The sequence below is a fragment of the Mauremys mutica genome, chromosome 7, assembly GCF_020497125.1.
Source record: "Mauremys mutica isolate MM-2020 ecotype Southern chromosome 7, ASM2049712v1, whole genome shotgun sequence".
Taxonomy (NCBI): Eukaryota; Metazoa; Chordata; order Testudines; family Geoemydidae; genus Mauremys; species Mauremys mutica.
Genome location: NC_059078.1, coordinates 11,447,665 through 11,591,843, shown reverse-complemented (window position 1 = coordinate 11,591,843; position 144,179 = coordinate 11,447,665). Strand labels below are relative to the sequence as shown.

The 144,179-nt window shown below is 43.3% G+C and overlaps 1 long non-coding RNA gene across 2 annotated transcripts; it reads right to left on the bottom strand.

Annotated features, from left to right (window-relative positions):
* Positions 1-46,587: 46,587 nt before the first annotated feature.
* LOC123374688 lies at positions 46,588-114,032 on the bottom strand. Of its 2 annotated transcripts, XR_006581160.1 has the most exons (4): positions 113,939-114,032; positions 95,177-95,258; positions 73,057-73,136; positions 71,147-72,293 (listed from the first exon to the last, which is right to left on the bottom strand). It is a non-coding gene; the product is annotated as an uncharacterized LOC123374688 (long non-coding RNA). The 2 variants fall into 2 exon arrangements; XR_006581159.1 differs by lacking the exons at positions 71,147-72,293; positions 73,057-73,136 and adding an exon at positions 46,588-48,112.
* Positions 114,033-144,179: the final 30,147 nt, after the last annotated feature.

The following is a 144,179-nucleotide window of genomic DNA, read 5'->3' as shown; positions in this document are numbered from 1 at the left end:
ATGGATCCATCTAGAAAGTAGTCATGTAGGAAGAGATTAGAGAGCAGTTCTGAGTCTCTTCATAGAATCAAGGAAGCTTGTATTATGATGCATTGCTGCAGTTTTATCCAGAGAGATATATTACAGAAGATGCTGTGCTATGCATTCATTTTAAACTGTACATCCTGGTCACATGAGTCTTTCCAAAATGGGTGTCATCCTTTTTTCACTAGAAGCATAAATGATAAAGTAACCTTATTTCTATTTTCCATAGATATATAAATTTCCATATTGTGGCAGAGCTCTGACCTTGCCCCCGCGGGTCCTGCACTTCTAGGCGGTTTATGCTAGCCTCAGGGGCTCACTATGACCCTCCACGTAGCCCTTCTCTCTCTAGGGCCAGGGTTACTGTCTACTGAGCCCTTTTCATCATAGGCCAGCAAGGAGGTTGGTGAGAGAACTCCCACAGTCTCTGTTGTCCCTGGGAGCTTATTATAGAACAGTTTAGCCTCCTGTCCTGACAAGGGCCTGACTTCCCCTCCCAGGAGATGTTCCTGTAGTGGTGGGTTGGGGGGAACCCAGGCCCATCCTCTACTCCGGGTTCCGGCCCAGGGACCCTAATGGTAGCAGCTGTTGGCAGCCAACCTTTCACTGCCAGAGTTGCTACATTTCCCAGGGCCACTTCCCCACAGCTCTCCTGCTTCTCCCTTCTTCACCCTTACCTTAGGGCTCCCTTAACGATGGTTTGAGGGTGTCTTCAGTAACCAGCCCTTCAGCCGCACTTCCTCTCCTCTGGCTCCCTAGCTTTCCTCTGCCTGACTGGAGTGAGCCCTTTTATAGTATCAGCGGGGCCTTAATTAGAGTCAGCTGGTCACATTAGCTTAATGGCCTCACCTGACTCTTTGCAGGTTAATTAGAGTCAGGTGTTCTCATTAGCCTGGAGCAGCCCCTGCTCTGGTCAGTCAGGGAACAGAAAACTGTTAATCCAGTGGCCAGTATATCTGCCTTCTGCTATTCTGCTGTACCCAACTGGCCTGGCTCTATCACAATATATATATAAATTTTGGCTCATGTAAGTCCAGGGTAATGGACCAATGGAAAGTGACCAATTAAAACACTTTTATTGCTATTTTAACCATTTTTCTACATTACATTAGAATTAGTCTACATTAGAATTAGACTAGAAAAACAGCTGATCATATGACCTATTGTGCATTATGAAATCAATATGACATACTATGATCAGACATCCCTTATTTTCCTGGAGATGAGAACTACCACCACCTAGAGCTGGACAGGAATGGTTTTCCCATCCCGCAAAGATTTTTGATATTCCAGAAAAAATGTCCTGTTCTGCAATGAGGCAAAACAAGAGCTTTTGAAGTTTTTTGAGAAAAAATGAGAGAGAGGGAGAGTCCCAACGATGACTGGTACCAGCTGAGAGTGGGGGAGGAGGGCACAATTTAAAGGTTTGCCCCACCCCCAAACAGCTTGAGTCACTCCTCCCCCAGGCATGCCCCCTCCCTTATTCTCAGTGGTCTCTCCCTGCAGCTCCCAGGGCCGCAGCTTGCAGCTCGCCAGCTCCAGGAGCTGCCGCACAAGGAGGGAGCCTGGCCAGCAAACCCATGCATAAATCTGGGGGATACGTGACCCCACAAGTCCCTACCCCAGAATAGTCTGCTGGGCTGGACTGTGAGGGACCCAGGTTCAAGTCATTATTCTCCGTGATTCAGATCAGGGACTCACCCTGGGCCTTCCACATTCCAGATGAGTGCCATGGCCACAGGCTGATTGGTGGATGGGTTGCTCTCAGTCTCTCCTGTTGGAGCTCTTCCACTTTGTCTTCATAACTAAATATTTATTGGAGCAGGGACTCAACCCTGAGTTTCCCACAGCCCAAGTGAGTGTCCTAATGACCAGGCTACAGAGTCAGTCTCTAGCACCTTCTCTTACTTTCTCTTGTTGGACCTGTTCCCTTTGGATAAATAATTAAATATTCCTTCAGTTAATGGAGAGCCAACAGCAGGGAGTAAGTGCAACCAATTAACTTGTAGTCAGGGCACTCATCTGGAATATGGGAAGCTCAGGGTCAAGTCCCGGGTCTGAATCAGGGACTCCCTTAGACTTAAACCTAGGGTGTCTCACATCTCCAGTGACTGGGGAGAGGGGCTCTCGCTGGCTGATCACCAATTCTATCCTGGACCTGAGAAAACTTTCGCAACCAATGTTTCATTGGGGGAAAGTTTTAGTTTCAACAAATCACCCTTGTCCAGCAAAAAACAGTTTTGTCAAAAATGTCCTGACCAGCTCTGCCACCACCAAAGTTCTTCTCTTGCAAAAGGCAGTGACATTTGAACCATTACAACCATACAATTATAATATGAATAATGTAACTATATATAATAACTGTGATATGGTCAAAAACTCCTTCTAAAATGTTAACATAATTGCACATTGATATTCTACCAAAGAAATTCGTAGGAACAGCCATGTGGTCTGACTAATCTGTGTAAAAATAAGAGCATTGTGTTTTGATCAATGAAGTCCTTTCCAAGTGCATTTACCTGAATTCCAATGTTTTGTCAAATGATAGTGATTAAGAAGAGCTCTGTGTGGTTTGAAAGCTTGTCTCTCTCACCAACAGAAGTTGGTCCAATAAAAGATATTACCTCACACACTTTGTCTCTCTTTCCTATCCTGGCACCACCATGGCTACAACAACACTGCATGCTCCCGTTAATAATGGTATTCACATACCAGCTCAGAGGCGCTGTCTTTCTAGGTTGCCTGGGGATGTCCGACCGCTGCTCCACCCCAGGCCCTGCCCCAACTCCACCCCTTCCCCCAAACACCTACCTCGCCCCCACCCCTCTCTATTCCGTCCCCTCCCCTGAGCATGCCCCACCCTTGCTCCTTCCTCTCCCCTCCAGCACCTCCTGCATGCTGCTGAACAGCTGATTGCGGTGGGCAGGAGGCACTGGGAGGGAGGAGGAGCAGCTGATTGATGGGGTCTGCCAGCAGGCGGGAGGTGCTCGGGTGGAGGGGGCACTGCGGATGGGTGCTAGCACCCACTATTTTTTTTCTCATGGGTGCTCTGGAGCACCCATGGAGTTGGTGCTTCTGTGCCAGCTAGAGCTCTGAGAGATGCTACAGTTTTGCTTCACACAAGTTCATGCAAACACATATACTTTACAATGTACACAGTGTCAAGCAGGAAGACAGTGGAGGACATAGAGATGACATATACAGAGGACTAGAGACAAGTTAGGTCAAACCAATTCTGTCATCAATGACAATCTGCCTTTCTGTTCCTAGTTGAGTATCATATGTTCAGCACAGAACATCTCAGTTTTCTCAATCTTGTGAGAAGGATCAGAGTTAAGATAAAGAGAGAGCGAGAGGGGGAACAAGGTTTTAAGTGCATTTGGGAATGACAGATGCAAATGCACTCTCTGGCCTCATTTGTACAACAGAGCCTTCCCTGTCCCATGTGTTCTATCGCCTGGGCTGGTGTAGAGGGGAATGAGGTCAGTCAGACATTACCTCTTTTAGAAAAAAAAGATAAGTAATCACTGCATTAGCTTTCCTTTCTACTTCATTGTCTGGAGCTAGTGAAAAGGGATGATTGGCATCAGTCAGATGACAGGGCATGACAAAGCACCCTAAGCTTTATAGTCACTTTCCCATAACCAAAGACATCAAGATTAATTTCATGTGCTAGTAAGAGTCTCTGCTACAGGAAAACCTATCGCTAAGCATAAGCAGTGTGCACCTTTCTTGCTCGCTTATTTAAATGAGAAGCTATAGCAAAATTCCAAATATTGCTGTAGTGTGACTGTGCTCTGACTTTGAGCCAGGCTTGCAGCCTGCTGTGAGGTTTTTATAAAATCGTAGTCTACAGAATGTACCACTGAAGTTAAGAATTTGAATAAACCGTATTCCAGCAAAACCAAAACGGGGCAAATTCACCTCTGGTGTCAGTGGAGTTAAACCAAAGGGAGAAGGGCAACATCCATTACCATTATACTTCCATTGCCTAGAGCTACTTTCAGCACCCAGCAGTCTTCCACAAAACAAAAGGCCATCAATGAATCATCAGGCTCAACCAAGTATCTTTTTTTCCACTGATGTAGAACTACTGCTCTTCCTTTTAGGCTTAGCACATTGTATTCACTTATCTATGTTGAAACAACAAAGTCCTTGTGGCACCTTAAAGACTAATAAATTTATTTGGGCATAAGCTTATTATGTTAGCCTCTAAGGTGCCACAAGGACTCCTTGTTGGTTTTGCTGATACAGACTAACACGGCTGCCACTCTGAAACTTATCTATGTTGGTGGCACTATTATTATCTCTACTACTAACAGTTTTGAGTCACCATAGAGGCAAAGTTAACTGAGAAACCATACACTCAAATTAGCGTCTTCACACCTGAATGACATTCTGGATATAGTACCTTGGACAAAATGCACCTGCAGTCCAGACCTGTGTACTATATAAGGTACTTCTTATCTTTCCACCGTGATTTCAATAGGACGGTGAGAAGGTGACTGCAGCACAGATTGTCGACTGAAGGACCAAGAGTTAAATAGTAAAAAGCAGCAGCTAACAATAATCATTAAAAAAAGATTGTTAATCAACAGTTTGGGTGTTTCCTCCTGCAGACTAACAGAAGAAAGTCTATGTCTTGTTTTGCACAGGAGGTCAGCCTTGATGACTGTAATGGTCCCTTCTGGCTTTAACATTTAGGACTCCGTAAAAGAGACATACCTGGTGCTGGTGACTGACTAAACAAAACTGTGTCACGCAAATGAGATTTTCTTTTTGATTCCTTCTAATCTCTCCAGTGGAAAAAAAAAACATTCACCTATGGAACCAAAATTCACAAGACTATACCTGCAGAGAGCAATTTTCCTACCAAGGATTTAATTTCCATGACCTTGATGTACAAGCGTGTGTGGGTGTGTGCATGAGCGTACACAGATGACTCAATAAAATAAATAACTTTCCTGGTACTGGTCATTAGTTCTTCCTGAGGGTGGAGAAAACAAATTAATCAGAAACTCTCCACTGTGGTGTGTGGAGACCTAGCAGACCACATGGTGCTGCCTCCTCCGCCTTTACTTGCACAGTGTCCAGGCTCTTCACTGCAGTAAAAAGAATTTAAAATACACTATTACTTTCCTACTATTACATCGCCACATAAGCAATTTCTGTAGTTGTGACAGAGGAGTTGTGGGATTGTGAATAGGAAGAAAGATAGCAATATGTGGAGGAAGTAGCGTTCCTGAGACAATCTCTCTATTATCAGGTGTCCTACACTATACAAATGTTTGAGAATCCTTGAGTTAATTACCACACAGGAATTTTTGCAAGGAACCAGAACATAGAACAAACCATCCCCCGTCCCTTTAATCCACTGGCTGAAATCTAGGCCACATCCAAATTTCAGTCAATATGATCTCGGATTGTAATAAGATTATGCAAAATCTGTCCTTGTCTGGAAATGGAACAGTGGTGGAAGCACCTTGTTTATGGGCTTGATGAATCACATGAAGCCCTTTCCTGGTGCTGTCTGATGCTAATTGTCCTTTAATGAAGCCTACTTATCGGTGTAAAAATGCCTTGAAGTGTGTTTTCCAGGCAAAAAGCCAGTGCTGTAGCTAATACCTTGCAATTGCCACTGATTAATTATATTGGTTTGAAGCTATTGCATAAAGATCTTTTCCTCAATTTTTTTTTCTAAAAATCAGGGAGATGTGTTGGTCTCAGCTCTATCTTCTTCTAATGCTTCTTTTAAAAGGAGTGTAAATTACACTTAACTCTTGGGCTTAGGAAAAACTAGCAAGCATCCACCATGACTAGAGGCCTTCGGCAGGAACAGCATAATCTTTAACATCTCTGAACATCTCCAACTGATTTGGAGCAGATTGTGAATTTCCCTCTCATCTTGTGTGTGTTAGCAGAATGCTATATTCTGCAAGAAAGTGTATTCATTTCTGCTTAATGGGAGTGGACTGGGACAAACAGATATTTTTAAATGCTTCAAACCCCTAATTTATGTTATTCTTCACTTCTTGACATTCTAGAGGGAGATAGTACAACTAAAAACCACATTAAGCAACAAAAGTCTATGGTCTAAACATTTAAAGAGATAACCTACTGCTAAACCCTTTGAGTAGTGAGATTGCACTCTGGTAACAGAGTTACAAATAGTTTTGTATCTTGACACAAAAGTTAGAGCTTAGTAAGAAACTCAAAGTTCAGCCCAGATTCATCAGAAATTTCACTAGAGATGCATGCACATTTAAAGAGAACTTACGTTGATTTATGATTTAGCATTTAAGCCATGCAAAATGTTCTTCTCAAAACCAGATGACGCTTGGCTATCTCAATTCAAGCTTGATTTGCATTTTGGGTTCATTCAAGCATGGAAATTCCTTAGATTGTAAGCTCTTTGGGACAGGGACTATCTTTGTGTTCTGTGTTTGGTACATAGCCTAACACAATGGGGTCCTGCTCCGTGACTGAGGCTCCTAAGCACTACTGCAGTACAAATAACAACCTCTAGCAATCCTGTGTTCAGTTGGTCCTATCAGCCCACCAGAAGCCCAAAACCTTGCTTGTGTGATAGTACTTCCGGTATGTGCATATCTACATTCACTATGCAATAGCTGAAACACATGGGTATTTTTCCAAGTTCTCTGGTCTCCTGTTAACTGTAATGTTATGTCTGACACATAAGCAGGTAGACTCCTGATGTGAAATAATGCTCTCCTTAATATAGGAGGAGATTTTCAAAGGTGCAAAGGGTAGTTAGGCACCCAACTCCCACTGGATTTCAATGGGAGTTAGACTCTTGGCTCCTAATGTGCCTTTCACACTCCTATTCACCATAAAAGGAACAGCAACAAATGCCACCCTCTCTTTGCAAAAAATGACAGATGCCGTCAGCAGCTCTTGCCTTTGAAATCTTTGAGCTGTCTCTGGGAGTCATTCTCAGCCTAGAGAAGTTTTGAAAATAGACTTCCAATCAGTTTACAGCCAGACACCATGAGCAGAGAGTCTATTTTCCATACGTCCACCTTCTCCCCGGCATTGTCAGCTTCAACACCAGCTATAAGAACTTCAACATTGGAGACGTCGCTGGAGATACGGGGCTCCTCAGAGTCCGGAGGCTACCACAGCAGTTTATTCACTATTGATGAACAAACTGAAACAAATAGTAGCGGCTATTGTTCCCTCTGGAATACGGAACTGAGGAATCTGGTGTATTTAACAGATTCTCTTTTTGTATAACAGGCTTTATGCTGTAGTCCTTACTTAGGCAAAACTTGCATTGAACATAATGAGCTTTGCCTTTATAAGGACGGCAGAATCATGTCCCAGTTGTCCACCTGTAGCACAAGGCCTAACCAATCAGTTAGGCTCCATTTTTTCAGTCCATTTTGTAACATGTGAGATTTGATTTGTGCTGATGAACATGTTCAGTGGTGGTGTTTTGGCAACATTGCTGCTTTGAGATTTCAATCCTGCCTAGCAGCGGTACCAGTGTTACTCATATAAATGCAAGGCCAAGTGCGATGAGCAGAACAGAAGGGATGATGGATCCTGTGCTAAGGAGAGAACGGTTGCCAAGTTACACCTACCTATTCAGTAGCAGAAGTCAGGCCTGTGAGGGAAATAAGTAGCTAAGGATTTCATGAACATGCTAAGAATTTCATTTAAGACCAGGCTCATTCTCTGACTCCTGTTTAAACCTACATTCTCCAGAGACAGGAACGGGATGCATACGGGGATAGAAACTTAATTCAGCTCAGTGCAGAAGACTGTGTCCAGCACTTCAGCTTACTTGTGTCTGAGCGTAACTTCTGCTCACACCTGCACTAGAACCCTACTGCTCACTGTGCTAGGATTTGCACAATCAAGGCCTCACTGTTAACCTTCCATGACCCCACTCACCAACCGCAGGAAGCAAACATACCCATGTGGGGCATACAATTTGTCCTGACATTCCAAGAAGTTTGAGTCTGTCACAAGCTACATATGAGCTATTATTGATGGAAGAAGACTGGCACCCGCCCACAAACCTTCTCTCCCTTACATTTAGATAAACATATGAAGAGCAGTAATAAAGGCAAAATAAAATCCTGGTTCTACGTGAGCATTGAAGAATTCAGTGAGACCAGTTTAATAGAAATACAAAATTGACTTAGGTCTTGTCTATACTTAAAAGGTTTGGTGGTATAGCTAGACTGGCAAACCCTCCTAGTGTAGAACATGATTTATACCAGCAAAAAAGTATTTTTTGCTGGGTATAATTGCATCTACTTTGGGGTTTTGGCTGGAACCACAAATATCATGCTCCTAGCTGACATATTTAGGCCAGCAAAACTTTTAAATGCAGACCAGGCATTACTTATAATGCAATACCCTCTATGGGTTTCTCTGTATATCATATTATTACAACTTGATAACCCATCAAGCAATACGAATGCCAATATACATGTACTAATTCTTAGATGTTTTTAACTATACTACAAAACCTTAAAGTTTTATAATTCGTGTACCTTATTAACAGCTTCATTAATAACAAAGTGACTAGAATGAAGGGAAAACTACCTGCAGTGATAGAAAATACCTATACAGTGCTCTAAACTCTGCAAGTAACTGGCAAGCCTGGCTTCTTTGCCTAGAGACTTTGAACGCAGTGTTTATGCTACGTGTGGTACTGTTCTTAGAGAAAAGTTTATAATTCCCTGACATTCCCTATGAAAACACCAGACAGCAGTGTGAGAGGGGCTAATGATTCAATCAGTTCTTTGGTTTTCCTGACCTTCTAGTAGGCTTATTGAAAATGTAACTTCATATGAGAAACACCCTGGATGAATGTTCTCACCTTCCTTATGCTTTTCCAGTCTCGTAGTTGCTCACTGAGCTGCAAAGAGCTTTCACTTACAGACTCCATACATCCCCCTCCATCTTATACCATGTGCTGATCCCCTGCAGGATCCATATGAATACCTTAGCTTTGCAGAAATGGATTTCCACAGGGGTTGAGGATAGGTGTACTGGTAGGTTTAAACGAGGGCTTCAGTGGCCCTCCAGCACTTCAGAATGTAGAAAAGAACAGTCTTCTCTGAGTACCTTTCAATATGCTACTTCTCTAGGCTTGGGAACACCTGATTTTGGGATAGGCAATGTGTATCGGTGTGGCTAGATGCAGTAGCTGGCAGATAGCCCTCTGACCTGAGGTGTTTGGAAGTGTTTCCAATTGACTGTACAGTGAAGACCTTTGCAACCCTTTCCCATTGCAGTCAGGTGCAGCATTACCGCTGTAGTATGGGGCTGGACTCTCTTGCTTCTCAGAGGGTTTTCAGTGACCCTTCATGAGTGTGTCAGATCCTACTGGCAACTTACCAGAAAGAACCCCAATGCTTCAAGACAAAAGCCTCAAATAAACAGTTTCACACAATTTTCATAGATGCTAAAACACCAATACTAATATGAACACGCATTAACTGCTGTACTGTATTTTCAGTACTGCCATTCAGATTTGCTTCTGAGAAATATTCCAAGAGCCAGGACTTTTTTCAAAAATTGACAATATAAACAAGAAAATGTTCCTTTCCATTGTATATCTAAGGTGAGGCTGGCATCATACCTGCATAGTGATATCAAATGGATTGTTTTTGAGAAAATTGTGTGATCATTTTAGCTTTGGTGTCTAACTTCATGTCATCCAGACATGCAACAATTTGGCATGGATCCCCAGAATATACTGAGCACCTACAAATCTTGCTAAGATCAACAAATTATGTAGGCTGTGTACCACCCTATCAGATGGCAGGTGCCCGCACTACAAGGAAATGTCATAGTGTTGGCTAGTTACTCAAAATATTTCTTTCTTCCCAGCAGCATCACTTCCATATTATCCAGATTTAGTTCCAGCCAGCTTCTCTTCATCCAAGCCCTCTGTTGTCCAGGCACTGGAATAACTAGAGAGATAGTGCTGTCTGTATCAGACATAAAGGCAATACAGATCTGATCATCCTCTGTGAACTATTGCCCAGGGACTCACTGGGGGTGACGAGCGCTCAGCATACTTTTAGGATCAAGTCTTTTAGCACTGTAGAGCAATCATTGCCAGAACACTTGAATATTCCCTCTCTTCTCCTGTAGTAGGAAGAACCATAGCCCATGGCAAAGAAGTTTGCTGTGGGCAAGGTGATAAACATTACTCTTCGCAGGAGTCACTGCAATGATCTGATCATGGCTGATGCTGGCTTGTTGTTATAATTTGGTTAAGTAAATAAAGCTTTGGCCTTTTCATTTCTGCTATTGGGATGCGAGTGGGCGGATGATGTAGAAGATGAGCGTGTGTAGGAGTATGCTAATGCTAATGTTAAAATACACTTTTATCTTGAAGCTTTAAAGAACACTGAACAGAATGACTGTACAGCCTGCCCTGAGCTCAGAAAAAGCTTGGGTTTTTTTTTTTTGTTGAATTGTCATGACTTTGAAAGTTTGTGACATGCTACAGTGTTCACGATGGACAACCCTCAAAAACTCAGTTACACAGGACAGCAACAGCGAAAGCTTAAAACTCTTGAGAGAGGCAATTGAGAATTCAGTGGTAACGCAGTACAGAGGTTCTGACTCTCATTTACCCTAAGGCCCCTTTATGTCTCTCTGGCAACTCTGCAAATGGTATGTCTACACGGCAAGCAGAAACCTGCAGCAGTGAGTCACAGAGTCTTGGGCTACAGATTCGGGCTGGCACTACAGTGCTAATAATAGCTGTGCAGATGTTCGGGCTTGGGCCCGAGCTCAGGCTGTGAAACCCAGAGAGAAGGGGCAGGCTTCAGGGCTGGAGCACCAGCCCAAGTCCGAACATCTACACGGCGATTTTTATTCCCATAGGGTGAGCCCAAGTCTGTAGATCCAGGCTCTGAGACTCTCTGCTTGGGTTTCTGCTTGCTGTGTAGATGTACCCCAAGAGAGCATAGAAGTAAGACTCTTTTATATTGCCAGAATGGTGTAAATGGAGCCTTGGTGTGAATGGGAATCAGGCCCTATATCTGGGGCTGTGAACCCCAACATTCACAATGTCGTCCTTTCGTTCCAACCAAAACCCAAATCCCGCAAACACTTAGGATCCTGCTTAACTTTACACTAATAAGTAGCCTCACGGAAGCAGCGGGACTACACACAATGCAAAATGAAGTAGTGTTTGCAGGATCTGAGCATAAATCCAATTCCATTAGAGGACCTTTAAAGCAGTGTTTCTCAAACTGAGGTCGCCACTTGTGTAGGGAAAGCCCTTGGCGGGCTGGGCCGGTTTGTTTACCTGCCCCGTCCGCAGGTCCGGCCAATCGCGGCTCCCACTGGTGCAGACCAAGGGACTTACCCATGAAAGCTTATGCCCAAATAAATCTGTTAGTATTTAAGGTGCCACCGGACTCCCTGTTGTTTTTGTGGATACAGACTAACACGGCTACCCCCAATACAAGAAATCCACAGAGTCTTAAAAAAATGTTTGATAAAGGACATACCCAAAAGCAAACAAAGGGCATATTAAATGAAGAGCTAAAAGCAAAATGCACAGTTTGTTTGGAAAAGCACTCTCCCATGATGGGATGAGTCATAAAAGACTTTTACTCAAGCAGTGTAAATAAACCACAAGATTTAGCATTTTTGCACCTGCTGTTCTGCATGCACTCATTGTCAGCAATGGAGTTTGCATCAGGGAATCCTTCTGCCTGGTACTTGGTGCAAAAAAAAATTTACTACAACTCATTCATTCAAACTTAAGACAACATTCTGTGCTGCTAAGCCTGATCCAAAGCCCAATGACATCAATTGGAGTCTTTTCATTTACTTCATTGGGGTTTGGATCAGGCCATTGGCATTTATGCAAATGGACTATCAACATGTATTTCTCACTTTAAAAAAATCTGCTTTACTTTTCACTTTCATCATTTAGAAAATTCCAAGAAAACGAACAATCTCAGACTCACTGACACTGGAGGTATCTCCTGAGAATGAATCCTTCAGCAATATGTTTTGCCTTTCATCATACTACATCTTTACCTTCCCACAAACCTTCCCTTCTTTCCCTTTGTAGTCTTTTTCACTTGCTTCTTTTCCTGCTCATCTACATCCATTACGCTACGTACAAACCTTTCCTCCAATTTTCATTTGGGTGGATTCACTTGAATTTCAGATTTGAACAAACCTGAAAATGCAAAGAAGAGGTAAAAAAAAAGAAGTAAAAACTGCAGAATTTCACCTGGTTTCATGCTGACACCACAAAGCAACCCAGATTCATTCAGAACCAATTTCACACAGAAGATCTGCAAACTTCAACCAACCGTCCAGCTTACTTGGACTGAGTATCAAGTGTTTAAGGAAACCCCAACATAAGAGAATTTTATGTTGCTCTAGAAATTATAGCAAAAAGGTCATAGAAGTTCTCCACTTCTCCTGGCCTTCTCCAGCACCGCACATTGGTCCCTCCTCTCTCCCGTCCCCATCTGCCTTTTCAAAGGTCAAGATGCTTAACAAAAATGTATATATTTGAAATCAGTTCATTTCTTTAAACAATAAAGTGCTTTTTTGATTTAGGGTCTCTCTCTCTCTATCATATCAATACTAAGCTGAAAATACAACTATATCAATGCAAACATTAAACCTGGCATTTTTAAGGCCCTGATGGGAGTTAAGTATTCAGTTCCCAGGGATTTTCAACTAGCCCCCTTACGCTCCACTGGAAATCCCACCCAACAGTACTGTGCGCTAAGACACCTGAGGTAATTTTAAATGAAAGGTCTGACTCTCCTGTAATCCAGGAGCCGCGGCTTTCAGAAATATCAAGCAATTTGCAAAAATAAAAAATAAAAAAATAAAAAATAAAGATCAAAGAGTTGGCAACACTTCCTGATTCACACCAGGGTAAGTGAGATTAGAAATCAGACCCATCATTTGATCTCCCATGTTCCTAATTCAACGTGTCCATATGCTCTAAATAGTGTCCCCTCTAGAAAAGGCAAGGAACACATTTCTGGCTTCAGTGATAGTAGTGTATCCATAGCCTGTGCACTCTTTCCAAGAGATTTCTCTGTGTGAGCTCCAGTCCTCCTGTGCAGTCACTCCCTGAGTGTTTTTTTCTCTCCAACACATCTCAGCAAGGGCAACCCGATTTCTCACCTATTGGCCAGTGCTCATCAGCAAGCGACATGTTGCATATGCAGCTTTGAGAAAACTCACACTGCAGAAGCAGATTGCAGACGCTGCCTGACAAGCTTGCCAAGCTTTTCCCATCGCTCACGTCTTTCCCTGGTGCTTTTCATCTCTGACAAGGGGGCAGACGAGGTGCTTCCAGGAAGCACCAAGTTCAAGCACATCAGAAAAGGAAATGAAAGTTAATAGTTGCCTTAATTTCTTAATTAAAATTGAACAGAGTGACAAAAGGAGCAAAGTGCTAACAAATTGGCTATATAATCCCCTAGAACAGGACAAAACCCTGCGCAGTTACATAGGGTACAATATTAACATCCTATTAACATCTTCCCTGCACACAAGCTCAAGGAAACATGGTTTGCTGGTTTGGGATCATGGCCTGTTCCCCCCACTACTGCCATTGGCTGCCAGGATAGGGTGTGGAGCAGCAGATCGGAGCACATAAGGGGGTGGGGGTCTGTTGATCCAGGTTTCCTTTACTCAGCCTGCTTTCTTCCCGCACCATGGCTCGCACAACTGATGCTCAACAACTCCTGATCCACTTCTCCACCCCCAGTGCACCTCTGCTGAGTTAACTGGCAAGCTACTATATGAATCATTTACCTCCTCCACTTGATTGATATGACAGCCAATCAGCTAGTGAGCTCATGCCATGCTTTATGTCGACAGGCCATACAGATTGAAGTTTGCAATAAAATGATGAGACACAGGCGTGCTGGCAAGTGTCTGAACTTTATTTCCTGGCCTCCATTGTTCCACATGGGGCAGGGTTATAAAAAGTTGCTCCCCTGTTACATCGCAGGAGTCAGGCTCCTGCGGTCGTTAGTGTACATTACCCTGTAAGGCTATAGTTTTTGGCTGCTGTTGTTCGGTCTTTATACTTGTTTACTCACCTCACCGGAGTGTTGTAGAGATTAATTAGTTAATGTTGGTTCGGAGCTTGGAGACTGTAAGGCGTTTTCACTTACCAATGTTCAAGCAGTGTTAGTAATCACTTATTCATCCTTATGCAAGAATAAAAATCCAGGGCCAGATCCTCAGCTGGGGTAAACCAGGGCTGGTTCTCTAACATCAATAAAGCGGTGTCAATATACACCAGTGGAGGATTCGTCCCATTGATTCTGGATGTGTTCTGATGTTTGGTCTCATGCTGTTCTGCATCCCACAAAGCACTTTGCTGTTGGTGGAATTTAGTCTACTGAATAGACAAGCAGGCAATTGTTCTCTCTTTCATTCACATGGAGTTACAAAAAAGATTTGCCAAGTAATTATAATAGCAAAAGCAACTTTGGCCTGATTCTTCCCTTGCTTACACCACGTCACACTGCTGTAACAACAATGGAGTTCCTCCTGATTTACACTCGTGTGAATGAAGAATTAACCCTGATGAGTGGTTTCAAATGGCCATTTGTTAAATACAAATGAGTGTTTTAGGGCTATATTCGGGCTCTGTGATCATCAAATATGCTGAAAAAAATGTTATTAAAATATTTAAAATATTCAAATATAAAATATTTAAAATATTCAAATATTTCTCATCAAAATACAGAACAATGGTGCCATTTTGAGATAAAAACACTGAAACAAAACAAATAAAAATAAAAATGAGTAATTCTCAAGTATCCAAATACCTCTGAGTCATCAAGGCTGCATTTGTGGAGAATATAATATAATTCACCTGCCTGCAACTATGTGAACTTTCACATTTACAAGGAATACATCAGGTGAAAAATTCAATACTGTATTTTACTTGGAAAAAACCTGAAGAAAAGGTCATTTATTGGCCTTTTTTTATGATTAACATCTGCCATACAAAGATCCTTGAAGCTGCAATCTAGATTCCTGGTTTCTAAGCAATTTAACAAGTGATCTTCAGTACGTGTTTTAAGCTAAAAACAAATCTTACCACTAGGCATTATTCATGTTAGAGTAGCAGAAGCACATACATTTTTTTGATCTTTTTGCAGAAAAAAGATGATGATATAGTAATACTCTGCTGCGTTAGTGTAACTCCATCTATATCTTACATGAGTCACACTGAAGTGACTTAGATAGCAGTGGATGGCCATAAATAAAAAAATATGATGTCGAACATTATCAAGGACTTCACACAGCTCTTGAAATGTCACTGTCGCAAACTACACTATACTTTCAACAAGATACAAAACATGTCCATAATGTCAATGCAGAATCCACTTCTACTTCTTAGTGTATGCGCAACATGCCTCAGGTGGCAGGATTCCTCACCAAATTTGGCGCGCTGGTTGGATCATTAATTTCCCTAGCTTGAGCCAGGCACTGACAGGAAGTGCAACATGAACTCTGATCTGTGAAATCCACTGACTAATGCAACAGAAGAACTTTGAACTCATATTACAAAAAATTTGCCTTTGAAAAACTTCATTATAAATTGTCCTAGTTCACATTTTTAAAAATTAAGGCCTGGTTTTATTTCTCTTATGATGGAGAAAATCCTCTCTCCTCTGGCTGCTATTCTGCCTTACATTGTGTGTCACTTTTAGACTTTACGGTCAGAATGGACCGTTGTGATCATCTAGTCTGATCTCCTGCACATTGCAGGCCAGAGAATCTGACCCACCCACTCCTGAAATGGATCCCCTAACCTCTGGCTGAATTACTGAAGTCCGCAAATCATGGTTTAAAGATTTCAAGATACAGAGAAAAAAGAATGAGGAGTACTTGTGGCACCTTAGAGACTAACAAATTTATTTGGGCATAAGCTTTCATGGGCTAAAACCCACTTCTAACGAGACTAATCAATTAAGGTGGGCTATTATCCGGAGGAGGAAAAAAAACTTTAGTAGTGATAATCAGGATGGTCCATTTCAAACGGTTGACAAGAAGGTGTGAGTAACAGTAGGGGAAAAATTAGCATGGGGAAATAGTTTTTACTTTGTGTAATGACCCAACCACTCCCAGTCTTTATTCAAGCCTAATATAATGATTTCCAGTTCGCAAATTAATTCCAATTCTGCAGTTTCTTCTTGGAGTCTGGTTTTGTAGCTTTTTGTTGACGAATTGCGACTTTTAGGTCTGTAATTGAGTGACCAGGGAGGTTGAAGTGTTCTCCGACTGGTTTATTTATTCTTTATGCAAAAGAATAAATGGACACAAATCAGACATCAAGAATTATAACATTCAAAAACCAGTTGGAGAACATTTCAACCTCCCTAGTCACTCAATTACACACCATTTGGTATGTTGGAGATGCTGGTGTTTCATACAAGGGGGTGTTCGAAAATCCCAGACAGAGGAGTGGGAGTTGAGCAAAAGAAAACAAAAAGGTGGAATGGAAATGGCAAATACACATAGTTTCTTATGGTAAAAGAAAAAAAAGCCCACCTAAAATCTGTTGCTTATGTTAAAGAGATGACCACAGGTCAGTTTTATCTATGTGATCATAACTTATATCAGATGCTGTCTAAAGAATTCCTTATCTAATATCGAAAAGCAATTCTGTCAGCCAGTCAGTTCATCCATCATAATCAAGTCCCACAAACCATACGTACATATATTCCAAAATGAAACAATGTATAAAATAACTATGGATTATTAGGCTCTTGTTCAATAAACCAGCCTTTGTTGGTCTGACAGAGCCAAAGGCATGAAGTAACCAACTCAAGAATTTTTCTTGTCACACAGCTTGTATGGTGATTATTTATTTTTCAGTCAGACACATTCAGATCTGTGATTTCCAAAGAACAGGCTGATAGTTTCATTGACTAACATGGAAAGAGAATGGACCTATTCTAATTTATATAACTACTGAATATTAGAACATTATATATGGTTCCCACTGAAAGCAGAACCACTATCCACTTTTAGAAATTTATACCATGTTCATTTATGGGCTGAACTAATACAACTCAAAATTAACTTCAAGTTATATTATGACAATAAATCAAATTTCGGATAACAAATTTGCATTCAAATAGAACTTGGCAGTTTTAGATTTGGACAAGTATTTGTGAAGATAGATGCCTCAATCTTATCTAGTGTGTGACAAGATATGACAAAGACAGGCATAACTTTGAGACTGTTGTATCTACTTTACAAATGGTAGCTGCATTTTTGTGAGCCAGACCTCGGAAACATGAAACCTTCAAAAACTACTATATTGCGATGTACCAGATGATATGGGCCCAAAAATATCCCCATTGATCTTTGTATGAATGTTATATTTATTTGCATATTCCTGGCTTGCTAGCTGGGTTTCCTGTGGAATCTGGAATCCAGGGTTTGATCACTAGGGGTAATCAATGCAAAATCCCAATGCTGGTCATGCAGATATCCAGTCTTGCAACCTTTGCTGTCTGGAGACTTGCATAGAATCAAGCCCTAAGACCTTTTCTTGAAGTTCAAATCCATTCAAGACATGGGGAATCTTTGGTATACAAGGATTCCTGGAAAGGACCCTTTATTTTGACACATATTGATGAAAGAAGATCTGCAAGTCTAGGGATTCTAATACCCTTATTCATTTTGTGTATTACCTTACCCCATAAATAATTCCACTGAAATAAATAGGACTGTTTATGGCATAAGGCACTACTCCATGTGAATAAGGGGCTTAAATCTATCCCTTCTGTAATAGAGCTCTGGCTCAGGGCTATATATCTCATCAGATATTTTGCTTAGCAAGATCAAATCATCTATAGATTTAATATTTTTGTTCATTGCACTTCTTTTATAGTAAATCAATTCTGGTAATCGTACAAAAAAAGATCTAATCATTATCCATATGAGTTCCTAGTTATCAGGCCATTTGATGATATGCCGCCTCAATGGATCTCAATTAGAATGTCTTCTGTTACTCTTTTAATGCCCAGATTCATGACTAACTTGACTAAATGTTCAGTATTCATAGTTAGCAGAAGTCAGTGTACCAAAACTATTCTCAGGTAAATTGAAGAGCCGGTACCTGTACATTATTTGCTTGATGAACATCATGAATGAAACCATTAGTGCTGCTATTATCTGCTACACTACCGGAAACTTAAGTCAGATTCCAGACTCATTTGGAATGCCAGACACCTTTCTGATGGCAGTGTGCCAATGGCAGAAAATCAGCATATCTCATCCTAGCTTTTTTTAATAGTATCATCCAGGAAAGCAATAAGATTGAGCACCACTCAGTGAAGAATTCACAATCAATAATTTATTTAACCATATTTTTCTTTTTTCTCCCGTTCATGAATTGTCCCATGAACAGATTGCAATAGTCTCAGCTGTATTCATTATTCAGAATGATTTGCTAATTTCCTCAGTGAATAATTCTTGGTCTAAAGGTATTTCTCAAATTAAGAATATTCACAATTTGCAAATCTGTGCTGTGCTCATAAGGTACATAGGTCACATGGTACTTTCTCTTTGACCTTACTGGATGGCTTAAGTAACTAACCAACACAATGAAAAATAGCCAATCAAATTTAAAATTCCCTCTTTGTTCACGGGCTCGGAACCTTTCAATTGCACTTAGCCTGCAGGAGCAGAGGAGGTGACATATAAGGCCTATATGTCAGTGTAACACTTACATCACTCCAACCCACCAAACTGGAAGGAGAATTTCTTCCTCCAGCTCCTCTGAGATCCTCTATATCTTGCCTGCATAGAGCCTGACCCTAAGCCATTGGACACACAGAGAGTTTTGCTATTGACTTCACGGGCAATGGGATCACATGAAATATTTGGGCCTCTGCATCTATTTCAGGTGGACATCTCTTCGAGGAGTTCCTTGTATTTTTGCTGTCTAATCCAGTACCATTGACTGCAGCATCTCTCTGGGCTGCTATATTTTGAAGGTCTCTTTATGTGCTGTGCTATAAATACATGCAGTATAACTTTCTTTGTGCATTTCTGGGGACAAAGCCCATTAAAAAACATACAACCAAAGTAGTTCGTCAGTTTATTTAGCAAGTGGCATTGCTCCTTTCCTTGTCCAGCTGTGCAGAACTTAGTCAATAATGTACCATTTCACATATAATAAAGGACATCTTTGCGAGGAGACACCCTTCACTCACTTTTGAATGGGAGTTTCTTTAAAAGGGAAGATTATATTACCCAGAACTTAACTCTGATATTAAAAAAGCTCTTCATGTGCACCTGATATTGCATAGCCTGTTTTCAATTTACCACCAAGATTATCCACTTTCCATAAATATTCCCAGGGGAAGACTTCCTCAACCTCTTATTTTAATGCCTTTTTATCCTTGCATTTAGAAAAGCAGTGTTGATTATACTTATTTCAACGTCTTTCCCCCCGTCTACACGTGGCCCTGATAAATACTTGTAATTTCAAGATTTAATTTTGAGTCACTCCTCTCCTAACAAAAATGTTAATGTCATCTTTCCCCGTGGGGAGAAGATTTTTGCAGTAGTGTTATCTCTTTCCTTTCTGAAGTGAAAAGACTGCCAAGATTGATAGCTGATTCTGTTTAGTATTATTTTATTATGCATAATGTAGAAAATATTAAATAGATCAATAGAAAAATGAAGCTGTTACAAGCTGATCTCCATGGAATCGGAAAATGGAGGGGAAAATAAGAATTATTTATAGGGGAGAAAAGCAAATTAAATTTACACATTTGAGATAATAAAGCATGTGGTTTATCTTCTATGGGTTCTCTAATCTAGCTTTACCTGATTGCCTTCTTTGTAAGACATATTGTTTTAGTTTTTCCAATGGAATTTTTTGTTGGGAGAGTATATAGTGTAATTACTTGGTTCCCAGCATTATCTTCATTTTTATTATAAAATGTCATGATTTTGAAAAGAAAAAATTTCATGCACTATATAATGTCAATCATCTGTCTTTATGAGATGGAACAGCATTCATTTTGTTCTAAATGGTTTTTAAGGGAGCAAAGAAACTTTCTTTCATGTACAGTCACTCTTAAAGCTATATTTCAACCTACTTTGCATAAGAGGATAGTCACAATTACAATCATCCATTTGAAAGTATATTTATGGTGTCAATTATAATAGCTTTTTGTTTCTCTTTTATGTCCAGAATTATAGACAAAGTTGTGTCCAAGGGAAACAAAAGTAAGGCAAATAGTAATATTTCTCCAAATTTCAAAGATCTATTTTGGTTTTAAAATCTTTATAATTAAATATATTAATATTAATATTTTAATTGGAAATTAGTGTGGAAAACTCAACACATCTATCAAGTCATTCTGGGGAAAAAAGTTAACACCTGTTATTAACTCTGACACTTTTTAACCTTGAAAGCTAACAAAGATTTATTATGTTTATAGATGGCTGTGACCATCTATAATATTATTCATCAGATTACATAGAATATAATAGATGACACCAGAGTGACAGCAACACTATTATTTAGCCAAGAGCCAGTGCTATCATCCAAAATCAAGAGACCTGGCTTCACTTCAAAGTTCTCCATTGTTTAATAAATATCCTTCAGAAGTACTGTTGGCTTTTAAATGGCCTGATCCTGCATTCTATGCTCAGCTAAAACACCCCCTTAACATTTTGTAATAAAAATTAATCAATCAAAGGGTGTTCCTATCTAGTAGTGTGAGTCAAACAAGTGTCACTGTAAGCAGAAGAACTTCTCACACCAAAAGATGGCAGATCATAAAGACTGATGCTAGAGACAAAAAGGTTTTGGACTTGATTCTAATCTCATTTAAACCATATAAAACCCCTGTTATTTAATCAAGTCACTAAAATTACACTGATCTTGTGATTCTTAACAGAGCATCAAGTTTACTTTGCTATACTATTTTAGCTACAAATTATTTTGGAGGGTGTTTTGATGTGGTTTGGATTTGATTGTCAGGTCCAAAACCAAAGCCCATTGAAGTCAACAAGAGTCCTTCTACTGACTTCAAATCATTATGGATTGGTACTCAAATCTGCATAATACTGTATACTTAAGATTGCAAACATGGCAAAGGTATTGCATGATGCAAAGAGTGTGATTTGGAAGTTGATGAGGGGCTGTTCTCCAGTTTGAAATCCCTCACAAAATTTTACTGCAGTGTCCTAAATCTGACAATTTCAGGCTCTTTACTACATAGTATTATGGAAAACTACTCCATTTAAACAAATCTCTGGGACTTTTTTGTTTCTCAACTGATGCCATTCTGTGCCCATGAAAGTATCTCTGCCTATCATCTTTGTCTTGACTCTAGGTGCACTGCAGAGCTAAGTTAATACATTGGAGTGAATAATTTATTCAACAAATGTCTCTATTTTGACACGTTGTCATACTGGATCAGACAGCAGACCATGTAGTCTAGTAGTCTTCTCTGCGAGTGGTCAATATGAGATGCTTCCAAGAAGGGTGCAATAAATCCTGGATATAGGATAAACTGCAAACAGGAAAGTATCCACCTAAACCCAAAATTGTTTGAAAGTTTCCTGCAAGTAGTTTACCATTTTCAAAAATGTTAATTTGCCAAATAATACTAATGACATTGTTGCCATTGGGCACAAGCAATTCATTGTAAATATCCAGTAGCCAAAATTCAATGTCCAATCAGACACTTATAGTGGTTGTCAACTCTCAGGATTTTATCATGAAGCTTGCCCTGTTTGAAGTTTTACTTAACGTTCCAGTTCCTGGAGACTGGTAATTGACCCAGAATCTCAGCTTATTTTAAAAGGAAGTTTCCAGCCCTCCTGGCTGTATAGAAAAGCATGAAAATGTGACCTAAGTAAACCCTAAAAGTTGAAAAAACAGAAGGCAAAGTAAAAGAGCCCTCTTTAAAAATAACAATAATACATTTTTTTAAACTCATGATTTTTAAGCCAGTCTCATGATTCTTTGAAGCCTGCCTCACCTTTTTTAAATGTATAGGCACTTTTTGGCAGTATTGCACTTAGATCACATGATACTGTTTTTGTTCTCTAATTGGATAATTGTAATTTTTAGAATTAGAATTAGGTCTCTATAGTGAGTGTGCTGCTGTATGAAAAGGAAGATGACCATTAATATCATTGTTGCTACCACTATTGCACAATTTCACTAAATTTGATACAAAGTATATCATGTAAGGTGTCAATGGAATAGTTACAATCTATCAAGTATGATTATGCTGGTTAAATCCATGTATCAACACTGTATCTGAAGTTATGAATATTGACTATGTATTTGTATCGCAAATGTGTTTGTTCATGGGGTGACACCCACAAGGTAGTTTACATCCAGTCTCACCAGCCCATTGTGAATGAACTATATAAGCTTGATTGGCCATTAAGAAGAATCAACTCTCCAGATAGCTTTTCCTGAGGACACCTTGGACAACAAGGAGCCAATGCCTCCCTCTCCCTCCCCCCATGATTCAGCAAAACATGTAAGGGCATGTGATGTGAACATGTGACCTCGGACTCCATCTTTATCAATAACTTTCCATCCACCAGGGCTCTGAGCTTTGTTTGGAACAGTAACTTTCCATGCACGTGGCAGAACATATAAAAGGCACCTGAGACATCTCCATTTTGCCTCATTCCTGCTCCAATGCTCTAGACTGTGGCTTTACAACTAAAAGGGGTATTTTGAATTATGGACTGGGGACCTTCCAATCTTTTGGAAGTTACCAGAGAGACTTTTACAAGGCAATAGTCCTACTCCACCACTGCTATGATCCTGATTTATGAACACTGAAAATCACTTGTATGTATATGATTCTTTAGCCATTCCATAAGCCTCTTTTATTAATAAAATCTTTAGTTAGTTTACCAAGGATTGGCTGACAGTGTGAAATTTGGGTAAAGTCTGAAATATATAGTGACCTGGGGGTAAGTGTCTGATCCCTTGATATTGGTAGAACCTCATATATGGTGAATTGGGTTTTCAGTAACCTCTCACTATATTAGACCTGTTTGTCCGGATGGGAGCCAAGGGCTGGAGTGCATAAAGGGGACTGTATTTGGCTTTTTGTTAACCAATGTGGTGCTACAGAAGCTCCTTGTTAATGGTTTGGTGAATCTAATCATAGAATAAACCACCACTCTGGGGGAATTGTCTGCCCTATTTCTTGCAATCTGCCCTGAGTGTGGCATCCTCAGTGTTGTCCATTCTAGGGACAGCGAGTACTCATGTTCACCAATTCAAAATTCATTTCTCACTAATGCTCTTTAATATTTACTGACTATGTGTGTGCTGCCTCTGCCAGCCTTGTTGGTAGCAGGTTGCTTCACTAGGATATGTGCAGACAGGCAACCCTAATGGGACGCTGTAAGATTGTGGAGTGACTCAGCAGAAATATCACACACCAATAATCAGAGAGCTCTTCCTGTCAGAAATTCTCTAGAGGATTGATCCAAAGTCCATTAAAGTGAAGACTCCCACTGACTTCAGTGGGCTTTCGATCAAGCTTTGTAACCAGGAATCAAAGCAGGTTACCCTAAGCAAAAACAAACATAAGAATCAACCTCACCAAGCTGGCATTTAACCCAGTCCTTGGAAGCTGTGTGTGGAAGTCTACTTCCCACCGATGTTCTCCTCCTCCTAGCTCCTCACCAACCACTCTCATTGCCCATGTGCATAGGGAGAGAGAAGTGTACAGGCCCACCAACAGGAATTCCAGTTCCCAGGGCCAGGGCTGTCCTTAGGGAGGGCAGGGCCCAGGGTGGAAGTGACGAATCCGTCACTTCTGGGACCAACCCCATGGGGCCTGGCCCCGGAGCAGTAGCACGTTCCTGGGAGCTCTGCGGCCCACCCGGGGAATTTAAAAGGAGCCAGGGCTCCCAGCCGCCATTACCGCCTGGGCCCCTGCACAATTGCGCCCTTTGCCCACCCCTATTGGCGGGCCTGGAAGTGTACCTAGAGCAGACCTGTTACTTCAAGGAGACTTGGTTTTGCCCATCCCATCACAGGTGCAACCATGTCTGAAGTGAATTCATTAAAAAAAATAATCAAACATTATGGGGTTTGGGAGAGGGGGGTTGTTTTTGCCTTTTGCAGCTCTTTAATGGATTCTTTCCACATCATGGATTTATTTAGCAGTGATTTTTTTAAACTATCTGTAAAGACCCTGTAAAAGGCTTCCATCTGAATGGAAGTATAGACGAAGGCAAAGGCTAGTGTAAAGTGCACAGCTGATAAAATCAGAGGGTTTTATTTTAACAATTATAAATTCATACTAATAACAGCCATAGAAAGTCATTCTTCAAAGCAAGATGTCTTCAAAGAATTCTCTTTGCGAGAGGGTATAGTCTGAGAGTTCATATACCCAAAACGATTGTTTCCTTTAAAATTATTGCTATTGAGGGGTGGAAGAATTATTGAAACCCTGTAGCAGTTAACATTGCTTGGGAGAATCTTTTGAGCGGTCTGATAGTCATTTCCTGTCCAGCCTAGAGTATGAGGGTATGGCTACACTGCAATTAAACACCACTGGCTGGTCCGTGTCAGCTGATTGGCTGACTACAGCTGTGTCAGGCCACAGGGTTGTTTAATTGCAGTGAAGATGTTCGGGCTCAGGCTGAACTCCAGGTTCAAGGACCCCACAAAAGTCCCAGAGCCTGGGCTCCAGTCTGAGCCTCAAATCTACAATTCACATTCACCATTCACTTGTTTTCTGTGTGGAAGACACAGCAATTTAACTGATCCAAGTCTGAAATCTTATTTAGTGCATATGGCTTTTCAGTGTACATACAATGGTTTACATTACCATGATTAAACAGCCTACTAGCCCGAGCCCCGCAAGTCCATTTCAGCTGACATGGGCCAGCCACCGGTGTTTAATTGCAGGGTAGACATACCCTGAGAGATCTTCCGTGACTAGGAGCCCACCAAATTCATGGTTCTTTTTGGTCAAGTTCATGGTCATCGGATTTTTTAAATCATCATTTTCATGATTTCAGCTATTTAAATCTGAAATTTCATGGTGTTGTGATTTTAGGGGTCCTGACACAAAAAGGAATGGGGGGATCACAAAGTTATTGGGGGGAGCATTGTGGTACTGCTTCCCTTACTTCTACACTGCTGGTAGTGGCGGCACTGCCTTCAGTGCTGGGTGCCCGGCCAACACCCGCCATTCTCCGGCTGCCCAGTTCTGAAGACAATACAAAAGTAATGGTGGCAATACCGCAACTCCTTTAAAATAACATTGCGACACCCCCTACCCCTCAACTCCCTTTTGGGTCAGGACCTCCAATTTGAGAAACCCTGGTCTCCCCTGTGAAATCTGTATAGTATAGGGTAAAACCACATAGAAGGCTAGATTTCATGAGGGGAGACCAGATTTCATGGTCCATGACGCGTTTTTCATGGTTGTGAATTTGGTAGAGCCCTGCTCATGTAGTGTAGATCCCTTTTCTAGAGGTTAGAACTGCTCCCCCTGTACAGTCACCCCCCACTGTTATGTTAATTCATGGCATCATAACTTTTTTTAAAAAATTCTTCAATGTGATAAATGCTTCTTGCTTGCTCAGATCTATTTCTGACTGTAAGAAATTATATATGTATATATGAAACACAAAACTGTACCAATGGGCATGGACCCCTTGGAACTCCTGCCAATTTGCACAGGTCAGTGCTTGGCCGAAAATGAACTAAGATTATACTACATTTGTGTGTCCTCGGGGACAATTTCTTCTCAGTTTTTACATAGCTTTGGTAAACTTTCAGAATGATTTAATGAGAGTTCATGCTGTCCCTCCTTTAAGGGCCCAATCATAGGGCTTTGCCTATGAAAAGAATTGTGCTGAAAACTAAATGTAGGAATAAATAAATATACTAAGATAATCAAGTAGGGAGACCAGATGTCCTGATTTTATAGGGACAGTCCTGATTTTTGTGTCTTTTTCTTATATAGGCTTCTATTACCCCCCCACCCCCCTGTCCCGATGTTTCACACTTGCTGTCTGGTCACCCTATAATCAAGAAGCACAGAATACAAGGAAGTGCTATTTACTCCTTCGCATAACACAAGAACAAGGGGTCACCAAATGAGATTAATAGGCAGTAGGTTTAAAACAATCAAAAGGAAGTATTTCTTCACACAATGCACAGTCAACCTGTGGAACTTTTTGCCAGAGTATGTTGTAAAGGCCAAGATTATAACAGGGTTAAAAAAAGAACTAGATAAATTCATGGAGAATAGGTCTCTCAAAGGGTATTAGCCAGAATGGGAAGAGATGGTGTCTGATTGTCAGAAGCTGAGAAGGGGCAACAGGAGATGGGTCACTTGATGATTACCTATTCTGTTCATTCCCTCTGGGGAACCTGGCATTGGCCACTGTCGGGAGACAGGATACTGGGCTAGATGGACCTTTGGTCTGACCCAGTATGGCCGTTCTTATGGTCAAGAAAATATCAACTTCCACTGGATACAAAACAGATTTTTGACTTTGGTATGTATCTGGATATTGAAGTTCCAATTTCCATCCCCAATTTTCTGAGTCACCCAATCACTTCTAGTAGAACTTACAACCATTAGTATTCCTACATGTTTTATTTTATAGTTCGGTGAAAATGGACCACGACCACCATTCCCCTGTACAGATGATAGAATTAGTTTGAGACCATTGAGCACTGAGACCTTTTCCAATGTATTGCAATTAAACACCTGTGCTGAATAAGCCAAGTGGAATTTCACAGATTGACCGATAGCCCTCATCTTTTCTTTTCTCCACTGGGTGTTGTGAAATATTTAAAAATATGCTTCAACTTTTCTTTATAAAGTAGTTTTGTCCCACTTTAACTGTATTTCTTGTTTGCGGCAAGACATCAAGACAAAAGTTGCTTGAGCAAACAAGAACGTGCGGATAAGCTAGGCAAGGTGGCTCTGGCCAGCACTGTGCTGGCAGACAGTTAAGCAAAATCCAGAATGCCATTAAAGTGAAGTAGCAAACTGACCCATCTCAGTAATAAGTCAGTTCCACATCATGGTATGAGAGGGCTCTCAGAGACATTACAGTAAGATCCAGGCTCATTAAAGATCAGGCTACCTACTTTTCCAAAGCTTTTTCCATTGGATTAGAGAGGGACACACAACAATTTGCTGACCAGCAATAACTTAGAAAGGCAGAATGCTATGCTGCCACCCTAAAGACATCTCTCTGGGGAAGAGAATGAGACAACATTCCAAGAGATGTAGGAGGAGAGTTGTACCCCTATATCACCCACGAAGATGGCACCAGATAAGGGGAAATATCAGGGTCTCTCAGTGAGAGGACAAGTGCGTGTGGTGGAAGGGGATTATGAAACTCACTTTCTTCATTGGGCCAAATTCTCAGCTGCTGTATATTGGTTCAACCCCACTTAAGTCAATGGAACTATGTGGATATATAGCAGCTGACTCTTCTATTTAGCCAGTATGTGAAGAATATTTGGGGGTTTTAGATTAGTGTAAATGCAAAATTCCCTATAGACGCTGGTGGAATGAGACCTGGCAACCCCAAATACGCTGGTTTATGAGCCTGATCCTGAGAGATGCTGAATACTCATAGTCTAATTTTACTTCAGTGGTGTGACAGATTTTAGTTACCAATCTGCCTGGAGCATCAGGTGATCAGGCTGATGCCACAAGACCATTTGGGGAGGAGATGACATAACACACCAAGTGTTTAAATTTTAAAGCCTTATTAATAAAATAATAAAATACAGCAGAAAGTGTTGGGAATGCTCCCACGTCACTCGGGGAAGAAAGCAAGCACTAGAGCCCCAAGCCCTAACCCACTTTCATACGCACACATGCATTACCCAAGACTGGCTAGGCCTGGGTGTAACATAAGAAGAAGAGGGGGAGGGGTGGACGCAGGGCCGGCTCCAGAGCCCAGCGGGGCAAGCACCCGCCTGGGGCGGCCCTTTCCCGGGGGGGCGGCAGGCTGGGCCGGCGGACCTGCCGCAGTCATGCCTGCGGGAGGTCTACCGGAGCCCCGGGAGCAGCGGACCTGCCGCAGGCATGACTGCGGAGGGGACGCTCGGCCGGCGGCTCCAGTGGACCTCCCGCAGGCATGACTGCGGACGGTTCGCTGGTCCCGCGGCTCGGCTGGACCTCCCGCAGGCATGCCTGCGGCAGCTCAACCGGAGCCGCCGGACCAGCGAACCGTCCGCAGCTGCGGGAGGTCCAGCCGAGCCACGCGACCAGCGGACCCTCCGCAGTCATGCCCGCGGGAGATCCGCTGCTCCCGGGGCTCGGGGGCACCTCCTGCGCATGACTGCTTGGGAGGCCAAATTTGTAGAGCCGCCCCTGGGTGGACGGGAGTTCTTGCCCTGGGCCCAGGTCATCCAGGGAATCCACTGTAATCTCCAAATTGGTCCAGCTCTTGGGAGGGTTTTTAAGTCCTGGGTTCCTTTGGGGTGTCGTCATCCAGGGCCCTCTATGCCTGGTGCTCTTTGTACCAGTCCCAATCAGCTTGCTGTGGCCTTCTTGGCTGCCCAAAACACACTGGCTCTGGAGAATTTGTTTTCCCTTCTGTTGGCCTTCACCGTCGCCCCCTCATTCACTCTGTTTTCGCTGCTATCTTTGCAGCTTTGCTCCACTTAGTTTTCCTCTTCTCACGACTGGGCAGCTGTAGATTTCTCATTAAGCCTATGACCTTGGGCTGGGGCCAGCATCTTATCTTCACACAGAGCTAGCTAAAGTGCCGAGTTAACCCGTTCTCTCCTTTTTTCTTTCTCCGCACCCCCCCTTGGCCTCTCGTACTCCTGCAAAGGAATCTTCCATACCCCACTCACACACCTTTGACCGTCCCCAGAATGCTTTGCGATGCTTGCAACAGCATTAGCCACATACAATGTGGATCTGCCTTCCCCGGGGACTCCCTGAGGGAGAAGCCATTGGGGTGTGACAGTGGGAGTTGTGAGTGATCAGCACCTCAAAAATCAGGGCCGATGCTTGACATATCAATGCTAACAAAAATCTGAGGATTTCACACAGCCCACAGCTGTGAGGATTAATTAAATTTGAAAAGCAACCTGAGATCTGCAGATCAAAGGTGCTGTCTTGGTGAAAGTTGTTATAACTTTAAAACAAATCCATTTCCAGAAATCTGCAGCTAGAGCTTTTCGTCTCTTTCCCTAGTAATAGCTTGCATGTGTCCCTCTGAAGGATAGACAATTTCTTGGTTGATTTTGCCTCAGCCCAATTAATGAGTCTTCCAGCTACAGCTTGGAGAATTTGCCCTGGCCTCTTCTCTAGCAACAGTATTGCTAATGTAATTAATTTGATTTTGCCACAGTAATAGAAGAGTGACATGTCAGGAATGCATATTCTAATGCATTAATCTGATCACATCTTCTTTCCTTTGGCCGCTTAAGTATATTCTTTTTCTGAATGTTTGACTATCTTGAATCTTTTATGCAGTCTTATATAGTTTGGTACATACGAGTACATAATTATATATACTCTTTTCTCACAGCTGAAAGCCCTTCGGAAGTATTCTTCTATCATCTCTGGTAAGCATATGATTTTTTCAAAAAGATTTGTATTAATCATGCTATTAAAGGGAGATTTCTTCCACTGTGAAATATTCTAGTTAACATGCTTTCATAGAATCATAGAATCTCAGGGTTGGAAAGGACCTCAGGAGGTCATCTAGTCCAACCCCCTGCTCAAAGCAGGACCAATTCCCAACTAAACTATCCCAGCCAGGGCTTTATCAAGCCTGACCTTAAAAACCTTTAAGGAAGGGGATTCTACCACCTCCCTAGGTAACCCATTCTAGTGCTTCACCACCCTCCTAGTGAAAAAGTTTTTCCGAATATACAACCTAAACCTCCCCCCACTGCAACTTGAGCCCATTACTCCTTGTTCTGTCATCAGGTACCACTGAGAACAGTCTAGATCCATCCTCTTTGGAACCCCCTTTCAGGTCATTGAAAGCAACTATCAAATCCCCCCTCATTCTTCTCTTCTGCAGACTAAACAATCCCAGTTCCCTCAGCCTCTCCTCATAAGTCATGCTGCCCTCCGCTGGACTCTTTTCAAGTTTTCCACATCCTTCTTGTAGTGTGGGGCCCAAAACTGGACACAGTACTCCAGATGAGGCCTCACCAATGTTGAATAGAGGGGAATGATCACGTCCCTCAATCTGCTGGCAATGCCCCTACTTATACAGCCCAAAATGCCGTTAGCCTTCTTGCAAAAAGGGCACACTGTTGACTCATATGCAGCTTCTCATCCACTGTAACCCCTAGGTCCTTTTCTGCAGAACTGCTTCCTAGCCATTCGGTCCCTAGTCTGTAACAGTGAATGGGATTCTTCCGTCCTAAGTGGAGGACTCTGCACTTGTCCTTGTTGAACCTCATCAGGTTTCTTTTGGCCCAATCCTCTAATTTGTCGAGGTCCCTCTGTACCGTATCCCTACCCTCCAGTGTATCTACCACTCCTCCCAGTTTAGTGTCATCTGTAAACTTGCTGAGAGTGCAGTCCACACCATCCTCCAGATCATTAATGAAGATATTGAACAAAACCGGCCCCAGGACCGACCCTTGGGGCACTTCGCTTGAAACTGGCTGCCAACTAGACATGGAGCCATTGATCACTACCCATTGAGCCCGACGATCTAGCCAGCTTTCTATCCACGTTATAATCCATTCATCCAGCCCATACGTCTTTAACTTGCTGGCAAGAATACTGTGGGAGACTGTATCAAAAGCTTTGCTAAAGTCAAGGAATAACACATCCACTGCTTTCCCCTCATCCACAGACCCAGTTATCTCCTCATAGAAGGCAATTAGGTTAGTCAGGCCTGACTTGCCCTTGGTGAATCCATGCTGACTGTTCCTGATCACTTTCCTCTTCTCTATGTGCTTCAGAATTGATTCCTTGAGGACCTGCTCCATGATTTTTCCAGGGACTGAGGTGAGGCTGACTGACCTGTAGCTCCCTGGTTCCTTCTTCTTCCCTTTTTTAAAGATGGGCACTACATTAGCCTTTTTTCAGTCATCCGGGACCTCCCCCGATTGCCATGAGTTTTCAAAGATAATGGCCAATGGCTCTGCAATCACATTTGCCAACTCCTTTAGCACCCTTCGATGCAGTGCATCCAGCCCCATGGACTTGTGCTCATCCAATTTTTCTAAATAGTCCCGAACCACTAATAGTCCCCCTAATATACATAATTAGTCAAGAGGACTGCGGATGTTTGTCAACATATAACAAAATATACAGTATTAATTTGGCAGAGTGAAGATATTGTTGAACTTATATACGTTTACATCTGGGAGTTCATAACCCTTGTTTTTTATGCATCACTGCTAAATTTGGGTAGAGTGTTAGTGACCAATTATTAATTACTCTTGAAGATCAAATGTGAGCAAGTGCTTTTCCCAACCAGCTATCAAACACAATCCATACACTGTGTTGAGTGCAGACTTATCCCCTTCTTGGGTCTGGCTTTATTAACACAAATAAAAAATAATGCAATGTGACAGCTTGCCGGGTGCGACGGTTTCTCTCTCAGGATAGCTTAGTCCAAACCCTAGATCCTCTCCATTAGATCTGGTTGAGGTAATGAGTCACTTTCCTGATTTAGCAAGCAATTAATTATTCACAGAGATCAATACCTGGTAACAGGGTGGGGTGCCTGGAGCAAACAATACCAGACTGTTACAGTCAAATAGGAGAACCCCATTGAAGACAACCAGAAGGGTTTTTATATGTGAAACAGCTGCAGTATCAGGCCTAGATATTTCAAAGAGTCATTTTATACAGAATTGTGACCAACCAAGATACATACATTTTAATCTAACAATAATTAGTAGCAAATAATTTCAAAACTCTATGAATGAAATATTATGATTGAGAATTTAAAACACACCGCTGTCAGGAAAGTAAAAAGTTACCGTGTTCCCACAGCAAGTGGGTTAGGTTGCACATAAAATGCCAGATATTAATCTGGGCTAAATTGGTATAGATCCACTAAAGTCAACGGAGTTATGACAATTTACATCAACTGAGACTTGCCCAGTATTTAATATTAACTTTTATGCCTTAATATGTATGTCCTGCAGCTGAGTCACAATGCATTATTGAGGCAGCAGGTTACATTGGCAACATAATCCACACCACCTATCCATTGTGCCTCAATCTTCTATTGACAATACAGTCTCTGTGTCTTTGTCTCTGCTGAGATTACTAATGGCGATGGTATCAGAGGGGTAGCCGTGTTAGTCTGGATCTGTAAAAGTCTGGATCTCTGATACTTGACACCATGCAAGGCACTGCATTTAGCCATATGGAGTGGAAATCCATCAACCTCATGAAGAAACTTGCACAAATACAGACAGATATCATCTTCCTTTCCAAATGCAAATGGATGGACATCATACCAAATGGACTAAAGGTAAAAAATCCACTGCTATCTACTTACTACACAGACCACAGTGAGAGATTATGCCATACTCTATCAAAGAAACTGAGGAACCACCTGATCAGCCTCCTATACAGCAAACAGGAAAACATCAAAAAAGAGCTCTCCAACCTGGAGACTCTCATTAATAACCCAATTTCCATACAAACGGACTTCACTAAAACAAGACAGGAGATCTACATTACTCACTTCACCTCTCTACAAAGGAAAAAGGACTGTAAGCTGTCTAAACTCCTACCTGCTACATGGGGCCATGACCGTGGTACCCCTAACCCACCCAGCAATATCGTCAATCTATCCAACCACACACTCAGCCCAGAAGAAAAGTCTGTCCTAGCTCAGGGACTCTCTTTCTGCCCTGCCGCCCCCACCAACATGATACAATTCTGCGGTGATCTGGAAGCCTACTTTCGCTGTCTCTGACTCAAAGAATACTCTCAGGACAACACTGAACAGCGCCCTGATACACAGTTACCCTCCCACCAACAGCACAAGAAGAAGAACTCCACATGAACTCCTCCTGAGGGTCGAAATGACTGTCTGGACCTATACATTGAATGCTTCCACCAACGTGCACAGGCAGAAATTGTGGAAAAACATCGCTTGCCTCATAACCTAAGTCGTGCAGAACGCAATGCCATCCACAGCCTCAGAAACCATCCTGACATTATAATCAAAGAGGCTGATAAAGGAGGTGCTGTAGTCATCATGAACAGGTCTGACTACCAAAAGGAGGCCGCCAGACTACTCTCCAATACCAAATTCTACAGGCCACTTCCCTCAGATCCCACTGAGGAATACACTAAGAAACTGCATCATCTACTCAGGACACTCCCTACACTAACACCGGAACAAATCAACATACCCTTAGAGCCCCGACCAGAGTTATTCTATCTACTACCCAAGATCCACAAACCCGGAAATCCTGGACGCCCCATCATCTCAGGCATTGGCACTCTCACTGAAGGACTGTCTGGATATGTGGACTCTCTACTCAGACCCTATGCCACCAGCACTCCCAGCTATCTCTGTGACACCACTGATTTCCTGAGGAAACTACAATGCATTGGTGACCTTCCAGAAAACACCATCCTAGCCACCATGGATGTAGAGGCTCTCTACACAAACATCCCAAACACAGATGGAATACAAGCTGTCAGGAATAGTATCCCTGATGATGCCACAGCACAACTGGTTGCTGAGCTCTGTGCCTTTATCCTCACACACAACTATTTCAAATTTGATGACAATATATAGCTCCAGATCAGTGGCACTGCTATGGGCACTCGCATGACCCCACAATATGCCAATATTTTTATGGCTGACCTAGAACAACGCTTCCTCAGCTCCCGTCCACTCAAGACATCTTCATCATCTGGACACATGGGAAGGAGACTCTGGAAAAATTCCACCACGATTTCAACAGCTTCCACCCCACCATCAACCTCAGCCTGGACCAATCTACATGGGAGGTCCACTTTCTAGACACCACAGTGCAAATAAGTGATGGTCACATTAACACCACCCTATACTGAACACCTACCGACCGCTATGCCTACCTTCGTGCCTCCAGCTTCCATCCCGGGCACACCACAAGATCCATTGTCTACAGCCAAGTACTGAGATACAACCGCATCTGCTCTAACCCCTCAGACAGAGACCAACACCTACAAAATCTCCACCAAGCATTCTCAAAACTACAGTACCCGCATGAGGAAATAAGGAAACAGATCAACAGAGCCAGACGTGTACTCTGATCAACAGAAGCCTCCTACTGCAAGACAAACCCAAGAAAGAAACCAACAGGACTCCACTGGCCATCACATACAGTCCCCAGCTAAAACCCCTCCAATGCATCATCAGGGATCTACAACCCATCCTGGACAATGATCCCACACTTTCACAGGCCTTGGGTGGCAGGCCAGTCCTCGCCCACAGACAACCTGCCAACCTGAAGCATATTCTCACCAGTAACTGCACACCGCACCATAGTAACGCTAGCTCAGGAACCAATCCATGCAACAAACCTCGATGCCAACTCTGCCCACATATCTACACCAGCGACACCATCACAGGACCTAACCAGATCAGCCACACCACCACTGGTTCATTCACCTGCACGTCCACCAATGTAATATACGCCATCATATGCCAGCAATGCCCGTCTGCTATGTACATTGGCCAAACTGGACAGTCTCTAAGGAAAAGGATAAATGGACACAAATCAGATATTAGGAATGGCAATATACAAAAACCTGTAGGAGAACACTTCAACCTCCCTGGCCACACAATAGCAGATCTTAAGGTGGCCATCCTGCAGCAAAAAAACTTCAGGACCAGACTTCAAAGAGAAACTGCTGAGCTTCAGTTCATCTGCAAATTTGACGCCATCAGCTCAGGATTAAACAAAGACTGTGAATGGCTTGCCAACTACAGAACCAGTTTCTCCTCCCTTGGTTTTCACACCTCTACTGCTGCAAAACATCTGTTAGTCTATAAGGTGCCACAGGATTCTTTGCTACTAATGGCGATGGCCATTTTTTGTAAGACACCTGTACACAAAGATCAGGATTGAAACCACCAGATCATTTCACACCGGCTGTCTACCACTAACACTTCAGAACAAGCTGGGCTGAATTTGAAAAATGGAGATGGAGTATGGTCTTGTAGCTGAGGTGCTTGACTGGAACTGAGAAGATCTGCATTCAGTTTCTGACTCTGCCACAAACTTTGCTTGACCTTGGGCAAGTCACTTAATGTCTCTGTGCTTCTGGTCCCCCATCTGTAAAATGAGGATAACACTTTGTGTCCCACCCATTGTTTGTCTTGACTATTTAGATTGCAATCTCTTCAGAGTAGGGATATTTTCTTACTGTGCATTTATACAGCACCTGGCAGAATGGGACCTTGATCTTGGCTAGGGCCTCTAGCCATGACTGTAATACAAGAGTAAAGAAGTGATACTTTATGAAAAAGTCTTGTTCAAACTTGACTATTACCTTGAGTATCCAGTATATGAAATAGGACCAAGAAAACCATTATCTTGTCTCTGAAATGAATTCTAATTTCCAATTACATAAAATTCCATATGCAGCATGTGCAACAAAAATAAAATGTAATGCAAACAAATATGTATTTATTAATGCATCTTCAGAAAGGGTTTTATTGAAGGCCAGAAGTTAAGCGGCTTCCTTATTGGCACTAATGGCTGCAATATATTACAATTTCTGATAATATTGGCTTACATTTTGACACACAGTTAAGGTAACCTTCCATTTCTTTTCTTTCATATATGAGAGGCCATTGAAAATACTAGAGAATAAAAGAGACTGTCATTAGTTGTCATACTGTGTCTATAATTACTTACTTTGTTCCAGAAGCCATCACTATGATAAATTTGCAGTTTTTCCCATCTGCCAGGACTAGTAATGTGCAATACATTTAACAACTGAATTTGCATATAGAAAGTATCATTGACCTTTGAATTTAAAAAGGACAAAGATTTACAAGGACACCCTTTTGAAACAAACTGCTTGGTTTAGGTGAAGCAGGATTGTGCTGTCGGGGTGTGTGTGTGGGGATGGAAACCACCTTGGGTCTTTCAAATAAAGAAGGAGTTGCACCTTCTAATGGAAAGGGAGCCCTTTCGAAATAGCTCTCACTAGTGCCCACATTTTCTGATAAAAGAAACAATTGTCCAGGTATGGGAAAATACTAAGGCCTGGTCTACACTAGGACTTTAATTCGAATTTAGCAGCGTTAATTCGAACTAACCGCTCAACTGTCCACACCAGGAAGCCATTTAATTCGAACTAGAGGGCTCTTTAGTTCGAATTTGGTACTCCACCCCGGCAGGTGGAGTAATGCTAAATTCGACATGGCTAGCTCGAATTAGGCTAGGTGTGGATGCAAATTGAACTTAGTAGCTCCGGGAGCTATCCCACAGTGCACCACTCTGTTGACGCTCTGGACAGCAGTCCGAGCTTGGATTCTCTGACCAGCCACACAGGAAATGACCCGGGAAAATTTGAATTCATTTTCCTGTCTGGGCACTTTTAATCTGACGTCCTGGCTGGACATCGGGGCGAGATCCGCAGCACCTGCAACGATGCAGAGCTCTCCAGCAGAGGAGTCCGGCCAATCCAAGAATAGAAAGAGGTCCCCAGCATGGACAGACCGGGAAGTCCTGGATCTGATCGTTGTGTGGGGCGAGGAGTCTGTGCTGTCGGAGCTGCGCTCCAGCAAGCGGAATGCAAAGACCTTCGAGAAGGTCTCCAAAGCAATGATAGAGAAAGGATACAGCCGGGATGCAATGCAGTGCCGCGTGAAAATCAAGGACCTGAGACAAGGCTACCAAAAAGTCAGAGCGGCAAACGGACACTCCAGAGCCCAGCCCCAGACATGCCGCTTCTACGAGGCACTGCATGCCACTCTAGGTGGGTCTGCCACCACTGCCCCACCAGTGACCGTGGACTCAGTGGATGGCATAGTGAACCTGGACAGTTCCTCCTCGATGTTCGCCGATGTGGAAGATGAGGAAGGGTCTGTGGAGGACGGCGCAGGCGACAGCGAACACAATACCGCTTTCCCTGACAGCCAGGATCTCTTCATCACCCTCACAGAGATCCCCTACCAACCCTCCCCGGCCGTTAACCCGGACTCTGAATCAGGGGAAGGATCAGGCGGTAAGTGCTAGAAACATGTAAACATTTATTTTTTATAAAACAGGTATAAAAAATAGAAATACTATATATAAAATTTTCAATGAAAAACTATATGAAAAGTAGGTCCACACATATAGGGATTGAACAATAATCCTCCAGGGACAATTCAAGAAAGGTCTCATTTAGGTCCTCGAAAAGCCTCCGCAGGAGGTTCCTGGGGAGAGGTGCCTTGTTGGGTGCTCCGTGGAAGCACACTCTTCCGCGCCAGGACATCCTTATGTAGATGGGAATCATCGCCTCTACAAGCATGGCCGCATATGGTCCTGGTCTCTGCAGGGCTTCCCTTAGCATCCACTCTTTGTGACTCCGAGGGACCCGCATCAGGGTGATCTCGTTCATGAAATGCTGCAACTAATTAGGGCAATTAGTGTATTGTTACTGTTGTGAATGGTTGACTTTTACTTTGCATAACAATGACCCTCGCTTAACAGCCACGTGTTGTAGGCCACATAGGAAAAGCATACATTGATCTTTCCCGTGCACTGGCGGGAGTGGCTGGAAAAGGGTCAGAGGATATGATTTCCAGATTGCCTTTAGCGGGAGGGCACAGCTATCCATTAACTGATAAGCAGAATGTACTGTAAGGCTTACCAGGACTGTCTGCTAGATGGATTCAGCTGTCTCTCCCCACTTGTCCGCTCTCCTGTGCAATGCCGCAGCCAATGAGAGCGTATTCCGAAATCTCGAACTTGTCCCGAGATCTCGTGAGACTTGTTGCCCTGTATGGTCTTGTTCAGAGAAACTGACTAGACTGTGTTCACTGTTCGCAAACATGTATCTGTTCAAGGAAATCAGTTACTTTTCCCATCACACAGCTTCGGCTCTTTCCCGGACTGCCCCGGCATCCCCCTCGCAGAGGCTGGCGCAGATTAGGCGGCGAAAGAAAAAGACTAGGGACGAGATGTTCGCGGAACTGATGGCTTCCTCCAGAGCCGAGGCGGCAGAGCAGACACAGTGGAGGGAGACCCTATGTCAACAGCATCGCACACACATCGAACGGGAGGATAGGTGGCGGCAGGAAGACCAGCAGGCGACTCAAACGCTGCTTGGGCTAATGAGGGAGCAAACGGACACGCTCCGGCGCCTTGTTGATGTTATGCAGGACCGCAGGCAGGAGGACAGAGCCCCCCTGCAGTGTATCTGCAACCGCCCTCCCCCGCCAAGAAGTCCTGCCCCCCCCCTCACCCAAAAGTACAAGACGGAGGGGCGGTAGGGGCCGTGAGAACTGTCACTGCACCACTGCATAGCGCTAATGTACCACACACCTCTCACGCTATACATTTGTAGAAGTGCTTCCCTTACAGGCTCACCCAGTCCCAAATCCAAGTTTCATCCCCACACTGTGTATTAGATTATTAAAAGCTGTTTGCTGTTATTCACTGTTTTGGTCACGTCTTTCGTGTCAGAGGATTTTTTTGTGTATGGGGGGGGGGATTTATAATTGCACGATATAGCCTACATTACCAGGGTACAGACTTGGGGGCATGATCAACTGCAGGGCACACACACACTGCAGTCAGTAGGCACCAGGGTCACTCTGTGTGGTGTATGCTGCCCCGGGTCATTCTGTGATGTGTATGCTTGTCCAGGGTCCTAGCACCTGCCACCCCCTTAATGTTAAGGCACGCTGCCCTTACCATGCACTTCCACCGTAGCAACGAGCCTCTCCGCTGCCCTGAGCCCCAGCAAGAGCCCTCATCCACGGACAGATACTCACCCTTCCCCCACACCCCTCACCCCTTCCTACGCCCAAACCCGCAGCCCACTGCCGTCATCCAAACCCCTATCCAAAGAAGGCACCACTCGCCCCTTCCTGCAAACCCACCCCTTCCTGCAATCCCTCCCCTTGATGCACAACCACTTGCAACCATCCCCCACCCCAGAGACCTATGTAGGAGCAGGAGGATGTCATTCCTCTATGGAACAAGCGGTCTGTACATCAGTGCACACCGTGCCCAGCACAGTATGCGTCCATGTTTCAACAACTGAACAGAAATGCAAAGTAAAACAAAGATTTATTAATAATGAGTGTAACAATTAATTTTATTTAAAACGTGCTTTGGAAGTGGGGGAAACTTGGAGAACGGGGTATGTAACCGCAGATCGAAATCGACACATACAGACACAGGCCCAGGGTCAGTTTCTATTGAAAGCAAGTGGAGAGTCAAAGGTTACCCTGCTCTCCGAGGAAACTAGCTTTCAAAGCCTCCCGGATACACAGCGCTTCCCGCTGGGATATTCTCTCGGCACGGGTGTCTGGCTGAGCGTAAACTGCAGCCAGGCGATTTGCCTCAACCTCCCATCCAGACAAAAAGGTCTTGCCCTTGCTCTCAGAGATTGTGGAGCACACAGCAAGCAGCAATAACTACGGGGATATTCTTTTCGCTGATGTCCGAGCGAGTCAGTAAGCTCCGCCATCTCCCCTTGAGACGTCCGAAAGCACACTCCACCACCATTCTGCACTTGCTCAGACGGTAGTTGAAGAGTTCCTTCTCTCTGTCCAAGGCGCCTGTATAGGGCTTCATGAGCCAGGGCATTAGTGGGTAGGCTGGGTCCCCGAGGATCACTGTAGGCATCTGCACATCCCCAACCGTTACTTTGTGGTCCGGGAAGAAAGTTCCTGCCTGGAGGCGTCTAAACAGACCAGAGTTCCTGAACACACGCGCGTCATGAACCTTGCCCGCCCGCCCACCCAACGAAGATGTTGGTAAAACGTCCCCTATGGTCCACCAGTGCTTGCAGCACCATAGAAAAGTAGCCCTTTCGGTTAATGTACTCGCTGGCCTGGTGGGCCGGTGCCAGGATAGGGATGTGAGTCCCATCTATAGCCCCACCGCAGTTTGGGAATCCCATCGCGGCGAAGCCATCTATGATGTCCTGGACGTTTCCGAGAGTCACTACCTTTGAGAGCAGTTGCTCAATGATTGCGTGGGCTACTTCAATCACAGCAACCCCCACGGTAGATTTGCCCACGCCAAAGTGGTTCGCTACTGACCGGTAGCTGTCTGGCGTTGCAAGTTTCCAGAGGGCTATGGCCACTCGCTTCTGCACACTCAGGGCTGCTCGCATCCGGGTGTCCTGGCACTTCAGGGCAGGGGACAGCAAGTCACAGAGTTCAAGGAAAGTGCCCTTACGCATCCTGAAGTTTCGCAGCCACTGTGATTCATCCCAGACCTGCAGCACTATGCGGTCCCACCAGTCCGTGCTTGTTTCCCGGGCCCAGAATCGCCGTTCCACACCATGAACTTGACCCATTGCCACCATGATCTCCACGGCGCGGCGTACCCTGCTTTGTGAGAGGTCTGCGCCACTCTGTGAATTCCTGTCCTCACCGCGCTGCCGGAGCCTCCTCGCCCGATTTCTCAGCAGCTGACTGTGGAAGAGGTGGACGATAAGGTGCGAGGAGTTGACAACGGCCATAAGTGCAGCAATGATCGCAGCGGGCTCCATGCTCGCAGTGCTGTGGCGTCCGAGCTGTAACCGACCAGAGAAGGGCGCGAACAGATTTCCCGCCGGAGCTTTCAGGGAGGGAGGGCGTGATTGACGGTTCTATGATGACAGTTACCCAAAACCACCCTCGACACATTTTTCCCCCCAGCAGGCATTGGGGGCTCTACCCAGCATTCCAATGGGCAGCGGGGACTGCGGGAACTGTGGGATAGCTTCCCACAGTGCACCGCTTCCAAAGTCAACGCCAGCCCCATTACTGTGGACTCAGAAATTCAAATTAGTGTATTTACTGTGGATCCACAAATTCGACTTCATAAGGTCGAATCCACAAATTCGACTTAAGTAGATTCAAAATAGTCTTGTAGTGTAGACAAGGCCTAAGACTGGGATTAGCAAAGGTGCTCAGGACTGGCCAAATGGTGAATCTGTTGAAGTCAATGGGAATTTTGCCAGTGACGCCAATAAGAGCAGTCAATCAGTGCTGAGTGCTTTTGAAAATCCCACCCTAAATCTTCTCAGAACCGGCTGGGCACTCCAGGGTGAGATTCTGGTGCAGCACAGAATTCACAGACAGAGGTAGGGGTGGGGAGTGCAGCTATCGAGCTGTAAGCCACCTTTGCCTCCTCCCAGTGCTGGGCTGTTCTGAGGACTGGAGAAGCGCTCGGCGGAACTTGACAGATTTGGGGGCCTACCTGAATTACAGCAGCTTCCCTGGACTGCCCTGTGGAATGCAGGGCTGCCCAGATTCTCCACAGCGCTGCAGTCCGCAGCCTAGGGTTGCCAACTTTCTAATTGCACAAAACTGAACACCCCTTTCCTGCCCCTTCCCTGAGGCCCCGTCCCCGCTCTCTCCGTCCCCCAACTCCTTCCCTCACTCACTCACTTTCACCGTGCTGGGGCAGGGGGTTGGGGTCTGAGAGGGGGGTGAGGGCTCTGGGGTGGGGCAGGGGATGAGGGGTTTGTGGTACAGGACAGGGCTCTGGGTTGGGGCATGAGGTTGGGGTATGGGGGGGAATTGGGCTGTGGGCTGGGGGTGTGGGCTCTGGGGTGGGGCCAGGAATGAGGGGTTTGAGGTGCCGGAGGGGGCTCCAGTCTGGGGCAGGGGGTTAGGGTGTGGGAGGGGGTTCAGGGTCCTGGTGGAGCTTGCTGCTTCCTGGGAGCTGCGGTCACCAGGTCCTTGCAGCCCCCAGCCCCCTGGGCGGCCAGGGAGGCTCTGCACGCTGCCCTCTCACCCGTGGAGGCTGCAAGGACCCGGCAGCAGCTTCCAGGACCCACAGGGAGCCTGCCTTAGACCTGACCCACCACTGCACCACCAACTGGACTTTTAACAGCCCGGTCGGCAGTGCCAAGAGGAGCCCCCAGGGTCCCTTTTTGACCAGACATTCCAATCAAAAACCCAATGCCTGGCAACCCTACCACAGCACCTCCCTGATACACTCCTACTGCCCCCACTCCTAGCCCCGGCTTACTCCTTACAAAGAGATTGTCAGACGACAGCCTTACAGCTCTCTTCCACCAGGCCCATGCAGGGGAATCATCCCTTGGCAGGACTATCAGACCCTCTTTGCATGCTCCAGCCACTTTATTTACACTACTTAAGAGGGCTGGAGCAGGGATGAGGATTTTACTTGAAAAACTCCCATTGCCTTTGTGAGGAGGTTTGAGCCCTGGTTCAGGAAATACATAAGCATGTGCAACTTTAAGCAGAGGAGTGGTCTCTTTGAAGTCAGTCCTGAACCAAGGCCTTGGTGCACAATAAATATAATAGCGCCCAGCTCTTATATAGTGCTTTTCATCAGATCACGAAGCACTTCAGTTTTCTGTTCATCCTCACACAACAGCACTGCGGGATAGGGGAGTGCTGTTACTACAGATGGGAAACTGAGGCACTGAGAAGCTAAATAACTTGCCCAAAGTCACACCGGCAATCTGTGGTAGACCAGGGAATTGAACCCAGCTCTCCCAAGTACTAGGCTAGCACCCAAACTACCCTCATTCTACTAATCTTACTAGATACTGTCACAGTTCGGAGCAACTCAGTCCCACGAGAGGCTATGTCCAGTGTATTACCCACAGTTATATGTTACCACACAACTCTGTATAAGCAAGCACATTAATTCTTAAGGTGAAAGCATTAAAAACAATAAAAAGAACATACATGAATGATAGAAAGCTTACCACAGATTACCACCTTAACTCCAACCTCATGCTCCAGTAGGTTTCAGCCCTTCAAAACCCACTACAGGGTTTTCCCCATAGTTACAAGTTCACAATTATCTTTGATTCGGAACCAGAACTCAGTCTGGGCAGGTCAGCCTATTTGTTTATACAGCTTGGGCCTTTGATCTCCAACCTCTGGGATCACCCTCTCCTCAGGGCACAGCTTCAAAAGGCTGCATTTTTGCAGAGGTGGGGAATTTGCATTACCTCTCCCAGGAAATCCACTTCACACTTATTGTCCCAAAAAGCTATTCTTGTCTCGCACAATTTCACTATAGTGCTTTGAACTCCCATGCCTCACATCACATCTTCCCCCTACAGAGGTTACATACAATCTCGACCCACAATAATACATAAACTTTGCATTTAGTACAATAAGGTTTTCCCAAGGATATTGCAGGAAACTGCCATATCTGATAGATACATTTTGTGAAGGAAAAGAGATGAACACTGCGCTTCAGTGACAAGTGCACCATCCAGTCACGTGTGTAGTAACGTGATGGGAAAATGGAACCAAGGAAAATTGTAAAAGCAGCTGTCTCTTGACAAACCTAGCTTTGTGAGTTCAGCAAATGTATAGTCTGTAAAAGTGAGTTATTGGGAACATTTCTCTCTAGCATTACTTAAGAGAGTGTAAAACTCTTTGGTTCAAATTCTTCCCTCTGTTGCACCTGTGCAATTCCATTGACTTCCTTTACACATGGGCAAACTGTACATCAGAGAAGTATCCCCAGAGCACAGTGAATTAATGGTGGAGCCAGGAACCGAAACCTGCAGCTCCAGCTCCGAGAACCCTGTTCTAACTACATAATCTCTCCTGGCTGGTTACTTCAGTGCCCACCCATCAGTACAAATGAGTGTAAGAAATAGAAGAAATAAAAATAGAGGAATAGTGCCAATAAATATAAACAATCTAAATTAAAAATGAAATAACAAAAGTACTCCAGCGAATGGAAACAGTAAAAGCAGGCTAAGGCATGTGCTCATGAGAAGAAACACGAGGAGGCATAAAATAAATGTTTCAATGTGTGTGTGTGAAATCCTGCTTTTACTATTCAACCTCTGATACTTCTATGGCCCCTTATCTGAGCACCTCTTTTAATGTATTTATTTTCACAATTCCCAATAATAATAATATGATCCTCTTTTACAATGGGGAAGGGAGGTACAGAGAGATTAAGTCTGTGGCAGACTAGGAAATTGAACCCCCATCTCCCAAATCAGCCCTCTAACTACTGTGCAATCCTTCCTCTCTTCCCTTCTGAGTGAGTGGACATGGTGGAGAGCATTGGCTGAGGGAGATCCAGAACCAAAATTGCAGACTAATTTGGCTCACAAGGCCCCAATTCTACATGGGTGTGCTAAGGGAAGAGTGTAAGAGACACCTTGTAATCACTTACATAATCTTCCCTCCTAGGGTACGTCTACATAGCAACTAGACTCCATGGGTCATGGTGTATAATCAGCTGAACAAGAGCGCATAGTGCGACACTGTGGCCAAAAGGGATAATGTCATCCTTGGATGTATAGAAGGGGACTCGAATATGAGTAGGGAGGTTATATTACTTGGGTATTTGGCACTGGTGCAATCACTAGTGGAATAAAGTGTCCATTTCTGGTGTTCATAGTTCAAGAAGGATATTGATAAATGGGAAAGGGTTCGGAGAAGAACCACAAGAATGATTAAAGGACTGGAAAATGTGCCTCAGAGTGAGAGATTTTAGGTGTTGTGGCAGAGCTCTGACCTTGCTCCTGTGGGTCCTGCACTTCTAGGCGGTTTATGCTGCCTCAGTGGCTCACTGTGACCCTCCACGTAGCCCTTCTCTCTCTAGGGCCAGGGTTACAGTCTACTAAGCCCTTTTCATCATAGGCTGCAAGGAGGTAGGTGAGAGAAACTCCCACAGTCTCTGTTCAGCCTCCTGTCCTGACAGGGACCTGACTTCCCCTTCCAGGAGATGTCCCTGTAGTGGTGGGTTGGGGGGAACCCGGGCCCGCCCTCTACTCCGGGTTCCAGCCCAGGGACCCTAATGGTAACAGTTGTTGGCAGCCAACCTTTCACTGCCAGAGTTGCTACATTTCCCAGGGCCACTTCCCCACCGCTCTCCTGCTTCTCCCTTCTTCACCCTTACCTTAGGGCTCCTTTAACGATGGTTTTAGGGTGTCTTCAGTAACCAGCCCTTCAGCCGCACTTCCTCTCCTCTGGCTCCCTGGTTCCCCTGCCTGACTGGAGTGAGCCCTTTTTATAGTATCAGCAGGGCCTTAATTAGAGTCAGCTGGTCACATTAACTGAATGGCCTCACCTGACTCTTTACAGGTTAATTAGAGTCAGGTGTTCTCATTAGCCTGGAGCAGCCCCTGCTCTGGTCAGTCAGGGAAAAGAAAACTGTTAATCCAGTGGCCAGTATATCTGCCTTCTGCTATTCTGCTGTACCCAACTGGCCTGGCTCTATCACAGTGTTCAAACTATTTAGCCGAACAAAGAGAAGGTTAAAGGGTGACTTCAGCACCATTTATAAATAAATACTACTTGGGGGGGGGAATTGATAATGGGCTCTTCACACAATGTATAACAAGATCCAATGGCTGGAAGCTGAAGCTAGACAAATTCCGACTGGAAATAAGGTGCACATTTTTAAGAATTAGGGTAATTAGCCCCGGAACAATTTACAAGGATTGTAGAGGAGTATCAATCATTGGCAATTTTTACATGGAGATTAAGTGTTTGTCTAAAAAACATATGTTCTAGTTCAAACAAGAAATAATTCAGAGAAGTCCTATGGCCCATGCCAGGGATAGTCAATAGGCAGACCCGGGGCCAAATGTGGACGCTTTTGAATGGACCACAAAATATTTTTATTATTATTCTCACTGTTATTTTTGTATTATTTTCTCTGGAGTCTGGACCTTGACTATACCTTGACCAAGAAATCTGGACCCTGACAAAAAATAAAATTGATTACCCCATGCCTATGCTAGACTACATGATCACAGTGGTCCCTTCTGGCCCTATAATCTATTAATCTCTTCGTCATCTCCCTATCACTTTGCCTTGACCATGATTGTAGCACCTCTTTCCCCTTGGCTGAGAGAACATACTATAAACCAGGGGTAGGCAACCTATGACACACGTACCATAGGCAGCACTGAGCTGCTTTTCAGTGGCACTCACCACTGCCCAGGTCCTGGCTACCGGTCCGGGGGGGGGCTCTGCATTTTAATTTAGTTTTAAATGAAGCTTCTTAAACATTTTAAAAACCTTATTTTCTTTACATACAACAATAGTTTAGTTATATATTATAGACTTAAAGAAGAGACCGTCTAAAAATGTTAAAATGTATTACTGGCATGCAAAACCTTAAATTAGAGTGAATAAATGAAGACTCGGCACAGCACTTCTGAAAGGTTGCTGACCCCTGCTATAGACATTTCCTCTGAGGAAACAGCCAACACAATTCAATCTGGTTGTCAGCAAGGGGCACTTGAACATTAGCATGGCCAACTCAGACATGAAACACAACATAGCTTTCTATTTCTTAAAAAAAAAAAAGCTTTACATATATTTGTATAATTTTATATTCCTGACAATATTCTAATTTACCAAAGTAAGAAAAATGATCAGTGCTGACAGATTTCCCCAAAAGACTGTACACTGGCTTCTATCTTCAGTCCTGTCTCTGCTGCTGTCCTTTTGTTAACATCAGTTTTTGTATTGTCAATAGCTCTCCCATATAACTCTTGGGAAGAAATTGCTGTAGTTCAGTTTACCGTGTCTTGAATGAATTATTCATAAATGTCATCCGGACTCATGAGAAGTTAAGATATTAGTTCAGAACATCACCACAAATATAATTTTAACACATACTACACAGTCCTTAACTCCTACACCACAATGCTTTCCTAGTAAGCTATGATGATTCAAGATGAAATGACACTTACAAGACAAGTTAAAAAGCAATAACTTAGGAAGTGTTGCATTTTGAAGATCTCTAAAAACTGGTTGTTTGCTCATTCTTAAAAAGGTTTGTATAGTCTTGGTACAGCATCCTTTCAAAGATGTTTTTGCAATTCTCCCCAGAATGGTGTGTGTTATCACTTGAATGCATTCAAGTGAATTTTCTCTCTGTGATTACACCACAGAAAAAAAAACACAAGAGATTTTCCTCTAACCACACTCCCTTGCCATTGAAATTTTACACACATTCTCTCCTGTGTACATTAATAAAGTCTTACTTGCGTCCCGCCAGCTATTAATAAACTGAATTGCAACAGTCCTGAATAAGAGATGACAAAAGGGAACGTTAATAATGGCACTGTCACTAATACTGCAACATATTCTGTTCCCATAGCTGTTTGAATATCAGTCTAATCTATTTTGGGGATGCATGAGGTTTCCTAGACTTCTTTTGTGGCAGTATAATATCACCAGCAAATGGGCCTGTGAAAGAACTCCTCCTGCACACAAAAAATGACAACCTGAGAGGGAAAAGACCAGTGATATTGTTAAACACCACCTTGGACATGCTGTCCTCTCCTCCTACACTGAACAAGCTGTCAGGAGAAAGAGCTCTTGCAGAGATAATATGCATTAAAAGACTGGCTGAAGATGTTGTATTTGGATGGACTCAGCATTATTGTACAACAAATTCATACCAAGCGAATCTCCTAGCTACAGTAGCTGTGGAAAAGAATAGACAATGCTAAGTGAAGAGTAGACAGGTCATAATTTTTCCAATGCCTTTTCCTTTGCGACTTGTGATTTTCTCCATTATAATTTATCAGATAAATGCCTGTAGCAAAGAATTCTTAGCTTGTAAAGCCTCAGTCCACCAAAATACGTAAGAGCAGGTTTAACTTTAAGCATGTGAGTCACTCCATTTAATTAATTTAAAATACTTGATTGGGTAAAATTAAACACATGCTTATGTCCTTGGCTAGACTATTGCCAAATCTTTAGGCCATCGTGTTCTTTATATTTAAGTACTTTATATTTAATATCTGAGAGGTGTTGTTTCAATTTGATAGGCCATGTAGCGCCCGTGGTATTACTTCTGTTCCTTGATTGGTTGAGCTTAGCGCTTAATATCAGCCTCCAGATGTGGAGAATCAATTTTGAAATTCACGTTCCATGTATATTCTCCAACATTCTGTGCGTCAAACTTTTCTGTTGTTGAGCATGTTTTCTGCAAACCAAACAAAAAAGGCATGAATTTGTGATGGGTAAATATTCATCAACAAGTTTTGCTTAACACAAGTCAGCAATGTTGGACTATTGGGTAATGATTTAGGGTCAATGGATCACATTATGGGTATAATTCCATTGCTTTAGCTTAAAGCAGATCTGAATTTGGCCCAGTGATTCGAAGGCCCAGGTGTGGTGGCTCAGGCTCAAGTACTGACCATATGGTGAAGTTAAGTTAGGAGCAGTCAGAGAAACTCTTGCCCTATCTCTGTACAATAACTGGGGTTGATCTTCCCTCAATCTGCCTGCCATTGGCTTGCTAACAAAAACAAAATCAAACACCTGTGTACCAGAAACAGAGTTGTTTGAGTGCCAGCACTGATCCATCTGCAGAACATATCGTTAGCCAGCTTCTTTTCTTGGGTGAGCTGGAAGGCAGATTCATTAGAGAGAGTCCACAGCACAATTAAAGAAACAATATGTTTTCTCATCTTACTGTTCTCCTTTAATTTCATGTTCCCTTTCAGGCTACAACAGTGGTGCTGAATTCAGATAAAGTACTGCATCCTTTAACCCACCCCAGAGTAATTCTCAGGTATTAGATGAGATTAGGCAACCTGACATGCACATTGTGAGTATCTTTTCTATATCATCCTGTCTTCTAGGTTGGCCCACTTAGAGGACAGGTTTTTCAAGAGTGCAATCCCACCCACTCTGTTTTTTCCTACCAAACTCAAGGCCCACTCATACTGTCAAACCTACTTAAATACTATAGTGATGGGGCTATGTTAGAATGACAGATAAAAGCCTAAGGAGAATCACACATTGATGATGCAGAAATCAACTATTCTAGGCTGAATCCAAGGAACATGCCTAGTTCAGGATATTTGCATGATCCTTGTAGTATGTGTGTGTGTGGGGAGGGGAGGGTCTGCTTGTTTTCGTTCTAGTGGCAGATGACCCTGAGATCATGGGGTCTGCAGTCTCCTGTGCTCTGGGAAGTGGCCCACTCAGAGCATGGGGTATTCAGGATCTGAGCACATATTTTTGAGGACTGCTTCTCTCTCCTGTTTGGGACCTGACATAGGATTTCAGGTCCTTCATTCCTTCTCCCCACTCTACCTCCTGTACTCTGGGGACCATACTAGAATCATGGAGTAAGTGAGAAGTCCTCAGGCCCTACATTGCTTCTCATGCTCCAATAACTGACTTATTTAGGAAATGGTTTGCTTAGGACTTCAGTTTCTCTGTTTCCCATTCTATGGGGCCTGACCCATAACATCTACTAGTAGCCATTCTGTACTGTCATTTGCAGGGGCACTACTCCAAGATCACAGTAAGCAGTGGCATATTAGAAGCTAGCCCCGTATATCCAGTGACATATACTCAACAGAAATGGTCATATCTAAAAATGCAACCGACATGAACGCAGGGAGGTGCAACAAGGAACTGAATGTGGCGTAGAGAAGGTGTATAGTGTTGATAAAGGCATTATTATCCTCAAGTCTTTCAGTGGCTGAGATCCGGTTCGTTTGCAGGTGTGCACACAGTGGCATAAGCAAGAAAGCATGAACAAGTAATAGGCACAAATTGGGCAGGAAAGAATGTTAATTTGTGAGATGAAGACATAACAGATTCATCCCATCAATTACATCTTAAAATATCTGGCCCAGTGGCCAGTCACAAAGATTCAGAGCACTTCAGAAAGAGAAGACAGCTTCGAGCTGCTGAATAAAAACATATGTTACATGGATATTTCAGTCAACCTCCAAATTCTAGAGCTATGACTCCCACACACAAATCCTCATAAATAATATGATTAATTGGTGGGGATAGTGCTGCTTAGTCGTGATTTAGGGCCCGACCCAACTCTCATGAGTGAGTCAGCGGGAGTCTTTGGCATGGTGCCGAGGAGGAGGTTCCCATGGGGGGCATGCTCACTGCTACACCCCTTCAAGGGATGTGGATTGGCTGGCCATTGTCTACAGGGCACAGGAACATGTCCTGCCCTCACTCCATTCCCTTTCCACCCCTCTCCAGCACCACAGGAGGCACACAGGGGAGGAGCTCCTGTGCTCCAAGTAGGGCAGCAACTGTCAGTGTGCCAGGCCCCTGGAGCCTCCCCATTACACACCCATGGAGCGGTCAGGCATAAACAGGCTCTTCATTCTTATACAGGCTAAACTCTCCCCAAAACAAATGGGGCCCTTACGCCATATTTACTCTGCTTTTGCTCAGTCCTTGCACAGCAAAACAGTTATTTGCCCTGCAGGAACAAGTGTTTCCTTTTATCTGTTTCTAATCTACTTGCCATAGCTTTGATCAGGTAAGCCTTTTGTCGTCTTACTGTGCGAGAGTCAGAAAAGCAAGGCCGAGCAGTGTCTTCTGGACCCTTCGTAGTCTTCAATACCTCAATTACCTCTTCACCTTATAATGCTAAATCAACTTGTCAGCTTACCTACGTGCTCACACATCTGCCAACAAGCCCAAGTAAAAGCATCCTGCTCTGTCCTCTTAAAGGTGTAACATCTGAGTCCTTTACTGCATCTAACATTCCCCCTCATCCAAAAAAGTGCCAAAATATTTGGATGTAAAAAATACTACCAGAAATTAAGCAATATGTTGAAAACCTACATTTCAAATCCCTGTGCTTACATAAAATAGTAGGATGGATCCAGATTCACGGAAGGGGAAAATAACCAGATATTTCCAGGGTTTGTTTTTTTAGTATTAAGATTTCAGCCAATTTCATTTCAGAAGCATTGCATGGCAGTACGTATTTTCTACTCCCCTCCCTGTCCCGCTCCTTCTAGTCACAGGGTCTGGGGCATCTGTATACACACTTTTTACCTTTACCCTGGATAGCAGATGCTTGACCCTTTGATGAATAAATGGCTGATCATTTGCTTTTTTACCTACTTTGGGGATATAATTAAAGTTGGTTTAGTGACAGTTATTCCATTTTTATCTTTCTATATAAATACCCAGCACTTCATACACGTGTACTTGTGCTGTTATTGAAACAACAGCCTATTTTCAATGTGAATAGCCATGAATCTCTGAGGTGGAGGAAGCAACTAGCAGAATAACAGCAGGATGAAATAAGCACCCAGGAAATTTCCTTTACACGGGCTTTCTTTAATGCCCATTGAAGTCAATACAAATCTTTCCAATGGGCTAAGGTAGAGGCAGGGTTTGAAGACCTGGCACACAGAGGCCAGACTGCAAACATGTCCAGCACTCAATGTACATGGGAACGACACAGCACACAGGAAGACAGAAGGAGTGACTGGGAGGGGAGAGGCAGAGACAAGGCCAGTGGATCCAGAGCCTTGCATATCAGTCATTCTTTCTCCTTGAAGACATGGAGGCAAATAGGACAGAGCCTTCTCCCATCTCCTTCAAATGGTTTCTCAGTTCACCGCCTGACCACTCTAGCTGTTATTCAATTTGTTTCTAGATGAGCCAATTTCACTCTGCTCAACCGGTAGAAGAACAAACAGTGAAGAGCATGTGCTGTGAGATAGCAAAGGACATTTTGTTAAAGTCTAGGACGACTTGGTAACAAATCCATTTGAGCGCACACAACTGTATGGCAATGAGTCTAGAAAGAAGAAATCCCCATTAAATGTAGCAGAATACTGATGAGAAAAGAGATTTAGATTTATTGTGAACCAATAACCCAAGGTTTAAGGTTATTATACTACTTCAGTGTAAAAGCCTTCCTTGTGCTGCTGGAGGAACACAATCTCCTGGAAATTAAAGGAGGTTGTATTCCTACGGTACATACTGATAATGGTATTTTTGTATAGCCTGTTCAGTGCTGGTAAACAGTTAAGCATATAATTACTCTGCACATGGTCCAGAACTGAGAATTCAGATTAATTTCAGACCTCATATTTAAATTATAATACCAAGCTAAGAATGAAGGGCCTATTTTCAAATAAAGAAGAGACTTCATAGTAAACTAATATACACAACGAAGGAGACCTACAACACTAGTATAAACAAGTAGTTTAGACTTCCAAACATTTTGGTTTGGCACTCATAGCACACTCTGTAAGCAATGTACAAACACTAACTCCATTAATTAACTCTCAAGACACGTGTTATATAGGTACATGTTATTATCTCCATTTTACATTTGGGGAAACTGAGGCAGAGAGGTGAAGTGACTTTCACTAAATATGACTTTGGGTCACAGATGGAAATTGAATGCAGGCCTCTTAGCCCTCTGCTAGCTCCTCAACTCTTTCCACACCATGATCCTCTTTTCCATACCAGTACCACCAGGAGACCCCATCCTGTCAGGACCCTCCCCCCATTTTCATCCTCCTTTCCCCTGACACCTGCAAATGACTCCTAGACTGAAAATCCCTGCAGAAAATGATGATACCTCAGAGGATGTTATTTTACATTTAAGAATGGGGGAACAAAATCAAGCTTACCAAAAACCGCTACGCTTGGATAATAATGTGGATGCAGTAATGGCCAAAACCTCTCAGCCATGCCTAGATTCATGGGCCAGGCACAGGGGGCTCTGTAAAGGGCAGGGAGTGAAACTCTCCAGGCTGGGGATGATTGTAGATTCTAACTTGGCCTCGCGATGGCAGCAACCTTTGCAGTCTGCAACCCCCTATTTAATTAAAACACCTCATCCCACCTTCCCAGTGGTTGTGATGGTTACTGTACGCCCACAACCTGCACCACTCCTCCCTTTCTTCTGCAGGGGAGCTTGGCCTGTGGAGGCAGATAGTGTCTGCCCTCTTCTACTCCTGTGCTCTTCCTACATAAATGCAAAAGAGCACACACTCAAAGAGCTGTGGCACAGGAGTGTGAGCTGGGTATTCTATAAATGTTGTGCAACTTCTGGAATGTTTATCTGCCAAAAAAGGTCCATGATATTCTGAGGGCTATGTACACAACTGCCATGAAAAATAAGAGTAGGCCATCGGGGTCAGGGAAACACACCTCCCTTTGCACTGTAGTCTACAAAGGCAATAGAACAAAATGCCACCTTTTGCACCACGCATTACTTTCCTGTAAAGTAATGATGAGATAATTGCATGCAGCCTTTTTTCCATATTAATTGCCGTGCAAACTCTTCAAGAAGGTTTGCTAACTCACAACTCCCACACAGGAAAGACAAGTTGAAGACACTAGTAGGTGATGCTTGGTGGCCAAGGTAACACCAATCAACAAGAGGTGTCTTAAAGCAATGGACTGGAAGTAGCCTGCTATTTAAAATATACCAGTCATTGCCTGCTATCTGAACACAATGTGCCAGCACTGCTATCTGAAGTTTAAAATACTTTTAGAACCGTAGAACAGCACACAAATCAATCAATCACCTGTCATTTGAATTCATAGAGCAACCCCCACATGAATAGTTCTTTACCTAACACCGGAACACAATCATTAAAGGCTACCACAGACAAACTGGTCTTTAAGATGGATTTCATGTCTGTTAGGGGCTTGGAGAGATTAATTTCAGAAGAATAGAATTAAACAAGTTAGGGTCATATCATGCCAAAAAACGCACAACTTTTCTTAGACACTATACTAGATTGAAGAGCCAAAAAATTGCTAGGGTCCTTCTGGAAGGAATGGGTTAAAAATATAGTGAAGGGCCATTTGCCTATTTCCCTGTATCTAGATTCTTCTATAGTGTCCATCTCTGTGGTATCTGAGTGGTGTCAGTCACACCAGTGCATTCCATTATCCTCCGGGGGGTTGCAGAGATGTAACCGAAGGCCAAATTTGGTCTTCATGTAGGAATGGACAAAACAACACAGAATGTTTGTACATGAGAAGAGCATAAGAGTTCTGAAAATCTGTTTTCTTATAGGAAACCAAATGAGCCCACTTAGCAAAAGATATGATTTTGGATATAGGAATTACAGGGGAGGATTTAAGATACACTGAAGAGTGCTTAGCAACCAGAGGTTCAACAAGAGTAGGAGAGACACCACTATTGAAACCAAGGGTGAAATGGGTGTGGAAGATTTGAATAATGTTACAACTATGGTAAAGATAGAAGAACCACAAGAAGGCAGCCAGACATGACACCAGCAGCAAGGAATTCATGAATTAGAAGATTAAGTGACAAAGAAAAAAATGATAATAGATAATAACTGTGCCAGTGTTCAAGACTGGACTCCCAAAACTAGGAGTGCCAGGTATTTTACTGGTGACATAACTAGGAAGCAAACAGGCTGAGACCCCAGTGATGGACCAAGAGAAGACGGTGGAACTCGAAGGTAGTGAACTTTTCATATCCCAAACCTTCATCTCCCTCTCACAGTTTTGGAGATTGCTGGTTTTCATTCAGTGATTAAGATCATACCTAAAGGGTTGCATTTTCAAAGGCCAGTGGGTGACCCATGCAAACTTAGAACTCATCTGCTGAACCCACCTAACCCCCACTGCTTGTATGCACAATTCGATATGTGCATGATGGCTTATCCAGTGACCAGACTTGCATGTGCAAATGTAGAATTTTCCAGGCATGTATATTTCACATGACTCACCCATTTATGTGAGCAGGCCTCAGAAATTTGGCCTTTTTCTTTTCTCATTCAGCACGATATTTCACAGCTCCTGCAACTTCTTACAAAACACATTCACATGGAATATAGTTAACATGGACAAATGACTTTTGATTCAGCAGACAAATGAGTGTTTCAAAGCACTTGAACAGGGAGGAAGATGCCTGTAATTTTGACTCATCTAGCTGACTTCTCTGTGACCCTAATTTGCAATCAACAGTTCTGTGAATTTATAATCACATCAGATTCTCACTGTGCTAAAACTGTCAGCTAGGTTACAAACCTTTACACATGCAGTACATTGCCTTCCAGGTGTTCAGCATGCCAGAAGGCTTGCAATCTGTTCCTGCACACACAGACGAACTGAGAACACTCCAGTGAACCACATCACACAAGAAAGAAAACTCAGAGGGCCAAATTTACTCAAATTTATATTACAATGGCTTGACGATGGAGTTATAGCAGGGATGAATTTGACCCACACAGATTGCAGCAGGTTGCAATGGTCTCAGTAGAAAGACATGTCTTCACTACCACTAATAATAATGTATCAAACTGTGTGAGAGGAACTAGACAGACAAGAAAACTTAGTGAAGAGAAAGAAGTATTTTGGGGGGCTATATGTTTAACACTGCAATGAATGTGTTGCTTGAAACAACATTTTGCTACCTGAATCTAAAGGGAAACACTTTATTGTTGATGGTGTCCAGCATTACGGAATATAAAGAACTTACGCTGTCAACTTAACGCTCAGTATTTATTTGAATTAAATCACATTGGAAAGTCCCCTTATTATTTAAATGGAATTGACTGTTGGAATTAGAAGTTACGGGTTGGAGCAGATGTAGGGTGACCACGTTTCCCTATGCTGAATATGGGACACCTGGTAAATTTACTCGTATTCAAGCGAGTTCAACAGCAATCAACCAGAACTAGGCAGTACAAATGTTCAAATTAACATCAAGTTGACTGAGCCCCTGTTAAAAATAAATACTGCCTAGTTGGATTCATTTAATTACCTTTGCATCTTTAAGGCTTTAGGGTTCACACAGGGAGGGGTGACACACACACCCTACAAGCCCCCCCACACACACACACACATACACACGGGGAGAGGTGACACACACACTCCCGTACACCTCTCTCACACAGATGGGGTGACCAACCAACCCTCCCCTCCCTGCCGGGCACTCTCTGCCCTCCATGCCTGGCTGGGCCCCCAGGACAGACCCACGTCTCCTGGGACCTGGCACCTCATCCTTCTGAGGCAACACATGGGGGGAGGGGGAATGCAGGGTCACATGACCCTCCTCCCCCTCGATTTCTGCCAGGGTTCACACCAGAATGTGGCCAGCAGCAGCCTTTCGACATTGTGTAGGAGGGACGGGATAGGAACTGCTTCCAGCCACCGGGGCCGGGAGGGAGGGATGACCTGGCCCGTGTCTTTGCAGAGCTCAGCTCTTCCCCCTCGCACCCCTCGTAGCTGGAAGCAGCTAGTCTCTTCCTGCCCGCACAGTGTCGAAAGGCAGCTAACACCTCCAGGCTGCTGCTGGCCGCCAACATAACCCAGCTTCTTCCTGTCCCTGGCTACAGCACGGGCAGGAAAGAGTTAAGCCCTAAGGCGGCATTGTGCACCAGGCCCAGGGAACCTGACTTCAGCGAACCCGGCCAGAGAGGTGGCTCAGCAGGGGAGGGTGCCTAGGGGATGAAGCAGCCCCAGGCTCCCTGGGGGCAAGACGCAGGGCTGTTGGTGTGCGTGTGAAGAGGGTGCTAAGCCCCTGCCCCAGAGGCTGATGTGGAGCTTGCAGGTTCGGGGCGGGAACAGGCTGGAAATCGCTCCCCGCATGGCCACTCCAGAGCTTAGCTGAGGGGCGAGAGGATTCCCTGTGACAGCGCTGTGCGGGGCTTTGAAACATGCCGGGCTCGGCTCCTCCTGGCCAGCGCCCCGGGCCAGAGGGTCTTGGGCTCTCCCAGGGCACCAGCCCAGCCAGAGGCACTGTGGGAAGGAAGGAGCCTGCCAGCCAGGCTGTTGGTGAGCTGAGCGCTCCGGCCAGGGACTGGTTCTCCACTTCCTATACCCCTCTCCTCAAACCCCCTGCACCCTCCTACACACATACTCATTATCTGATCTAATCTTCTGCCCAGTGCCTGTTCTCTTATCAAACCTACTTTGTCAGCAGTTGCACATAAGAAGTTCTCTGTTGTAGGATAAAATCTGAAAGGAAAGTACAACTGCTGACAGAAGATATTCTTCATCTAACCATTGACCATAAACTTTCAGTTATGATGAATAATGGATACAAATTACCGTAAATCCTAAATAATTTCTTTTAGGAAACTACCTGTTGCACCAGATCTACTCAAAATTAATCTCTTCCCATTTTTATGTAGACAGAGAACATTTTTTTTAAAAAAAGACATCAGCCAACAAAAAATAGACTATCAGGGATATATTTCTGCCACAGCTCAGTTAAGTGCTAGTCAGGAAATTGTTTTTTTCCTGTGAAAAATGTTGCTGAAAACTCTCTTCATTTTTGTCCAAACTTGTCTTTAAATTTTTTTGACCCCCAAAATTTCGTCAGAAACCTGAAAACCAATTTCTTTTTTCAAGAAGCTGAAAACTGTAAATCTGACCAAACTGAAACTTTTTGTGAAGATTACTGTTTTGTCAATAAGCCATTTTCCATCTAAAAATGTCTCAGAATTTTCTCCTGTTCTAACTCAATTAAAAGAAACAAAGTCCACACAGATAATTCAGTGCTGATAGGAAAAAAAAAAGCTACATGAAGTATCACAGAGACAGATCACTTATTTTAGAGAAAAACAAATGCATGCCCCATTTTAAACCCATTTCAGCATGCAACTTTCAATATGGAGCTACAACCAGCCTCTCCATAATAATCAAAACAAATTAGATTCAAAAGTCATTCAGCTTAATTACAAGTTAATTTCTTCAAAATGTAGCCCATGGATGAGATTGCAATATTTTAAGCGCATTAAAAGTTTGGCACGCGTGTTATTCTATTAAGATAATTCAAGACAAAAAAAACTCTCAGCAGAATATTGAACTCATTAAAGGGCTCACTTTTAAATTAATTTTAACTCAAACTAGTTAAATTCTCAGGAAATTCATTCTCAAAGAGTAAGTATGTTTGAGGAGGATACTCTGTATTCATCATACGTCACAGAGAAGGTATCTCTGCTTTAAGTGCAAATCTCAACACCACTTTGGTTGTATATTACAGATTTATATTTAGAGTTTCCATAATTAAACAATGAGCTTTCCCATACAGTAGACAAATCAGGGTGTTTAGTAAGCACTAGGCTGGGCCCTTGGTTGCAATGAGGGGACTCACTGCAGCGAGTGTTCCTAATATGAATTCTAGCTGACTCAGCCAGAATTCTTCCTGCAGGCTTCTGGGCAGTGCACACCAGGAGTCATAGCCTAACCTGGCCCCTTTATGACAGTAAAAGGGCCAGAGTGGCATAAACAGCCCCTAAAAGCACTAGTTGTGGATGAGGGAGGCACTGTGGAAAACATCCATAATGCTGCCTTCAGAGGCCCCATCATATGTATTGCAGGCTAGGTCGCAGCACCGCAGAGATTCTGGTAGTGCTGCAGCCTATAGGACAGTCTGGGGAGACTGATGTAACTCAGATAGCCCCTCGGGGTTGTCTAAGTTATACCAGAGGCCTTTCTAGACCCTGAAACAGCCCAGAATCAAAAGGCCACAATGGCAGCTTAAAGCCACTTTAGTCCCTCTCCTCCTAGACTATGAGTTCTGTGCCACACCTCTTAGAGACTCAGCAAGAATGTCACCCCAGGAGGCAGCTACACCCCCCTTGTCCCATCTACAGTATTGACAATTGTCACTGGCGGTGTTTTAAATTGAATTTGAGACTGACATATGCAAGAGTGCCTCGAAGGGCCAGGGGCAACTTGCACGCAAATAGATACTACTCTGTAAAATCGATTCCTTTGCTTGTCCCAGAGATGAACAGCACCTAGATGCTGGTGAGAGATGCTGTATAAATTAATAAATAATAAAAATAATTAACAAGGCACAATATTTCATGAATGGCCAGATGGTGAATTTGTGCTGTGCAGTGGAACTAAACAAGCCATGTACAATATCTTCATGATTAAGTTACAGAACAATCCAGAGCATAGGAGAGAGAAGGGAGAATATGGTGATAGAAGACAACAGATGAGGCACATGGAGAATTTGTGGTGAGGGCAAATGAAGAAATCATTTTTCAAGAGGAAAACTAACTAGAGATTATTTCTCTTCTCCTAATTTACAGATACAGCAGCTGATCCTCCTCCCATTGAAGAGTGAGTGGTGCTGACAAGATCTGGACAGACCAATAAGATTATATTGGATTTATTCCCCACATTAGAATGTTTTATGTTTTCTTAAATGAACAAGTGAGAATCTCAGTAATATTCTAATATTGTTAATCTCATTTTATGAAAATCTCGGGGAGGGGCAGAGATTGAAGGTCGAAAATTACTTCTAATAATATAATTGTATTTAATAATGGATAATTTAGTGAGCAATAGGATGTACTTTTAAAAAACAGCGTTCAAATATCCTCATTAAGATAATATGGTGATGGGATCAATAGATAGATGCAAAGTAAACATGGCAAACATTAGTTCTAAACAGTGCTCTGATGGGGCCCAATTTGTATTTAAACGAACTGAACATGGCAGTTTTAGGTATGACAGTGAAAAGTACTACAGAAAAGTACTACAGAAATACTGTTATAAATCAACAACAACAAAAATAATGAACACATTCCAACTCCATAAAGATTTGGATATGGGAAAGACTTCTTGCAACATCATAACCAGGAAGAATACCGGGAATAAGCAGGAAGAACTAGAAATACTAGTTAATAAAACACAACTATGACATAGTTGTCATCTCAGAGACTTGGTGGGATAATACAATTACTTGAATATTGGTATAGAAGGGTACAGCTTGCTCAGGAAGGACAGGCAGGGAAAAAAGGGAGAAAGTGTTGCCTTGTATATCAAAAATGTATACACGGATCGAGGTTGAGATGGAAATAGGAGACAGACTTGTTCAAAGTCTCTGAGTAAGGATAAAAAGAGGTAAACAACAAGGGTGATGTCAGAATGGGGTCAACTACAGACCACCTAACCAGGAAGAAGAGGTGGAGGAGGATTTTTTTAAACTACTATCAAAATCATCCAAAGCACAGGCCTTGGTGGTGATGAGGGACTTCAACTACCCATGCTTCTGTTGGCAAAATAACACAGCAGGGCAGAGATTATCCAACAAGTTATTGGAATGTATTGGAGACCATTTTTTATTTCAGAAGGTGGAGAAAGCTACAAGGAGAAGTGGGGGAAATTGTTCTTGTTAACCTCTGAGGATAGGACAAGAAGCAATGGGCTTAAATTTCAGCAAGGTCAGTTTAGGTTGGACACTAGGAACAACTTCTTAACTGTCAGGGTAGTTAACTGGTGGAATAAATTCCCTAGGAAGGTTGTGGAGTCTCCATCACTAGAGATTTTTAAGAGCAGGTTAGACAAACACCTGTCAGGGATGGCCTAGATAATACTCAGTTCTGCCTTAAGTGCAGGGGACTGGATTAGAAGACTATTTGAGGTCCCTTCCAGTTATATGATGAGTCCTGTGCAGTCTCACTACTTCAGAAATGCAACCCCCATTTTATTTTATAAGCATCTGGGCTTGATTCGCACCCTGTAGTTGAGAGTATGAAAATGCCTCAAGACAAGTAAGGAAAGCTACATTGCAGGGAAGGATTCACTCCCAGTAGGCGAAATGTGCAATCTGCACCACTGCCCTCTGGTGGTGATTCCAGAGGGAGATGACACTGAAGCAGCAGGATAGGCCTCCACAGAGCATCCTTCAGTTGCCCTGGCTAACCCACCTAGACAGCCAGCAGCACCATATATTTTTGGGGTCAGCTGACCAGCTCTGACCTCAGGTATACTGGGCGCACTACACTCACAAGCAACTTCACCTCACTCTCATAATCCGGTGTGCTCCCTGCTGCTCCTGGATTTCAATGTAATTCTACCTATCCTGCTTTATTATGCTTTCAGTTAAAGTAAAACAGACAGAGATTATTTTAAGCAACCCAGACACAATCACATTCATTCATTAGAAGTCATTTGTATCAGTACAATACGAGCCAAGTCCTGTTCCTATTAAAAGAAATGGAAGTTTTGCCTTTCTTAAATTAAATGTGACATGAATTCTTGATCATTGATTTAATAAATTCACTGCTTAGGACACTAGGTGGCAATGGTTTCTTGGTCTACAATATGTAAGAAGAAAGCACTGGCTGTTTTACAATAAAAAGGTACTGTGCTAGAAAAGTGAGTATATTCCAGGGTACTATTCTTCATCATTTGGCTACTACTCCCATGCCTGCTGAGGTTCTGCCAGCAACATTGTTAAAGCACAGATGTAATTCTGCATTAACTGCTTCCAGTTGTCACTGCTCCTGGTTAAGCATAGCCAACACAGTACAATTATTTAAGATGTCCAATAATTATTTAAGATCCCATGCTATTAACACAAAGACCACATGAACAGGCTTTAAAATTACAACATGGTGCACACAAGCTTAGAAACAAAGAAACATCTGAAGTCACTTATGAATGTTTTTTCACGTAGGGAATTTTTTTTTTTTGGCGCTGCAGGAGACACGGTTGGTACCTTTTTCTCCCCATCCCCTTGTAATTTCTATAGAGTGACCACTATATATGATAGTTTTTGTGGCTATTAGTAGATAATTTTTCTATATATGATGTGTTTTTAGGGAATAAAGCACCATGCTTTCAGTGACTTATTTAAATGCATGTGGTTAACTCCTCTCTCACTCATCACAGGCCAATCTCTAGCAGATCTATGCTTTTGTCCCCCAAATAATAATGCTTTGCACTTTTAGGGCCTGATCCAACATCCATTGAAGTCAATGGAGAGGAGTCCAGTGCATGGTGGATAAGGCTCTCATAGAAATTTCTATCAAAGGATCTCAAAGAATATTACAAACATTAATGGATAAAGCCACCTCACAGCACACCTGTGAGGTTGGTAAATATTATACCCATTTTATAGACCAAGGAACCTGAAGCACCTAAAGTCTTACAGGAAGCGTGTTGAAAAGCTGATAAAAGAAGCCAGTTCTTTCCTAGAAAAGCAAGCCAGAGAGTTTCTTTCACTGCCATCGTTGTCTCACTGTAAAATCTTAAGTGGGGACAGGGTAGTAGTGTTTCCCACTTGATAGCTAAGCAAGGTCAGCACTATGCACCCTACTCATGCTTGACTTTAGCTAATTTATCTCATGGTAAAACTATAGTGAGCATCTCCACTCTGTTTTTACAGCGGAATAGCTCACACTCATTAGTTATCCTATAGGGATAACACCCCTTTTTTGGCAATGAAGACAAAGCCTTAGTCTTACCCACAGGGTCACCTCCTCTGTCATGGTGTAAAGCTGCATGTCATCCTAGTGTCCCTCAGGGGTGGGGCAGACAGGCGTCTGTTGGAGGCCGGGTACATTAATCTGTGCCGGCATCCCAACCTAATATTGTGGACACTGCCCTCTGCCTGCTTTCTATTCTTCTGCATCAGACACTAGGCCTCCAGCCTCATCTCTAACCACGGAAAGGCAGTAAAAATTCCCCATCAAAGGGAAACTCCAGGCCCCAGCTGGAGGCAAAGCACTGGGGCAAAAATGGTAGAGCAACACTTTAAATTATTTTTTCCAGAAGCACCCCGAAGACAGAGGCCAGGAAAAGACGTGAGCTGGACTGAACACCCAATCCCCTTCTTGTTGGAGTAAACGTTTGATTGGGAACAGGAACCAGTGTCATGTTTCCAAAGAACCCTCATGGATGTGACTGAGAACCCCAGAAAAGCCAGTGGGAACCACGCTGCTAAACTATAGCGCACAGCCTCCTAAATGTGCAGGCATTATAAGGAAGGAGTGTGGAGTAGCTCCCTGCACAGTATGGGTTTAGTGACAGGCAAGAGATGGGAGAAGGAACATCAAATGATAGTGTTCACTAAACAAACCACCAGGGAGTGAGGAATTCAGACTTCGATCCATTTGATTTTAGCAACTGACTGAATTAACACTGAGTATTTCATTACCTTCTCAATTGAAACTCTGCCTCCACTCCCCATGCCTAAGGCCCCGGTACAGCAAGCCATCATATTTAGTACAGCACATGAGCAAACGTGTAAATATTTTGCCAGGTGCTGTTGACAGCAAGAATGGCCAGTTTCAAATAGCTAAGGGTCTCTCTTAAAACTAATAACCACCATTCATAGAGTCATAGACTTTAAGGTCAGAAGGGACCATTATGATCATCTAGTCTGACCTCCTGCATAACGCAGCCCACAGAATCTCACCCACTCCTGTAATAAACCCCTAATCTATGTCTGAGCTATTGAAGTCCTCAAATCATGGTTTAAAGATTTCAAGGTGCAGAGAATCTTCCAGCAAGTGACCCGTGCCCCATGCTGCAGAGGAAAGCGAAAAACCCCCAGGGCCTCTGCCAATCTGCCCTGGAGGAAAATTCCTTCCTGACCCCAAATATGGCGATCAGTTAAACCCTGAGCATGTGGGCAAGACTCACCAGCCAGACACCCAGGAAAGAATTCTCTGTAGTAACTCAGATCCTACCCCATCTAACATCCCATCACAGGCTATTGGGCATATTTACCACTAATAGTCAAAGATCAATTAATTGCCAAAAATAGGCTATCCCATCATACCATCCCCTCCATAAACTTAAAGCTTAGTCTTGAAGCCAGATATGTCTTTTGCTCCCACTGCTCCCCTTGGAAGGCTGTTCCAGAACTTCACTCCTCTAATGGTTAGAAACCTTCGTCTAATTTCAAGTCTAAACTTTCTGATGGCCAGTTTATATCCATTTGTTCTTGTGTCTACATTGGTACTGAGCTTAAATAGTTCCTCTCCCTCCCTAGTATTTATCTCTCTGATATATTTATAGAGAGCAATCATATCTCCCCTCAGCATTCTTTTGGTTAGGCACAACAAGCCAAGCTCTTTGAGTCTCCTTTCATAAGACAGGTTTTCCATTCCTTGGATCATCCTAGTAGCCGTTCTCTCTGTACCTGTTCCAGTTTGACTTCATCCTTCTTAAACATGGGAGACCAGAAATGCACACAGTATTCCAGATGAGGTCTTACCAGTGCCTTGTATAACGGTACTAACACCACCTTATCTCTACTGGTAATACCTCGCCTAGCTTTTTTCACGGCCATATCGCATTGGCGGCTCATAGTCATCCTGTGATCAACCAATACTCCAAGGTTCTTCCCCTCCTCTGTTACCTCCAACTGATGAGTCCCCAGCTTATAACAAAAAATCTTGTTATTAATCCCTAAATGCATGACCTTGAACTTTTCACTATTACATTTCATCCTATTACTATTACTCCAGTTTACAAGGTCATCCAGATCTTCCTGTATGATATCACTGTCTTTCTCTGTATTGGCAATACCTCCCAGCTTTGTGTCATCCGCAAACTTTATTAGCACATTCCCACTTTTTGTGCCAAGGTCAGTAATAGAAAGATTAAATAAGGTTGGTCCCAAAACCTGAGGAACTCTACTAGTAACCTCCCTCCAGTCTGACAGTTCACCTTTCAGTCTGACCCATTGTAGTGTCCCCTTTAACCAGTTCCTTATCCACCTTTCAATTTTCATATTGATCCCCATCTTTTCCAATTTAACTAATAATTCCCCATGTGGAACCATATCAAATGCCTTACTGAAATCGAGGTAAATTAGATCCACTGCATTTCCTTTGTCTAAAAAAATCAGTTACCTTCTCAAAGGAGGAGATCAGGTTGGTTTGACATGACCTACCTTTTGTAAAACTATGTTGTATTTTGTCCCAATTACCATTGACTTAAATGTCCTTAACTACTTTCTCCTTCAAAATTTTTCCCAAGACCTTGCATGCTACAGATGCCAAACTAACAGGCCTGTAGTTAGCTGGATCACTTTTTTTTCCCTTTCTTAAAAATAGGAACTATGTTAGCAATTCTCCAGTCATACGGTACAAACCCCTGAGTTTACAGATTCATTAAAAATACTTGCTTTTGGGCTTGCAATTTCATGTGCCAGTTCCTTTAATATTCTTGGATGGAGATTATCCGGGGCCCCCGATTTAGCCCCATTAAACTGTTCGAGTTTGGCTTCTACCTCGAATATGGTAATATCTACCACCATATCCTCATTCCCATTTGTCATCCTGTCATTATTCCTAAACTCCTCATTAAAGACTGAGGCAAAGTATTTGTTTAGCTATTGGACCATGCCTAGATTATCTTTAACCTCCACTCCATCTTCAGTGTTCAGCGGCCCCACTTCTTCTTTGTTTGTTTTCTTCTTATTGATATGAACCTTTTACTATTTGTTTTAATTCCCTTTGCAAGGTCCAGCTCTACATGACTTTATCCCTACATGTTCTGACCTCAATAAGGTAACTTTCCTTGCTGATCCCTCCCATCTTCCACTCTTTGTAGGCTGTTTTTTCTTAATCACCTCTCTAAGGTGCTTGCTCATCCAGCTTGGTCTACAGCTCCTGCCTATGAATTTTTTCCCCTTTCTTGGGATGCAGGCTTCTGATAGTTTCTGAAACTTTGACCTGAAGTAATTCCAGGCATCCTCCACCTTTACTTAGGGAAGTAGATTGGACTGAAGAACTTGTGGATCTAATTTCCTTAATTTTTTTAAGTTAGCCCTTTTGAAATCAAAAACCCTAGTCACATCTATTTTTGTTTATCCTTCCATTCAGTTTGAACTGAATTAGCTCATGATCGCTCAAACCAAGGTTGTCCCCTACAACCATTTCTTCTATGAGGTCTTCACTACTCACCAAAACCAAATCTAAAATGGCATCTCCTCTTGTTTCAGCAAGTACTTGGTGAAGGAATCCATCAGCTATCACATCCAGGAAAATTTGAGCCCTATTATTATTACTAGCACTTGTCCTCCAGTCTATATCTGGGAAGTTAAAGTCTCCCATGATCACACAATTCCCATTAGTATTCACTTCATTAAAAACATTAAAGAGGTCTCTATCCATATCCAAATCAGATCCCGGTGGTCTGTAGCACACCCCAAGCACTATCCCAGGGGAGGCTCTAGTATCTTTCTTCCCCAATGTGATTTTTGCCCAGACAGGCTGCCTTATCCATTCCATCACTTCTTATTTCTTTACAGTCATTTGGTCACCCACCCACAATTTTAGGGGTGCCCTTACTAGTTAATACCTCCCCACTCACAAGCGCTGAGTCTATATCTGAAACAAGGAAAATGGAACAGCTTTGGAAAACACAGCAATATCTATATGAATAATAAAAACTAAAAACACTCCCTCCTAGTAACTTTGGCAGTAGTCTTAACTGCCAGTGTGAATGTCCAGTAGGCCAGCAGTTCTCAACCAGGGTTCCCATGACCCCAAGCAGGTTTCAGCAGGTCTGCCAAGCAGGGCTGGTGATAGACTGGCTGGGGTCCAGGGCAGAAAGCCAAAGCCAGGGCTGAAGCCATGGCCAGGCTGAAGATGCAGCAGGGCTGAAAAACAATTGTTGTGGCACAGGTGGGCTGTGGAGCTTTTAATAGATGTTGGAGGAGCCTCAGAAAGAAAAAGATCGAGAACACCTGCAGAAGGCAAATGTCCCTTTATCACATTACTTCCCCAACCACTAAACCCCACGCACACAGTTTGGTGTCAGTGGACAGCATAGCCTCACGGTTCTGAGGTGCACGGGGGAAGGCCCGCCTCCAAACCCCTTGGGAAATGCTTCCTGGGTCTGTACCAAGGCTCCACTACCTGACCCAGCTAAAGTGTTGTGTTTTTTTTAAAGTGTCTGGGTAGGAGGGATCTCACTTGTGTTCACTGAGCTCTAGTGCTATCCTCTGCAGCTTCAGCAAAAGCCCTCTCTTGTATTGCATCTCATTGAGGAGCCACCTGTGTCATCTCCCTTCACAGAGGCCTCTTCAGAGCACAGGATCCTCAGTAGAAGGAACCAGCAGCACATGACATGCTTGAGCAGAATCCTTGCTACAAAGCACAACCTCTTTCTATCTGTACTCTGTCAGTTCAGTTCCACATCCCTACCAGTTAGGAGTTCTTGTACAGCTAGGAATTCTGGATAAAAAGCATACGCAAATAAAAGCCCTATTTCTGTGCTACCCCCTTGTCACCAGTAGATGGGGCAGAGTGATCTTTTCCCTGTGGAACTTTAGGTAAATAGCTGGTGGAGATGAAGCAGCTCTGTGGCCGTTCTTCCCCTTGCTCACCAATAGATTAAAGCAGAGATCTTCTGCCCTCTAGAGTTTCAGGCTACAGGACTTACTGGTAGTTAAATTTAAGGACATGGTTTATGTCCCATTGACTTTAATGGGACTTAAGAACTGTGTGGAGTAGCTGCGATCGCATATAAGAGTGCTGTGTCTGGTTGTATAGAAACCAAAGGTCAGACTCCATCTCGGAAGGTGAGGCACAGGACTGCAGAGAGATCAGGGAATGGACTGTGGTACCACACAATATGTTCTAGGCACCTTTGGAAACTAAGGACCTTTAACAAAGTGAGCTAGCTCATTATATACCGGCAGGTATTCCCATGTTCCTTGATAACATGAAGCTAGATCCTGATCTCAGTTACCCCTGTTGAACCCTACTGAAGTCAATGGATTTATAGGTATGAAGTTGCTCAAATAATATCTGTCAAATTGTTTATTTAATGAATGTTCCAATTTTTGTAGAAAAAAATCATTGGATAGGGTTTTTTTTCATATTTGTCCAGCTCTACCTAGGTAGAAATTGGAGGTTATTTGGTCCTTTTCATAGAATTTATGAAATAGAAAAACTTAGGCTAAGAGGGGTTCTGAATTCTATAGATTCTAACAGCATGAGAGAAAAACTCTCTCTGCTCTGCTGCTGCAAGTTACCCCATGCTCTGGTAAGCCTCTGAGAATCTGGTAGTAAACCAGATAAAATGCTTAGAGACCAACGATTGGAAAAGGCTTCTAATGCAAACATCCAGGGGAGACTGCTGCTTCAGCCTAATTTTAGACTAGAAAATGCTAGTGTTCTCGTATTGCAAATTGAGTCAGTTATAAATAATGCAAAAATGCTTGCTGTGAGAGATACTGTATGCCATTGCCAGCAGTGATTCTCAGAAAACAAGAAATCAGGATGCTGATAAGCTGATTACAACTTAATTTTCCTAAAAAGGCATTATTGCTGCATATCAGCAAAAGCCCTGGTGAAAGCACACACAGTTTTACTGAAATCAGCAGTACTTGCTCCAGGACTGACTCTGGCCCATTGGCATCAATTAATGTTCTCGATAACGCTGTGGATTTTATATGACATCGTCATACTTGTTACCAGTCCCATAGATATAAATATTTGGGTATCTAAATTGTATCATGTGCCTGGAGAAGGCACAGAATTATTTCAACAAGTTTCTTCCCACAATGCTCATCAAGGAGAGGAAGCACTGATCTGATTCAGGATAGTAGGGAAGTAGTGAAAACTGCAATAGGTCTGTGGTGGGGTGGCTGCCCCTCACAGACAGAAAAGGGATTAAATGCAGCCTTTGGGATGCTACGCAGGAAGTGGCCAATAAGGAGCAGCCAATAAGGGCCTGTCTGGCCCATATAAGAAGGGCTGCAGAGCAGGTTCAGTGACCCTTGAACTCAAATAGAGAAGCTGGCACCCTGGACAGAGCAGTGTTGGGCAGGAACAGGGAAGTGAGAGAGGGCTCCTGGCTGGCCGCTAAACTCAGCATGCTGAGGCCCTGAGGGAAGGGCAAAGAGGGTGCAGGGAAGTGGCCCATGGAGATATAGAAGAGTCAGAGGGAACGCAGCAAGTGACAGACATCTACAGGGTCTCGGGCCAGGACCCGGAGTAGTGGGTGGGCCCGGGTCCCCCCAACTCCCTTCCTCGCCACTGACGAAGTAGCCAGACAATTGGCTGTGGCTGTTATTGAAGGAAGTGGCTGGACAGTGGACTGCAGGTCCCCCGGAAGTGGGGAGCACAGAGTGCGGCACAACCAGAGGGCTGTGTCCTGAAGAGGATGCTGCAGTCCTTGGAGTGACGTGGTTCCTGGAGCAGAGACACGACCAGAAGAGGGTGCAGAGCTAATTGCCGAGACAGCCAGCAAGAGGTGCCGCAGTGGTGAGTCACACCCCATCACAATGTCAAAGGCCAAAGTCTGAATAGTCAACAAGCTCTCCACCTACCTCCATCACCAGAGAGAACAGTCAGCAATAGCAGCACAGGTCATCTTCCTTGAGTGAAAGGGGATCATCTAAGCTATGTACTTTATTTATTCATTCAACCTACAGCACCTATTGCACTGGTGCCCATATGCTGTGACATAAAATATTAAAAACATGCACATGAAACAATACTTCTCTCAAGGCTCAGCCCTGATTTCCCTTCTTACATAGCCAGGTAACGGAACTACTCACATGAGTGAAGTGAGCAGGATTTGGCCCACAGAGATTAGCACAGAAATTAGCCCGGTAAACCCAGTATAGGTCCCATCAGTTTAGCACTGGTTTAAATTTGACTGACAAACTGAATAAATATATGTCTTACAATGGGAAACTCCAGCATCCAGGCTGAAATATAATTTCCTAAGTAACAATTTCCAGAATGATGGCCTGATCCTGTAAGGAACTGAGCACCCTCAACTCCCATAGAGAGGGTAACACTCCAAGAACTGAACCCTTGAAATGCTGAAATGGTTGAATCACAATTATGAGAAGCACACGTCCCAAAAGGACTACAGCAAAATAAGTGGTAAGGAGTGAGCAGCCGCTCTTGTACAGTAGATCAACTGGCTGGTAGCCAAGTGGTGCTAGGACAGTAGGTAGCAAGATCTTCCTAGAACTACAGTCTTAAATGGTGTAGCACAATGCCTAAGAGGAGAGTTTTATAAACCTGATGGAAATTAAATACATTAACAAAAGTGAATCTTTTGTGGGCTTGTTCAGCCAATACTCGGTGAATGCTTCTATCTTGGATACTTATACGACCCCCATTACCAAAGGATCTGAGCACTCGCAATCTTATCCTCATAACACACCCGGGAGGTAGGGAAATGCAGTTATTGCCATTTTGCAGATGGGGAACAGAAAGACTAAGTGACTTGCCTCAAAAAAAAATATCACACAGGAAGACAGTGGCTCAGCAGGTAATTGACTCCAAGCTTTCTGAATCCCAGGCTAGTGCCCTAACCGCTGTACCAACCTTCCTCTCAAGTAGTCAGCATCCTTTTTGTGCTTTCACCAATGAGGACACGTGGGTACAGTCCATCCAGAGCTGGGGGAGAAAAGGAAAGGAACGACTATCCGAGGAGTTCTGGAGTACCGGTGTGCGGTACAGCTAAGGTCCGAGATGGGTATTTTCTTAAAAATGTCTGATAGTTTAAAAGTTTTACCCTCTCATCACACTCCTGAGGGAAGAAATATAAATGCCTCTAAACTGGAAGTTCTACTAACCATAGCTAGTTTCCCTTGGTACCTTTTGGAGGCCCATGCATCATGCTGTTTTTAACTAGGCATTTGTTACTTCAGCCTTTAATGGTTCCTTTGTGAAAATACCAAATTACTACAACAGAACACAAACCGTTTTCAATTATTATAGCTACAGTTAACTCACTGCATGCCTCAAAAATACTAATCAGGCAGTGAATGCTATGTGCTCACAAAGGCAAGGAGCGAAGAGAAGAGTGGAGGCGTAGTGCAGGCAAATTAAGAAGGGATGAAAATCAGACTGACTCTGGATGTGGAAAGAGACAGGTACGGGCTCCTTTTACAAGTTTATTGCAGCCTAAGCTCTACACAGGGTAGAATTGTCACCCTGCTGCCACACGTCATGAACGATCATTCTCAGGCGAATCAGTACTCTCTCGTGCATGGTCTCCACCAATAAAAACAAAGTAGTCGAGATTCAATTCCCCTGATTATAATACGCTCCAGTGAGTTCTGAAACAGCAGGCAAAGCAGATGTTGTGCTAACTTCCAGGCATTCATATGTGACAGCCACCTTTATTGCCCTTTTCCAGCCATTTAATTTAGTTATTTGGGGAAGCAATGACATTGATACATTTGCTAGCTCTGTGTGCACCTACAAATCAGCCATTTATATTTTATTTTTTTCCTGGGAAAAACCTAAATCCAATTTGGAAGACATTTAATGAAACAGCACTACACAAGAGTTGCCAGCAGATGTGATCCAAGGCTTCCTTGAAGGCTCCAGAACAGATGAGCATTCTAACAAAGTATAGCATTCGTACACATGATTGTTAGAGTCACGTCACTAAGGGGAAAACAGAAACTTTAACTCAGACAAGTTCCAACAGGAGTCACGGAAACCATGCTTTTTTTAACAAAGTCACAAAACCAAGGGGGCAGATTGTGCTGGTGTCGTCATCATATCTCCATTGACTTCAACTATTCATTGGGTGTGTCCTTTCAGGAAGAACTCAACCCATTTTAATACATTACCCTGGACCCCTACCACCTCTCAGGTGAGACATGATCAAGAAATGCTGAATGCTGCAGAGAGGTCCAGAAGGATGAGGATGGATGTCTGTCTTGTACCTATTGGCAGGATGAGATCATCCATCAGTGCCACCAAAGTGGCCTCAGTTCTGTGTCCAGCCCTGAATCCAGATTGTGCCACGTCTAGAGTGCTGGCGTCAGTTAGATGAGCTTGTAGTTGGTCTTTTGCTAGCTTGTCTATGTGCTTGCTCAGGAATGGGAGGTTTGACACTGGGTGGTAGCTGACTAGGACTGAAGTATCCAGGGTGGGTTTCTTCACTGTTGGTTGGACTACTGCATGTTCAGAGGAGGAAGGGAAGATTTCTTCTCTGAAATGATGCTTGGCTGTTTCACCAGGGAGTGGCACCAGTTGTTCATGATTCTCTTTCACAAGCCAGGAAGGACATGGGTCAGATTCACTTCTCAATTCTGGGCGTGCAGGTGGATTGTTAGTTGGTGGTGCAGAAAGATAGATCCCTTGCTGTTTGAGAAGGCTTCCCAAATATTCATGTTGTTTTCAGCAAAGTTGGACGATAGCTCTCTGCAGCACTTGGTGTGGCTCTGGTGAAGACTGTAGATATTCAGGCTTAATGGAGCAGTTTACCACCCACAATAACAACTTGAGGAGCAATTTGGCAGCTTCAAAAGAGGCTGATAGGAAGGTTCCCTTGGCCTGTAATGCCACCTCAGCATAGGCTTTGAGGAATTTGTTATGTTTCATCCTGTCTGAATCAGCCTTTGTTTTCCACCATCAGTGCTCGAGTTTCTGCCTCTCTTTCCTCATCCATCACAGTATGTCAGAAAACCAAGGAGATCTGTGCGGACAATGGGGAGGAAGGGGTCATTTGGGGGCAACATGTCAGTGGCCAAGGCCAGGGTAGAATGATAATGATTCAGCAGATCCTCAACACCTCATGGGATGGGGTCCTATTTCAGGAAACTGGAGTCCATGAGTCTTTGTGGTCAAATCAGGATCACTGGTCTCTCTTGTTTCCTGGGTCCTGGAAGGTCTCTGAGCACAGCCCTAATGAGATAATGGTCTGTCAAAGACAGAGGACATCACAACCCAGCCAGTATCTTGACATATAGGTGTTTGTGGAGGAAACAGGCCAGAGGCAGTCTGAGACCACTAATTAAGATCAGCAGTACCATGTGCAGTAAGGTGTGGATATGTTCTTTTTGCCGTTGGCTACAAAAATAGCCTCAAGTTTAACTAGCTGTTTGTATCATAACAACTACTAGCAAGTTGTGAGTATGAGTGTAAATGGGATGAAGCAATTTGATGAGTGGACCCTATGGGCATGTCTAGATCACAAAGGTCTCTGACTGCCACTGGCCAGTCTTAAAACTCCCTCCTTTTACCCAGTGTGAACAGCACGCTGTACTCTTGTCCAGAAACAACTTTCCTTGTCTGATCATCATTATTTACATTACCATATCACCTAGGAGACTTAGTCATGGCCAGGACCTCATTGTGGTAGGTGCTGTACAAACACCTCATATCACTGTAAGTATTAACATATTAAAATAAAGACAAGCATAAATGTGGAATGCAATATAGAAAAGTCATAACTAACTTAAGGCGTGTGAGTATAATTATGAAGAATACCCAAGAATCAGCTTTTTCCCTGTTTAATGTAAATCAAGTAGGTTGAAAATATTTAAAATTTTATCATTTCAATTAAGCCTGTTGACATTTCGATGAAAGTGTCATCCCACTGTGGAGAGATTTCAATTTTTGTTTGGAAAAAACTGGGATGAACTTTGTGAAAATTTTCACAAAATACCTTCTGTTTTCTGACGAGCTCCAAGAATAATCATTCTGAGAGATTCCGCTGAATTGAACTGAAGTTTGGTTTAGTTGGAACTGTGAAAGAGACAAGGTGGCAGTTATCAAATAAAACTGAAAATGCTATTGGCCCAGATTTTGCCATCCTTATGCTGGGTAGCCCCTTACTCCATGAGTTTGAAATCTTTGCAGCTGACAGCAGAGGGGCAGATGATCACTTACATCAATGGTAAGATAATTTGCACCAAAAAAGGGATTAATCACAACTTTCTCTGAAATAGAGAACAGAGAAGTCGCATCACAGCAACAAATAGTTCAAATGTTGGCGTGTGAAAAGGCCTGTTAAAAACAATGGTGGTGGGCATCTAAAAAAATATGTGAGCCACTAAATGATCTGAAGTTGTATCTATAGCTCAAATGATATATATGAATTGGCTGGAGTCTATTTGCCAAAAAACAAATATATATTGCATCTAAATTCTGTCAAAGAACATCACTTTCAATTAGAATATTGTGCTCATTCTAAGTCAAATCATGCGTATGTTACTCACATGAGTATTCCCATTGAAGCCAATGAGACTACTCATATGATCTAGGCAAGCGGGATTTAACCCTTTATCTATTTCCATCTTACTGTCACAGTGCTACATCTAGTTGTTCCGATATTCACAATATAGAGCAATTTCATCCACTATATCATTCAGCATCATCAATTAAAACATTCAGGGGCTTCCCAGAGTGTATGTATGAATTTTCCAATAGAAAAGTCATAGCAGCAAAATAGGATATGCAAATAATTGTAAGTCTGATTTTTTGGGGGGGAGGGGGTGACATTCTTTTTCATGGTGAGAAGCTCATGAGACAAAACATGTGCTTCTAATCAGACAAATGTATTATGTGATACTGCTGCCGAAGTTCAAAAACTTGGGGAATCCATTCTGTCAGATACTTTCCACGAACATTTCAGGCTATGATAAGTTGCACTAAAAAGTGCTTAATTCAACATTTATGAAACTACTGAAGACAGATGAAAGTTGCAGAAATAGGAATCTTGCCAATCAATCAATCATTCTGTCAGGAATGAGGGCCCAAGATGAGAAGAATGAAGATAGGCTTTTCATGTACGTATGGTCTATTAGATGGAATAATTGAATATTCTTGCATTTTTAATCAGAATGTTCTTACCATCGTGCTATTACTTTCAAATTATTTTCTTCCATCAGCACTGAAGACTAGAGCTTTCTCCTCTGCGTAAAGATGCTGGCAATATTTTCAATGAGAAAGGAAAAAAAACCACACACACATTTGCTGCAACATTAAGTGAAAAAGAAAAATAGTTTTGCTATTTTTAAAAATCAGGTGACCAGAAGTGTGGTCATACCTGTTCAGCTAATATCGGGACTGACGACACAGAAATTACGCCAGTTTACACCACCTGAGGTTCAAGCTACTTGGATTGTAAACTCTATGGGGCAAGGATCAGCTTTTTGTTGTGTGTTGTACAGCACCTCGCACAACGTGGCCCTGGACTGTGACTGGAGCTCCTAGGTGCTACCTCAAACCAAATAATAAATAATTTAATAATAATAATCTCAGTAGTCCAGGTAAGTACTTATAATGTATATAATCGTATGATAATAGCTGCAATGTTATTTTACATTCTAGTCCTTATACATCCACACATTTTGCTTGCATTTTGGTTTAAAGCCTCACAAAGAAATGTTTTCAGGTTCTAGAAGGAAAACATTAAATATAGCTCATTGGATTTTCATTTTAAGCTAGTTCGTTCTCATTGAAGATTTTGAGAATGAATTATTGCATAAGGCCTAAATGTAGAACATTAATTGTTATACGAATTAATACTAATATCCTTAATGAGTTGGTGCAAATACCCAGCCAGGTTAATCTTTCTACCAAAAATGAAATGTTTTCAAATGTGCTGAATATCCCAAAATGGAATGTAGATTAATACTTATTTTGTATGTGGAAGCATTTATCATGGTAAAGTTTCTATTGATTTTTGTCAGCTAATACACTGTAAATGCTAACGTATCTCTCCATGCTTGGAATAGCTAGCCACAAAGAACCTGATTTCCTAAACATTCTGATTGTGCATCTTTGATTAGCAGGACACATGAATTCATGATTTTTAAATAGCTTAAGTTGAAGCTATAGCAACGGTGAAATTCTTATCTACTCTTCATACCTATCAGCTTTTACAAGTCCTACAGAAATCTGTTATGAATATTTATGGTGTTTATAATTCCTTTGCTCCTTCAGCACTAATGGATGAACACACACACACACACACACACACACACACAGAGAAAAGGAAACTTCACTTGCCACTATTCAGAGGTCTTCTAACATTTTGCATACTGTGGCACTTAGCTGTATAAATACTGAAGCCTTTTGTTTGTTTTAAATACATAGAGCCTGATTCTCCACTTTGTTGTGCCAATATAACTCCAAATATAAAACTGGTCTAAGGAAGTGAAAACCTAGACCCACTGAGTTCAGGTCATAAACCTTGAACCCTTTAACTGAGCAGTATTCACGTTGGGATGACACTAAAAACAAATATACTACTGGCAATTTAAAAGGGAAAAAAAACCTGCATTTGCTCTCACTGACTCTAGTGCTAACTCCCATTGCACAAAAGAGCACGGGTGGAAAGGCAGATGAACACAGACGATCAGAAAAGGAGCAGAAGGAGAAAGGAAATTCTCTTTCAAGGCACTCAGTCTACAAAATAACAGACAGAAGGAGCTGCTCATTCAGGCCTGATCTAAAGCCCACTGAAGTCAATAGAAGCCTTTCCATTCAGAAGCCATCTATCAATGGGCTTTGGATCAAACTTTCAGCTAGTGCAAGAGCTTAAATAAAATCATAGGAACTCTTTTGTTGATGCTTTTCTCCCCCTAAAGAAATAATTACCTGTATGTGTACCTATTTCATGGGAGATTCCATTCCACTATTTCAAGAAGCCACCGAAAAATTCTACAAAGGGCCTTTTTCCCTCAAAACCAGCAGTTACTGCAATGCAATTACTTCAGTAGTCTCTCATCAAGGCATTGAAGAGGTTTTATGTAGAAGACTCACTGAACCCAATCTCAAATATATGGAAGCCAAAAAATCAGCAGGGTGCGCCAGTAGATAGGGCACCAGACTGGGACTTGGGATGCGTTTACACTTCAGCTGCAGGTGTAGTTTCCATTTTGGGTAGATGAACATGCATGAGCTTGGATTGAACTAGTGCTCTAAAAACAGAAGTGGGGAAACAGTGGCAAGGAGAGTGGGCGAGGCCCCCCTCATCCATAGCTAGGTTCTCAGTCTTGTACCCTGGCAGCTAGACTGTGACTCTAACCATGCTGCTATTTTAAGCACAATAGCCGCAGCAAAAGTAGCGTTAAGTACATCTACCCAAACCGGTAATTACTCTGCCTGTTGCACTGTATATATACACACTCTTAGAAGCCCAAAGTTCTGTTCCCAACTGTGCCACTAACTTTCTATGTGAACCTGTGCAAGTCACTTCACCTCCTTGTCCCCGTTTTCTCTTCCAACTTCTGGCTGTTGTGTCGATTGATAGTCTTTGGGGTGGGGACTGTCTCTTCATAGGTGTTTGACCAGTGCCTAGCACAACTGGGCTGTCAGAGTAGGACAGCCAGGAAAGCCTGTCGCATGGCCCAACAAGGGATTGAAAGGAAGGGTGTATCCTCTTTCCAGGCAGGAGAGAGGCCTCTGTGAACTGCTTTGGGTCAGGGGAATTGCTTTGTGTTTGAACAGTAAATTGTGACCTGAGGCAGGGGCCTGTAATGGCACTTCTGCAGTATTAATAATAAAATAAATGACTGGCCCATCCTGACCACTTTGCCAGTACTTTTGCAAACAGAAAGCATGCGTAGATTTGGTCTCTGTAAGGCACAGCCCGGGGAGGGTGAGGGGTGGCGCTTACCATCACATGCCATCTCCACAGGATATTAAAATCTTCTTCACCTTTTCTCTTCTCCAGTCCCACTGAATCTCTGTTCCTTCACACATGTGGTGTAATCGAGCAGGACTTGGCTCAAAGGGAATTGTCCAGTGGCACCCGGAAAGTCTGTAGCAGAGGTGGGGAGGACTAGAACCTCTGCTAGTTCTCTTAGACTTTAACCAAGGCAGCCCTTCCTCTCTGTATCAGTGAAATGTCAAACTGGTGTGTTCCTTCTGGCATTTCCCCATCAGCGAGAAACAATGTTAAAAAAGTCCAATCTGATTATTGCCAAGAGGACAAAACCCAACCGGTGTGTTGTAGGTATAATTGTTAGCCAACTTCACAAGTCTTTCCTACAGAGTTATTCAAACGTTTGAGCTCACTGCTAGGAACATCATAAACAAAGTTATTATGAAACTATCCTGTCAGCCAAAAGTCCAGTGAATCATTTATGAATGTATACATAAATAAAACTCCTCTGATATGTTCTCTTTTCCTTCAGAAACTGAAGATAGTTTCTTTTTTTTTCCCCAAAGCTGCAACTTTTATTTCCTAAAACAACCTGAAAGGAATAAAATATTGAAATGAGCATAAATACAAAATAATGATTGCGATACTGTAATTCTCTGAAATGTTGAAGGAAAACATAAAAATGTATGCTCTGTAAGTTTCCAACTGAACTTGGCATGACAGTCTATCTATTATTAAACAGACGCTGAAGCTCAATTTATGAATTATTAAATTCTTGTTACATTTAGTTCCCAAGCAAAAAAAAAAAAATACAATTTCATTCACTGTAGGAATTTCCACATGTTCTATAGTATTTCTTAAAAACATAGCACCTAAAGAATGAGAAAATACTAAAGCTATTTTGGAAATGACTAGCAGTATATATGTTCATCTTTATCCACTTAAAGCTACCTCCACTTTTGTAGAGATTACTACACTGTGAGAAGTTAACCACCTGCTACTCATTATCCCCTAGCAGTTTCATATCTGCACTGCATAGTTCCTGTATTTGGAATAACTTGGAATACAAGAGTGGAGTTGCCAACAACTTCTGTGCTAAACTCACAATCCCCCAAATCACTTCAGTTTCCAAAAGCAAAGACACACCTGTGTAGCCTCAGAGCAGCTTGTCTTCTATATTTGTTTCTGAATCCATCCTGCACCATCAAATAAGGGCACAAACAAGGAATTAGCATCCCCACCTATCCTAGGCCATTTTTTTGCTTGTCCTCTATGTTGGCAAGCCCCATAAGTTTTCCCTTTTGAATAGTTTTCAGTGGTGGTATTCTTTAAGTAGGCCCTTTGTGCGAGTGTCCAGTTTATATTAAGGTACAGGCAGATTAGGCTACCAGCATAAATTGTTCTACGATATGGTCTGAATCAAGTAGATCTTGAGCTGACATAAGCTGCTTTAACCAACTGAAAATATCTATGGTGTACCCAGGCAATTTCATCAGTCTATGAATATTGGTTAGAAACAAGATGATTTCCTGAGAAGGCAGATGTTACGGAGCCCCCATGAACTAGGGTAGCTCCAGGGCTGGATAAATCTCTTTTGTTTTCTTAACTTCAGGAGAGGGAGGTGGAAATGCATGAAGGGCTAAGGTATGTGGGCCACCTTTCGCTATGCCCAGGCCAGCAGCTCTTCTGAACTAGAGAGCCAGCAATCTTCTCTAGGAGCCAGATTCTGCTCTCAGCTACACCATTGTAAATCTGGTGTAACTTCCCTGATTTCTTGCAGGCTCCTCCGACTGATGCCCCAATGGGCTATCCATCCTAACAGCCAGGCATCACCAGGGCATAAGGGAGCCCCAGCCACAAGCTGTTTTCCCTGGCCACACTGCCAGTGTCAGCTGCAAAAAGCATCCTGGCCATGCAAAGATTCCCCTTTGCAGGGAGAATCATCCAATGGCTGCCTAAGCTGGCTTTAGAGCAGAATTGCACAACTGGACTGATGCAAAGGAGCCCTTACATACCAGAACACTGGGGCTATACTAAACTAATATACATCCTAATTTATCCAACGGCATCAGTTTCTATGTTTTATCAAGGTCATGTGTTATATTCTGCTAAGTACAATATAGGATTGTGGGTTCTATTCTAAGGAGGGATGTTTCAGTAACTATAGGGATTTAAAGATGAATAACTAATCTGACTTAATAAAAAATGAGAAAGGAAACAAACTGACACCACTTATAATCCCTAATAAAGTTATTTTACTGTGCCCTGGAGAAAAGCGATTCAATTGGCTTCTGAAATCTGTGCCAATGTTCTTAAAGGGCTTAAAACAATAAACTGAAACAGGTGCAATGGTTACTTCACCTGAGGAGTATTTCAAAGACAGCTACTCAGATGTGTGATCCCACTTGTAGAAAACATAATAAAAGTGTGTTATTATGAAGCTGCCATAACTGTCAGCCAAAATTACAGTGACTAGCTGAGTTGTTACAGAGATAAATATTCATAGATCTGGTGAGGTATTTTTCCTAGTCAGAAAATAAACAGAGTTAGTTTGTTACATTTTTCAAAGTAATGGTTTAAATTCTAGTTCTTAAATAACCCAAAAGAAATAAATAGCCTTTAACAAAAATCTCCTATAAAAATCATCAGGGTCAAAACCAAACCAAGTTAAACTAATAATTCCTGCAGCCACTAGCTAATGGAGATCTTTCATCAAAGCAGATTTTAAACAGCAATCATTATAAATGCAAAGTGCTCTAGGAATGCTAATAATTATTTTCTTAAAGAGCTTTATCAATGTTAACAAAATTAAGCCTCACAAAAGGTAAGGGCTAATTGTATCTCAATGTCAAACTGTATAGAGAAGAACTGATATTAAGTGTCTTTCCCAAAGCCAACCTGTGAGTCATCAGTAGATCCAGGGCAGAGAGGAATTCAAGAGGTCCTTTCCCTGCCCACTGCTCTTACCATTATTAACACTGCTTCTTCTAAACAGGCCTATTAAAATCTTTTACCTCCACCTTTGGGCCTGATCTTGCATCAGGATCTGCAGCATAGTCAATAGGGTTCCCTCGAGCACAGGGGCTGGCCTTCATGGAGCTCTGGGCTTCTGGGAGAGCCAGATAATTCAGAGGAAAAGGATGATATGGAGCAAGAGCAGAGTATTTAGCATTTTGCAACTCTGAGAGAAGTGGGAAAGGGAACTGATTTACCTTCCAACTAAAAACTTGAAGCTCATCACCTTTGAAAAAAAATATCAAAAGTCCTGTTAATGTTAACCTATAGGAAAACCCAGCTAAGAGAGAGACAGGGGGACACCTGAAAAAAACAAACCTGAAAGTCTCCTGGACTTTCTCCTGCATTCAGACAATGAGTGACACTTCCTGTTTCCCTGATTACATCAGACTGTCAAGGATGGAGTATCCTGTTTGGCTCTTATACTTGTTATTGTGATACATGATATCACTCTCAATGAACAGTGAGGTGCTCTTCTTTGTAATGAGAGTTCCTGATTGGAATACATTTTACACTGCACTGCAGTCTGCCGTTAATAGCTCTTTTAACACACTTCCTATAGCCAAGCCATGAAAAACGATGAGGCATTTTTGCCCTGAGGCTTTTGTGAAGATTCCTGGCAAAGGCTGGTTTTTTTAGATGCTTTCCCTCTGAAATGTGTTGAAAAGAAATAAAAGACACACCAAACATACAAAGCAAGTCCCCCCACCCCTTTGAATTCTTTGCATTAGGGTCCAAATTCTCCCATCCAGCACACAGCCTATATGCTGGGAGCTGTGCTCTGGGCACATTGGCACTGGAGGAAGGAATCCTCATCCAGCTCAGCAAGCAGGTGCTTGGGGCAGCACTTCAGGCTCTTCGGCAGCAATTCAGCGGCGGGTCTCTCGGTCCCTCTCAGAGGGAAGGACCTGCCGCCAAAGTGCTGCCGAAGAAGAAAGTGATGAGGTGGAGCTGCCGCCAATCATGGCTTTTTTTTTCCCCTCGCCGCTTGGGCTGGCAAAAACCCTGGAGCTGACCCTGGTAGTAGAAGACCCTCCCTTGTTTCCCAGGTCACCCTCAGCAGCGAGCTATCTTCCAGGACAAACTCCTGTGGAAAAGGTGGGGACAGTGTTCAGTATAGGGGCCCCCTGCAGCTGTTGGCTCTCCCCAAGGCACAGAAACCCAGAGGACAGTATGGCCATGAAACAATCAGTCCCCCTTGACCCTGTGCTTACTCATGATTTTGGGTTATATGCATTCACTTTGGGACGGGCAAATTATGCTATTGTGTACACTGTGCTTGCCTTCCTTAAGTACAGGGGAATCATTGTTCTGTCTGGTGTGAACAATGCTGCCTCTGTTAAGTGTTGCATTTTGCCTTTACAGATGCAACCTCGAGATCTCAGCCGTCCATGTTATCGCCAGCTGAGAAGCTACAAGGAATTAGGAAGAGGCCACGTAGAAGCGAAGAGGACATGCTTCATGAAGTTATGCAGCGCTCCCTTAAAAAGTGCAGGAGTGGTGGGAGAGTGAAAGGAGGATCCGCCAGCAGATTGCAGATTGCCGGCACCAAAGCATGGAGCGGCTGATAAGCATCATGGAGCGCCAAGCGGACTTGATCCAGGTGCCCACAGCCATGCAGGCGGAGCACTACCGCGCCCGCCCGCCCCTGCAGCCCTTGTCCCAAAACTCTTTCCATTGTGCCCCCATGTCACCTCCAACCCACTTTCCCCAACATCCGAGTTCTTATCACCACCAGCTGCATCCAACATTCGTAGCTTCACCACCCAGCCCTGAAAACTACGACCCTTACCCATTGCACTCGACCCCATCACCATGCAGTATAGTCATCCTGAAGTGCAGCACTCATTGCACAGCACTCTAAGCAGGAAAGCTGAGTATGATAACAGGACATACCCAAATCTGTGATTGTACCATTCCCCACCCCCTTGCTCTTGCCACAAATACCTGGAGAGCCATAGAAAAATAGCCCTTCCGATTAATATACTCGGAGGCTAGGTGGGCTGGTGCCAGAATTGGAATATGCGCCCCATCTATCGCCCCTCCGCAGTTAGGGAAACCCATTTGTGCACAGCCAGCCACAATGTCATGCATGTTACCCAGAGTCACGGTTCTTCTGAGCAGGATGCGATTAATGGCCCTGCAAACTTGCATCAACACGATTCCAACGGTCTGGAGTTGCCAGCTTCCAGATTGCAATAGCCACCTGCTTCTCCACCATCAGGGCAGCCCTCAATCTCGTGTCCTTGCGCCGCAGGGTGGGGGCGAGCTCCTCACACAGTCCCCTGAAAGTGACTTTTCTCATGCAAAAGTTCTGCAGCCACTGCTCGTCATCCCAGACTTTCATGACAATATGATCCCACCACTCAGTGTTTGTTTCCTGAGCCCAAAAGCACCGTTACACGGTGGTGAGCATGTCCATGAATGCTACAAGCAATCTCGCGTCATATGCATTACTCGAGTCAATATCATCGTCGGAGTCCTCGCTGTCACTTTGGATCTTAAGGAATAACTTGACTGCCAAATGTGATGTGCTGACGAGACTCGTCAGCATATTCCTCAGCAATTCGGGCTCCATTCCCGCAGACTGAAAGGGAAGACAGAATGCAAAGTACAAAAAATGTTGAAAGATGGTGCCAATTGTGGACAAAAGCAGAGGGATTGCTGGGATGCGAACCAATGCATCACAGGGTGTTGGGACAGGACCCAGAATGTCCTGAACCCCCTGCCTCCTTCCCACAAGCCACAGAACCAGAATGGGAAGAAGTGCTCTGTGGATAGCTCCCCACAATGCACCGCTCCCAATGTCGCCGCAAGTGCCACAAATGTGGACACGCCAGTGCGCTTGCAGCTGTCAGTGTGGACAGACTGCAGTGCTCCTCCTACTGCGCTCTATGAAGGCTGGTTTACGCAAAGCGCTCTACATTTGGAGGTGTAGCCATGCCCTTAGAGCCACTTCATTGCTAAGCACCAGGTAAGGGTTGTGTACCCCTTATATAACTCATTTACACCCTCCTACCCATTGCACAGCAGAACCATATCAGTTCTGCTGCCAGGGCTGTAGAGTGGTGAGCAGGATTTCAAGAAGGGGCAAAACCTCCCTTCCACGGGTGCTGAGGAACCCAGTTCAGATTCTGAAGCAGGGATCATAGGGGTCGGAGGGCAAACAATGCATGCTGCATGGATATATTGTTCAGTTTGGAGCTAGAGACAATTAAGATGCATGATGGGATTGTGGCCTTTGGAGTAGGCTCATAACAGTCAGCTCCAGCTCTGAGCATCTGCTGATGCTCTGTGACCTGTCAAACAGGATTCCTGGCCCTTTTCTTCCACAAAAGATCCCAAGGGTGAAATCCTGGTTCCACTAAAGTCAATGGCAAAACTCTCATTGACTTCAGTTGGGGTCGGATTTCATCCAAAGTGCCAACTCAGTTACTCAGACTCTGCCCTAGAATCTGGTGATGGGCAGACCATAATAACCTAGACATCTTGTTAGGTTCTACCTGTTCTTTTGGTGAGCCCTTGGACACATTGAAAAGACCTCAGTTAAGGGAAAACAGACTTTATAGGAGGAACATGGAGTTAGGTAAATCAAGGCTTGGCACATCTTGACTCCTGACTTCATAAAATTACACAAAAGCACTGGGAGGTTTTGCTCATTTTGCAAAATGCCAAAACAAAAAATAATTTTTGCATAACACAAGAATGGCCCAAGCTGTAGTAAGCACAGGATGATTTTAAATTCTTTTGAGAGTGAAACACCTGCCAATAACTTCTAGAAAGCCAAGTGTTTTAGAGAGATTATGAATGTAGGGTATAGTCTGAACAGCTAGAAAGATTTCACAGCAGTCCCAGGTTAGGCAGTAAAAAAAAAAAAAAAAAAAGTAATTTTAAAAGAACAATATTTATGTTGGGAAAACAAAAACCCAAGCACTCACCCTGTCACGAAAAGTAATAGAACCCCTCTTAAAGAGTTTTACAACTGGGGTAGGCCTGTCAAGCCCCAGTTATTACAACAGGTCTAAGACTAAACAGATGCAGCTGTATCTGATTCTATCAGTCTGAAGCCTTCTCATCTGCGACTTGGAACCTCTGCTGGGATTTAATTCTGAAAGTCTCAAGCTACTGTCTTACTTAGTGGTGATTCATTTGAGGGGCACCACTGGGCAGATTGTGCCATGGCATTAATGTAGGATCAGGCCCTTGTGGTGACCTATTAAATTAGCACAAGCAAAAAGCTTGTTTAGTTGGACAGTTAAGATTTCATCAGGACATACACCATCTAGCCAAATCCTTGCCAAATGCGGAAATGAGACATTAAAGGAAAAGTCCCCAGTATTTCTTGTCACCTTCACATCTTCTCAATGCTGTCATTACCACACTTCATTTGCCTCAGTCAGAAAGCAACACATACCCCCACTTCATGAAACTCTCACGCTACTGCAAAACTTTAAAAGCAACCTCATCTTCCCTTATATAAAAAGATGGGCAGATCTGATAGTGCACTTGCCTGAACAGTTGTTAGGCCTTAGCATTACTGAGGGTCTTGTGATTGTTACAAGCACCAAAGCAAAGCTTCAACCTCCGCAGCAGCAAAATCAGCTTTCTAACGGCAGAAAAACATTTCTAGGCTCTGGCTTTCTCTTCCTGTCTGTGTTTATATAGACCATACCTAGGTACCTTGTAAAACTATTTACAGTAAGGAGCCAACATGGTCTAGTGGATAAGGCAGTGCACTGGGAATGGGTTAAAAGACCTGCCTCTGACCTCTTCTCTGATTCACTTAACCTCACTGTGCCTCAGTTTCTCTACCTGTAAAATGGAAATAAAGATGTTTCTTCTGAAGAGTGATTTGAGATCAGTGGATGAAAAGAGCTAACAACTCACTCTCATTCTATCTAGTTTAGTTAACGGGATGTAAGTAGTTGAAAATATGGTGCTAAGATTCTCACTGGCGCTAGGAAATTCAGTTGCACTGGTCACTTGTGGAGAGGGTCCCAAGCTATGAAATGCACCACCAGTCAAAACCATATGCATGTTTCTCATTTATGAAATTAAGCCATTTTCTATGTCAAATTATAACATAATTGTTCAGTCCGGTTCAAAGTGTAAAAGAAGCACAGTTAGATACATTTTGACTGTCTGGCTTTGTGCATCATTGAAGTATGTGTCAATAAAACAGAAATGATGGCTCTATAGGATATTAATGCAAAGCTGGTACCAGGAGTCAGGCTGGAGAGCAACTTTGGGAGTTATTTTTAAGTATCAGGATATAATTCTTGAAGCAGAACCTCCCCTTTCCTCTCTCCCTCCCTGTAAGAGACCAATTGTCTACTGCTGCTCCCTTCATCTCATACCTTGGAAGGTGTGCAATACATAGTATTGGACAGAAAATCAAATCTATCCCCATGTAAACCTAATGAAATTGAAGAGCTCACCCCTTCGATTCCTTCAACTCCAAAATGGTCTGCAGCTCCAAGGTAATAATGGGGTTTTTTTTCCCCTGTAGCTCTTATAAGAGCCACAAATCCCCAGTTACTTTTGATTTACAATAGAAGCAAGGTCATCCTTCTAATGAAAAAAAACAAGGTCTATATTTTCAGATACTGAGATTCAATTTATCATAGAGATCAATGACACTTTTATGCTCTATAGAGATGAACTATCCATTTTGCAGTAAAATTATCACATTTTTTAAGACCTTTGGTAGTTGCTACATAGTTTGGAAGCCCGGCTTGCAACTGAACTTTTTAGCATTAAGAAGCCTTCAATTTCCCACCTACCTAGCACCAAGGACATATTTTACCAGTCTCACATTTGCGGCAGGGGGAAAACAAGAAAAGAGAAATTAAAGGCCATGTACGCGTTGTCAACAACATACGCCTTGTAGGGATGGTAAAAGGCCATGCTATCAATGAATCCAGTCTTGAAAATAATTCCTCTTCATTGTTCTAAAACTGTACACCCATCTATACATTCTCCAGGAGATTCACATAAATCTGCCCTGCATAGATGGAGAGGCAGTAGCCTGTCTGCTGAGTATTCTAGTTGGTTGCCCGTCATTTGTTTTTTGTGCAGTTCTATCTGAAATTCTTCAGTCTCGTATTCCTGACACACCTAGAACTGCCTTGACCTCAGGGGGAGCAGCTGGTGTGGAAGGAATTTAGGATCAGAACTTTTAAAACAACAACAACTAGTTGTGAGCCTAAAACTTGGGAGTCTGTTCGGGGAATTGTTCAGATGGGTGCCACTCATCTCAGGTTTGCGGCATCCTCACACGGCAGCAGATATTATATTCAAGTCAAATGTTGCGCAAACATCAGACTGTATCTACTGTACACCACCCAGTCAACAAATGCCACGTTCCATTAGTAATGGTGACTATAAATCTTTCAAGTGAAAATGATGTGTGTGTAACCTACACTATCAGAGCGCTTGTCTTTGCCCCCCTGTGGTTGCTGCTCCACCTAAGAGAAGAGTCTAGTAAAAGAGGTGAAAGAATTGCTCCTTTATCTCAAGCAGCAGAAACTCATGCTGCTACTGCTGTGGATCCAGGGTTCAAACCCCACTGCTACATCAAACTAGGGCTGGAAGGGAGCATTATATGCGCTTTCAATAAGCCTAAATTTTATGGTTACATTTAATAAAGGGTATTACTATTTTACTGCTGATTTTATGTTGGTTCATTCAGAATGGTTTATATTTACAATACAATACTTGTTTAACGTGTTCTCCTTTGATAGTCTTATAATATTTGAATTCCAAACCTCTTAAATGGCAATTTTCTGCCTACTGCACCGTAGTGCTGTATAAGCAATGTCATATTTTGCATCCAGCTGCGTACAGTACTTCGTTGATTCGGCTACATACATTTCTAGTCCGATAGTTACAGACAACACTATGTTCGGGGATAGTGCTATATACAAAGTAACATTATTTCATCAGGATTACTTGACTTTTATTAATTCCTGATTTTAAAAAAAAAATTGAGATAAGAGTGTCTTTGTGTTCTCTATACAATACTGCCAATTGACCATAATTACCTCCAAAAATGGCCCACTGGTATTCTTAGTGGCTTTTATTTTGGCCTTGTCTTAAGCTATTTTAGTTTACAATGATCTCAACATTGTCTCAAGACAGCATCCTCACACGGAGCAAGAAAAATGATGAATGTGATTATTACAATGTATTATACTTTCCCTCAAGCTATTCAGCCAACTACGCTATGCACATCAAGTAGAATGACTGGAGAAAGACACTTTGCTTCATATTATTTCCCTGACATTTTGGCCTGACTCATGGTTGCTCAGCCTTAGATGTGCTGGCCCCTAAATGCATCAACAAGGTCCAAATTATGTATCCAGCATGTAAAAAGAGAATGTATAATATGCACCAGCATCTAGCAGGTGACAAGGAGACAGACCTCTTACATTTGTTGATGCTTAATAAATAAATCACATCTACTTTCAAAATAACACTAACAGGGAGTTTTATATAGAATAGTTCTAGTGGAAACATTTGATCTCCAAGACACTATTTAAAACCTCATACTACAAAAATAGTATTTGACCTGCATTAAGTAATAAGTTTTCTATGAATGACACAAAACTAGAATCCTTTAATAAATTGCACAGTTGAGGCCTGATCGAACACTGCCTTGTGCCGTGTGTCGTCATTCACAGCTGTGCAAAGCGAGTACAAAACCGATGTAAAGTGTGCTACCAAAGCAAAACGCTCCACTCACTTACCCTGCTGGTAGTGTTTTGTATTCACTTTGCATGACAACACAAGGTGCACCTGGTGTAAATGACTGCACACAGTGCAAGACAGTGGGCAGTCAGGGAAATGTAGATGAATAAATGATATCACTATTTATTATTTATCAAGAGCCCAATCCAGCAAGGCGCTGAGCACTGTTAAGTCCTAGGCCCAGACACATTTGTAGGATTGACTCTAATCTCTACAAATTCAAAAAGTCAGCCTGTTTTCCCTTCCGCCTAAGGGATCCCATGCTCTTACTGCTAGGTGGTTTTATTTCATAATTTAATCAAGAGAGAAAATAAAAGCTACGGAAATTCACAATACGCTAGTAATGTACAGGAACAGAGCCGCCTATTTGGTACTTGCTCTCCTGGGGCTTGATTGTGCAAGGTGCTGAGAAGCCTCTACTTCTATTGATGTCATTGGACATTGAAAGCGGTCAGCAACATGCTAACTGATATAAAAGATATGCACCAACCCCTGGAAGCTCACACTTACATGAGAAAGGGTTGTAGGATGAGCCCCTAAAATGAACGTTTTGGTTTCCCCTCATAATCTTTCATGGCCAGTGAGGTGTATTGCTGAAGACAGCAATGCATAATTTAGCACATTTTAGCATATTTGTCATTCTCTGCTAAGACATACCACAAGATTGAAACAGCCTGCACTCTAGAAAACTCTGGATCCAAGCAAAGGAAATCTTGAAGCTTTCGCTTCTTACAAAAATAAACTTCAAGTTAGGAAGTTAGTCAGTTTCAAGGTTGTTTGCTGGTTCAGAACCTAAATTGGGAGCTGTTTAATCTTCCAAATTTAGGGGAATAGGGCTGAAATTTCAGCAATAGATTTTATGAAATAAAGTGAGTTGGTGGACCAGCAACTGCTGCAAAAATGCCTGTGAAGCTTTTGGGTACAGGAGATGGACGGAGGGGACCAAAAAACAAACCTTAAAAAAAATAAAATAAGTTGTATTTTGAAATAATATGTTGAATGTATTTATTTATTTAAGTAGAAGGTATTAATATACATATATATTTTAAAAAACATTTTATCATTGTCATAGTGGAAGGATATGATGCATAAAACCTCACACCAATTGATTTTTGTTGGTTTGTTGTGTTTTTGTCTGTTTAGAGATGAACTAATAGCCCATACTCTAATCGTATTCAATCGTTTCCTTAATAAGCTATGGGCATACTTCTCCTGAACTTGTGTGCCAGAACATACGCTGGCATGTACCAATAGTCTCTAATACACCCCTGGGAGCAGGTTATTGTTATCAAACTGTGCTGTGAGTGAGATTGCAGTAATAATATAAGGCACATAGATAGCACTTCTGTGAAAAAATTGCATAGTGCTTTAAAAAACTGGGTGTGTGTCATTATTGGAGGTGGTCAGGAATTTATCAGTGAAACTTTTTTTTTGTTGTTGGAAAATTGACAGTTTGTATCAGTGTTGATTAAACTTTCATTGGGAAATGCTCTCAGGTATAGGATAATTTCTGCTCCAAACAAAAGAAAGGGGACGGGGAGGGACGGGACAAAAAAACCAAGGGTGAATTCCCTATACCCCAGACCAGCCAATAGGCCAGTGGTTCAGCTACTCACCTGGGATGTGGGAAACCCAGGTTTCTGTCCTTGGTCTGCCCAATTCAGAGAAGGGACTCTCATCTCAGGGGAGTGCCCTAATGAACAAGCTTTAGGCTATTTTGGGGAGAGCCCCCCCTCTATTTTTTCATCATGATACAGAATGGAGGGGGGGGAATTAAATCTGGAAAAATTTCCCACCCAGCTCTAGTCAATTACTATTTTGTTGATGGGGAAACTGAGGCGACAATTATTTGAGAGACTTGCCCAGTATCATACAACAATTCAGTGGCAGACTTTAGATCTTCTGATTCTTACTGCCATTCCTTAACCACCAGACTAACTAAGAGTCTGCTAGCAAAACCAGTCTGAAATAAATTAATACAGCATGATCTATTTTTGCATAGGCTAGTAGAAAAGATTTTTTACAAATAAATTATGTTTTCTTTTTATTCTTTGAGTATTCTTGCGCAATAGGGTTAACCTATGAGAAATAAGACCGGTATTTCAAGCACAATACGGCAGTGTTTCTCAAACTGGGGTCGCCGCTTGTGCAGGCAAAGCCCCTGGCGGGCCGGGCCGGTTTGTTTACCTGCCCAGTCCACAGGTCCGGCCGATCGCGGCTCCCACTGGCCGCGGTTTGCCGGTGCAGGCCAATGGGGGCTGCTGGAAGTTGCGGCCAGTAAGTCCCTTGGCCCGCGCTGCTTCCAGTAGCCCCCATTGGCCTGGAGCGGTGAACCGTGGCCAGTGGGAGCCGCGATCGGCCGAACCTGCGGACGTGGCAGGTACACAAACCGGCCCAGCCCGACAGGGGCTTTCCCTGCACAAGTGGCGACCCCTGTTTGAGAAACACTGTTCTACAGGCTATCAGGAATAGTTTACATTACTATGCTGCTTATGTTTCCAGGTGCTAGAAATTGGAACTAGAAAAGAATCCTGCAGCTCCTAGCGTGCAAGTCCAGAACTCTGAATTCTAGGACTTCAAACCCTGATGATCACCTACAGGTTTGACTAGACACTGTATTATGCATCCTAAAACACAGCTCAGAAAGCACACCCCAGGATGACATGGGAGCAAAATTTCCATCACCTGATTCTGGGCTGTAGAGTAGAGCAGCCCCAGGGGCTCTACTAACTTAAGACAGCCTTATCCAGGCTACCTTTGGGCTTCCTGGCAGCTCTGAAACCCCATAGCACCGAGTACTGTAAGCCCACTTCCTCCCCCATGTCTCCCTCCCCCTTTATAAGGGCCCATGAGATGAGGCAGTGTAGAGCCACTTATGGAGACACTACGCTGCTCCTGCCCTGCAGGCATTCTCCCCTACCTCTTGGAGGCTGGAGTGGGAGGCCAGAGGCCCCTCCTCAGTGCTTGCTTGAAGTAACTGATGCTATTAATAGGGCTGGCTTTACATCTCAGGGACTCCTGGGGGACTCTGGGTACATTTTGCAGGTGCCACATGTTTTACAGACTATTTAAAACCTTCAAGCAGGAATTTTAGATTAATTCTATTGATTTTACCAACGATTTATCGTCTCTAGATTTTTAAAAACCTTCTTCCCCCCATTACATGGCCCAGAAATGAAGTGGTAAAGTGCTTCAGAGAACAGATTAGATGCAGCAATAAATAGGAGGCAAAATTCATCCCATCTCGCCTTAGCAAGTTTCCCCTAGAGAGGAAAAGGAAACTCCTGACGAATGAGGACCAAAGGGCTACTGCATCAAGGTAGAGGAGTACAATGGAGACCACTATCGGTGCTAAATAATCTTCCTGGGAATGAGCTGTGCAATTTAACAACATCCAAACCTGCCAGAATATAGCAGATTAAACGTATATTGAACTAAATACAAGCATTTGGCAGATCTGTATTTTGTAATTTCTGCCAGCCCTAAAAGAAAGAAATTTGAGACAAAAAAACCAATAGGAAACTATGTGACTAGAAGGCTCTTGGTACAGAATTCGGTACCATGGTTATGGGTAAAAACAGGGACTGGAGCAATAGCAGTTGATTAGTGGGTCCAGAAACTATTCTGCCAGTGCAAAACAAGGGGACTAAAATTGGTCCACAATCAACAAAACACACATTACTCTTTCTCAAGAAATGATCAATGTTAGTCACTCCCCAAAACATTTGGTGCTGCTCACGGCATTCATGCATCTTTACAGTGGGTGTGGGTCAAATAGGGTGACCAGATGTCCTGATTTTATAGGGACAGGATCAATTTTGGGGTCTTTTTCTTATATAGGTTCCTATTACACACACACACACACACACACACACGCACACGCACCCCCGCCCACTGTCTCAATTTTTCACATTTGCTGTCTGGTCACCCTGGGGTCAAACTATGCCCAGTCTATGTTAAACAGGCCTCCAACAGGTACTGTAAGGAGAAGCTGCCTTAGGACTGGGATAGTATTCCCATGGACTGTGCTTGCTTTTTTGTAATATGTTTAGATTTCAACTGTGTTTGGTTTATGATTTAGCCTATATGCGTCTCATGTTTTAATAGCTCCCCTTAGCTCATCTTCATTTTGGCAACTGTTATGCACATACTAGTTTTGTGCCTTTGTTCTCTTTTACTAGTTAAATCCTCTTATTGTATCACGCCAGCAGATCAGTAAAATAAAGACCCATCAAAATCATCATTCTGTGCACTGAAATTTGTCATTTGTCTTTCTGCTCCTCATTTTTCATTAATGATGCAAAGGCTTATCTTTCACTTTTCTTAATCCTTTACCCTTCTTTATCCTTTATAGTTTGTGATGTACATGGACTTGTGTTGTAAACTCAAAGACATTATTATTCTTTGGATTTTTATGCACTGAACTCTTTGTAATCTGTGATCAAAGCCCAGCTATATCTGGCTGCATTCATTTTCTTTATTTACTCTTCCTCTATCAACCATTGTTGATTTGTACTATTTTTTGCTACTATATTGTATCTTCTGAGCCATCAAGATCGGTCTTGCCTTTCAAATGAAAATCACATTAGCCAGACTGCTGGTGACTTGATAGTAGTGCAATACATCGCTATGCCAAAGACCAGAGATCAGTTAATGGACAGTCAGTGAATTCCCAATAACAACGAATTGCCGCACACGGAGAGTCATCAGTGGGCACTGAACCAGGACCCCCCACACACACTAATAAGACTCACCTGCTTGAGCTAAAAGACTAAGGGTTTGTCTACACAGAGTTATTCCTGGTTAGCTGTCCCCAAGTACCTCGGTGTGTGGAGGCACTTATTCTGGGAGAACAGTGCCTTTTAGGAAAGAGTGCTTTTTCCTTTTCGAAAGCAGGTTAAGCTAAACAGGAACAAGGCATTCTTATTCTAGAATAAGTGTGTCTGCAAATGAAGTTAATCAATCAGGAGTAGCCCCATGTTATTCAAGCCCCAAGATGGCAGATATAGCAGCTTCAATTTCTTATATAGACTTGCCACTAGCGGTACATCTGCACTGCATAGAAGACCTTCGGCAGGCCTGAATCAGCTGACTTGGGTTCATGGGCTCAGGCTGCCGGACCATACAATTGCAGTGTATAGGTTTGGGCTCAGGTTGGAGCCCCGGTTCTGAGAACCCCTGAGGTGGGAGGGTCTCAAAGCTCTGGCTCCAGCCTGACCCTGGACATCTACACTGCAGCGTTTAGTCCCAGAACATGAGCCCCAAAAGGCCTCATCAGCTGACCTGGGCTCTGAGACTCAGTGCCATGGATTTATCGTCACAGCGTAGAGACACCTTAGAGGAGTCCAAGGTGTTGTTCTGTTCAAAGCCTTGATAGGGGTTGGGACAGATGAGTCCCGGGAAGTGTAAAGAGTTCAAGACTATATTGAGACATTCCAGACAGGCGTGGCCTTTTGTGACAATAAGTGTTAAGTGGAAGAATCCCTGGGGAGTGTTAAATGCAAATTCCACAATGATGGTTATGAAAAAACCCAACCTTTTGGGCAGAGGGCCATTGACTGTTCCCAGAGATGAGATCAAAGGCCCAAGCTGTACAAAGGAGCCACTGAACTGTCCAATTGGGTTCTTGTTCCTGATTTAAAAACTGAGTAAACCCCGTTGTACAGTTTGAAAGAGACACACCTACCACAGCCCTAGGTTGAAGGTGGGGTGACCTCTGGTAAGCTTTTTAGCGTATGCATAGGTTCTTTTGTTTGTCTAGGTTCTCTCTGTAATGCTTTTACTCTAAGACTAAATGCAGTTTGCTTTGTGAGGGTCGGTTGGTAACTGCTGTACATTGTTATAGCTCCTGGAGAGAGGTTAAGCACAGGTACTGGACTTGTGTCAGATCCACTAGGGAAATCACAGTGAGGTGCAGAAGGACTGAAAGCCTAAACCCTAGATCTGGCAGAAGAGAGATGCAGATCTTAGGCCTAAGAGAGGTGATGGCTGGAACCAGAAACCTTCAGCAGCTGCCCTCAAGGAAGGCGAGAGGGTGTAGTTTCAAAAGGTGAAGTTAACCCTTGAACCGGACATGAGTAAATCCCAAAATTAGCTGGAGAGAGAGAAAAACTTTGCAATTTCTTTGGGAAATTTCACACCAAGCCAGTTCTGAGGAGATGGAAATGGGAATTTTTGCTAGGTTTGCTAAAGATACTTGCTTCTTTAGCTACAGACATTAAGGCATATGCAGAGAACAAGCATGAATCCAAGACAGAAGGGTTCTGCCCACTCAGTTTTTAAGCACCAAAAAATATGTTACACTAGATTGGCCTTTCTAAAGTTACCAATCTGGCACATGTCACTTAAGCAGTTGACTAGTCTCATGTCTTCAATGGACCTATTCATGTACCTGAAGTTCCATATGCTTGCACTCCTGGCTGAACGAGAGCCTTCTCTAAAGCCCATTTAAGCCAATGGAAAGATTTCTAGTGATCCCACTCAGCTTTTGGATCAGGCCCATATTGTATGTTGACCAAAACACAAATCGTTTTTATTGTTATTGAGCATCTAGTACTGATTGAACTATCTCTCAGCATAAGCCGAGATCATTGCTCAGGTAAAATTCCCAGTGCAGGCATGGAAGTTTGTTCTTGGTCTATATCCAGGCAAAATAAGGACTTGGGAATTTGGTCCAATAGAATATGTGGGTGATCAGTATCACTCCCTCTCTAGCCCATTCACTCTAAAGGAAGTAGAATGTGACCCTCGGTTATTTTCTTAGCCATTACAATATTCATCTCTTTTTATATCTCTAATCAGTCTACATTCTTTTTCATTTAGTAATATTTATGTTCTTCTGTCATCCATTTCGGACCAGTTCTCCTCTTTTCTTTATTTCCTTAGCCTTTCATTTTACAAGCTGAAATTTCCACTTATTTTATGAGTGCCTTGGCATTGATGCATTAAGCTCAGATGTTGAACTTGGTTATAAATGTTTTCTGAACCCAGCCTTCATCCAAGATGTACATCTGTGCTCTGAAACATTTTAGTTTTTCAAGGTTACATTATTTAGCCATTTGATTTCAGTGTAAAGGTTACTGTGCTACTTTGGTTGGGCAACAGACTTCTGATCTTTGTTTTCACAGGCAATCAGCACCATAATTTGATCTATCAAGAGGTATTTTTTTTAAAAGCCAATATATGAAAAAATCCACATCCATTTAACTAGAACTAAAGTATCAAATTTAAGGGCGGGGGCGGGGAAGAATGAATGCACAAACAGTAACATATTTGATTTAAAAAAAAAATATGCATGCAAATGTTTTCAATCCAGAAGAGAAAAACAAAACAAAACTATGCACCATGGAGCCTCCCATTACATATCTAAATCAAAGCGCAAGTCTTTTGAGGATCCCCTATTACTCACTTGTGGGTTCAGTAGCCACTGATGGTGGAACAAATATTGCTACATCCTTAACGACATTGTTTTGACAGGGATTCCATGTGTTCTGCAAAAGAACACCAGTGAATAGTATGCACCACATTCTCCCTTTGCTTCGTTACAGTGCTCAGTGCGAAAAAAGGAGAAACGCAAAGGTCATTTTATGCCACTTTCGAGCCTTCCATGTTCTGGGCCTGCCCCCCAGCACAAATTAGAGCAGGCTTGGGGCTGCTGTAAGCTATGTTAAGCTGTTATGGCTGTTCCACAGCTGAGAATAACCCAAGTACTGTCAGTTCCAACTATGCCCCATCTCCCTTGACAGGCTGCTACAGGCTAAGAGGAGAGTGACAGATCCATTGCAAGAGACTATGCTTGTGAGGAAATCCCTTTACAGAGTGTATATTCTAGGGGGAGAGGGGTGGTCCCGGCCTCTGTATTCCACTGAATGGCATATAGGGGCACAGTGCACTGCAGAATGTGTGTGTTCACTGGAAGCATTCAGGAATTCCTCTAGGGCAGTGTTTCCCAAGCTTGTGTAGGGAAAGCCTACATCCCAAACTTGGGATGTCACTTTTGTGTAGGGAAAGCCCCTGGTGGGCTGGGCCGGTTTGTTTACCTGCCCCATCTGCAAGTTCGGCCGATTGCGGCTCCCACTGGCTGCAGTTTGCTGCTCCAGGCCAATGGGAGCTGCAGGAAGAGACACGGGCCGAGGGACGTGCTGGCCACCCTTCCTGCAGCCCCCATAGGCCTGGAGCAGCGAACCGTGGCCAGTGGGAGCCGTGATCAGCCGGACCTGCAGACGTGGCAGGTAAACAAACCTGCCCAGCCCACCAGGGGCTTTCCCTACACAAAAGTGACATCCCAAGTTTGGGAAACACTGCTCTAAGGGTATTCCAAGTAACCACCCCTGAGTCAAACATCGCAGATTAAAAATGCCATTTAGTTACCAATGACTAAAAAAAAAACTATTATAATAGTCATTTTTGCTGAGGTACAGCTGATGCTATTAAAATGCAGGTAATTCCTGGGCTGAATAGAAAATAAGGCAAAATGCCGTAGTAAATTAAACTACCACAATGTGCAGGTTTGAATGGTGCCCATCATCTGCAGTTCTAAAAATACCACTCTGCAAACAAAATAAATTAAGCCTGGCAACACCACTCTCAAGTAGGTGGAAGTGGTGGATTCTGGGCTGGTGCAGGGGCTGAAATGGCCTTTCAATGTAATTTAGACAGATCAGGCCTACTCTACATTATAGTAGCCAGGGCTCAGAGAATGGGAACCAGGGTAGGGCTATGTAGTGTGGAAATGTAAGGTGGCCCAAAGGAGCCATTCTCCCTCAGCCTCATTGTAAGGGGATCACAGCCTCAACACACCTCTAGAGCAGTAGTTTATGGCTGGAATGGAGAGCAGAATCCCTCCTTGAAAATTTAAGGACTACAATTTCAGCCATACGTTAAGCCTGTTTCCACCTTGGGGGAGTGGGGAGGAAATTTTGTGGGGGCAACTAGCTGTGCTTACAATGAATCAGAACAGCATTTGTAAGCATATAGATATCAAACTATCTGATTTGCCAGTTCCCCTGCAAAAACAAAAAACCCACCATAAGATAGCTCAGAAAAGCTGGTCCTAGAGGGAACTCTCAAGTGGGGAGAGGGATAACTCAGTGGTTTGAGCATGGGCCTGCTAAAGCTGGGGTTGTGAGTTCAATCTTTGAGGGGGCCATTTAGGGATCGGGGGGGGGAGGGAATCTGTCTGGGGATTGGTCCTGCTTTGAGCAGGGGGCTGGACTAGATGACCTCCTGAGGTCCCTTCAAACCCTGATATTCTATGATTCTAGTGTCTCACAGAGGGACACAGGACAAGAATCCAGACCTTCTAAAAAGGCTGGGCCCAAGACAGATGTCACAGACACCCATGTGAAGTCAATAAGGACATCTAGGCACAATAGAGGGAGTTATAGATAGAGGGTTAGATCTGCCTTGCCTGACACATGCAAGTAGCTCTACTGACTTTAGTTAGACCATCAGCATGAATAAAGACCAAAAAATGTTTAGCCAGGCCTATAATCTATATTATTTCCTTCAGTTTGTGTCACATCAATAGCATAATACACAAGAATAGCATGTGTAGTTCTTAAGTGCATTAAAAAAATGCAACAATACTCACGAAAGAGTTTGAAATCTATAATCTAGAATTAGAGAACTAAAGGGACTAATGATATCATTTTAAAGCAGATTGCATTGCTAATTAAAGTGTCGATCTTTGGAGCGACATGCCAAGAGCGAAGTTCTGCATTTGAAGAGATGGGGTTAATCACAATGGAAGCCCTACAGGGGCATTTTAGGGTAGAAAATTAGCTCTAAAGAAGGGCAGATTTAATTAGTTGTCATTGATGTAGGGCCAAAAAAGTTTTCAGCCATTAGCGTTCTTCCCAGCAAGGCCCTGGATGACCGTAGAGTCTTCATTATTGCACACAGTTCGTTTTATTCGAATCACTGCATGTGTGCAATCTGAAAAACTAAAGATATAAAACTTCCCTTAGATTGGATTAAGAATTATCATTTATTTCTCTCCCTTGGGGCAAATATATTTATATTTATATTTTTACAGTTCAAAGTGAACGTACATATTTCCAAGAGACAGTGCAGAATGAAAAAAGGGGAAACAAAGAAATACATGCTTTACTAAAAGCCCATAAAAAGGGGACAGATTAGCTTTCAGTCAACTTGAAGCATGCCAAAGAAATAAATCTAACTTTGCAGATCTGGAGAGGAGAGATCCATCTTTGTCTGTGTGCTTTAAATAAAATTGACAAGAAACTTAATAATGTGAAAGAGGAAATACGATTTATACGGAACATTTTATAAAAAAAAAAAATTGAAGCAACCCATAAACCTCAGATATTATAGTTGTGTTTCAAGGTAAAAATAAAAACTAGTGGTTAAATCCAGCAGCCGGTTCTATTGCAGAAAGCACAGCAAGATACCAGCATTTCAAAAGTTTAGCTAGGATGAGAATGGTGCTATTTTAGAAGCTTGCATAATCTTACAGAAGGGGCTTTATTCTCCATTGCCTTACACAAGTTTTATGCCTGTGCACTTGCATAAAGCTAGGGTAGAATGGTGGAAAATATTCTGCAAACACCAGGCTCCAAACCCAATCATGTGAATCACCACACAAGTGTATCTCCTACACCCTGGAGTTTTTGAACTGCACAACGTACACTTAGATGCACATCTAAACCCCGAAGGGACCTGCTTCAAAGGTGGATTGCAGAGAGGGGGAGAGTTCAGGACATGTTTGAGAGTCATGGCTGGTGCCTCTTGTGTGAGAAGCACCATGGAAACATTCTGAGGAGCAAGGTTTAGCAAGAAGAAACTGGACTTTCACTGTTTAAGGAGGTGAATTTCACTCAGCTGGAATTGCTAAAGGTCAGTTCCTTTTGCTGTTGGGTAAGTGGTCCAGAAATATTCACTAATGGGCCTTGTGGCTGAGACAATTCCCAAAGGAACTTTTAAGAATTTATTCCATTTTCCCCACTCATTCACTTCAATCCTATCAACATCCAAACTTTTGGTTGTTTACAGATGAAGTACTGAACCTTGCTTGGGTCCTCCTGAGCAAGACTTCGCACACTCCTAATTTGCTAGCAGGATGATGTACATTCGCATTCCTGCATTACGAGGGGCTAACAAAACATCTCAGGTTCTTCTGTTGGAGTTTTACTTCTCCTTTTTAGGTAATGGGGTCTTGTCTTCTCAATCCTTCTTGGCATGAGGTCTGACTCCCTGGCAACCTAAGCTGCCATGCAGAGATGAGCACAGCTAATCTAGCCTGTCTAGTTGTCAGTTTTTGAAAGCTAATCTAGGATGATGTCTATATCCCATACCTTTATGTTTGGTTTTAACTAAGGCTGTAGTTTCAAACACCTGATTATATTCCCTCATCTGATCAACTCAAGAGAAACAAAAGAAGTGATTAAGACACGTGTTTACTTGTGGGAGAAGAAAGTGCCTCTAGAATTTCATGAGAAAAAGTCCATTATGTATGTAAATTTTGTAAAGGGTATGGTCATGTCATTGAGAATTTGCTAATGAGAATGGTTGAATATCTTCATAACAAGTGCTTTCAGTCCAGCTGAGAAGTCACTAATACATGTGTGAAAAATTGAAACAAGACTGACAAAGAATTATGGTGAGAGAGAATTCCCACTCTGGCCAACTTTTTTAAAAGAAAGAAAGAAAGAAAGAAATTGGGATGGAGAGGAAGAAAGGAGATATATGCAATCTACATGCGTCACTATTGCTGCAGACATCAGCCTCAAGTGACATACATTGGGGTAATGTCAGTTTTAGAAGCTACTCCTGAAGAGCTGCAGTTTAAATGCATTGAAAATTTGCAACGTGGTATTTAAAAGATCCATCTTTGCTAAAAAGTCCCCTTGAAACACACTAACCTTTAAATCATTTAAGCTGTCCACCCTGAAAGATTGTTTTTGCAAATGTACTTAAGGTTTTAACTTTAAGCACAGGTCAATAATCACCTGAAGATTTCTGGGCAGCAAATAATGAGTTTAACCAACCTGTTGAATAATCTAAATGCAAGATCATTTCCAGAATACTTATTGACAAGGCCTTCAAAATGTTCTTCTTTAATGCCTGATTGACTACCTCAGCTTTCACCTTTAATATAAGGAGAAGGCTCCAGTGAACTAGGATTGTGATAAATGGAATTTTCAGACCTTCTAAAATCCAGTTCATAGCTGTAAGAAGATTTAGTATCTTTGCAATAAAAGATTATCTCCACTTGTGGGAGAGATTTCTCTAACAGATATAATGCTAGAAATGCTTGCAATGACATTAGAGGAGCTATATGCCCTGTGATTCTTGTCCTGTCTATACTTTGAATACCTTTGTGTCATGCACATGTGCAATTCAAACTCCAGTAATAAGACTCTTGAAAGCAGGAAAGAAGCTTTTTTTCAGTGTTTCCTATGAATATTCAATACATCAATGAGCCCCATGCTTTGAGAGGCATCCTACTTTGATTATTCACGGGGTGACTGGGTTTTGACTATACACAAACTAACTCGTGCAGAAATATCACGGAAGGACCTCAGTGTAGTTGAATCAAAGCAGTTCTGCTGTGCAGAAGCCATCAGCTGCAAAACTAGAACACATGGGAATTGACACCTCCAGTGCACTGCACAGCTGGGCTCCATGCTAGCTTGGGGTGAGAGTGATGGCAGAAGAGGGCAGAAGTGGTGAAGTAGCAAATGCTGTCGATCCTTCATCTGCAGTTATGCAAATCCTAGGGGCCACAAGTCCTGTGTTGTAGTCTAGAGGTTGCAGCAGGGGCTGCATCATTGTCCTGCATCCACGTGCTGATTGTTTGGGGGGTAGATTCTGTCCCTGTGCCCTCAAACAAAGATCATTTACTCAAGACTAGTCAGTTTCCCTACAAATCTATTTAGAATTCAATCCATTTTGCTCATTCATTGTATTCATCTCGATCTCATGTTAATGATGTTACTGTTCTATCAATCCAGAGATGGATTGAAGTTTCATCCTAATTGGGTGATGGATCAAAACAGTCCCTATTTGTGGTCTCCAACCGGGGATGTCAGTCTCCGGACATGTACTTCCAAAAAGGAGCCTTGAAAAATCCAATATTTGATCTCTTTGTTGTTCATTCCTTTGATTCCTATTTATGACAGAAAAGAACATCTCACCTTGTATGCTCAGCAACACATTGTATTGCCCAGACATTTAAAACGAAGCATCTAAGAGCTTATACTAATATTTCTTCACAATACATCCATGTTCAGGGTAAGTTACCAGCAAAAGCATTTTCCTTTTCTACTCCAGTACTTAGATTGTTAACTCTTTGGAGAGGACCATCTTTTGTTATGTGTTTTTATAGTACCTGGCATGGTGAGGTCCTGATACTGATTGGATCCCCGGGGTTCTACTGCACTACAAAATAAATGGCATTTATAGTGATTACAGAATACTCTTTCCATGGATCCAGGACTATGCATCATTTACTAGCAGCTTTTTTGAAAGTTGCAGCCTCAGCCTTCCAAGGGAGTGCTGTTATATCCCTTCTGACACTGACATCTGTAACGCAAAAATCAGAATTACCTCTCAGCATTGGTAAAAAAGTACTGCCAGTTCAGTGCAGCTTTAGAGATCTATAAAATAGGATATTGTCAGGGCTGGGCCATGGGCAACCTGTATGCACCAGTCAGCTGCTCGGTGGCAGTCAGGAGATAAGTGGAGGAGTCAGGATTAAGCCAGATCAGAATGCCAAGAGGTCAGAGTGAGGCACCAAGTTGCAGACAGCAAGCAAATAGCAAAGTCGGGGACAAACCAGGCTCAGAAGCCAGAGTCCAAGATCTACAGCAAGCAAGGTCTGCAGCAGAAGCAAACATGCAGGCTGCATTGTTACTCAGACACCTCCCAGTGCTGGCTTCCTGATTTTAGCACTAGCGGCAGCCAATCCGTGGGCCATGAGAAGTCGACACTCAGGCCCTGCTGGCTGGTAGATTTCTCTGGTGAAAAAACACTATACTTCCAGTGATGATGCAAAAGTGTCAACAGCCCCAACCAGGAACCCACAACCATGGGGGCTAGTCCCGCAAGTTCTTATAAAAAGCTCTCTCTAGATTGGAAACTTTCTACCGTTATCAAGTGCAAACCCATCCACACTTTCTGAATCAGGTGAAAACATATCATCATTCCCAACAGCCAGAAAATGTCTCTTCTACAGGGTTTCCGAGGGCAGCGTTTCTGTATTGCTAAAACATTCACTGAAGAGAGTGTAGGAGTCTCTTTAGCACAGGATTCACCTTCACTGTTTGTGATCTGTGTCCAGTGCTGCGGCCTAGCTCGGAGCAAGCCTTTGCATGTCAGTTTTACCTTCCCAGCTTCAGATGTCATTGGCCTGCCCGGGTGAAGAAAACAGGTCATGGAAATTCCACTAATAACTGTCCAGCTCATTCTTCTAAATGTTTGGGATTGGAAATAAGCAGCAGGCGGTAATAAGATTAAGAAGCAGAAGTCTACCTAAATATCAACAATCATAAAATAAGGAAAGCAATACAGAAAATATTGGATACAGGTGTAGCAATTAATTGCTATCTACTGGGTTTTCTATGAAGTGTCAGGAGCTCTTTCCGAGTTTCAACAGAGCTAACAAAACAAGAATTCAGACATAAGTAAGGACAGAGTTTTAGGAGATAATGATGTCTTGTGTAGAAGCACTAAAGATGTGGTGCAGCAACTGTCACCTGCCTCAGAGCCTCGTTAAGACTAATGAGCATCTCACTGAAGCCAAAAGATGTCAGATACATGCACTCTCCATTCCACATTGGAACCTTACACCTTGTTTTCCCCTACCCTCCTCAGGGCAAAGGACTAGCTTTCCTGAGGCTCTGTGAACCAAAGACTGGCTATGGAGTTGAAAAATGGCAGATCGCATAGAGGCTTTATGAGACAGATGAATAAGACTAACCTGAGACCTGCAAACAAGGAGTGAGATAAGCAGGATTTGTACCTCCGCTCATCCACTGAACTGAGTCACTTCACTTGTTGTTTATTTTTATATTTTCTGCTTTTTCTTTTAAGGGAAAGAAATCTATGTGAAAAGTTACTGTGTAAACCATTACAGTGTTTTAAAAGCATACAGGGCACCCAGGAGACCAAACACAGTTTGTGCATTAACTCGGTTAGTATTTAGGATTTTCAAAATAGAACAACACTGTATGATATGTCCCATGGACTAAATCAGCCCTTTTGAAGCCACTCCAGCTTATCAGCTAAATATGTATTGATTTATTTAAATAAATGTATTATTAATTAGGCAATAGAGCAGAGTATCTCCTTTGGAAATGTTCCAGCCTGTCATTGAAATACACATGAAGGATGCCATCCAGAACAAATCCTCGAACAAATGCAATGGGAGGATTTCACTCAGCAAGCTCAAAGGCTAATCTTTCAAGAAAAAGACATTGGGAAGATTCTCTACTCCATTCAGCTTCTGCCAAGCACAGCAGAGTGGGTAAGGACTGTCTGCGAGCTGCTAGGGAGTACTTGATTCTCTTCCTGACCCCAACCCCAGACACACTTAGAGCAGCCAGAGGGCTGCTCTATCTTGTACCAACAGGCTATGCTCCCCAAGGGATCATCCATCAGAGTAGGAATTGCCAAAGCAGACTCCTTCCATGCTTCTTTCCCCCAGGGGACTGCCCCACACTTGACGAATCCCCAAGAGAGAGCTTGCAGATGGTCACCACTACCTCTGTGGTGCTTGAGAAACAGAAATTAAAAAAAATAATCAAAGGTTGTTCCTTTTTAAATTACAAACATAAGCCCTGGTCCTGTGCCCCTTCTCTGACGGGAGCTGTGTGTCTCTCCAACAAGAGTCAGCCAGAGCCCCAATCTTGTGTGCAGCATGGCATAAGATGTGCCACAATCCATTCCTCTTTGTTCATGGATAGAACTTTGTATTCCTTGTTTTAGAAATGTGTGGAGGGGAAATCTCCTTCACGGGCTGAGTCCCCGGATCCTCCATTAGTTATGTAGTTTAATAGCAACTAGCAAAATGAAACAGATGCAGGAAAAATATTCAGGTTAAGAACAAGTAGCCTAATGAGGAGGGGCAATGTCCATTACTTAGTGAAGGGGAAAAGCAAATGATTTAAATTCCAGACTGGCTGAGGGGAGCAGCAGGAGGACCAGAGCACAACGTGACATAATTGTTTAAAGAGCAAACACTGTTAATCAGAGAATTATTTTCAGGGGTGGCTCCAGGCACCAGCAAGCCAAGCGCGTGCTTGGGGCGGCAAGCCACAGGGGACGCTCTGCCGGTCACCGTGAGGGTGGCAGGCAGGTTGCCTTCGGCAGCATGCCTGCGGAGGGTCCGCTGGTCCCGCAGCTTCGGCGCACCTCCCGCAGGCGTGCCGCTGAATCCATGGGACCGGGGACCTCCCGCAGGCAAGCCACCGAGGGCTGCAGTGCTTGGGGCGGCAAAATACCTAGAGCCGCCCCTGATTATTTTGAGCTATGGGATCGAAGAGAAGAAGTTGGAGCCGCCTTGTCTGGGATCCTCAGTTAAAGCACAGGCAGAATTGCTTGCACAAGGCTCATGACTTTATTTCAGACGTACCCATTGTAACAAGACAGGCCTTGGGCCCGACTGTCCACTGCCTAGTTCCTTAGATGTGCTCCTGAGCTGCAGCTAAGTAACGTTCAGTTCAGCTGAGGTGGGGAGAGTTCAAATGTGTCCCTGGCGTCTTCCCAAACCTTTAAGCCACACCGTGCAGGGATAGTTCCCCAGCACATATAAGAACAGTCTGGAGGCTGCTATAACTAGTGCCAGCTGCCAACAGCTGTCATGACAGTAATGTTTACCACGGTGCCCCGGCCCCACCCTGTGAACCTGTCACTGAGGGTGGTTGCCACTGCAGTCTCCAAAGAAGCTGTGCACCACTCAGTGAGCCTCTTCCACAGAGATCTTCTTGAAGCTACTTTGCATCAGGATTAGTGGCCAGAGCATAGCCCAGGATCAGGGTCCTTGTCTAGCTATTTATACCTGTGCAAGATGTGGGTAAAGGGCAACCAAATCAGAAAAGTAGCACTTACTACCACTTTACTCAAGTGAGAAGGAGGACAAGCTTCAGAGCAATGGAGAAATGCAAAGCAGAAGCCTCACCTTCCAGCACAAGACATATTCCACTCTTCTGTGCCCAGGCAACCTCACTGATGTACGCCTAGCCGGATCAGAGAGGAAACGCGCGCCATCAGCGAGGGTCACAAATGAGCAAAATGTGGCACATCTGTGTTTTGTGGCAGGTCACATGATAATGAACATCATATGCTTATTAACAATAACACCCCTGCGAAGTCAATAAAACAGTTCTTCAAAAAGCAACAGGGAAAACCAAATGCTACCCTCAGGACCCCCCCACCCCACACACCCCCGCACACACAGGTCATTGACAGGGTTTAAGCCTTGGACCTTCTATTTGAACTCCAGTAGAAACTGCTCGCTTTTCTGTGGCTCCGGCACGAGGGAGCTGTGACACACTCACCCAGTGGATTACAGAGCTATGGGTAAACAGCTGCAAAATATTGGGATCAAGGACACCAATTCTGGAAAGGGAGTGTTGTCTATTGACTAGAGCAGCAGTGGTACGCTAGACAGGCAAGCACATGGATATGGCCTGTTCATTCTGAAAGGCAGTGTGGCTAACAGGTGGAGCTTTGGGTCTGTCATATTAGAGACCCGGTTCTGTTCAGGGCTGTCAGACATGACCTTGTGCAGCCTCTGTTCGCTTATTTGTACAAGAAGGGATGCATTACTTGACTGCCTTCTAGGAGAGGGGCAGGAGGTGGCTTTACTCAGTGATCATGGCTGTGAAGTGAATAAAGACTCTGAAGCAGAGGGAAGATCTGGCCTTCTAGCACCTGCTTCTCAGCTCCGGGGTGAGTGTCATGTCTGCAGAAAGATTGCCTGCCTTCACCTCCATCTTTGAGCGTGGGAGGTGATATTCTGAGCAAAGAGGTAGGAAGGATTTGGAAGCCTACAACCCCATCTGTTAAGAAGCCCACCTCCTTTGCACGTGTGGTGAGAGGTCAAAAGAAGAAGGAAGGAAGGAGAGTCTCCCATCATATGGTCTCTAGGGATTGTGTATGCCAGGATAATGGCACTGAAATAGTCTCTGCAGAGACAATCTGCCATGGGGCCAAGAATTCCTCCACCCACTCCCCTCCAAGGACCCATTGCACAGGAATGGATGTTAGTTGCTGGGTTGACCTGTCAGTCCAGATTTTCAGCCTTGAAATATGAATTTTCTTGACGGATTAAGTCATGCCCTTAGCATAATCTTAATGCAGTGTGTGTGTGTGTGTGTGTGTGTGTGTGTGTGTGTGTGTGTGTGTTTAAATCATACACAGCTACAGTAAACAGGATTCTTGAAATACTGAGTAAATATAACTAACTACAACCTCGTTATCCTGTTTAAAGGTTTATACATTAATTTGAACTCTAACTGGAAATACTGAGGCAGTGACTAAGCCTGAAATGTAGTGCTTTTCAATTACACTGAGAAATTGGGCTTTTGAATTTCCAAATTATGCAAGGCAAGGAAGATTCAATGTAATCTGCACAAAGAGATACATTTGCCAACTTCACAGCGCTCTGTGTTAGGGTGAAACAGCTGAGAGGCGGGCAGTGACAATGTAATGTTGTCTGTTGGTGCCCTCCAGGGGCCAAGCTGTGTATAGGATCCAGTCAAACACAAGCAACTTTCAAGCATTCAGGCAAATGTGTACATTGTTCACATGATTTAGAACAGGGCAACTGCCCATGTTCAATTGCAGGCCTTGGAGAATAGGCACTCACACAAGGGCTATACTAAACACTGCAGGGAGGGATTCATTGATGTTTGGTTAAAAAAAAACCCACAATTTGTGTCCCTATCCTTCCACACTTTCCCTTTTTGCATTTAAAAACACAAAGGGACAGAGCCACACCCCTCTATGACCCCTTTGCACCACACACAATAGCAATCCCAGGACTTTGTCTGAAGCCCACTGGAAAAGAACAGAGATTTCCATTGCCTTCATGCACTTTGGAACAGGCATCTTTAGGCTCCAAGGAGTGCAGGTAGAGTGACCAGATGCCCCTATTTTATAGGGACAGTCCTGATAGTTGGGGCTTTGTCTTATATACATGCCTATTACCCCCACCCCGATTTTTTGCACTTGCTATCTGGTCACCCTAATGCAGGGACCACTCATCCCTGTTCTCCCCAGCACTACACACACTATACATGCCCTGGAAGCAGAACTGCAGAAGGGGTCAAGGTGGGGCCAGCACATCAGGGGCACAATCTGCTCCAGCAATAGAGCAAACCCCCGTGCACAAGGCAGAGCACTGCAGGAGAAACAGGAGTACTTGTGGCACCTTAGAGACTAACAAATTTATTTCAGCATAAGCTTTCGTGGGCTACAGTTCACTTCTTTGGATGCACAAGCTTTCTGGTGCTCCTGGTGGGTCAGCACAAATCTGTACTCCCTTCCCCCTCAGCACAGACAGGCCTGTGCTCTACCTTTACCTATGTGTATTACATTTAATGACAGTGGGAGTGAAGAGAGACACATTATGAGGACATAATTACATTTGTGCTGAAGATAATTAATGAATCCTCTGACTCACCCTACACGCATTCTGAAAGCCATTCTCCAGAACAATGAATTTTGTCATCTTCTGGAATCTCCTGCAAAAGTGACAACTCCACCGAGATATAATTTCTGCTCAATTAAAATCTGGAGTTTCTGTACAGAGCGCAGTGAGTCCTTACTGCACGAAAGCTGCAAAGTCTTAAGATCTGTCAGCACCAGTATTACCATGCTACAAATTCTTCTGAAAACATAACTTATGACATAACCATCTTTCCTGGGAGCAGGTAGCTGGTGGTGGGTTCATTAACAATGCTTGTGTAGGATCACTTTTATACTGAAGGAATAAAATATGAATGCAAAAGCTCACAGAAAGAGTAGCAGAAATTGTCTGCAATATGCAAAGGAGAGTTCAATATGACTCTCAAAGCCAGTGTGCTCCATACTATTAAACATGTTTCTGCAGCCATTAAATATTTCTAATATGAGGTTTATTGGTTAATTTTGATATTTTACGAAACACCTAAGCCCTAATCAAGAGACAAGGGGCAGATCCTGTCACCCTTACTCTTGAGTAATTCCACTAAAGCAATGGCAGTACTCACGCCGTCAGGTACTACTCAAGGGACCATCTTTTTCTTCTGTGTTTGCGCAGTGCCTGGTCCATGGCTGGGGTTCCCAGCCACAGTTGTAATAAATAATTGTGAGCCAGGGTAGGAGAATTAACTCTCAGCTGCCTCCCATTGACTTGAAGGGGCTTTGGATCAGGTCCTCTAGCACCAAATACAAAACATAATTTATATTGTGGGCACCGTGGCGGCAAAGAGAAGGAAACTCCCCATTTAAAAAACAAAACAAGTTTCATCATTATTCCTTCACTGAAGCAGAGAAATATGTTTTAACAGAGGTTTAATTTTTCCCCAACATCTGTTGCTCGATATGAAGTGGACACTATTCTGATTAACTTGGTAACCTTCAAGTACAATATATGACTGATCAGTTTATCTATTATCTTGATCTTTCAGTGCCTGTTAACTCCTCTTAGCCCACTATGCACATACATTTCAAATGGAGAATTTAAAAGTTACAACTGGGTTGTGACCTGGTGGACAGACGATAAAAATTAATGGGCATAAGTCTCAGGTCCAGATCCTCTTAAAGTTGCTTTATTTCACTGGAGTGGGACAAAGTGACCTGAAAGCTCCCATAGAATGGCAGAGGGGGATTCAGGCACAGGCGGTATGTGAGGAGCAGATGGGGCTGCAGCTGGAGCACACGGCACTCCAGTCATGCATGTCGATATAGCCCATGCTTATACAGAGTAGCTCTGTCCCCTTTTAGTGACTAGACCACATAAAGGTTTGAGAGTCTACTATAGCCTTTGAGCTAACAGAGCTGGGTCTTTTAGTACAGGCAGTAGAGACTCATCCAGAAGTTCTTGGTTCAATTTCAGTTGCTGAGGACACACCCCTAGAAGATTATTATAATCCATCAGAAGTTAGAGCTGTGCAGCGACTGTTGTCTCTGGAGCCAGGACCAGTTTGGCCCCTGACTAGGGCAGGTGAAAAGGTAGCATCAAGTCACCTTAGCCTCCCCTCCCTCATCTGCACCAAGTTCTGCTCTAGTGCAGCTGATAACTGAGCCTTCAGTGAGGAGAATCCAAAATCTCTTTGACATAATTAATACCAGAAAATTGTTCTGCATCTTCTTCCACCTGCCAGTTACACACTGAAATCGAGTCCAGGGAACTACTGAAGATTAGCTTGATGCAATTATGATTTATGATCAACAATCCAACTCCAACAGCATTCCCCACTCTCGAGGGCAATGATTACAAATGGACGACCTGTAGCGATGCTGACACAATGTCAATTCCCAGGGTTTAACATGCCCACAGGCTGGAACGTATGCTTCTGATTTGCAGTTTTATTTGACCATATGACTCACGGATGAAAAATTACTTTAGAAGGCAGACTGGTGGGCATTTAGCAGCACAGGCTTCTCTTCTTCCCTAGCTTTGTTTGTTTTGCTCCCCCTGGATCCTTTCCCAGCCTTGCTCCTACTCATGGTTTTGCAAGGTGCATTTGGAGGCAATTTAAATTTGAAAAAGCAGCTAAGATCCTGGCATTGTTTGCTGGAATCTGACAGTGCAAAGAAAAGCTCCATATTAAGCACTTTCTCACCCTATCTACACTTCCAGATTCTCAGCTGGTGTAAGACAATGTAGGGTCACTGACCTAGGAGTCAAGTCTTCTGCTGTGCTTCTCTAGAAGAGGCCAAATCTTGCCCTGTTGCTATTCATAGGGTCCCTCTTAGGCATGCAGTGCTGGGCTCAGGAGAGTATTAGGGAGCAGGGCCAGCTAATATGCTAGTCAGCACACCATGGCCTCAAAGGGTCTGGTCTGACCATGACCCTAGGCAAGTGATGCACGTGTTGCTTTCTGTAAAGGAGACTAGTGTGCGCTCCACTGAGCAGCTTGCCAGCCTAAACTGTGCGATCCCTTGTGTCTACCCAAAGTGCTATCAGAACGCCTCAATTAATAAACCTCATTAGAGCTGTTGGACTACCCAAAACAAAATGGTGCATGTATAACTAGAGCAGCGGGATATTAGTGCAATCTGTAATTTAGTGATTTTACTACTGAAAGACATTTTGGTGAGAAAAGCAGAATCTCTCCATGTCCTGCAGGTGGCACAGTTTTCTCGTATAAATATTCCACTTCTAATGTACGTTTAGTGCTATGGCCCTGTTCTAGTGCACTGCAAAAAAGCCTTACAGGTTAAGCGTAGACTTGTTGAATGCTTTGTTCAATTCCACCGATTTAAACAGTAGCTGCATAGCCAGAGATTGTGTTGGATTTGGTCTAGAAAGCACTGAAAAGAAAACACTAATGCCAGATACATACTACAAAATGAGCTGGTTATGTTAGAGCGACACAACATTTTGTCCATAGCAATGTGTATTCAGGGAGCGTTGGTACAGGAGTCCTGGTCTAATCTTTCAAAAGTAATTAGTGATTTTGAATGCCCCAATTTTTGGGGGCCCAGCTTCAGAAATCATTAAGGAAGGTGAGTGATCAGCATTTTCCAGAAATTAGGCCTTTTAAGATATTTCAATTTGGGCAACAAAAGATTGAGGTACCTGTGATAAATGAAGGGTTGGGGGTGGGGGGAGTTCCCTTTTATGAGCACACAGCCAGCCAGTTCACTGTAAAATCCCTCTTGGTAGCTGTTCTCTGCTTGCTTTACCTGTAAAGGGTAATTGGGAAAAAACTTCCCTTTGTTATCTGTTGTTTACTCCCTGGAGAGAGGGGACAGAGCAGGACAGGGGCTGAAGTTATGAGGTAGGCAGCTTTAAAACCAGCTATGAAAGAACATCAATTGATACTTCAAACCTACTTATCTGAAACCCCAGATGTGTAAGTAGATCCAAAATGTTTAGAAAAAAAGACATGATTAGGTTATTTTCTTTTATTTCTGAAAGGCTTGTGGACTCTTCTGGGCTAACCCCAGATGCTTTTGTTTGCTTGTAACTTTTAAGCTGAACCCACAAGAAAGCTATTTGGGGTGCTTAATTTTTGGAATTGCTCTTTTAAAATCTAGCAAAAGCCTAAGTTCCAAATGCATTTTCTTTTTTGTTTTTAATAACATTTTCCTTTTTAAGAACAGGATTGGAGTTTTGGTGTCCTAAGAGGTTTGTGCATATGTTGTTTAATTAGCTGGTGGCAACTGCTAGTTTCCTTGTTTTCTTTCTCAGCTCTTCCCTGGGGGGGTGTGAAGGGGCTTGAGGGTACCCCACAGGGAGGAATTTCCAAGTGCTCCTTCCTGGGGCCAAGGGGTTTTTTTTGCTTTTGGGTGGTGGCAGCATTTACCAAGCCAAGGTCAGAGAAAAGCTGTAACTTTGGGAGTTTAATACAAGCCTGGAGTGGCCAGTATTATTTTTTTAAATCCTTGTGGGCCCCCACCTTCTGCACTCGAAGTGCCAGGGTGGGGACTTCAGCCTTGACACTACCACAAAAATTATTAGTCACTTTTGAAAATTTAACCCTAAATCTCATATGTACCAACAGGTGTGAAGTGTTACATGGTGAACTATAATGGTATTAAGCCCACTATCAAACAAAGCAGCTAGACACAATTTTAAGCAAATGCTTAAGTGCTTTGCTAGATCAGGGCTTAATTATAGCTTAAGAACGGTCTTAGATGAAATACAACAAGTCTCGGGACTGGGATGGCACTGAATGGAACAAAAGTTGAGTAAAAACAAAACCAGAAAATGTGCTTATCAATATATTGGAGGCCTTTGAAATTTGTTAGCAAATGTTGAAAGGGCAGAATGGTTATCATGGTAAAGGCTTACCAGAGCCCTTTCTCCACACGTTCAGAAAGTATGAATTTTCATAATGGAAATCTGATTGGGTGAAATACCTGTTTAAATTAAAACAACTGATTTTTGTAGAGCCACAAGAGTCGTACTGTGCTTTAGGTCCTAAAAGGAAGCTGCTTAACATAATTGGCAATGGAAAAACCTTTGGTGGTCAGAGTCTGTTGCTTTTCAGGTTTTACAGCTTTTCAAAAAGAGCTCTCCCTCCTCCCAGAGGGATTTTTCACTCCTGTTGTGTTTTTTTCCCCCCAGATGCAGAGTTTTCACTCTGCCACCATATGGTGCAAACCGACTCAAGACACCAAGTAGAGGTATTCAAATGCTTTACATCTACCAATACAAGCTGTGATATGTAGCTGTGAGCAGGGCCGGTGCAACCATTTAGGCAACGTAGGCGGTCGCCTAGGGCGCTACGATTTGGGGGGCGTCATTTTCTTCGGCAGCAACTGCGGCGGCTGGATCTTCAGCCACCCCGGTCACTGCCGGCATTTCGGCAGAGGGAGCTGGGGCAAGGGAGCGCGGGGAGGGCCGCCTGCAGCAAGTAAGGGGGAGGGCAGCACGCAGGCGAACTCCCCACCCCCGCTCACCCCTGCCCACTCCCCAAGCACGCCGTGGCTGCTTCACTTCTCCCGCCTCCCAGGCTTGCAGCGCCTAAGCTGATTGGTGCCGCAAGCCTGGGAGGTGGGAGAAGTGAAGCAGCAACGGCGTGCTCGGGGAAGGAGGTGGGGCAGGGGTGAGCTGGGGCGGGGCGGAGGGTGGGGAGCTGCTGCAGGGGGAGCGCCTCAGGGCAGAGGCTCGGGGATAGTGGGAGGGCGCAAGGTGGAAGTTTTGCCTAGGGCGCGAAACATCCTTGCACCGGCCCTGGCTGTGTGAATAAAAGTGGCTTGAAATGGCTCAAGTCCTTCCTCTCTGATTGAACCCAGAGGGTTGTCCTGAGTAACTGTTCTTCCATCTCATGAGCCTTTACCTGCAAATCCCAAAAGACTCACCTTTATTTCCCCCTGTGATTCAACCACTATATGAGGCCTTTGGTAGGGACGGTGAGACAACACAAGCTGAAATGGTATCAGTATCACCCAGCTTCACCGCTTCTTGATATCAAACATAATGAGAACCATCTCCAGCTTTTTCAGTGACAAACTGAAATAAGCACCTGATGAAGAGTGTAGAGTGCCAAAGTGAAGTGCTTCAAAGAATAAACACACACACACACAGATTGAGGGCACCTACATCAGTGCACAGTCCTGGGAGTCTTTTGAAAGCCTCCTATTGAGCATCCAAATAAGCAGGGAGATGAAGAGAGGAGCCACCTTCTATAGTTGGCCAGAAGATTGTACCTCATCCTATTGAGTTCAGACCTGGAGACAGTGATTTATGAATCCATGACCTCCAGGCTGTATTATTGCAAGTCAACTTCACTAGGAATGAAGCCACACACCTTGAAAAAGCTGCAACAAAACGCAGCACCCTGTCTGCTTAGCAGCACAGGCTACTGTATGACACTAGGGTTCTGCCCTTTCACACTTATTTAACAGCCTCTCATTCCCCTTGAGTCTATAATGGGTCAAGAACTCTAGTGGGGACAATCCCAGTTGCTGCAAACTTTGTCAGTCTGTTTAGAATCAGGCATAGGTCTAGTCCCTCCCTAAAACATGCAAATTCCAAAGGGCATTTCCATTGCTTCACCAGCAGCATCTCCCAGGTAAAGTTACATCAACTGTCCTACTATGACACTGCAATCTCAGCTAAGCAGTAGGGAAGTGTCTGCAGCTACCTTCACCTCCCTCTCACAGCTATGCAGGGTTCTGAGCTGAGTCTGATCCAGTATTGGCTCATCCTGCCAATAATCGTCTCATTCTGCACCCGCTGGTTTCCTGCTCTGACTCCAGCCAGGTCTTTAATAGTCTGCCACCTTCCGGGGTAATAAAGAATCTGTTGAACCAGGAATCCAGCAGAGAATCAACAGTTCCAGGCCCCCCACAGGATCTTGATCCCTTTGCTCCAGAGTCCTTACTTTCCCCTCTGCCAGAGACAGTAGGGGAACCCTGCTCTGGCCATTCCTCTGGGTTCCAGCCCAGGGACCCTGACTGAAGCAGCTGGAACCAGTTCTTCCCAGTCCCTTGCTGTTTCTCTGGCCTGCTTCTCACCAATTCCATAGGCTTTTCCCAGACTCACCTCCTGGTTCTCCCACTCTGGACAGCTTCTTGCCAATCTGCAGTTGAAGGGTCACTTCCCAATAGCCCTTCAGTCTCTTTAGCAGCCATCTCACTTTCTGACTTGCAGCCTTTTTATCTCTGCAGCTGTTGTGAGACCACCCATCAGCCCCAGCTGAGCAGGCAATCAGTTTCTCTATTAACCATTTAGTGGCTGAGACAGCATGAATCAAGGTAGGCAACATCAAGAAGGAGTTGTCATAAGCCTACTAGATAGTAATATAAATCTAGGTGTCACATACTGTGATGCTTTCTCAGAGCACCCAGGATTCTGAGTCACTTTGTTACCCCATTTCCCCATCTCAGTGAAAGAGAGAGACTGGCTGATGTTAAACTGGGCGTCAGCAACCCATCACTGGAGTCTGTTAGCCACTCAAACAATCTCCTCAGAAGTTCTGCCAATCTTTACTTCGCCTTGCAGGTTAATTCTAGGTGCACGCCAACAGCCGAGCCCCCTTGAAGAGCATCCTCCGATAACACCCAGCCCCTGTTACTGCACACTCACAGAAATTACCAAATTTGCTGTCTCCAAAGAGACAGTGCACACATCAGCCTGTTTGGTGCAGCTGAAGATTCACACTTCACTTACTATTGCAGCACTCACATGAATTTATAATAAAACCAAGAATATGTTTATTAACAAAGAACAGATTTCAGTGACCCTGAGTGAGGATCGTAGAAACAGAATTGGTGACAAATAAAACAAACATAGAACACCTTTCTAAGAGACTAAACGTAACTTTAGCAGCCTATAATCTTTTGGCTAATGCAGTTTACTCACCCTCAAAGTCTGTCTGCAGAGCTTGCTGGTTTTCAGTCCAAACCAGGATCTGTAATGGTCACGAATCACTTTCCTCCACCAAGAGTGTTCCTCAGTGAAATGGGTAACAAAGGGGTTCTTTTTCCTTCTTCTTATAGCCCAGCAAATCTTTGAAATGAATCCTTTTGAAGTGTACCCCCAAATGAGAATCTCCTCCCCTGTGGCTGGTTCTCCAGTGTGCCCGTACCATGCTGCCTTTACACCCCCGTAAAACTTAAATTTGCAAGTAAAGCAAGCAGGAAAACTAACTCCCATTGTATTTGACTCACCTTGCTAAATATACATTAGAGGCAGGGGGATAACTACCTTCCCTCCTCTCTGAAAGAAAACTTGTTTTTCCCCAAGTTTGGTTACAAATTTTAAAGCATAATATCAGTAAGTGTCTGTAATTCCTACATACATTTCACAGGGATATTAATGACCAGTGTGTCACCAACTTTCATTTGATACCCCACACAATATTCTTTATAAATAAATACTATGACAGCAAGGTGTTTGTAGTGAGTTTGTCAGGCCTGATGGGTTTTGCTGAACTACCAATGGGCCTCTGTGTCACATATACTTAGGACCTTTTGCTTCTACAGTTCTTTCTTTCAGAGCAACAAATCATTTTCTGTAGGCCCTGATTCTTCTTTTGGGTGGATTAATATTTTTGATACCACTAAGACCCATGTCATTGCCCCTCTTCTGAGTGCATATCTTAGATTTGATATGCCACCATGCCTGTCATTAAGTTATCATCTGTTTCCATATTTCTTGTTCACTGCCTTAGGGCAAAATTCCCATTCACTTCAGTGGTGCCTTCTATATAGCACCTTATGAGCTTTACGTCAAAGCTACAAGCACATTGATTCTAGTAGGGAAATATGCATTGATATGCTTATGATTAGTTCAATTGCCAAATTGTATTTCAAGTGGGAAAGAACATTTGAAGTCTAACAGCCCTCTGAGACTCTAGGAATCATGTCGTTCTGTGGCTGATATAGGATAACAGTTATAATAACCCAAATGTTTTCACACAATGAAAAATACACTATAGCATGATGAATTATTTCATTTACTTAGAGTTTAATAGGGTTTTTTATATCTATACTTAGCACCCCCTAAAGAAAAGTAATTGCTAAACAATGTCTGCTGGGATTGCAATATGCCGGAATTCCACTTGCTCTTCTGCCTCTCACTTTGAACTCATTAACGAGTCCAACTTTCTTTTATAGAATGTCTACAAATATTCATTTAAACTCTTTGTTTCCTCCTTTCAAAGTCTATTGCCACCCTTCCCTGGCAAAGAGTCCCGCAGAGCTTGGAAAAAGAAATGGGACGATAACTCAAATGTACAAGTGTCAGCACATCAGTTTCTCCACTGGGACTAAATATAAACCAACCAACATATTTTCAAGATATTACTTCCAATGAGTTGTATTTTAACATACCACAGAACTTTCTCAGAGGTTCCTCCCGGCCTCCATACAGTTTCAGACTCATTCACTGGCACAGTACTGGCGTGGTAGATAATAGGAGCTTTTCTGTAGCCATTATGGTCTGTGGCACAATTTCATTCCCAAAGCTTTTTACATTAATATGTGTCCTTCTGAGACCATAATGGATCGGTAGCTCTGATGCTGTTGTACACTACTACACTCAACCCCTTCATGCCTGTAAATTTTCAGGCAAGAAAAAGGTGGGGAGAGAAACAGGGGGAAGGTAGCAGGGAAATTGGGGAAGGTGCCTGCTAGCAAGGGGAGAAACAGGAGAAGGAATCAGGTACGTCTGAGAATGAGGTTGAACCGCCAGTGCCTGGATGTATCAAAAAATCTATAAGAGTGAGGAAAATTGCAGTGTCTCTCTCAACAAGGGAGCTGAGACCAAAATACAGGAATCCAGCCATTGTGGTATCTTTAGAGAAGTTAACTTATCTGCGCAAAAGGATTGTATTTTTTTAAAATCAATCTTGTCTCCTTCCGTAGCTTACCTACTGCTAGTCCTTTGATGATCTGTATTGCAGACAGGATTATCTAGAGGCCACAATCGGGGATCAAAATGCTGTTGTGCCAGGTGCTGTACACACACATAATGAAAAGATGGTCGCTGCCCTGAAGAATTATTGGATGAGATGCATCAAGTGGGTGTAACAAAGAGGCCCGGGGAGCACAAAGGGGTAATGAGATTCTAACGATCAGCTCTTAACATCAGCTTTGCCGTTTGGGCAAGAGGTGTAAGAAAGCAGCTACCAGCACTGGAATTTAGTTATTTGTAGTATGTCCTGCACCTTTTTAAGAGGACTTTGGCTAACAGTCATCACAGAGGTCGGCTGTTAGAGGGTGGAGGACATCCCGCACAGTGACCCCGTTCTCCTAGGCTATTGTGATGGACTTTAAAACACTGTTCATTTCAGAACAGCCTTTTTAGGACTTCTGATAATTGAGGCTTGGCCTGACAGTTTTCAACCATTGTGACCACCATCCCATAGATATGGAAAAGGACAACTTCCAGGGCACTTGGTCCCAATAGTCCTACTGCCCCCCTTCACCACACAGACACTTAATATTGTGTGGGACAAGCCCTTGCCTCCTCGGGGGGCAGGCTCATAGTTTGGTGAAAGGGTGCAGGGAGGAAAGGAGGTCTGCAGGAGATTGGAACAATCTTCACATGCCTGGAAGTAGCTGATACCAGGAGTGATGGGTAGGGATCTTGTGGGGGTAGGGTGAGACTATAGTCAGAGACAGCTGTGAAATGATTACAGGGTGACATGCCCCAGGTTGCCATATGGGGTAGAATGGGGAGAGAGAGTGGGAGATGGAGAGCGGGAGGTGAAATAGTGGTGGGAAATAGGACCATACTGTTCTGGAAGGGAATTTGTAACGAGGCAGCTGGCTCCTCCTGGAACACTCTGCTGCAGCAAACTGCGGCGCTAGCTGCACATCTGCCTCAGTTTCCCCTTCATTCACCCATAAAAAAGTACACCGTCTTTCTCAGTGTCCTCCACTCAGGCCTGCTGCAAGGCACCTTCCCACAGAGTTCTCCTCACCCAGGCCTCCGGGCCCTATAAGCCCTTCCCCGGCTCTTGGGGTTTACCCTCCAGCATCCACCCCCTTGTTTCGCGACCAGCGTCCCCAGACCAGGCTGGTTCTTCCTCTTGTTCCTATGGGCCTCTGCACAAGCTTCCTGTAACTCAGCTGGGGGTCCCCAGCTCTAGTCGGTCCTCATCAACATTCTTCATCTTTTGTTCCTCCAACAGCTCTGGAGTACAGTTGTCCTCCGCTGCTCCTCTGTCCCGCTGGGCCCCTCCTTTCCTCCTCACATGCCCCTTCTTGTCTCCCAACCTGTTCTCAGCTCCTCCCCCATTTAAATAGGGTTGCGAACTGTTTAATCACACAAACCCAAACACCCTTGGCCCATCCCCTGCCCTGCCCCTTTCCCCAAGGCCCCACCCCTTCTCCTAGCCCCCGCCCCACCCCTTCTCTGGGGCCCCACCCCATTCACTCCATCCCCCCTCCCTCCATCGCTTGCTCTCCCCCACCCTCACTCACTTTCACCAGGCTGCGGCAGGGGCTTGGAGAGCAGAAGGGGGGTGGGTTTGGGGCTGGGCTGAGGGCTGTGGCAGGAGATTGGGGTGTGGGGGGCTAAGGGGTGTGGGCTCTGCTGGAAGGGGCTCAGGGCTGGGGCTGGGGGTTGGGGTGCAGGAGGGGATGAGGGGTGCAGGCTCAGGCCGGGCAGCGCTTACCTCAGGCAGCTCCTGGTTGGCGGCGCAGAGGAGCTGAGGCAGGCTCCCTACCTCCCCTGACCCTGTGCCACTTCTGGAAGCAGCCAGCACATCCCTGCGACCCATGGGGCTTCATGCGCTGTCCCTGTCTGCAGGCACCATCCCCGCAGCTCCCATTGGCCGCAGTTCCCAGCCTGTGGGAGCTGCAGAGTCGGTGCTCGTGGTGGGGGCAGCACGTGAAGACCCTCTGCTTCCCCTCCAGGGCCTGCAGGGCCCTGCCTGCCGCTTCTGGGAGCGGTGCGAGGCCAGGGCATGTAGGGATCCTGCCTTAGCCCTGCTTCACTGCCTGACTTTTAGTGGCCTAAAATTTCCTGGTTAGGCTTCAGTAGCCTCTGGGAGATAGAGCCTGATTCTGGGACACTCCTGGCAAAACTGGGAGGATTGGCAACCCTACATTTAAATGGCCCAGATGCCCATCAGGAGGCAGCTGATGAGTCACAAGTGCACTGGACCATGCACCCTCTTAAGGTCATGTCACCACACCCCCAGCTCTCATTTGTGCAGGGTTTGAAGTGGCGGGAGGAGGGATCACAGGAAAGGAAGCCCCTTTCCTCTCCTTGGTGCTCTGTCCATTGCTCTACATTCTTCTTGGTTGGTGCAGTGAGAGCTGCACACCTGTTTCAACCGAGTTTAACCCCTGCACTTGTGTCATGTCTAACATTAGACTGTAGACACTTCAGAGTAAAGAATGTGCCTATCTGTGTATCTTGTAAGGCACCCAGCACATTGTGGGGCTCAATCATGTCCATCTGTCTTCTCATTTCTCACTGTCAGAACCCTTATGCAAAAGGCTGAAAGGAGGGATTTGAATATAGAACATCAACCATCTTGCATAGGAAACAATTTTCTCTGAACACCACAAAATGTATTCCTCTAACTATTTGGGGAAGGCATCATCTTCCAAGAGTGAAATGTTGGCATTCCTTCTTTTCATGCTCAAATCATCTAAGTCAGTCATTCGCTAATCTTTTGGCCATATGATCCCTACAAAGTGAGGCAAAAACCCAAATATAACCCACTAACCAGTTCTATTTTGGCATAATGCAATTCTTTAAGCTTTTCTTAAATCGAGCATTTATTTTTGGACCAATCATTTTCAGTTACATCACTCTCCAAAGGGATAATACACAGTCCCAGATTCTAATTTAAGATGACAATGAATGAAGTTTTAGAGAGATTGGAACATTCAGAAAAATTTAAAATATTAAAAATGCAGTGATGTTTCATGATTCATCTTCCATTATTCACTCCTGGTCTAGGTCAGTACAGAGTAAAATTGTTGCCATTTTATATTTCCCAGAGAAACGTTACTTTCTTTCCATCAAATGTAAAATATCCCTTCCCCCGCCCTCCACTCCCTCACCATTGCATTGGCTCAGGACCTAAAATAGTCCATATAAAATCCTGTATCAATGAAATGTTTAAGATCTGATATGTCACAACCCTTCAAGACTTGGAAATGGGAACTTTATGCCATTGGAAGAAAGGGAAGAGTTTCCACAACCCTTTCTTAGAATCACAGAATATGAGGGTTGGAAGGGACCTCAGGAGGTCATCTAGTCCAACCCCCTGCTCAAAGCAGGACCAATCCCCAACTACCAACTACTTTCTAGACCCAAAAGGCCTTGCGATATCAGGCACTGGAATTACAACGTTATTTTGTGTGGAAAAGTTATTTCAAGTCCCCTGTACAAGTTTCTAAAATGATATTAGTTAAAGCTTCTCTCTCATTCTAAGGTCTATACAGCTGGACTCTGATACAGCTGGATTCAAGGCAACACAGACAGAAGGGCACAAACACATCTATGCCAAAAAAAGTTTTGCAGATTTTCTAGCACATGCCTGAGATATTTCTTCTAGTGCTCACTGGGAATTTTGCTCAAAACCTTTTTCAATCAAAAATGTGGTTTCTTTTAAATCATGGGGAAATTTCATTTTACCAAAAATGTTTTGATTTTTTTGTTAAAAAATCAAAATGACATATTTTGTTGTTTCGGGTCATCCTGAATCAAAACATTTTGGTTTTCCCTAAATGGAAGATTACATTTTGGGTCAGTTCAGCATTAATCTGTGTCTGCCTGAACTGCTAGAGTGGGAATTATAGTTTGGATGCTTCAAGACTCCATTCTTCCCTATGGGCCAGGTTCCTTGGCTGGAGTACCTGTCTCATGATGCCTCAGTGGCTGAACCGCTGTGATGCATCATGGGAGTCCCATGACCACAGCATCTTATGGGAGATGTAGTCCAGCCAGGGAACCTGGCTCATAGGGGAGAATGGGGGCATGAGACAACTGAAATTCCATTCCCATGAAGCATCATAGCAGCTCAGGAAGACAATTCAAAGTTGAACCAAGCTGAAACAATGCATGTTGCCATTTCTGAATCAGCATTTTTCAGAATTTTTCATTCCGTGAAAAATTTTTATATTTCAACTTTTTTTTGTTGTGGCAGGCCCCTTAAATTTCTCATGTCCAACTCCACCTGGCCTGGCCCCAAAATGTTTCAAATTAAAATTACCTCCAACACAAAACCTTCATAGCAAAGTCTTTCCTCACAGTGTTCTTCTGGGGGAGGGGAGATTTTCCATCTCTCATCCACCGCCTGGAAAGGGTGCTCCTGGGGGCTTTCCCTCTTGGGGTTCAACAGTCCCTCTCCATTTTTTCCATACAGGGAGAACAGGGAGCTTTTTGTGCTGTTTTTCCTGAAGCTTTGTCTCTTGATTGATTGACTGATTGAAAGAAAACGGGGGATCTTTGCTCCACCTCACACTGCAAGGCTCCTGGCCCTGGTACCCTTAAAGTCCTCTCCTCTCCCCAAGACTCAGTATTCCTCTGGGACCACTTCCTTTCTCCCCACATCTACTCCTCCTGTCCCCAGAGACTTCTATTCAGTTGAAACTACTTGGAACAGAGACCCCCTCCTCCTCCCTTCTGAGTCCTCTTTTTCTTACAGGGCCAGTACACCCCATTACAGGCCTGACTGGAGATTAAAATACATGCCAAAATATTGCAGTCTCCCTGGGGTGGAAATTCCAATTTTAGATCAGCTTTAACTTCTTCTCTAAGACACGTTATATACCTAACTTACGAGGGTGTGCAGTGGCATAAAGGTTTTATTGACACTCACTTGTGAAGAGGTGCCCACACAGATGTACACAGCATGGCTATTTAGTGAGATTTCTACACACAGTAAAAAGCCATACAGACCCTTGATATAATTTAAAAAATATGATAAAAATAATACATCAACGTAACTAAACTGCAGTAGTACAATTCAATGCAATCCACTACTTGAAAACCTAGGAACTCAGAAGGTCATGTGCTCTCTCCCCCTTCAACTATTCCCCATTCTTATAATCCTCATCCCACTGGTCCATTTTTGAATGCTGGAGAGGATGGGGTGGTAGAGAATGGATGATCTTCAAGTCACACTGTAAAACTCATCATATGATGCTGAATACTTATTTCTATAAGACTGATTGGCCTCTTTGCACCCACTGTTCTCTTTTCAGGAGAAAAGGCTTCTCACAAATAATATTTATTCCTCTTTATTAAACCAGCTTTCTTAAAAACTTTCCATGTTTCTTTATGCTCACTTGAAGAATATTATGTATGTGAATAAAATAAGGGGCAAATCTGCTAGGATCAAACATTTATTTGCTAATGCTGCTGATTTGGAACTAAAATGTATGAGGTAATTCACATCAGATGGAAATTATGTTGACTTACTTTTTTTAAATAAATGTAGAATTGTAGCTAGTCCTCTCCTGACTGCTATATTTTCTGATGGACTCTCCCGTCTCCCATGGACAGAACTCCTTTTCTGTGTTTAAATGAAATATACAGCAGCAATTAGTTACTTTAAATTCTTTGAAGTTCCAGATATTATTTCCTTATCTACATCAGATAAACACACGCATAGGGTCGGTCCCTAATTTGGAAAGAAATACTGGACAAAATCTATACACGAGACCTAGTTTTTTCAAGGGGAAACAATTACAGCAATCAAGGTTTGTCATTTTGCTCTCTCTTTGCATGGCAGTCTGTTCCTTTGAAGATACCATGACCAAAATGATCTAGATACACCTGTTATTTTTACAAAGGTGCCTCTCTCCTGAAGCAGACCTGAGTGAAATTTCCAGACAGTGTCTGAAGTAACCTTATTCCATGCTCCCATGAGTTATAAAAACAAAAAGCATTGAGACCAAGAGAGCTGCTCACCGAAACCATCCAAACGTGCCTTTGCTAATGGGCCCACTTTATTGCTTTCAGCAAAGGAATGCTATTACATTCCTTAATCCACCTGCAAATCAATGATGATTTTAACTCACTTTCAGCACCAAACTGTGTGTGCATGAATTGTATTGCCTGACAAGTCAGCCACCCAGACATGATTGATCAGCATCCTTACCTCTGTGTGTCACAATCACAATCTTATGACAAATTCTCTTTGCCATGCTTCAACTTTTGCTGGAGACTAACACAAAACTGGTGTAAATTAAAGGGATAAAAAGCCATGAGCCATCATGTCACACACTGAAAAAGGTAGCGCCCAAAAAGCCAACAGAAAGGACCCCTAGAGTTCAACACCCAATAGAAAAGTCTTCCCTAGCATCTAACACAGAGAAACCATTTAATAATAACTTGCATTTATTCTTTCAGATTAACTATTGTTTGGTGTATGTGACTACCAGAGGGCTGTTTTGTAGCTTTTCAATACATTGCAAGTAAACTATAAAAAAGTAAACTCCCCCTTCTTCCAGCAACATTTCTGCAACGATGGAAGTTCAATGTGTAGGATTGTGCTCAGAATGTAGGCGTTTTAATTGGGTCCGAATATTAATTATTAGTAGTATTAATTACTGTAGCACCTGGGGCTGAGTTTATAAAAGGCATCTGAAAATCCTACTAGGTGCCAACCTGCATTTTAGGCATCTCATTACTTTTGAAAATCTGGCTGCTAGATACCACAACCCCGGACTGAGGCCCCACTGTGCCAGGTGCTGTACACACACATAGTAAGAGTTTACACCATCTAAACAGCCAAGACAGGCAAAGGAAATATTATCATCCTCATCTGACATCTTAGAACTAAGAAAGAGAAAGATTAAGTGACTTGTAAAAGGGCAGACAGAAAGTCTGTGGCAGAGCCCAGATCTCCTGAATCCCATTCAAGTGCCTTAACCATCCTTTCTTATTCATTATTTAATGTTCATCCAGGTTTTGGGTTTGGTTTGTTTTTATAATGGACACTTTGTAAATTCTTTACTTACTTTAATCCATGTCTTAATAACCGAACAATTGAAAGATATTTGATTTTTGGAGATGTTTAATCTAAATTTCTTCCTCTCCCCAGATCCCCATACAATTAGAAAAGACTCAAATCACCACTACAGAGCAGGCATTGAGAACAAGGTCTTGGAAGAGTCAATCACACCCTACTTCTACTTAATAATGGATGCTCAAAGTTGAGTGCATCAACTGGGGTCAATTTGGGTGCATTAAAATGCCATAAGTAGCAAATTATGGCTCCAATCCTGCAAACATTTACTCACATGGGTAATTCTGCACAGTTGTCTCAGTTAACTCAAAGGGATTGTGTATGTGAGTATAATTGTGCATGTGCTTATGTGTTTGCAGATCAGGGTCTATGTTTGTATCCACTTGGACAGAGGATACATTATCTCTGAGATGTAGATAATGTATTTGATTCTCCACAGCCTTGCACCGTGTATATAGTCATTGAGACATCTCAAATATGAGTGTAAAACTTGACACTTACTGTGCACAGATGCAAATGATAATGCAAGGTGCAAGGGCATGACGAATCAGGCCCACTGTCTTTTACAATTTTCAGTTCAAGGGAAGCTTAATAAATCCTTGGTGTAAGATTCCAAGAGCAGAAACATATCATCCCATGCATTAAATCAGCTCTCATATAGAAACTGCACACTGAAACCCTTTCACAAGGCAGATTCATCCAGGGCACTGCTGCCTTCCTCTCTTCTACCCCAAGCTAAGATGCACTGGCTTTGTTTTTTTACAAACGAAAATTGAAAGTATTATTTCCTTAGGCTAATTATTATCTAGGTCAGTGCCACTTTGCAACAGGTAATTATAGTCTCTGTTGATATAGTTTGTGGCACACCAATAACACAGCAAAGCGATGCTGAAGGAACTTTAATGGACATCCAGCTTTGTGCCTTCTGCTGCACTGTAGATTACCACGGGGGATCAGTGTTTCAGAGTTACAGCGACAACTCAACAAACCAGGCTCATTTTGATCCTGACCCAAATCCCACTGAAGTTAAGGGGGAGGTTTCTTTCTGCGGACCTGGGAACAAAGCCTTTCTACCTGATCCTGCACCCATTCAAGTCAATGACAAACTATCCATTGACTACAATGGAATCAGGCCTTTTATTTACCGCACTACTGCCTGACTCACGACTCCACTTTCCCCTTAACATCACAGCTTTGTGCCTCTCAGGCCCTGGGTAAAATATTTACAAACCCAATCCGCCTGGTTTTTAACCTACTGAGCATGAATTTCACTCTATGGGGCCCATGGAATTGTATTTGGTGATGTCTTTTCCCTTCGTTCTACTGAGCTGATTTAAAAAAAAAAAATATCAGCCAACTACTTTCTCGGTGTTAATTCCTTGATGTGGCCAAGCTTAAAGTTTTGACATTTTGCTGAAACGTTTCAATAGCAATTAGTCAAAACAGGATGGCGTTTTGGTTTCCAGTTTAATTCTTACCAGCATATAGAACAAAGCAGTTCAGCTTCTAATGTACATGGACGTTTTAGAGGAGGCCACTTACTAATTACAGGAGTAATAAGAGCTTTCTGGATGGGGGAGTGCCTCTCCAAGATCCTGGTCTAGCTTAATTAATATGATTTGCTGCACCTTTAAAATAAATATCCACACAGGTGTTACACACAAGCCAAGACTCCCCCTAGAAGTGTGAACAAAGTGCTCCTTTGAGCTCTGATGCTAACCAAACTCTGTGGCTTCACTCCCACATTTGAAACCCTCTCTGGCTCTTCCTTGGATACTCTTGTAATCCACTGCAGCCCCCAGACCAGCCTGGTGCTCTCCTAGCACTCTCTCGTTTATTTGGCTTTTATTTTTTTTATTCTGACTGGTGCATCAAAAAGAATTACCACACCCGAAGTCAAGAGGTAGGCTGGTCTGGATAGTGGCACTGGACTGGGAACTAGGACACCTGTGATGAGATTCTGCGTTGTATCTCTAAGAGGGGCGGCACAGAACTCACAGCCCAAGAGGAAGTGAGGATAAAAACGGCTCAGAACCGATTTACACCCTCTTAATTCCGGGCTATTCCACAGGTCCCAGAGCAATGTAGACTCCCTTGGGGTCCCATCTAATTAATGGCAGTCTCCTTAGCTGCCTATGGACCACACCACTGCCTGGAATCTCTGGAGCCCTGTAGGCTGTGGCCCCACTCCCAGCATGACCCCTACATCAGGGCTTGGGAGGGAGTCCTCAGACAGTACCCTTAAGTCTGTCATCCACAGTTCATACACACAGCTAATCCTCCTCTGCTCAGATCAGGGGGCTTCAAAGCCCCTTTATATACTCTGATCCTCTTGCCTAGCATAAAGGGGTTAAGGATTTATTCCTCTGGATTTTTTGCCCAGCTCTGCCACCAATCTGCTATGTGACCTGGGCAAGTCCTTTCACATTCCTGTAACTATGTTTTCCTTTACACCCTTTGTCTACGCTGTCCATTTCGACTGTACGCTGTTGAGAACACGGCTTGTCCTTTATTATCTGTTTGTAGCACAATGGGCCCTGATCTCAGTTACAGCATCCAAACCCTGCTGTAACACCAGTAATAGCGAGTTAATATCAGAGTTACAGGCATTTGATAACACTTTTTGAAACTAAACCAGAGCAGGAGGCAGGAGACCTTCATTGCACTCAGCACAGTATCTCTTCATGTTCCATCTTTAAAGCTCTGGGCTGCAGAGGATTATGATGCATCTTATCTGGAAATGTTATTTCACCCAGATACCACAGCGGAAGAGGCCTTCAAAAACATATAATATTATTACTAGTCTGAGGAGTTAGAATGCACGGTGACTGAGAGCAACACTTTTTTTAATCACTTAGCATAAGAATACCTCACATAGATAGTAAGCTCCGTGGGGTGGAGACTGTCTTTTCATTACGTGGATGTACAGCAACTAGCACGATGGGGCCCTGATCCTTGACTGGGATCTTTAGGAGCTACCTCAATATAATTTATACTAAATAATATTATAGGACCAAATTTTCGAAAGAGCAAAAGGGGTGGGAGGGGTATGCTTGGCATAGATTGATATGCAAATACTCCAAAGCACCCCTGGAAACTGGGTTTACATTCACGTTTGTACAACTGCAATCTACACACCTCCATTGGGGCAAGTTGGGGTGGTGGGTTGTATACAAAATGGATGTGTGGAAAAAAAACCTATTTCCAATTGAAATTTTGGGCCAGAGAGTCAAATGCAAACAAACTCTAATATGGAATTCAGTACTAGCATTTCCAATAAAGAGAAGGAGTGTTATGAAACCCGTTGCATTATTTATCCCATAATAGTAGTAGGAGTTTCACAAACGTTATCTCCATGACAACAAGTAATTACTTGGCATCCCTTAGCTTACACATAAAATTAAGTGTGTCATATGTTAACTAGTAAAAGTGAAGACATACAATTTAGCTGCTTTACTTTCTGTAGTAAACATTTACAGAGCATGATATTTTTTCCTGATAATTTGGTAGGTCAATGGAACACTAAAAGCTAAACATTGAAGACTAAGGAAATTTATGCGTCATATAGAATGTAGCGGCTGCATCTGTGAAGCAAGTTAATTATACTGTATTGTCAGAGTGTTGTCTGGAGTGTCAGTGAGAATCAGAACGCATAGAACAAGTCAGCCCCCGCCAAATACCATAAGAGATGGCAGGCTGAGCATTACCAATGTACTTTTTAGAGAGAGGCCCAATCCAAAACACTAGGGATAACATTTTCAAAAGTGCCTAAGTGACTTTAGGAGCCTGGGATTTAGGTTTCCAATTGGCTTAGGTGAAAATGTCACCTAGAGCCAAACTTGTTTGAAGTGTGAGAAAGTTTTGAGCCAGAGCCAAACTCTGTGTCTCAACGCCAATTCCACCACTTTTTACCAGTGCTGTTAATATGTCTCTCTCCCAGGGCCGGCTCCAGGCACCAGTGAAGGAAGCAGGTGCCTGGGGCGGCCAATAGAAAGGGGCAGCACTGCAGCCATTAGTGAGGCGGCATGTCCGGGTCTTTGGTGGCAATTTGGCGGCGGGTCCTTCACTCTCTCTCCTGCTCTCCGGCAGCACTTCGGTGCCAGCTCAATCAGGCTTTTTTTTTTTTTCTTCGCCGCTTGGAGCATCAAAAAAGCTGGAGCCGGACCTGATTTCTCCCACTCAATACAAAAGCAAGGAAAGATTGTTTAGTATCAGAGGGGTAGCCGTGTTAGTCTGGATCTGTAAAAAGTGGCAAAGAGTCCTGTGGCACCTTATAGATTAACAGACGTATTGGAGCATGAGCTTTCGTAGGTGAATACTCCTTTGTCAGATTGTTTAAAAGCTCAGCACAAAATATATCAGAGTGAAGGGACGCATAACTTGGCCATCATCCCATGGATAGTTTAGATTCTCTCTCTCTGTGACACTGCACATCGTTATCATGAACGGTTTCTATGGCCTGGTCCACACTAAAAAGGGGGTTCGAATTAGGGTACGCAAATTCAGCTACGTGAATAGCGTAGCTGAATTCGAAGTACCCTAATTCGAACTACTCACCCGTCCAGACGCGGCGGGGTCGAACTCCGCGGCTCCAAGGTCGACTCCGCCACCGCCGTTTGCAGTGGTGGAGTACCGGAGTCGACCGCGGCGCTTCCGGAGTTCGAACTATCGCGTCTAGATCAGACGCGATAGTTCGAACTCCGAGAAGTCGAACTCACCGCGTCGACCCGGACAGTAAGTGTGGACTAGCCCTATGAGTTTACAGAGCGGTGCTGTTGTCATCTGACTTTATATATATCCATGGGATGATGGCCGAATTATGGTGTGCCTTCACTCTGATATATATACCTCTACCTCAATATAATGCTGTCCTCGGGAGCCAAAAAATCTTACTGCATTATAGGTGAAACCGCGTTATATTGTACTTGATTTGATCCACTGGAGCGCGCAGCCCTGCCCCCCCAGAGCACTGCTTTACCACGTTATAGCCGAATTCGTGTTATATCAGGTGGCATTATAACAGGGCAGAGGTGTATATGTTGGTGCCTACCACCAGATGGGTAAAATCAGCTATGTGCCACCCAAGAATCATCTTGAGAATCCCAAGCTGCCTATTAGGACAGCTTTCCTTCTGTTTTGTCCTATCAGCCAGAAGTAATCCAAAGATGTAATATAAGGCAATGAGAACCATACCAACAACACAACATATATAATATAGTGAGGCCACTGGTGGGCAGAGACCACAGCCTACCATGCAGATCAACATTGTCAAACGTTACCGATCCCTGTGCTATGGTCATATAATTAATAAATAAATAACAACAAAAATAACTTACTGTGCCTTGAAACCTATGAGATCCACACAGGAGTTCTTGCATTTTGGCAACGGTAGGCCTTTAAGATTATGTAAATTTCTGATGCAAAGGTATTATCTTTCCTTAAGGATTACTGAAGGAAGCAAAAAGTAAAGGGGAGGAGGGAGAAAGAAGAGCCAAATCCTATTTTAATGCCTTCCCCCACCTCTAATCCTCTACCACTTCTTCCTCTATACAAAGATAGCAAACAAGCTACTGAATAATTTACATTTTTATCTGTAATAAAGAATGGCATCACAGATAATTTTCTATCCATACGCTGTCCTGAATGATCGCATTGGATTTAAAGAACCAAAGTAAACTTTAGTCTCCTCTCACATACTCTGGTGTAAATCAGGAGTAACCCCAGGGACATTACACCACTGTCAGCGAGATCAGAATAAGGCCTCATGTGTGTACATACACAGAACTAACTTCATTTCGAAATAGCCCAGCCTGCTACTGATTGCAACCTGGTGGAGGCAACAACACTATACATGTAGTTATTTCCCAGGAAGCTTCCTGAGATGCAGTAGTCTGTAAACAACAGATGGTGAGGAGGTTTTGTTTTGGGGCTTATGTGTTCCAAAAATAAAATAATCAGGAAGATGATGAAGCTGTAATTCTGGCTAAAAACATCCTAATTTTATATGAATAAAAGGATTCAGATACTGCAAGAATCAGATACGTATGATTTCTAGACAATTATAGTCTATAGGGTTGATCCAACTTCTATGGAAGCCAAGGGGACTTATCCTAACATAGTTTTAATAGAATTTACATGGATTTAATGGCATTCAGACAAAATTTACATCCAAACTGGGTTACAACCATGTTGAGAAACTATTCTACAACTCTTGTCTACATTAGACTTTTTTCCCTTTAAAATTCCACACAATTACTCCCACTGGTGTAGCTCTAGTGGTTGTGGTTATCGTTGTAGACAGGCTGTTAGCAGCCGGCATTTCCGCTACTGTGTCAGCTAACCAGTTCAGAAGAGGGTTAGACAACGCAGGCGTTAAAGCTCCATGGCTGGTCTACAATAGCGCTTCCATGTGCATTACCACTGGTGAACCTGTATGGAGGACAGTAGTGGTGGAGATAAGTCATTAGACTACTGCAAGGCTGAGATTGCTAGTGTGGTAGTTTAAAGATGTTCCTGTCCAAACTGATCAGGGAAATCATGTGCTGCCTACCTACAATCATGTTAGAAAATGGTTGCCATGCACGACTCTCGCAGAACATAGTTGGGGCCATCTTAGGTGAAACTACAGCGTGAATACCCTTACATTAACGTCATAGCTAGTATGCCTAAGTACCATAGTAACTGGTATACTAAATATGGGCAAGTAGACACAAATGAGAAAGACTTCCTTTGTTTCTGAAATTCTACGGTTTTGTTCCCAGTTTGAGAGTATGCTACTAGTATATTCATTAACAGTATTTTTTCCAATAGATCTCCCATCCCAGCTATCTGAAGTTTGCATGTTTCAATTACAACAGCAGAGTTCCTTGATTGGGAGGTGGGACAGGATGGAAAGTTCTGTAGGATACATTTTTGACTATTGAAGTGCAATTCACTGTGCTTCTTTCATCATAAAGAACACACCACAATGGTCAGATCATCTAACTGGAAGCAATGAGAGCTTAATTGAAACCAAAGATCTAAAAGCAGGATGAATACTTATCAGGAAATTGTTAGGCTAACGGATTCCCATTAGTGACATGTTTTACTCACTGACTTTGCTGTCTCACTAGTAAAAAGTATTCACTGTAACTCGCCCATAACATATACATTCACCATAACAATGTAATTATTACAAAAATAGAACTGTGATTGCATAACGTCAATCTAATTTCAATGAGCCAAATGCTGAAATCCTTAGTTAGGTTTTCCTTAGTCAAAACTCCTAAGGAATTCAGTGCTTCGGTACAAATTGTGTCTACTAATAAGAAAGGTGGGTCTAAACCACTTTGAAAATAGACCCTCAAAACAAACACGGTGAATATATGTGAAAGTCACCACACAGCTCAGTTTACGAAATGGGAATCATGAGCACAATGTTTTTATACATAATACAGTCCAAATGGTTTCCATGGTTGTCTCACAGTAACTTGTGCTCCACCATCTGTTTGTTGTATCCATTTGTTATCTCCCACCATCTATGTGGATTATAAGCCATTTGAGGTAGGGGCCATCTTTGTGCTATGTGAGTGTACAGCACCTGATACAACAGGGTCCAGATCCCTCACTGGGGCAATCTCAGCACTGCTATGATAAAAAAAAAACTATCAAACCAGATGAATAGTTTATATTCACATGGATCCCTGCAATCTTCACTATTAGCTGGAAATTTTTCAACCAGCCCTAATAGAGGTACCTAGGACTCCTTCAAATTTTCCACTAAAACTGTGCAAGATTTTGAAAAACAAACCGGTATGAAAAGATATGCTGTTTGCTAACATAAACATACAACTCATCTGCTATCACCTAGCTGAAGCTATTAGATTGCAGTTATTAATTTACTACTCAGCTCATAAATAAGCATAGGCCCCTTTGCTTGGAATATGCAAATCATTAAGGGGAACAGTGATTGCAGGTTTTCCAAACTTCCTCTGAGTAAATTACTTCTCTTGCCCTTTGTCACTGCCCCTGCCTTTCCCTCTGCACATCAATCATCTCCTCTCATTTGCGCTGCCACGGGAATGGGGAGAAAGTAGCTTTTTACATTTGTGCCGTCTCAGGGATGTGGGAGCTCAGCTGCAAACAAAGGTGCTCACCCAGCAGGTATGTTGCCTCTTCCACAGATGATGCAGACATTTGTTCTATGTCTTGTTCATTGGATTCCTCTCAGCGTGGCGGTATATTGGAAATATTTATCTCCACCACTACTACCCCGCATACAGGTCCACCAGTGGTAACGCACACTGTACCCAGCGGGGTGTTGTGCTCCAGCTCAAATAGAGGCTGTAGACAAATGGAAATTAAGAGCTAGGAGAAGTCCTCCTCCCAGCAATCAGTCTCAAGCTTCCTGCACACCTGCTCTCATATTGGTGTAACCCTTCTGCCCATCTGAGTTGGCAGCAACAAGGGCCGGGTTCAGTATCTAGGGGTTCCATTTCAATAACACAATGCAAAACCAGCTCGAGCCCCCGAGTGACCTGGGACAATTACATACCACTCCCCGGGCGCCTCTAAGAGGCAATACTTCCCCTCTTGCAAGCATGCAGTCTGAGTTTAGCACAATCCCTTAAGTAAAGGAGGGACACAATGCGGCATTATGTTGAGGAAACACCACAAACAGGATTCATAACACAAACCATGAGCAAAAGACCCACCCCCAAGTAAGTTTGGCAGTGTCCTTTTTCCCTCAGGGTCTTAAGTCCAGCAACCCAAAAGATCACCCAAAGTCCCAAAAGTCCAACACCCCAAAAGTCTCTGTCCCTGCTCAGTGCAGCCCCAGAGTTCAAAGGTTTATCTGCAGAGTTTTACCTCCTAGCCTGGGTGTAAATGGGGGGGGAGAACGCAGGGGTATTAAGGGGCACCTTACGTGGTTCAAGGCTGACTGTCCTGCCTCTCTATGGGGTTCTCCTGCAGCCTTCACTGCGAGCCACTGCACCAGCCACTCCACCAGCCATCCCATGAGCTGCTCCAGCCATTCTGCAAACTGCTCCACTCCACCAGCCATCCCATGAGCTACTTCACAAACTGCTCTGCCAGCCACTCAGCAATATATCTTCAGGCCCCCCGCCCCAGCACTCAGTGATTTCAGCTCTTAGTAATTTTAGCTCTTTAGTGATTTCAGCTTGTAGTAGGGGAGCCTCAGTGCTGGTGCACCATTGGCCCAGAGTGAATTCACCTTAGCAACCTGTAACTAGACTCCTAATGGAATCAAAATTAGCTCTGATATTCCACAGTGGAGAGGAGACAGTGCAATTGGTGTTTCAGGCCCTCAAAAGGGACCCATGCCATCAGATGCAAATGCCTGTCCCCAGCCTCTCTCAATTCACTGGGTTTTGGAACCCATGCCCCTCAAGTGCTACTTAGTTGATGGTGAGTCCCTCTGTCATAAAACAGTTCCACTCTCCTTGATTCACATAATCAGGGTAACAACACTTTATTCTTCCTTCCCCAATAACAGAGAAACTGGGGATCCCACAGCAGCCAAAGTGACCATTTGGGCTGCTGTGGGTTCATGCTAAGTGGGGTTGGTGTGCCTATGCAAACAAGATCAGCCCTGAAGTTCTTTTCCACAACTCACCACAATTCACCACCAGATGTCAGGGTAGAGCTCATCCTGACTCTGCTTACATCTGCAAGTGGACACAGTATAAAGGGCAGGAGGGTGGGAACAGAGAATGGTTGGGTCTATGGAAACATGGGATTATTTAGCATAATCCTTCCCATGTTAATGACACACTGATATGTGTGTCCTCCCCTCTTTGGCCTGACTCCCAGTGACAGACAGGGGTAGTTTGGCACCTCACGTATGCGGTGCAGGATGAAGAACCATAACCTCAGCTTGTTATACCTGTGGTAATTTCTTTTCTTTTAAGGCTCTTATTGAGAAGATACCATAAAAATGCAAGTGCTTCCATCCCATTACACAGAAGAAAGTGAATGCCATTTGCATGCCTTGTCTATTTAGACTGTCAGCTGATTAGGGTAAGGACTGTCTCCAGGAGCGCCACCAGCTTCTTTGCTGCCCAAGGCAGCGGAAGATCCCGCCCCCGAAATGCCACCCCCAACAGAGGCGGCGGAAGGTCCCGCCCCCAAAATGCCACCCCCAACAGAGGCAGCGGAAGGTCTGGCCGCCGCGGTCGCCTCCCCCCCAAATGTTAGTGCCCTAGGCAACCGCCTAGGTTGCCTAATGGGTTGCCCTGGCCCTGACTGTCTCTTGCTATCTATATGCACAGCCCCTAGCACAATAGGGCCCTGATCTCTAATAGCAATAACAGTTATGAAATATGGCCCAGCAGCTTTCCATTTAAAAAATCCCTTTGTTTGTGTAGAAAAAGATACCAATGGGGGAGGGGAGGCTGAATTTTAAAAATGCCCATTCACGGTGGCACCAATCTGAAGATTTGGGAGGAAATGGATCAGTGGCAGGTGCCGCTGAAAAAATAAGTCAAAGCTTTAACTACGGATGAGCTTCAAGACCTAAAACATCCACAGCAGCATTAGTCACTCTTCCATCAGACACTGAGAATGAGTTGCTAATAGTTTCCTGCTCTCTGCTAAGCCAACAGCTGCTTAAATCACATTAAGAGGCCAGTATACATGGCTGTATTTACTTTATTACAAGATGTGTCTGTAATCTCACAATGAATCATGTGATAACTTTATCTATAATTATAAAAACCCAGCTCCGGATAGTTGTGCTTGGAGTGACAGCATTAGACAAGAGAGTGGAGTTCAACCCACACATGCAAGACGGAGCAGGAAAAGTCTGGTTTATTTCAAAACTCCACCCACATGATACCCCCACTGCAGGACAAAGAGCAATAACAGATTCCAACTGTAGGACAGGAGTAGCACTCTTATTGGCTGACTAGGGAAGCTTACTTACGCCAAGGGCCTGCAGTATAATGAGAAAACAGGACCTGGGCCTGTAGAACGGCCTCACTGGGATGGGGGAGTATGCCGTATTGCCAGTCCCAAGTGTCCAAAAGTTATGTCAGTCCCCACAAAAAGATTTTTTGCCTTAAAACTCATGAGATGATTTTTAATCATGAATTTGGGGTTCTTTTTCTTTGCTGGCAGGTTACAGAACCTACGGGACACTTACTTTGCATTTTCAAGATGCAAACATGAGGGCTAGAAACATACTTTTTTTTTAGATTCTCATGTAATCTCCTGATTCCAGCAGCTGGGGCTTTAATAAAATAAACACCAAATATTGTGTGGCCCATGCTAAAATTGCAAGAGCTGGCAACAATAAGCACGTCAAGGAGCTACTACACTTTCCACCTGTCCTCCCCCAATCCAGTTCCATTTGCTTTTGTTCCACCAGTCTAAGTGGAAGGGAGAATCAGACTCTCCATTATTTCTTCTGATTACATATCCCCGCTACCTAACAAGGGACTGGCCATTCTGTAGACTGGCTCCTGCATTGGCCCTCTGGCATCTCCCCACATGCACCTTCGAATCTTCCCTCTCTCAAACTACCGTATTGATTTGCGATATGGAGATGGGGGAAATCCACATCTGTGCAATATTGCTATACGTAGCTGACTCTTCTGTCTTCAATCCTTTGGTTCGTCCATGGGAAAAAGTAGGGTCCTGATTGCACAAACCTTTGAAGTTCAAAGCTGATTTGAGCATGTGCTGAAATACAGCATCATTAGAGCATTTATACCGTAAGTGAAGGGGATTAGCTATTGAAAGGAAATCTGTTTCAATGTTTACTTCCACTTTTGGTAATGTACAGAAAAAATTAACATATGAAAACACCAGATGTGACTACCAGCTATCAGCAAGAAGATGGCATTGTGCTTGGATCAAATTTGCCTGTTATTTTGGGAATTCCTGTGCTGTCTTTTTCCGCTTAGACCTGTTTAGATATTTATGTCTGGGACCCGCACGGTAAAATGATTTATTGAGAACTAGGAAAACACATCTGAGTTTCTCGTTGAGACTTCACTTTAGTATGATTGTATTGCTTCTCTTACACAGTTGCAGGGCAGAGCCAAAAGAACAACATAAATTCTACTTGGTACCCTTCAGTTCATGTTCAAAGTATTTGGCACAAATGATCTATGCACTAAGGTGATACTCTAGCAGAGACAAATTATGTCAAGACATCTGAAAGTCATCATTTCTGTGCACATGCACGCATTTTAAAAGAAAATCTACAAGAGGATCAAAAACAAGATTAAACCACATCTGTTTGGGTTTAAGCTACATTGTCTATAGAGTTCAAAGTTGTTTCCTTTTGTCTAAAAAAAAAAAAAAAAAAAAATAAAACCCTTCCCAGCTGGTTTTTATCTTAAATTCCTCACCACTATCAAAGAAGTGTTTTCATTGGCCAACCAATGTTATTTCTAAAACTTGAGCTAGTTAGGGAAAAGAGCTAAGTAAGAAAATATGCTTTATTCATCAAAGGTCTATCCTCTGTGCCTTTCCCTGGCACACAGAGAAAACTAACAGAGAGGCTTCATCAGGTTCTAATGGGAGCAATGTATCTACTGTATGTCATCATCCCGTAAATTAGGGCTTTGGTCATTTGACACAAGTTATTGACTACAACTGACACTGATAAGGAAAACATGAAAAAGAGAATGAATTGGAAGAGGCACAAATTATATAATAAATGAATACAGTGAAATGCAATGCATGGGAAAGAAAACTGTTTTGAAAGCTGCCATCAATCAGTAAACAGATTTGTTTTGTATAAATGCATGTGATTCTCTATATTGCTCTAACAACATGCTATAGCAATCACTGACTATATATATATATATATATATATATAGCTCACACTAGACGATGAAGACCCAACATTTTCTGTTGCTAAACAAAGGGAATGATAAATGGTAAAACAAGAACTCTTCAATCACAGTGACAGTTCTCTGTATTAGAATGGAATTTAAGACAGAAATATGAAATGAAATCAAGGCAATATGATGTGACCAGCCCACAACAAGTGATTGTTTTTCATGTTTTTCTATTTACACTCTATTTATTATCAAAATCGATATTATTACATAATATCATTTTCAATAACTTCAGATGTCATATAAGGGTATGTTCCGACTTCCAAAACCTCTTTTTGACTTCAGTGCAAGTTGGCTCAAGCATGTCGTGAACTATGTAATGTCTCCCTTAAACAATCACAGCCTTGCTTATTAATCCTATCAAGACGTGTTAATATATAGCAGTGTCAATTTTCCATTTGACTTTAAGGGGGAATTCTTACATATTTAAAGTTAAGCATGTGCATGGCTGGATCAGGGCCAGAAACTTCAGGATCTTGCATAGTTGTTAATTTAATTAATTAATTAATAAGTTCTGGGTCCGTAAGAATGAATTTGGTTGAATTTAAAAAAAAACACACACAAAAATTCTCAACACATAAGAAATATGTGTGTCATTTGCATTGAATATACATTTGCCACTGGTAATTTGTTCTCCTTTTTAATGTTAGTCATAAGACACACAATTATGTAATGACATTAATTCATTACAGCACTGAATATATTAAATTTTGAAGCTTGAAAAGATATGCAAATCCACCAAAGGCTGCACATCACCATAAATAGGGGGGAAGTTTATAAGATTGCAAAAGCAGAGAAAATGGCAAGAGTTCGTTCCAAATTTTTTAATGAACTCTTTATGCAATTTTCAATATAATTGTAATCATAATTAGAAATACATCCTCAATGCTGTGTTATGCACTGCAAGGCTACCAGGCCACGTTAACCAGCCAAGAGTGATACACAAACTCAGTTCATCTTTGGGAGCAGAGAAGTCAAGCCCTGCAGAAAAGTTATCAATACCATTCATTTTGGAGATAAGCTCATATGCACTTCCTATCCTGGGTAGTTGTGTTAGTTCTGCAAAAAAAAAAATGAACAGTTTTAACAAGCGAAAAAGAGCTTTTGGGGTTGGGGGCGTGAATTTCACCACCCACAAAACTGAAATATGTGCATCAAAATGGGCATACACGCAACTGTGGAGCTATTGTTCTCTTTCCCCTCATTTAAGGGACTTCAAGGAAAACAAATAGAGTTGCAGTAGAAGTAAAGACAAAGGCAGATCCTGCACTGCATGGTGTACTATGTGGATGATTTACTAATGCCTTTCTTCAGAACAGCATCCCCCTCGGAAAGCACTTGACCTCAAGCTTAAACATTCTTAAGTGCTTCCCTGAATCAGGGCCTAAGTTCCACTCAATAAAAATTGTGCTTTGGCATTAAATAATGAAAGAATCATAAACCAGGCTTGTGGTCTATTTACAAACTCCAAACCCCACCTCCCCACAGTGGACAGAAAGATAAGTAAATGGGCTGGAATAAAATGATTCAAACAATGAGGACTTCATTTACAATGAGCCATGTAAAGCCACAGAGCATCCGCTATGGACATCCTCATGATGGGGGTTTCATAGTGAAGGCTTTATCTCAGGACTAACCCTTGAACAATTCAGGATTGACCCTCAGAACAAGGATAACCTAATCTATTTCAATTGCCATGATAGGGCATAGAAAAATAATAGTCCTGAAAGTACCCGGTGCCTAGATTATTACGCAGCTGCCATAGCAAGTTCAACTCTTGAAGACAGCAAGCTCTTTGGGGCTGGGCATGTCACTTGGTTTCTGTGGGCCTGCCCCCAGGATAAGGTACTACACAACAAGAAGAAAGACGGCAGAACTAGGCACTGTCTTTGCAACTTGTTCACTAACAGATCACAACATTTTCCAATATATTCATTATTCATTATTCACAGATTTTTATAGCAAATAATTCTTGGTCTACAGATTTTTCTTAATTGCCCATGTACAACTTGCAATTTACACAGTAATGTATGTAACTATGTTATTGTAAGTTATAAACCATATGTAGCTAACTTTTCTAACCAACACTATACACATTTGGCACTCAATATTCGACTGTAATATTATGCATTTGCAAGTTGCATATTACAATATGTGGTATAACCACATAAATCATCCAGTTTGGAAACAGGAACAAGTCCAGCTACTTTATGTAATTAATTAATACCACACAAAGTGCAAATCCCAAATTGGGGGGAGGGATAGGTCAGTGTTTTGAGCATTGGCCTGCTAAACCCAAGGTTGAGTTCAATCCTTGAGGGGGACATTTAGGGAGCTGGGGTAAAAATCTGTCTGGGGATTGGTCCTGCTTTGAGCAGGGGGTTGGACTAGATGACCTCCTGAGGTCCCTTCCAACCCTAATATTCTATGAAATCAATAATTTAATTTTACAAATAAATATACAATTTGAATTTGGCTTTCAGTGACTATTTGAGGACTAGAGCAAAAAATATGCATACCATGGCTGTTCATACTAATAAAGATCAAAGGGTAAAAAAAAAATTTAAGCACATGTGTAAAAAAGTCCCACTGGGACTCATGCTCCTTAGCCACTTAGATGCCACTGGTAATTTTACCCAAAACCCCAAAGAGTTCCAGAATGGCAACACAAAAGTGTCATATATAGAGTTATTTGGGAAAAAATGGTGTGGTAATTTCTACAATATTTCCCTTTCCCATATTTTTCCATTGAAATTCCAAAATTTGAAACGTTTTGAGACACCCTAGATACTAGCACGGATGACCCAAAAATAACATTTAAATCTGAACAAATATTTGTAGAAACTTTTCCCAGTTTTCCCAGCCGTATCTGTAACATTCACTTCTCTCCAAAAGCTAACATTTCAAAGTAGCCTCTAAAAGTGTGCTCTTTATTTCTGTGTAAACGGAATAGTTAGTGCTGCTACTCAGTCTGTGAGCATAAGTTTAGACACCACTTTGGAAAGTTTAGCTAAGACTAAGTCTGAGGAGCAGAAAATAAGTTATTACTGGGCTCTCCAGAGAAGGAAAAGTTCAGGGCTGGTAATAAATCAAAATGGAGAACAATGAGGAAATGAGCTGCCAATTCAGCTGACCAATTCCTGGCACAGAATGGTGATTAAAGCCCCCAAACCATCATCATTACCAGAAGCGTTTCACTTTTTCCAGATTGCTGTAGTATGCATCCAAAGCTACTTTCTATCTTTATACTAAAAATGAGCCATGTAGCTAGCTGGAGACATGTGAGATATTGGATCTAGGGCAGAGCTTTCATAAGCACCTAAGCCCCAGATCCTCAAAGGTATTTAGGCACTTAATTCCCATTGACTTAAATCAATGGGAGTTAGGTGCCTCAATACCTTTGAGGATTTGGACCTAAATGACTTAGGAGTCTCAGTCCCATTTTCAAAAGTGATTTTCAGTGACCCTTAGGCTATGTCTATATTGTATCATGGTATGGTCAACTGCAGAGCACACCAAGGAGTTGCACTTTCAATGCTCCTTGTGGATGCCGCTGGCGCTAACTAAACCTCAGTCCCAAACCCTGTAAGATAGCTGTTATTATCCTCATTTTATAGGTGAGGGGAATGTTTTACATATAATGGAAGTGATTTGCCAAAGGTCACAGAGCAAGTCAGTGATAGGACTGGGATTAGAACTCAAGAGATCCTGGTTTCCTGTCCTAGGCTCTGCACTGTACATTCTGCTATCTTGAAGCAGTTGGATCTGTTTTGAATTGTGGCTTGAGGAGCCCACAGCGGCCCACAAGAGGTGGTCACACGTAGGCAGGAAGGAGGAGGGAGCTGGAAGGAGACCTGTACATTACTTACTCAGGGCTCATCAAAAACGAGCACTGGCCACATATAAGGGCTAAATTACAACTCTGAGAGTTAGTGGCATGTGCATTTTGCAGAGGTAGAACCTGAGGGTTGATAAAGGGATGTGCAGGTTGGTCTGGGCACCAACCACAACCCCAACACTCCCAGCCACAACCCCATTTGGGTTGTTCGTTGCTGCCAGCAGCACTAACAGGCCTCCCATCTATTTAGACCAGGCCTGCTAGTGAAGGACTGCAAACAGTTATTTCCTTCTGCACAGGTGCGAGAAAGATGGGAGAAGGTGCTCCCTGCAACCTCACCGGGCCCCTGAGCAGCAAACAGAGGGACAGCCATGTCTTGGCCTGAAGGCTGGGAGACAAGCCAGCAAACACAGGTCAGTTCAAAAGTAATGTAGTCACTGCCCACAATTTATGTGCCCGGAGCCTTCCCCAAGAGGGGAGCTGAGGACAGCGAGTGAGCAATAAAGATCTGGCTCTGCTCGCTGTATGTAACAACTCCCTTCAATGTTATTTCAGGGTGTTTTTTTTTCTTTTATACCAATACATCCTTTGTAATTTTGAAGATGGACAGACACAAATTGTGGGGTTTTGAGGTTTCTGATGAATAACAGCACGAGGGCCCATCCAAGTGATTTGAATTTCAAATTTGTGGAGGAGCTGGACGGAAGCCCTCAGAGACTTGCGGTTGATAACTGCCAGTGCAGCAAATATTAGGGCAGTCACTTTTTAACTACTTTTCGCCCAGTAGCCGACACAGAGACCTTCTCTTGTCAAAACGGAGAGTTTTCATTACAGTAAAATCTCTTCCACTCCTTCAGTGCAGCCCTTGCTAATCATCTGCTACAAAAGCTAATGATCTGCAAGACCAATGCCTGCAGACATCCACACAAACTTGTTAAGAATGTTTACACTATTCATGCCAAGCAGAGACAAACCAGAGAGGGACGGGACCAGATTCTCTTTATGCCAATCAGCTGGTACCAAAGGACCAGATACTGGCTCTATCTGACTAGCTGAAAGATCCCCCAGCAGTGGGAGTTAGCAAGGATGTAAAGTCACTACAGTTGGCTCTCAGGCCTGACCGCTGTACTGGGGGCTTGCCAGAGTGGAAGGGGATGGGAAGGTGCCATTATATTCCTCCACTTGTAAACTGGTGGACAGTCCCTTGGAGACCATTGCCAGGTGGCGTAGCTTAGAGCAACCCTTAGCCTCTACCCTAACCTACACTGGGGATAGGACTGGAGCTGAAAAGCACAAAGAATCAAGACAACATAACCAGCTCCCTCCTCCACACTCTTCCGCACCAAAGAGATATCCGTGCAGGAAAGAACCCTAACCCTAGCTCCAAGTGCCCTACCCATAGGAACCCTAACCCTAGGGCGGGAAGCCCTACCCATAGGAACCCTAACCCTAGCTCCAAGTGCCCTACCCATAGGAACCCTAACCCTAGGGTGGGAAGCCCTACCCATAGGAACCCTAACCCTAGCTCCAAGTGCCCTACCCATAGGAACCCTAACCCTAGGGTGGGAAGCCCTACCCATAGGAACCCTAACCCTAGCTCCAAGTGCCCTACCCATAGGAACCCTAACCCTAGGGTGGGAAGCCCTACCCATAGGAACCCTAACCCTAGCTCCAAGTGCCCTACCCATAGGAACCCTAACCCTAGGGCGGGAAGCCCTACCCATAGGAACCCTAACCCTAGCTCCAAGTGCCCTACCCATAGGAACCCTAACCCTAGGGCGGGAAGCCCTACCCATAGGAACGCTAACCCTATCTCCAAGTGGCCTACCCATAGGAACCCTTAGGAACTCTTTTTAATTGCCCTGGTAGAAATAATCTACTGAAAAGAACAGTTCTGTCCTCTCTTAGCCCTTACTGGATTTTTTTTACTACTTCTGCTGAGGTCCCCTTTCCTCTTTTATCCCTTCCTTTAGGTACAGTGTTTGTATTATTATTCTAAGCACTTTGCTCAAGCTCATAGAAAGCGGGAATTTTAGATAACTCTACAGTTTTCCAAGTCAAATCTACATGAAATGGTTAGTAACTATCCCAGTGCCCAGTGAGAACAACTACATGGCTTAGTAACCCTAATTGGTTTGAGTCCCGGCTACCTAAGAGACCTCATCTCTCTTCGTGTGATACCATGGCTGTAGCAATGAGCCAAGACATTCCAGCTAACAGGCCTCTGGTCAAAATGGAAGTGAGTTGGCGGCAGCTGAGTGATGCATCTTTGAACCTGTAAATTACTCCTTGTCTTAGGGTGACAGAGTCAGGCATTCTTATAGGCTTTCCTTGAAGGTCAGTGCTTGAGGCGAAATTGTATTTGAGATGGGTTGGTTGCCCTATTCCACTCCATGCACAAGGCACACTTCTTGCACCTGCCTTCTCCAATATCAACACAAAGCTGCATGGACAGTGGGAAAAAAAATCACCCAACCCAAAACTCTACTGAAACTAACACTCCACTGCACACACAATCCTTGCCACGGGGACAGGATGAGAGAAAGAACCACCTATATATGACAGATGTCAATCACGTCACTTAATGCACTCCTGGAAGGCACTCAGGCCTTCCATTAACGCAGAAGAATTTAGGCTTTTAACTTACACTGAAATCACTGGACATTAGGAACCTAAAAACTTTTGTGGACCTGGGCCTTAGATAATATGGTGATGTGAACAGCAAAAGCACTTATATAGAATAGAATAGACGATGACGTTAAGTCCCCTCCAGCACGCAATTCTGAGCTATCTGAGCTTATGTGTTTATTTTCAACCATAAGAATACCAAAAAATATGAAAACTTAACCAAACGTGATTACGGCGCCTAACAGCACACTGGCTCTAGTGATAGTCCTGCATATTATGTAAACTCTGAAGCTGTAGTCATGAGATACCATCACAGCCATTCTTTACTACTTTACTTAATTGAGCCTGCAGAGCATCACTCAATGAAAGCATATTGTCTTTGTAACAGGTTCATTTGCTGTTGGAGAGCCCCATTGTGGCCACTGAGCACCAGCTTCTTTCAGGCCAGACACCTTCCTTCCAATGGGTGCTCACATTGCATTCCCGCTTGCTCACCAAGACTCACGGTGCACCCTCTTTTTGATTCAGGAGACCAAAGGTGAAATTCTGGCCCTGGGAGCCTGGGAATTTTGCCATTGGCTTCAATGAAGTCAGGATTTCACTCTTGGATTCCATTCCCAGGTCTGCCATTGATCTTCTGTGAGATCTTGGACAAGTCAGTTCATCTCACTGTGCCTTCATTTCCCCAGTCCACCCTTTGTCTTCTCTACTTAGATCATAAGCTCTTCAGGACAGGGACTGTATCACTGTGTGTATGTCTAGTGCCTAGTCCAATGAAGGATCAGTTTTGGTTGGTTTCCCTAGGTGCTACTGTGGTACAAATAATAAATAATGAGTGATGCATGCACCACAAAATTAATTACTCCACCTGATGTCAGCTTCTTAATTCTTCCCTGTTTCTTGCTCCTGGTGTTGAAGACTGATTAACATACACTGTACCAGCTTTGCTCACCTCAGAAGCCTGACAAATAGAGGATGCCAAATTAATTTTCATCTACTCTTTTTGTAGTTCTTGTTTTAAAG